Consider the following 144179-nt stretch of genomic DNA (forward strand, 5'->3'; position numbering starts at 1 on the left):
TCGCCAAAAGCGCTCGGGGTGCCTGGGATGCACGGTCACCTGACATGCAGGAAGTGTCCACAAATTCGACGAGGAAGTGCCGTAGCCCCAGGCACCCACCGGCCTCCTGCCGGCCGTGTCAACAGGTACGCTAAAGGTAAACACCCCAGTGCCCTGTCGCGCTACAGCTCCAGCAGGGGGCGCCCCGGCGGACGCAGGTACCAGGGCGGCCCACAAATCCGGCGCGGGCTGGGACGAGACCGGCGTGCGGCCCCCGGCCCCTGACACAGGGGAGGGACGGGATGCCGAGAGAGGCGCAGTCCGCGCAGCTGCGTCGCTGCGGGACGGCACCAGGGAGCCCGGCAAGCCCCCTATGAGGGTCCGTCCCAAACCACAAGACTGCCCAGCGGATACCGCCCCCACCGAGCAGAGAGGGGCAGGCTGCCTGCCCACCGGAGCACGGCCGGACAGAACGCCAACCGACGCCCCTCCCCCGGCTGCGTCCAGCGACTGCACATGCTCAGCGGGCTGCGCCGGCCCAGGAACGGGTGACGCCCCACCCCCCGGGTGCTTCCACTGACTGCGCATGCCCAGCAGGCTGCACAGGCCCAGGGACGGGCGAAGTCGTCCCCCCTGCCAAGGAGCCTGGCTCAGAGGCGGGTGACCCCGCCCCCGCTGTGGCCAGGGGGAGCTTCGTGGAAACACCGCAATTCAGACACCAGGTCGTCACCGAACCAGACTCAAGCTGAGGCGGAGGCTGGCCCTCAAAAACCGGAAAGGCACAAAGAAAAGGCAACCCATCCCCCACCCCACCGCCCACGCATGGCGAAGCAGGACGAGGACGGCCCGCCGAATCCACAGAGCCCCCAGAAACCCACGGGGCTCCGCCCCCCAGCACACCATCCGGAGGCGGGGAGGGGGACTCCACATTGGACAAAAACTCAAACTCTCCCTCCTCCACGTCCGAGACAGAAGAGCTTCCCTGGGAACTCCGAGGGGTACAAGAACCAGACCCCTCCCAAAGCTCCACACATCTCTTCCACTGCACCAGCAGTGGTCCCACCTCTAGAGTGCAATCGTCAAAAAGGGCCTCCATGAGGCGGGTCCCCACTTGAGACCACTCCTCCCTGGAGAACACCTTCTCAGGACCCGAAAGAAACCCTCGCTCCCGGGCCCACAGAAACAACCTCTCAAAATCATCCCAGGAAACAGAAATCTGTTTCCACTCCAGGACCCCCCTCCAAAGATCCAAAAGGAGGAGATCCTCCTCAAAACCCACAGCGCTTGCCATTACCCTAAGAACCGCAGGCAGAGCACCAAAGAGGCGGGGGGGGAAACCTCACCGCAATCTGCTGCAATACACACGTCGGGGTCACCAGATGTCGCTATAGGACACAAAAGAACACATGCTCACACCGTTCTCAAGGTGAAAGAGAAAAAAAGGGCCGTTTATTTTCTGACTCCAACATTTATAGTTTTCCAAAAGTGACAGTGGATCGGAGGGTGACAGTGGCACCTCTCCAATGCCACTGGTTAAACCAGCAGTCCATCAACTCTCTCCTCCTCCATAAAGGAATGCAAAACAATGAGTTATTTACAGAAAGTGTGTGAGAAAATTCACTACAAGAATGTCAACATCAGAAGGCTTAGAAAATCTTAAAAAAACAGGGTGACACTCTGGGATCTTGGAAATAATTACAAATTGGCCTGAAGGTGAAAAGTTTGTTCTCATTGATGAAGAAATGCAAGAACAAGTGACATGGGCTGAAAAAGCTCCACCATACAACCAACTGCCAGCAGAATAATCACGCTATGCTCTTTTCACTGATAGTTCCTGTTGCATCCTAGAGATGAAATGAAAATGGAAAGCAGCCATATGGAGCCCAATACGACAGGTCGCAGAAGCTACTGAAAGAGAAGGTGGATCAAGCCAGCTTGCTGAACTCACAGCTGTTCAGCTGGCCTTGGACATTGCTGATAGAGAGAAGCGGCCAAAGCTCTACTTCTACACTGATTCATAGATGGTAGCCAAATCTCTGTGGGGTTCTTTGAAAAAGTAGAAAAAGGTTAATTGGCAATGCAAGGGAAAACCAATCTGGGCTGCTGAAGAGTAGAAAAATATCACTGCCGAGGTAGGAAAACTCCCTGTGAAGGTCTGCCATGTAGATGCCCATGTCCCCATGAGCTGGGCTAATGAAGAGCACCAAAACAACAAGCAAGTAGATTAGGCTACAAAAATAGAGGTGTCACAGATAGACTTGGATTGGAAACACAAGGGAGAGTTGTTCCTAGCTCAATGAACCCATGACACCTTAGGCCATCAGGGCAGAAATGTTACCTGTAAGTGGACACAAGACCAAGGGGTAGATCTAACCATGGACAATATCTCCCAAATTATCCATGATTATGAGATGTGTGCTGCAATCAAGCAGGCCAAGTGGGTGAAACCCCTGTAGTATGGTAGGTGGTGGTCCAAATATAAATATGGGGAGGCCTGGCAGATTGATTATAATATCACACTGCCTCAAACCCACCAAGGCAAGTGCTACGTGCTCCCAGTAGTAGAAGCCATCACTGGATGGCTGGAAACCTACCCTGTGCCTCATGCTACTGCTCAGAACACCATCCTGGGGCTTGAAAAACAAGTCCTGTGGAGGCATAGTACTCTTGAGAGAACTGAGTCAAACAATGGGACTCATTTCAAGAATAGCCTTAAAAACACCTGGGCTAGAGAACATGGCATCGAATAGGTATACCATATTCTTTACCATGCACCAGCTGCAGGCAAAGTAGAGTGGTACAATAGATTGTTAAAAACTACCTTGAAGGCACTGGGAGGGGGTTCTTTCAAAAATTAGGAGCTGCATTTAGCAAAAACTACCTGGTTGCTTAACACCCGAGGCTCCACCAACTGAGCAGGTCCTACCCAATCTGAACCCCTGCATATGGTAGATGAAGACAAAGTCCCAGTAGTACATGTCAGAGGACTGTTAAAAAAGACTATTTGAATTAATTCTGCCTCAAAAAAGACAAACCCATCCATGAAGCTGTCTTTGCTCAGGGACCAGGTTACACATGGTCGATAATGCAGAGAGATGGAGAAACACATTGTGTACCACAGGGAGATTTGATGTTGAGTAAGAATCACATATAAATACCACTGTTTGCTGAATGTCACTGCCACTATCTGTGTATAGCTATATGGATATATATGTATGTATGTATGTATGAATGTGTGTGTGTAGAGTTGGAATATATCAGTTTGGGCACTAACCTGACGATAGGGAATAAGGGGTGGAATGTCCTGGGGTGATATTATGATACTGTATTCCCTATCATCTGCTTTATGCCCAGACATGGGTTCTGTAACTTTAAGCTTGAAGCAGGGGAAGCCGAGGGAATTCCTTGGCACGAAGTTTGTGTTCAGTTCTCACAGACTGCCCCGGTTCTCTCTGCTGTGTGGACAGGAGAATTGTGTCATTACTTTTAGCTAGCTTCTTGTTTGTTAGCTGAGTGTCCTGCTTTAGGGCAAATTTGGGAGAAAACCTCCAAAGGGGGCCCCTCCAGAAAGCAAACCAACATGGCCCCTCCCCCCAACTGGTTTGGGAAGGATTCCTCAGAGAGAAGTAGAAAGAACCTGTTTATTTAACAGGCAAAGCACTCCCCAGCACACAGAATGAACAATACCATATGACAAAGCTCATTCACTGCTCTGAAGAGATGACAAATTCAGAGAGTCTCTGCAGTGAGTGGTCGTTCTGTTATCATTCCCTCCAGTGCTGGAAAAGGCTGCAGAGTGGGCCCCGGCAGGCTGCAAAGTGTTCTTGGTGTTTCCACAGGTCCTGGTCTGGAGCAGGTTTGAATGGTTCCAAGAAGAGGTAAAGAAAAACAGTCCAGGGAAAGCTCGGACTGTCTCAGCTAGCTAAACTAACTAACTAAAAAGCAAAAGGAGCAAATGGAGCAAAAGGAGCATGGTATTCTGCCCCGTCCATGCCCAGACATCAACAGTCCAGCTGAATGTGGAGGAGTGAGTGAGTGAGGCTAATAACAACAGCTCTGTGCTTCTTTTCCCTGCCTTCTCTCTGAGAGCCAGTTTTGAAGGCACAGAATAGAATATCCAGCATAAACAGAACACATGACTGGGGATACAAGCATCATAAAGTCACCCTAGGACACTGAGGCAAGAATTTTTCCCAGGACTGTGGCTGCTGTTTCTGGAACTGTTCATCTTTGCTCTGGTCTGAAAAACCAGACCATCACTGTGACCCCAACACAGCTGCCTATCAGGGGGAGGCTTCAGGGATGCTGCATCCTGGCTTTGAACCTTGGGAGAAGCCAAGCAGGACTCTAAAAATCCACCAGCTTTCTCCACAATGAGAAGGTTTATTATCTAACATGATTCATTCTTTTTTCCTGTGCCTGCATGCACTCTGCTTGTTAAATAAACAGGTTTTTTCACTTTCCTCCAAGAAATTCCTTTCAGACCTGTGGGAGAGAGGCTGCTGAAACCTTCCTCTATTTAAAGGAGACACCCTTTCAGGATTTTCCCTAATTTCCATGTATAACTTGACTTCCCAGTTCTAGTCAAGAAGGCAGTATATTGAAAATGTGGAATATCTATTGATCTTTGTAATTATGCCAGATAAAGTCATGGGAGAGTTGGCTTCGATATTCAGGTAGAGAGAGATGGAGCAGTTTTCAAGTTGAAAATGATTCTGTTTTTCAAAGGGATGAGACATAATTATATTGTCCTTTATGTGCTCTGATCTTTTCTTTGGCTGTAAACTGACATTTGCCAGAAGTATACCTGTGTGGCAGCATTTCTATATTTTACATGCATAGTAATGAGTGTATTAAGCACAAATGCTAGGGATGTTGTAAGGTAAACAGCTTTTTTTTTTAATAGCTTTGACTTTTCAAGGATTCACAGAAAGCATTGAGAAAACATTCCTTGAACTACTGATTGATCTCTTAGGCATACTGTGCTTCATGTAAATGAAGTGTGGAATAACCTACAGACATCCAGATTTTAAAATGTGTGTGCATAGTAATTGTTACAGACTTTCTTGTGATCTGCCTTTCTATCAATGTGGATTTTCTGTGTTTCTATGGGGAGCTGCTGTTTCTGCAAAGTTTCTGAGTCTGAGCAATTGCATATTTGTACTCTGTCCTTTTACTTTAACCTGTCCCTGAGCTAGAAGCTGTGCACTCAGTAGTTCTGACAGCTGGTGGTTTGAGCTTCAGGTTTTAACGTCCTTTACCAATTAATCACTGGCAAGCAGAACAAGTACAACATTTGTGGCAGTACTGTGAAAGGAAACATCTGCTGGTTGTGGTACTGGAAGGCATGAAGATAATGATTCTCCATGAGAAAGGTGTGAAATAAACACGGGCAGGAGACTTTTCTCCTTTTTAATGCCTTTATTAAAAGTGATCAGCTCTGGGGGGAGAACCGACGGGTCCGCGCTCATGCCGCCACTGCTGCTCCCAGGAGTGACTCAGAGGAGGAGGAAGAGTGCAGCTTTGTCCACTGGTCTGTGGGCAGAGCTGGGGATTCCGTCCTCACGAGAGCATCGGGAAAAATCCCTTGTTCGCTTTTTTGGCTTGACTCCCAGGGTCCTGCCTCTAGCTGAGGTCCTTCCTTGGCTAGGGCGAGGGGCAAAAAAAGGTCTCAGTGTCTCTGCAGGCTCTGGGCTTTGTTCCTCATGTCCAGACATCACTTTGATCTCTTAATTCTGTGTTGGGTCGTTGGTTTTGGGGTCTTTTGGTAAGTTTGGTGGGGTGGCTTTCCCGTGGCATGCTGGCTCCAAGGTCATTTGCATGCCCTCCGATGTCCCCGTTCCCCCCCCCCCCCCCCCCCCCCCCGATGTCCCCTCCTTTCACTGTCTGAGAAGGGTCATCCACCTGGCAGCAGTAACAGTCCCCCCTCTTTTTCTTTGATCGGGCTTAAACTTAAGCTCACATCAACTTGCAATTTCTGACTCATGAGCATAGAATTTCCTTAATTTTTTTGTATTGATTATAAATTTCTTGAGCACTCTGGTAATCATGGTTACTTAACTTTGTTACCTTTCCTGGTTTTTTCAGGTTAACTTTTTTAGAGATCTTTAGGGTTGGTCTGCCCGGCAGATACTACCATTTTAATGAAGCAGGAAAGTAAGCATGGTATAAAGAGCAAACCAGCAAGTGTACACACAGTGAAGAAAGCTACTTTTTTCCACCAATCTCTTTTGAAAGTCCATAGGTTATCCCACCAACTGGAATCAAGTGTAGGAGTCCGTTCTTGATTACTTACATATGCTAGTTTTTTTATTTCGTTTGAGAGGTTTCCTATGATTGCTCTCTTCATCTCTAATACTGCCTGAAGCCTGATGATTCTGTTTAACATAGATATCAAGGTCCGATAACGCCAGGACCTATCTTGAGCCCAGGTGGCTGGGCCATAAGTCTTGATAATTTTTCTTGGGGTCCAAACCTGGCTCTTATAATTTTGTATTCTCCCAATTTCTATTGCATTTTGCCTCTTCTGTTTGGTTTCTCTTAAATCATTGTATATAGGAACTCCTAAACTTGATCCAGTTTCTTTGGGTAATAAGAAGGAAGCTGGTTTTATCATTCTAGCAGTGCAGCTGCCAGACCAGCTTCTCGGCAATTTAGTGTATGCTATAGTACTATAGATCAAAACCAGGTGTTTAGAGGCCCCCCAAAATGTGTTCTTAGGTTCTGCTGGACATTCCCAATATTTAGAAATGTCTTTCATTCCCCAAAAGGGGTTTATCCCTTCTTCAGTAAACTCATAAAATTCATATGCTTCATGGTAGATACACTTGTTTTTTTCTTTCCTTTCAACAGACCAAAATCTATTTGGATCTCTTGGAATCCACTGGGTAGCGGAGTTCTTTACTGCTAAATACCTTTACAAACCATTCTTTTCACTGGCCTATTGTACCCCTTAATACTAAATTCTGAGTTACTCTGTATCCAATTTAAGATTTCTAATAGCCTTAGATTAATCTTTTCCTGTGGCCAAATTTCGGTCATCTGGGTACAAACTGGACAATCAGTTAAATTTAGTTCGTGGCTAACTTTTATCACCAAATCTATGAATAGGTTCTTACCTCAGGGTATCTCTAAGTGGTCTTGTTTTCTTATTGCTTTTACTATCTCTTTCTCTTTGACTAGATTTGCCAGGCTTGCTTAAGTAGCATCACATTCAAAGCACAACCAGGCTTCTCCTACAGGACACTCTCCCAGGAGTTGCTGCCTAAAAGTGGCAGTATTCTGGGCTATCCAATACATTCTCTTATCTTCTTGACAAAGGACCAATTGGAAGAGGTTAACACAATTAGGGTTAGAATTGGTGTGGACTCTCGACAAGGAGCTCACTTCTTCCTCCTCGTAGAGGGGTTGGTAGCACTTACTGCACGGCTCTTTTGGGCTCCCCAGAGCACCACCAGCAATTAAAGCCATCATTACTACCCTTCCCAAGAGTCCGGTATGGGTCATCTTGCACGACCTGCCCACCTGGACTTGCCTCTTGGGGACTTTACTGAGAAGAAGCTTCCAAGCTCTTTAGAGTCCTCTCTACCCACTTCTCTGATTAAACCTCTCTTGGTCCATTCCTTACTAATTTTGGTTTCTCCTAGGGGAGTGCTCTGTAGAGGATTAACCTGGAGTCTTTGGAACTAAATTGGAGGAACATAACCAGAATTACTTATTAACAGTCTTTAACTTTTTACAAACTTATTTTAAACACAGAACTGTCTTATAACACTTTAAGATATGGTATGGTTCTAATACCAAACTCTTTTCTTATTCAGTTCATCAGTCTTTTAGGCTCTTCCTTTTGAGAGTCAACTTTAAGTCTCTTGGTCCTTTTATAATGGTATACTCAGGTGAATTAACTCGTGATGTGGTTGAATCCTATCTTGAGTTAGGGGGTGAGAGTGGTGTGGACTCTGGCCCAATGCCAGAGGGAGAAACTGATGTTGAGTCCTGTCCAGTGCCCGGGGGTGAGATTGGTCCTTTTATTCTTGTGATGTGGGTCCAACCCTTTTCTCTGGTCTGCACAGCTGAATTAGTGATGAGGAGTACCTGAAAGGGGCCTTCAAATTTAGGCATTAATGGTCCACTATTCCAGGATTTTATCAAAACCCAATCTCCTGGGTTGATGTTATGTACTTTTGTGTCCAGAGGGGAAGTTTGGGGGAGGTATCCCCTTCTTCTAAGTCCTTCCAGGGTTCTTCCAATGACTTCTAAATATTTTCTGGTAGCTTCTTCTAAATAGTCTCCTGTGCTATAGGGTGTTAACAAAAATGGCAGTCCAAACATCATTTCATAGGGTGAAATCCCTATATCAGACCAGGGTCTTGTTCTGATGCGCAAAAGCGCTAGGGGCAAACACTTTAGCCAATTCATTTTTGTTTCTTTGTTCAATTTAGTCAATACATTTTTGAGAGTTTTGTTCATCCGCTCTACCCTCCCAGAACTCTGGGGGTGCCACGGAGTATGTAATTTCCATTCCATTCCTAAAGTTTTGATTATATTTTGCAATGTTCGGGCCACAAAATGTGGACCCTGGTCTGAGTCTATGGTGTTCACTATTCCATATCTGGGGATAATGTTCTCTAGGATTATTCTTGCCACAACTTGGGCTGTTTCCCTTTTAGTCGGGAAGGCTTCCACCCAATGGGAGGGATGATCTACTATAACCAGTAAATATTTGTATCCCTCCACTGGGGGCATCTAAGTGAAATCTGTCTGTATGCTCTGGAAAGGTCTTAGGGCTAATTCCCTCCCTCTGGGTGCTACCTTTTTCATAACTTTCTGGTTTACTTTTTGACAAATTAAACACCCTTTTGTAATTGCTTTTGCCAGGCTATATACGCCTATGCATAGGTTGTTTCTTAAGAAATGATCACATAATCCTTGGACTCCCCAGTGGATCAATTTAGTTCTGCTAGCACTGTTCGGGCAAGTGCTTTGTTTAAAAACACCCGTCCATCCGAGGTTAACCACTCCCCTCGTTGCCCTTGGTGTAACTTTAATTCTTTTATAACTTCCAATTCTTTTCCAGTAAATATGGGTTCTTCTCTTCTTTCTCCCCCCTCAGGTGTGGTTTTGGCTTTAAAAGTTTCACTGGATCTCCGGGTTCTAAAGCTGCTTCCTTTGCTGTCTGATCAGCCAGTCGGTTTCCTGTAACTTCAAGACTGTCTCCTTTTTGGTGCCCTTTTATATGGACTACTGCTATTTCTGTTGGTTTCTGTAAAGATTCTAATACGGACTTGACCAGGTTCTCATGGGCTAAGCTTTTTCCTTTTGAGCTTAGATATCCACGCTCCTCCCATATTTTCCCAAATGTGTGAACTATCCAAAATTTATATTGAGAATCTGTATAAATAGCTCCCCAGTCTTCCTCCAGTAAGTCTAATCCTCTTTTCAGGGCATATATTTCACAACTTTGGGCTGACCAGTTTGGGGGTAATTTCCCTTTTTCTTTAATTTGTAAAGTTTCTCCATCTATGATGGCATAACCTGAAGCTCTTTTTCCATCTACTACCCTCGAAGAGCCATCTATGAACAAGATTCTTCCAGTTGCTAGAGGCTGATCTTCTAAATCTTCTCTTACTTTTGTTTGAAGGTTAATCAATTCAAGACAATTATGTTCTAAATTTTCTATAGGCTCTCACATAAGGAATTGTGCTGGATTGAGGGCATTTGATGTGATGAATTCTAAATCATCCGTATTCATTAGTATTATTTCATATTTTAATATTCTTGCATTGGTTAGCCACTGCTTAACTCTCTGTTTCAGCACTGTTTTAAGATCGTGAGGAGTGTGTACTTTAATTTTTCCTTGTAAGGTCAATTTTTGGGTCTCCTCTATCAGGATAGCAGTTGCTGCTACTGCCTGTATACAAACTGGCCAGCCTCTAGCCACTGGATCTAACAATTTGGAGATGTAAGCCACGGGTTTCCTGCATCCTCCCCACTCTTGAGTTAGTACACCGTAGGCTATACCCCCTTCCACACTCACAAACAGATCAAAGCCCTTCCTGAGGTCTGGTAAGCTTAGGACTGGGGCAGAAGATAACTTGTCTTTTAAGCTTTCCAGTTGTTGATCATCTTCTGCTGTCCAAATGATGGGATCTGGAGCTACTAACTTATTGTATACAAATTTTACACTTTGCGTGTATTGATCCAACCATAACTTGCAATATCCAAACAGGCCCAGGAGTTTTCTCACATCTTTTTGTTTTTGGAGCTGGGAGAGATAAAATACCTGAAATTCTGTCAGGGCTTATCTTCTTATATCCCTCCCCTATTATGTGCCCCAGGTATGTTACTTCTGATTGTACAAACTGTAGCTTCTCTTGGGAAACCTTTAGTCCTTTTTCCCCCAAAAAATTTAAAAGCTTAATACTAGTTGTTCTGACCTGATCTTCTCTCTTCCCTGACACCATCAGGTCATCAACATATTGCAGAACCTGTACTTCCTCTTCAGGAACAAACTGTTCCAGCAAACCTTCCAGGGCTTGTCCAAAGAGGTTGGGGGACTCAGTGAACCCTTGCGGTAATCAGGTCCATCTTAGCTGTTGTCTCCTTTTTGTACTTGGGTCCTCCCATTCAAAGGCAAACCAATCTCTACATTCTGTTGCCAGAGGACATGCCCAGAAAGCATCCTTCAAATCTATAACAGTGAACCAAGCATGTTCTCTTGGAATTCGGCTTAGGAGACTATACAGGTTGGGCACAACTGGATGTCTGGCAATGGTCCTTTTGTTGACCTCCCTCAGATCGTGCACCAGCCGATATTTCCCTTCATCTTTCTTAACTGCCAGTATAGGGGTATTGTGCGGTGACATACAGGGTTCCAAAATTCCCTCTTGCAACAGTTGTTCGATAACGATGGCAAGCCCCTTCTTTCCTTCTAGGGAAATCGGATACTGTTTAACCCATATGGGTGACGTATCATCTTGCATTTTTATTGTTATCAGCGGGATGTCTAATAGGCCCCGCTTTCCTCCTTCAGCCCATACCTCGGGGTTTATCTCTGTGACATCCCCTTGGGATAACTTCATTATTTGTACCACCATCCTCTCTTCTCTTGGGACAATCCCAACCCCCAAATGGACCTGTAAATCTCTTCCTAACAAACTTATTCTAGTTTGCGTAGGTAAATAAAATTAGCTTTACACTGTATTGAGTTTCCAATTATTTTTATATCTTCAATCACTGAGGCTCTAAATGGTTTCCCTTCAGCCCCTAATACCTCACAAAATTTTCTACCAATTGCCATGCCTTCTGGTACTTTGTTGAGACAGGACTTATCTGCTCCTGTATCAACCAAAAATTCGAATTCTTCATTTAGGGGTCCCACCTCAAAGTTTACCAAGGGCTCCTCTAGATGTTGCATCGGGTCCCCTAAAGTGTAAAGCCCCTGACACCCCTAATTGTCACCTCTAAGAACCCTCTCTAAGGCTTCTTGTTCCCTGGATATTGCCTCATCGAGACTGAGCTTTTTACAAACCTTCCTAACGTACCCAGTTTCTCCACAATAATAGCAGCGCCGTTCACTCAAAGGGACTTGGGGTCTCTCCATCCCTCTTGTACTTGACAGTACAAGATGCCTATCCGTGCCTCCTCCTGGTGGTGGACCTGACCACTCTTTTGTTACCTTGCTTGCCCCCACACTTTCTCTAGCTACCGCAACCATGATCCTAGCCTTGGCCTTTGCTCTTTCTTCTTCCCTCCTTAAATACACTTTCAATGCTTCTCAATAACTCAATTATGTCCTTCTCTTGCCAATCTTCAATCTTTTCCAGTTTTCTCTGTATATCAGTCCAAGATTTGGTAACAAATTGGACCTTTAGTAGCACTTGACCTTCTGGGGTGTCTGGGTCTATTTTAGAGTACAATTGGAAGTTCCGCTTTAGGCGATTAAGCCAAGTAGCAGGAGTTTCATCCTTCTCTTGTGCACCTTCGAATGCCAATTTGGTATTAGTTCCTTTGGGAACTGACTCTTTGATCCCTGGAATTATCAAAGACCTATATTCTATCATGGCCCTCCTCCCTTCCTCCTGATTAGGGTTCCAATTGGGATCCGTTAGTGGCAATTTTTGTTCACCTGATGGCACTTGGGGTCTCAGACAGTTATCTTTCTCCCAAATTCTTATGCTAGCAGCTCTAATCATCCGGACCTCTTCTGGGGAAAATAATATATTTAAAATGTAATTCACCTTCCCCCAAGTGTAGATATTTGGACCTAAGAATTGATCCACTTGGTTGGCTATGCCCACTGGGTCCTCAACTAAATTCCCTAACTCTTTCTTGAATCCTCTCACCTCAGAAGCCGTTAGAGGAGCATTCACAAAGCCAACACCTCCCACTACTACTCCCATAGGAACTTCTCTGAGGGGAAAAACTCTTTCTACCCTGGAGGTCTTGGATCAGGTACGGCAGTATGGCACATCCTCCGACCCAAAACTGCTCATTTGAGGGGTATTAGCATTACCCTGGACTTTCTGTAGGTCAACAGCTGTATTTGGTGATAAGAGTTTGCCAGGTAAGGAGGCATTTGTGCCCCAACTAGGAGGAGGCAAGGGGACAGCAATAGGAGGGGGAGAGGAGCCTGGGTGCATGTTAATTGGAGCTGGAGAAGAGGTGGAGTAGGCACTTGTGGGGGTGCAGAAGCAACTGGAGGAGCCAAAGGGGGTGGTGAGGGAGTGGACACCAGGGGAGATACCAGGTCTACCATAGAGGAAGGAAAAGAGGTAGAAGGACTTAGAAGGGGTGGTAATGGGGTGGCAGCCGGGGGAGGAGCTGGATCTGCCATTTGAGGTGCCCGATGAAGAGGATTATAAGGTGGAGGGGCATCAGGAGGCAAATAGTCCAGGGGGGTCCCACCTTTTACTACTGTCTCTTACTCTGGCATCCCCTCCTTCATTCCCCTCTTTCTTCCTCTGTACCTTACAAATTCGCACACCTTCATCTCCAATAGCACTCTTTAACCAACAAGCTGCATTTAATAGTTGCTCAGGATCGGTATCTCCTTGAGCTGTCAGATAGTGACTCAGTTGTTGACACATCCACTTATCCTTTGTCCCACACCATGGCCATCCTCCTTGCACATATAACTCTGGCCAGACTTCTACACAGTAGTGAATCATCTTAACCTTATCTAATCCCTCCATGGCCCCTATAGAATCCCATCTCTCTAGCAGTTCACCTAAGGGACTGTGGGGGGGTATATTCTTCAATCTCTCGCCTCTCTTCTTACTATTACATCCTCCCATTTTTCAGGTCCCAACAGAAAAAAATCACAAAGGTGCCTTTACTCAAAAAAATGTACTGACAGCTAATCTCAAGAAAAAATCCTATTTGAGGAGTTCCAGCCTCCTCCACCGCACATCAGATTTGCCTGACCCCTCAGGACTTTACAAAAAACCACTGCCTGATCTCTCGTTTGCCTAACTTCCCAAATGTTAGGACTTACCTATCAGGACTTAAACACACGAGACCCCAGCTTCCCTTGCTGGAATTCGTGCCTGACTCCCTTGGTCAGGAAAAACCACTGCCTGATTTTGAGTTTGCCTAACTTTCCAAATGTTAGGCCTTACCGTTTCAGGACTTAAAAACAAACCCTGGCCTCCTTCGCCAGGATTTGTGCCTGACCCCTTTGTCAGGACTTAATTTGCCTACAGGACTTGTGAGCTTGCCCGAATCCTTCTCGGGACTTGCAATCTGCCTGACTTCCCTCTGTCAGGACTTCTGGGGGTGCATGCCACTCATACACTATTTCCTCCACACGCCCAGAGGGGGGCCCTCTTTACCCCTTAGGAGGCGACTCACTCACACTGATTCCACTTGCTTTCCCCCGTTCCCGGCTGGCTAGGGGTCCAAACTCACTCCAAGGGTCCGAGCTGCCAGTCCTTGTCCCACTCAGACACACTCGCTCGCCTCCTACTCCTGCCACCGGATACTTCTCACCAGTCCAGCGCTCCTCTGTGTCACTGGTCCCAAGGCGATCTTCTCTGGTCCTGATGGCCAGCTGTCCTGGAGGTCCAAGATGGCCGGTCCTAGTGTCCTCTTTAGGCATGGCTATCTCGAATGAGTGCCCCAGCTGAAATAAACACGGGCAGGAGACTTTTCTCCTTTTTAATGCCTTTATTAAAAGTGATCAGCTCTGGGGGGAGAACCGACGGGTCCGCGCTCACGCCGCCACTGCTGCTCCCAGGAGTGACTCAGAGGAGGAGGAAGAGTGCAGCTTTGTCCACTGGTCTGTGGGCAGAGCTGGGGATTCCGTCCTCACGAGAGCATCGGGAAAAATCCCTTGTTCGCTTTTTTGGCTTGACTCCCAGGGTCCTGCCTCTAGCTGAGGTCCTTCCTTGGCTAGGGCGAGGGGCAAAAAAAGGTCTCAGTGTCTCTGCAGGCTCTGGGCTTTGTTCCTCATGTCCAGACATCACTTTGATCTCTTAATTCTGTGTTGGGTCGTTGGTTTTGGGGTCTTTTGGTAAGTTTGGTGGGGTGGCTTTCCCGTGGCATGCTGGCTCCAAGGTCATTTGCATGCCCTCCGATGTCCCCGTTCCCCCCCCCCCCCCCCCCCCCCCCCCCGATGTCCCCTCCTTTCACTGTCTGAGAAGGGTCATCCACCTGGCAGCAGTCAGGGTGGTACTGACAAAAGAAATAGTTAAGGAAAACGACTGGTGATTACAATAACAAACAGTTAGAACTCCACCCTGGCATCAACTGGTCCAACCTGTTTACTCTGCAACCTTTTAAAAAAAAATGGCAGCTTTTTCTACTTATAGCAGGTGCAGTATATTCTTGTCAAGAATGCTGAGTACAGATGTTTCAGTTTCTCCTGCCTGCTTGGAAAACAAGCACATCTTTCAATATATCATGCCAGGAAATAAAACAAATCATGTTGCAGTGTGTTTTTATTTTGCAGGTTGTTGTTTGATTTGTTGTTTGGTAGTTTTTTTGGGCTTTTACTCCCCCTGCTTTTAGAGTGACACAGACCTGCCTTTGTTATTCAACTGAGCCAGGTGTCTTATCTGTTGTTACTTAGCAACTTTCCTGCCAAGTTTCAAACCCCTTCCTCCCACATCCAGTTGTTAGCCCCTCCTGTCCCAAGCAGTTTTTCTCCCTTGTATTCTCTGACTTGTGTTCCACCCCCAGTTCTCTCGATTAGCTGTACATTGTATCCTCCCTTGAGACCGCCCCCAGTTTATAAGCTGTTGTTTGCCCCCAGTCCTTTGCCTGAGACACCGGACTCGGAGAGTTTACCATCAGATAAAGCAATCCAGTGCCACCCAGGCCCATGCTGTGCCTTTTTGTTCCGTGATGCGCCCCCACTGGTAGCTGGGATTCAGCGGAGCCCTGAAAGAGGGGGACTGTCACCCCCCACCCCCCCCACTGTCACCATCTAGCCTGGACATGCAACAACATCAGATTAAGGAAAAAAAGATTAGGATACTAATGCTCATTGTTGGCAGGTTAGGCAACTGTTAACCCAAAATATTTTTGGCCTCTGAAATATTGGAATAAATCACACGAGACTCCATTTTCTTCATGCAGGAAAAGCCCATTCTTTATTCACATAACTCATTTTTATACAGTTTTACAGACCTCATGTGTGACTCCAATTGGTTACTAGCTTTCTTGCCAATTACTCTATTGGTTAGTAAAAGGTATTTTACTTGGCCATCAAATCTCTCTATTCTTAAATTGTTTACATATTTTCTTCACTGATTCTCATGGGATAGATTTAATGTTTATGCAGGTGCTAGTTGTTTTTCACCCAGGAATAGACTGTTATGTTAACAAACTATTCATACCAGGATTGGTTTCATATGGGAACTTGCAAAGTGCTAGCTGCACTTAGCAGTGACAAGCTAGCTACTGATCTAACAGAGCAGGCCTGATTTTTTGAGACCTTTCTTTAATAATTTTTCTACTTGACTGCAAAACTGGAATGCTGAATAGAGATGTCAAATTTTACTATGTCTTGGTCTTAATTTACACCAAGAAGAGATATATAGGTGTCATGGTTTGACACTGGCCAAAGGCCAGGCACCCATGAAAGTCACTCACTCACCCTCCCCTGCCAAAGCTGGGCAGAGGAAAGAAAAAAATTAATGAAGGGTTCATGAGTTGAGATAAGGACCAAGAGAAAGCACTTCAAGGGCAAAACAGGTTCAACTTAAAGGTACAAAGTGAATTTGTTACTAACAAAATCAGAGGAGGATAATGAGAAGTAAAGTAAGCCCTTAAAACACCTTTTCTTCCCCCAACCCCTCCCTCCTTACCGACAGCACGGGGACAGGGGCATGGGGGTTTTGGTCAGTTCATCACCTGAGGTTTTCTTCTGCTGCTCAGGGAGAGAAGTTCTTCCCCTGTGAGACCATGGGGTCCCTCCCACAGGAGACAGTTCTCTGTGAACTTCTCCAACGTGGCTTCAATCTCATGAGCAGCAGTCCTCCCAAAACTGCTGCAATGTGGGTCACTCTTCCAACGGGTGCAGTCCTCAAAGGACAGGCTACTCCAGCATGGGAGCAGGGGCCCCCATTCTCCACTGGGTCTTCTGGACCACAGCCTCCTCCAGGCATCCATCTGCTCAGGCATGAGCACCTCCCCAATGGACTGTGGGGGATCTCTGCATCCCCCGTGGACCTCCATGGGCTTGGTGTTTCCATGTTGTTTCCCTCACATGTTCTCACCTCATCCTCTTCTCTGACTAGAAAAAACTCTGCTCCTACTTTGTTTTGATTTTCTTCTTAAATATGTTATCACAGAAGCATTACCAACATGTCTAATTTGCCCAGCTTTGGCCAGTGGCATGTCCATCGTCAAAACCATCAGGGATTGGCTCTGCTGGACATGGTGGAAGCTTTCAGCAGCTTTTCACAGAAGCCACCTCTGTGGCCCCTTCGCTAGCAAAAACCAAACCGTGTAAAAACAGCACAATAGGATTCTTTACTAAAGTACATATAATTCTATTTGACCCTCTTCCTAGTTATATGAACTTGTAGATCCATGAACCAAGCCATAAATAAATAATCTGTATCCATATCTGTGGAGTATAAATTTAAACATTAGAATAAACACCAGTGTTCTAGGGTGACTTTATGATGCTGGTATCCCCATCCTTCTGTTTAGCCCAGAAATAAGTTCTGCACCTTTAAAACTAGATCCGAGAGCGAAGAGGGGGAGAAGGAAAAGCGGTGGAATTTTTTCTGCAGCTGTATTCAAAACATAGAGATAAGAGCTTCAGCTCTCTTGGTGCATGTTGTTTGCAGCACAGACAGTGAGTGGGAGAGAACTCTCCTGTCGCAGACATCTTTCATGAAAAATCCTTTCCTTAGGATTTTTCCTCCTGAGAAGCTGAGAGGCCTCAGGAACAAAATGTAAACATTGATTATCTGCTGCTGTGGACTGCAACAGGTGGATCTGTGATTGGTCCATGTTGGATGTTTGCAATTAATGGCCAATCACAGCCCAGCTGGCTCGGACACAGAGCCTGAGCCACAAACCTTTGTTATCATTCTTTGCGATTCTATTCTTAAGCTAGCCTTCTGATGAGAACCTTTTCTTCTATTCTTTTAGTATAGTTTTAATGTAATATATATCATAAAATAATAAATCAAGCCTTCTGAAACATGGAGTCAGATCCTCGTCTCTTCCCTCATCCAAGAACCCCTCTGAACACCGTCACACTCTCCTTTGCTTTTCGTCTTTTTTTTTTTAGCTAGCTGAGGAAGAGAAGTTCCCCAGACTGTGGCTTTTCTTTTTCTTGGAACTGTTCAGCCCTGCTCTGGACTGAAACCCAGAAGAACACTGGGAGCTCATGCCTCTGGCCCACCTGGGGCCCAGGATGATGCATTTTCCAGCTGAGGAGGGACTGATAGAGACTGAGTGAACCGAGCCACATCCCACAAAAGGAGTCTCTCTGAATTTGCCATCTCTTCAGAGCAACAAGAGGTTCCATAGTTTAATATTATTCATTTTTTCATGTTTGTGAGTACTTTTCTTGTTAAATAAACAGTTTTTTCCACTTTTCTTGAAGGAGATTTTTGTCTCCCAAACTGGTGGGGGGAGGGGCTGCTGAATTCTGCCCTTTAGGGAAACATCCCTTTGGAAGTTCCCTTCCAAATTTGTCCCAAACCAGGACAACTAGTCATAGTGGAAAATATTTTTTTTTTTAAACACTGCAGTTTCTGAAGAATGATAAATAAGACCATAAACTCTAAGTTTAGATTTACTCTAATTAGTCCTCAGGTTAATATCATTGTATTGTGTATTGCCTTATTAGTGTTGCAAGTAGCTAGATAAAGTAAAAGGGTTAACACTCTATTTTAAGTACAGTTTCATAGCACAGATTGCTTAATATCTTCTAGTCTTAATTTCTCCAATTACTAAATAAATTTAGTCATTGGAAAATGTGATCTGGAAAGGACTATTGTGAAATACAAATTAAAAATTTTCTGGGAATTCCTGGCCTCTTAATAAGGTAGAGTGTATCCAAGTCTTTTAGGTTTTCATTTGTTTGTCTTCTATCTATGCTTGTATCTTTAAGTTTAAAAATAACATTTATTTTTATCATTAGAATTTTAAAAATAAATGTGAAGTGATATTTTGTCCTCATTTTGCTGCAGCAGTAGCCAGCACTGCTCTTTGAAGCAGTGGTTCAAGCAGCTAAAACCAGTACTGAATTATTTAGTTTAATTTTCTACTTGAAATTAGAAGCCAACAAAACTGTTAAGAATATCTTTTTAGGTAATGCAACTACATATTTTCTTTACTTTCCTCCTTTTTTACTCAGCAGTTTGAGTTTTCTCCATATAAAACACCGTTCATTTCAAAGAGAGAGATGTCATGTTATACTTGATTGCCTCCAACTTGGAAAAAGTAAAAATGCATGCTGATTTTTGTTTCAGAATGCTAGGTTTGGATCAAGCCCCAATTAACACTGTTTAGGATAAACCATATGTGCTTGGTGAAGAAAAAAAGAGGCATAATCAGGCATAACATCTTAGAAACTTTTATTGTTCAACATTTATTTTGTTTGTGCTTTCCCTTAAAAGTTTGAATTTATATATGTGATCTCTGAATTTATGCAAGTTTCAGGCATTTCAAAACATATTTGAAGAGCACACTGTGAGAAAGAGAGAAGTGGCCAATGATCAACCCTCTACATATATGAAGACCTAATTCTGAATTCGCTAAAGTCATTGTTACAGGAAACTTATTTTCTCTGGAAGAGTTTACATGAGATTTGTAATGACCAAGAAAGTTAACCTGTAGACCTCCAATTTATGTACAAATCACTGGAATATATTATTTAATATATTTTGTAGTAAAAAGGATCTCAGACTGATTTGCAGAAACAAACAAAACTCCACAACTTTTGTGAAAGTTGTAAAGCCGGTATGTTTATTACAGCGCTGGACGCATGTGGGAATCATTCCCCTAAAATGACATGCACATGCGTACCTCTGGGAACTCCAGATCCCCTTTTATTTCCCTCTCAAATACATATGAATCCAATTTCACAATAGGTTCATACATATTCATTCCACTGATTTCGTGTGGCACTTGCCTCTAATTCTTCTTTATCAGAAGGAACTCCTGGGTCAGGTTGCCCTGCTCTGTCTGCCCCTCCCCCCCCCCCCCGCTCCCCCCTTATCTCTTGTCCTTCGACTGAAGCAGTCCCTCCAAGCACAGGCCCTTTGCGAGAATAGGCAGTCAGACTAAGCAGCAAGTACAGACAACTCAAAGATGTACATTTCACCTAAATCAAAATGGATTTCTACTCTGGAAAATTTCTACTCTGCCTCAAGACAACTAAAATTTATTTTCTCACTTCATGAAAAAGTTCATAAGAAGGCCATTTTCCTTCCTGAATTACTTGGGTGGAGGCTCATAGGGGATATGGCCTATGAGAAGGGGTGTGATGGAGATTGTTTAGGACTGGCAGAAATTGAACCCATGGATATTTGACTATCCCTATACCAGTGATGCTTCCAAATCTGGCAACGAAATGCATTATGTATTACCATGCCATTAACTAACCAGATGTATGCTGTATGCTAGTTGAAAGAGAAAATGGCTTCTTCACATATAACAAGAATGATATTTAGGATAGGGTCTTCTTTCAGAATTAGTTCAGTATGTAGAAATATATGGATTTTTTTGCTTTTATGCTTTTCTTTTTGTGAACCATGTGATTATTAAAAGTAATGCAATGAATACGAAGATTGAAAGGAATTGGTCTCAAAGGTATTTTATCCATCTCCTAATGAGTATAAAACCTTAGGAAGTTACAGATTATCTAGTATGTGAGATACAGAACTGCAGATCTCGTGAGATAGGGTCAGTTGTGATACTTCCAGAAAGCCAATTGTCAGAATTAAAAAAAACCCCAAACAACAAACCACAAAAACCTCACTGTTGGCTCTGCTGGATTCATATTAATAACACAGTTCATTTTATACTTTACCTAGCACATTCTCTTTGCATCTGACAGAGATAGATACATAATTGCAGAGATTAAGAACATGCACTCCGCTATGCCAGCAAAGTAAAGCCAGTTTATTACACAGTTTACCAGTATTTATAGGTCACTACGTTCATACAAAATTTTCCAGTGGGACCCCTTTGTCCCAGTCCCCTTTAGAAACACAATCTTCTGATTATTCTTCTTACCCTAGTAATGTCCTTGCTATCTCTCACCAACAAAGTCCTTGTCACATCTTCCCTTGTCAGAGCGGTCAGTGTCAGAGGGTGTGACCAGACATGATGTCTTCACTTCTGTTCTTGCCTTGAGTTTATCTCTCCCTTGGCTTTCACTGTATGTGGTGGTTTGACAGGAAATATGTTTTCTGGGATGCTGTGGTCAGGCCAATTGGTGCTCAGATTTTAATATTGGCACCTAATGTGGCCATTGGGACATTGGACACGCCTCTGAGAACATGGGGTTAAAATCAGGGCTCTTCCCTGGGAGGCTCTCTTGGGTTTCCAGCGGGAAAGAGTTCGGGTCTCTCCCCTGGCCCAGCTGCTGGCTGGGCGGGGGGAGGGGAAAAGCCATGTGGCCGGGAGAGGTAGGCCTGACCCCAGGGATGGAAGGGTGGAAGAGAGAGAGAGAGACACCGGGAGCCATTGGGCAGTCCCCCCCCGTCCCCCCCCCCCCCCCCCCGGGAGACAGAGAGAGAGAGAGAGACGGTGCCTGGGACTGTTACCTTGAAACTTGATAAACATGTGCCTGTGCCAGCAGCACGGCTGAGAAGGAGAAGAAGGGGGTGCAGCCGGCCACTTGCAGGAGCTTTTAACCCCTTTTCAGACAATGAAGACTTTACAGAACATTACCCTTTCCTAGAAGAGAGATAGAGTGGAAGATGAAGAAGGAAATGGGCAAGTGTGAGAGAGGTCTGGGCAAGTGAGAGATGTTGGAAGAATAGAGAAGAATCTTAGTGGGAAGAGATGATGGAGTGTCTTTTGCTGGACTCTTTTTGTATAGCCATGGACAGAACCATTTTCCTTGTGATACAGAGACTGCATCTAGGGGGAGGCAATGCCTCAGAACCAAGAGGGTTCAGTGTTGGTACCCCTTGGCCCCAGGAGGTGAAATATGGGGGGGACAGATGTCCCAAAGTTGAGACTGTGCCTTTTTGGAGTGGAACGAAGCATCCTTAAAAGTCGACCCTAGAAGCAGCTCTGGTCCGTGTTCAGTGGTGAGAGTGCTGGACATGAAAGGAAGAGGTCACCATTGGCACAAGAAGGACTCCTTCTCCTCTTGATAAACTGAGGATTGAGTATTCTGAAGGGTGGTGCCGGACTGAGAGTCGATGATTTGGGGGATGTATTGTATTGGGAATTTGTTGGGGAGGAGAAGGAGATGTATTTGTGAAGTTTTCATTTTCCTTGTGTGTTTCCTTTTTTTTTCTCCCTTTTCCTTGTAGTTTAGTTAATATTTTTTTTTTTTTTTTCCTAAGTGGGAGCCTGCTTTGCTTATTCCTGGTCACATCTCACAGCAGAAACCAGGGAGAGGGTATTCTCATGGGGGCACTGGCATTGTGCCAGTGTTAAACCATGACACTGTACCAGGGCCAAAAGGTCTGCGATGCTACCCCGTTCAACTTCTGTAGCTGTCTGATCTCTGACACATAATGAATGCTCCCTTAGAGAATGAATGAAGTTTTGTCATTCCTTGTACAGGGATCGATAGCTTTTTTCTCATCACCACTTTTATTTTAAGGCTTTTATTTTTATTCCTCAGTGCACTTTCTTCTGCAAGCATGAATGACAGCTTACATAAACAGTAGTGTTTGTGGGATTTTTTAAAAATAATATTAAACTCAGAATCTGCTGCCCTGGCAGCAACACAAACCAAAACCAATTTTTGTCTCAACTTACTGAACTAACTCCTTTTGAACTTTGAGAAGCCAAATGAGAGTTTGGCTGTTAAAAGGCACATCACATAATTTTCTAACTACCCAGTCCCCATAATGTTCTGGCTATATTAGCTCAAGTAGTCAGAGAACTAGTATACAAAGTAAGTTCAGGTTGCCTGCTGCTTAATGTGTTTTTAGCTTTATTTTCAACTTCCCTGGAATAATTTTTTCTGAAGCATTCATTTTTTGTTTCTGCATCTTCATGTTCCAGTCATTTTTCTTTGCTGTTTCACCTTTCTCCTGTGAGAACCTTTCCCCCCACCTAATTTTTCTGCATTTTTGTGTCCTTTTCTTTTCTACATCCTGTACTTGGTTGCTTTCTATATTCTAGTGGATAGTCAATATCCTATTTATTTACTTACTTCACATAATCACAGAATCACAGAACATCCTGAGCTGGAAGGGACCCACAAGGATCATCAAGGCCAACTCCCAGCCCTGCACAGGACTATCCCCAAGAGTCACACCATGTGCCTGAAAGTGTTGTCCAAACACATCTTGAACTATCAGGCTTGGTGTGGTGACCACTGCCCTGGGGAGCCCGTTCCAGTGCCCAGCCACCCTCTGGGAGAAGAACCTTTCCTAATATCCAACCTAAATCTCCCCAACACAATTTCAGGCCATTCTCTCAAGTCCTGTCACTGGACACCAGAGAGAAGAGATCAGTGTCTGCCCCTACTCTTCCCCTCATGAGGAAGTTGTAGACTTGACTTCTGTAAGTAATGACTAGTGGTTATTCCTGTGCAGGTTATACATTGAACCAAAATATGCTAATATAAAAAGAAATGAGTTGAGGGTCTTTTGTTTTGTTTTCCAGACCAAAATGTAAACCTGAAACTTCATTTCAGTCTCCACAGAATGCTTCATTAAACCCACACATAAGAAAGGCAAAATGAATTTTAAAAGCCAGATCCATAAAATTCCTGGGTTTTTAAGCAACAGTGCTTGGGGCACTTTAAAGGAAATCAAAATGCTCTCTTACATGTTGGATGCACATCCTAGTCACTGGACATTTAGTACAAGTGCAGCAACGCTTCTGTCTTTGTAAATTTGGCCTTGAAGATAGGTTTCCACTGGAAAGCATTCATTAAATTTGACCTGAAATTTGCAGAATTTGAATTAGAGTTTACCTACATTTTTAGCAAATTAACAAGTTGCCAAAAAATGTTGTTTCAGTTATACTGATTCCACCTGGAAAAAAGAGTATTGGCATGCAAAATCCCCTGTCACTTTTATTTCCATGTTATAGTTGAATAGATAAGGGTTTTTTTGTGTGTGTGTGAATGAAAAATTTAATGTGTGAATAAAGATGTATTTATTTGGATTAATTCTCATTACTTTAATAGGACTTGCAGGACTCCATGGTGGATTCATTGACTCTTATAGACTACTCGGGTCCTAGATCTGATTCTGTAGCCATACTTGTTTTAGTCATTGCTGTTGGCTAGTAGAGTAACTAATATGCCTGCTGATGTAACTAAGAATATAAGCAGATCTATTATCTCCCCATACTTTGCACAGTGCTGTACACCTTGTCGCCCTGTTTTTTTAAGATTTTCTAAGCCTTCTGGTGTTGACATTCTTGTAGCAAACTTTCTCACACACTTTCTGTAAATAACTCATTGTTTTGCATTCCTTTATGGAGGAGGAGAAAGTTGATGGACTGTTGGTCTGTCCAGTGTCATTGGAGAGGTGGCACTGTCACCCTCCAATCCACTGTCACTCTTGGAAAACTATAAATGTTGGAGTCAGAAAATAAACGTCCCTTTTTTCTTCACCTTGTAATAAAGCCTCTGATCAGCCTTATCATAAGGCAGAGCAATGTAGCCCAGGGGCCCAGTCCCCAAGGAGACGGGGTGCCTGAATGCTAAGTTAGCTCAGGCCAATGCCACGGGGCTACCATCTAGCAAGCATGGTGATTTTCAGCTCTAGAGTGATTAGCAAGCTCTCAGGATTTCAGCTTTGCTTGCTAGGTAGTGGTGCCCCGGGCTTGAGGCTGCAGCAGACGGAGAGAGAGGAGGAGGAGAAGGCGCAGGCTGTTCCACGGAGATGGCTTTATTTGGGGAGATCCGTGAAGGGTCTCTGCTCTTCTTCTAACTAATGGGGTACAGCATGCTTCTTTTATAGGGTTGGATAGGATCCAAACTTGACCAATGGTAAGAGGTTAGGGGTATCCATAATTGACCAATAGTAAGGGTTAACATGACATTGCCTTATAGAGTTACAGAGATAAGTTAAGGGCAGAGGACAGGAATTTCCTTTGCTGTTTCAGCATTCCTATTATTCAGATTCTCCATGGCGCTTTTCCTAAATCTATGGGGTTTACTACAACCTTGAGAACAGCGGTGTGCGCTTGTGTTCTTTCGTGTCCTATAGCGACACACCTAATAGAAGTTCACTGGTTAAATGCTTCTGAAATGAAAATTCCTAAGTGACTTTAAATACAACATTTTGACTTCACTGTGAAAAAAGTAGACTTTTAGGGCTGTGTTGTTAATATTCTGTGTGATGACCTGGCTTTTCAGTGGTATGGTTTTGAATTCTCCTGTTGGGAATTTTGTGGACCCACAGTAGGGCAAAGGTTCAATTTATGATATTTTATAAAGCAGTAGAATTATGAAGAGCACCGATTCCAACAATAACTTGGTATTCTGTACAAGTTTTCAAGATACTCATCACTACATTTAGACATAGCCTGATGAGACTCACTTGTAAATATGTCTAACCTTGAGCCTTCCTCTCCAGTTAAAACAGTCCCTATGCAGAACCCTAGATGAAATGCTATACATTTGCATTGATATTATATTTTTGTCTATGAATTAACCAAGTCTTTTTGATTTTGTTGGCATCTTACACTAAATCTTATCAATTGTTTTGAAGAAATGGAATTTTGCCCACACCTTTTTGGAAATGTGCAGTAGCTCAAAACTACCATGTTTTATTTCTGAATATACCATTGCCTATTTGCAACATGGAAGTTCTAGGAGTGCCTCAAGGTTTAAACTGAGGAAGAAAATGCAATGTAAAAAATTAGTCACTCTTAATTACTAACAGTCAAATTCAACTTCTCTTATAACTGGTAGCAGAACTGCCATTAACTTAAGGCATATCAAGATTTGGCCCTGAATAGAGCAGAATAGTTCAGTTGGAAGGGACCTACAATTATCATCTAGTCCAACTGCCTGACTTCTTTAGGGCTGACCAAGAGTTAAAGCATGTTATTAAGGGTATTGTCCAAACGCCTCTTAAGCACTGTCAGACATAGGGCATTAACCACCTGTCTGGGAAGCCTGTTCTGGTGTTTGACCACCCTCTCAGTAAAGAAATGCTTCCTAATTTCAAGTCTGAACTTCCCCTGACACACAATGAGGTCATCCCTCAGTAATCACCTTTCCTCCAAACTAGTCAAACACAGTGTCCCCATTTGCTTCTCATAGGACATTCTTTCCCATAGCACCATTGTCATGTCTCTGCACAAACTGGTCTTTGTTTCTCTGAGAGCAAGGACTTGAAGCAATTCAATCCAATTCAGCCATTCTGTCCTTCAGGAATCATACAGCTTCCCATGCTACAATGACCCCATCTCCTCCACGTCTGTTGTCATGTTATAATGCCACCTCAAATGGAAGATGGATGTTTGCCAGATTTGTTGGAAAAGGTATTATTGCAGTGTGGTCGGAATAGGGCATAAGGCAAAAAAGTTAATGTGTGTATTTCATAGATTATTTCTGAAAATTATAGGAGTTCATCAAATTTGGACATCTTTCGCAGTGACACAGAATACTAGACCATGATGTATTTAGTCTACATGATCTCCAGTACAAAAATCTATATGACATTCCCATTCCTAATGGCCAGACATATAAAATTCATGGGGTAAGATCGGCAAGGGACATAAAGAGAGCTCTTGACTAATGGGATGGAAGACAAATTAGTCCAAAAAAACCTCCAAAAAACCAAAAGAATTGTCTGAGGGAAGAAAACTATTCTGAGTTACAGGATAATCTTTTTTTCTAATGTGGCAGTGGGGTTTTGAAGATTATTTGTTTAGTCTCTCCCTAAAGTTGTTTACCACATCTTCCCGCCTTTTCTCCGTGGCAGTTATGATAATTCCAGATCCTTCCCTGTCTATCCTCCAAAATCCTGCCCCTGCAGCTTGTCTGTCATAATTTGCTACACCCATTTATCCAGAAGCTTCGTTGTCAGTTATGATATTTCCCTTCACTCACTGGTATGTATCTTTCCCTTCCCCTTTACTTTTGGTTTTATGTTTACATTTATCCCCCCATACCCCTCCTATCTAGCCCTTGATTTGTTAGACAGTCTCCTCCTGGGAAACTGACCCCCCCCAAAGCTGCCATTTTTCTTTGTTTCACTTTTTTTCCCGCTGCTCCTCTTCGAGCCACGGCGCTGCAACACCTGCGCCGCTCCCGTCACGGGAAAGAATAAAGGCAGCTCAGAGACGCAAGCAAAGAGTACTTCCTTCTTCCTTTACCCCAGTCCTTAGACATGGGTCCACATTTATCGGCTGCTTCTGGCAGTACGGGACCCCAGCCAGTGGCCAAACCGCAGTCCTGTCTGCTGGTGGCTGAGGCGAGATGTGGCCACTCCTGGTGCACGCTGAAAACGAAAGGGGATCAGAGCATGTGGGCGACCAGCGCCACCGCTCCTCCCGCAATCGGGCGCAATGTCATTCTAACTCTAGGTCCTTCTTCAGTTATCAGCAATGCTGATGATTTGGCAAGTCCCCTCCATCATATCTCAAATGGCAGTAACACTCCATCCTCTTCTGAGAGGGGTCATGATGCAGTTGTCATTGGGATGACAATGATTCCCATAACTGAAGATCCCCAGTACTTTGGAATTGCCAAAAGTCAACTCAAGACAGACAACTGTAAGTACACATACTTATATGTAGTATGTAGTTCAGTCCTTTTTCTTTTTTTTTTTTTTTGGGGGGGGGTGGGGGAGTGCAAGGACTGGGCTCCTTAGCAGTGCTAATAGAAAAATGGTGCAAATTCCTGGGAGTGGAAGGGTAGAGTTGAAATGTATGCAATTTGTTAAGGAGTACTTTGGTACATTGGATGAACTACTTTACATCTGTCAAAACTAAATTCAGCCCTTGTGATGAACCAATGAACTCAGCAGTGTTAGGCTCAAAGCCCAATCTGTATTCTACCAGTCACCAGTAGTCTGTTCACTAATTTCCGTGATCTTTGGACAGTCCTGTGCACCTAATGTATTCTTGGGATAAAACACATCCTGGATCAGAACCAGAAGTCAATTTTTGCATTTGTGGCTAAAACGGGGTTGATAACACAATAGTGTTTTGGTTATTGCTGAACAGTGCTTTCTCCTTCCCCCCCTCCCCCAGCAAGTAGGTTGGAAGTGGACAAAAGGCTGACCTGAACTGACCAAAGGGACATTTCATACCATATGACATTATGCTCGACAATAAAAACTCAGTTAAAGAAGGAAAAATAAAGAATGCTTGTGGTTATGGTGCTTGTCTTCTCAAGAAACTGCTACGCATGCTGAGTCCCTGCCTCCCAGGAAATGGCTAAACACCTGCTGATAGGTTGCAGTGAATGAATTCCTCTTTTTGTTTTGCTTGCACACACAGTTTTTGCTTTCCCTTTTAAAATCTTATCTCTATCCATGAGTCTTCTTGCCCCATCCTTCTATTTTCTCCCTGTCTCAGGAGTGAGCAAATGTCTGTTGGCTGGGTTTAACACACCACATTATGAAACACTGATTTTTGAAGGAGTAATCAACCCTGCAGTAAATAACTGAAAAAAATCTAAATAATATGTAACTGCATTACTTACTATGTTTCATTCATTTAGGTCTTTAGCTGTTTCAGAGAAGGTTTTTTCTATCTCTCTATTCTGTGAACTTGTACATACATTTCTGAAGTGTTGCTAGAAGCCTGATCAGTTTCTCTGAGAAGTCATTCTAAAGATTGCCAGTGTAGTTGGTGAATGTTGGATGTGTACCTAAGTGATATCCGTATCTGTATCCTGACTGATTTAGTTTCACTGCACAAACTACAGTTTAAGGGAATAGATCTAGGTCAGAAACCTTTGCCTTGTTTTGCACAGCTTAAATACTATAATAGGTTCCTTCCTAGATATGTACATTGGCGCATGCATGCATATGCATGTGCAGGACTTCAAAGGGTGTAAAGAGTGATGCCAGGCTACCTTTTCTTGTGAACATTAACAGTAATCCACAGTTTGATATTTACACTAAATATAAACCACATAAGGATCTTCCTGCAGTGCAACAGAGGGCATTTTCCTGCATTTTTATTATACATTCCTGATGTTCTTGCTTAACATAATTTTGGTGTGAGGCACTATTTTGTAATTAGAAATAACTCCTAATCTCTTCTACCAGAGGGCATTTGAGCAATCTAGCCTAACATAAGTAATGGAATGCGTTATATACTCACCAAATTGCTGGTACTTGATCAGCACAAGAAAGATGCTATATAGATGCATTAATTCCTGTGAAAAACAGAAGACAGTAAGGGGTCACATATGGGCAACATGTCCACTAGAGCTTTCCAATGTTATATAATAGGACATACTTTTAAATGGGGCTCTCTACTCTGAGCTACATTAAATATAAAAAAGCAAACATCAGTGACTACACAGTACTTCACTTTCACCATTAATGCTGAAACAACATACATCGTGTCATGTGAAAAAAAACCAAAAAAACCCCAAACTGTATCAAACATGGGATTCTCCCACATTTAGTAAGCTGCATATTAACTAGAGAACCATTAACTCAAAGCTGACTAGTGCTAACTAGGTCCCGATCCTGAAAATACATAAGCCTGTGTTTGGTTTTGTGTGCTTGCAATGAAGTCCACATGGTGTCAAGGAAACTAATCACAGCACATAAGTTCAGCTTATGCATAAATGTTTGCAGTATGCAGGCTTGAGACTTCACTAAAGTGCTCCTAGGATATGTGCAGTGCTGATGCAGATGCTGACACTCTGTGTTCTGCTACATTGCCATGGTGGTCCAAATCTTTGTGAGAATCAGATAATAGGCAGTACTATAAAAACTGAGGCAGATGTCTTCTGCCACGCAGAATCTGTCCAATAAAGGACATTTGTCTAGGACAAAAAAAAAGGTCTTCTCATAAATAGTTTCACATACTTTCTCTGTCTCCTACATCACAAAATCATAGAATATGCTGAGTTGGAAGGGACCCACAAGGGTCATCAAGTCCGACTCCCAGCCCTGCACAGGACAACCCCCAGGACCCCACCATGTGCCTGAGAGCATTGTCCAATTGCTTCTTGAACTCTAGCAGGCTTGATGCTGTGACTACTTCCCTGGGGAGCCTGTTCCAGTGCCCAACCACCCTCTGGGGGAAGAATCTTTTCTTAGTAGCCAACCTAACCCTCCCCTGACACAGCTTCAGGCCATTCCCTCAGATCTTGTCACTGGACACCACAGAGATCAGTGTTTGCCCTTCTGCTCCCCCTTGTGAGGAAGCTGTAGAAAACTATGAGGTCTCCCCTGTCTCCTCCAGGCTGAACAGACCAAGTGACCTCAACCACTCCTCATGTGGCTTTCTCTCTAGACTCTTCACCACCTTCACAGCCCTCCTTTTGACGCTAATAGCTTTATATCCTTCTAATATTGTGGCACCCAAAATGTTCACAATATTCAAGGTGAAGCCGCACCAGTGCAGAAGAGAGTGGGACAATCACCTCCCTTGACTGACTGGTGATACTGGGCCTGATGCCCCCCAGGACACAGTTGACCCTCCTGGCTGCCAGAACACACTGTTTACCCCTATTCAACCTGCTGTTGACCAGGATCCCCAGGTCCCTTTCCACAGCTCTGCTTTCCAGCATCTCATTCCCCAGTCTGTCCTGTCCATACATCCAGGGTTGCCCTGTTCCAGGTGCAGAATCTGGCACTTGTCCTTGTTAAACTTCCCACAGCTGATGATTGCTCAGACCTCTAATTTGTTGAAGTCTCTTGGCAGGGCGTCCCTGCCTTCAAGGGAGTCAACATCTCCTCCCAATTTAGTGTTGTCAGCAAATTTACGTAGTATATCTTTCAATCCTGCATCCAAGTTGTTTATGAAGAATGTTGAAAAGCCCTGTGATAAAGGGCCTAAGGTAGAAGGTTGAAGGGCCTAAGATAGAGCCCTGTGGAACCCCACCAGTGACCGGTTACCAGCCTGATGTGACCTGATTCGCTATAACCCTTTGTGTCCAACCTGTGAGCCAATTGCTCACCCATCACATGATGTGTTTATCCATCTCTGTGCTGGACATTTTGTTCAGAAGCATCCTGTGACAGTATTGAAAGCTTTACTGAAATCCAAAAAGATCACATCAACTGGCTTCCTTTGATCAACTGGGTAAGTTACTTTGTCATAAAAGGAAACTAAGTTTGTCAAGCAGGACCTTCCCCTCATGAAGTCGTGCTGTGACCGATGACTGTGTTGTCCTTCAGGTGAGAGGCTTGCAGTTACCAGGGTCATCCTTCTGGCCCTCCTTGAAAAGTGGGGCCTTTGCCAGCTTTCAGTTGAGTTTGACCTCTCCAGATTCCCAAGACCATTTGAAACTCATTGAGAGAGGTCTCGCGATGACATCAGTCAGCTCTTTGAGCACTTTTGGATAAATCCCATCAGGCCCCAAAGACTTATAGGGATCCAGCTGGAGCAGCACATCCTGCACAAGTTCAGGGGTGACTGGGACTTGATCATTCTCACAGCCATGGTCCTTGAGCTCAGGGCACTGAGACCCCCAGAGCCCATCATCAGTTTTGAAGACTGAAACGAAGAAAGCATTAAACATCCCAGCCTTTTCTGTCCCTGTTTGTGAGGTGACCATTCTCATCAAGTCATGGGTCAATATTGTTTACAGTCTACCTTTTGCTATTGACATATTTTTAAAAACTCTTTTTAATTGTCCCCCACAGTTCTGGCAGCTTCAACTCCAATTGAGCTTTGGCCACATAATTTTTTTCCCTACAGTGACAAGCAGCATCTCTGTATTTCTCCCATTTCACCTGACTTTGCTTCCACTCAACATACATCTTTTTTTGCCTTAGCTCCAAAAGAATCCAAGCTGTACTTCTGCCTCACCTGCTTAACTTACAACATTTGGGAATTGCCTGCTCCTGTGCCCTTAGGCAGTGATGCTTAAAAAGTGACCAGCACTGATGTACCCCAGCACTAATGTACTTCAGCACCTTCCAAAGCCTTTTCCCAGAGGACCTTGCTAGCTAGTTACCTGAGCAACCTGAAGTCTGTTTTCCTCATGTCCAGGACTGAAGTTTTGCAGGCACTTTTCCTCTTGACCTCTTACCAGATATCTGAATATAGTATTTCAGGTTTCATTGCAAAGGATTTGAAATGCATCTGTTTAGAAAGAAATTTTTAAAATTATTACAATAATTTCCATTTGAAATTCCATCAACGTATCAATAAACCAGTACTTTTCACAGTCACAGAATGACTGAGGTTGGAAAAGAGCTCTGGAGGTTATTTGGTCCAACTTTCCTGCTCAAGCAGGGCCACCTAGAGCTGGTTTCCCAGGACTATGTCCAGGTGAATTTTGAATGTCTTCAAGGAGAGAGAATCCACAAGCTCTCCATGCAACATGTTCCAGAGCTCAGCCACCCTCACAGTAAAAAACTATACCCTGATCATAGAATAGTTTGTGTGGAAAGGGACCTTTTAAAGGTCATTTAGTCCAAGCTCCCTGCAATGAGCAAGGACATCTTCAACTAGATCAGGTTGCTCAGAGCCCTGTTCAACTTGGCCTTGAATGTTTCCAGAAATGGGGTGTCTACCACCTCTCTGGGCAACCTGTTTCACTGTTTTACCACCCTCATTGTAAAAAGCCTTCTTTCTTATATCTAATCTAAATTGACTCGCCTTCAGTTAAAAACCATTATCCCTTGTCCTATCACAGCAGGTGCTGATAAAATATTTGTCACCATTTTTCTTATATCCTGATGTTCAGACAGAACCTCCTGTGGTTCAGTTTGTGCCTATTGCCTCTGGTCCTGTCACTGGGCACCACTGAAAAGAGCCTGGCTCCATCTTCTTTGCACCTTCCCTTGAGGTATTTATATACATCAATAAGATCCTCCCACTTCCCACCCCTCAAGCCTTCTCTTCTCTAGGCCCAGTGCAGTCCCAGATACCACTAGCCTTCTTTGTGGTAAGGGCACAATGCTGGTCCATGTTCAACTTGGTGCCCACCAGGACCACTAGTGCTTTTTCTGCAAGGCAACTTTTCAGCTGGGTGGCTCCCAGAATGTACATGTGCATGGGGCTATTCCTCCTCAGGTGCAGGACTTTGCATTTCTCCTTGTTAACATTAAAAAAAAAAAGTCTGTCAGCCCATTTCTGCAGCCTGTCAAGGTCCCTCTGGATGGCAGCACAACCCTCTGGAATACTATCCAGTCCTCACAGTTTGGTGTCATCAGCAAACTTGCTGAAGGCCTACTCTGCCCTGTCATCCAGACCATTAATAAAGATGTTAAACAGGACTGGACCCACTACTGACCCCTGGGGTCCACTGCTAGTCACTTGCCTCCAACTAGACTTTGTTCCACTGATCACCACACTCTGGGCTCAGATGTTCATCCAGCTTTTGATCCACCTCACTGTCTGCTCATCCAACCCATATACATCAACAGCTTCTCCATAAGGATCTTATGGGAGACAGTGTCAAAGGCTTTCCTGAAGACAAGGTAGGCAATATCCACTGGTCTTGGTGCTGAATTTTCGAAACTCTAAACACAGACAAAGAGTTAGGTTTAGAAAGGAAACTGTTTATTCTGTGCAGGGTGCAAATTGGAAGAGTTCCACAAATTGAGCACACCAAGGAATAAAGAGTGAGAGAATTTATACATTGAAATCTACATAAACCTGTCTAGCTATTGCATAATTGTTTGGCTTGCACAACCTTATGCAATACGTGTCACTGTGCCTGCATGAGCCTATTCAGGGGTCTCTGGTGGTCATTTGGGGAGGTTCCCCTTACTCAGTTTTGAGCAAAGTTCAGTTCAGGATGTGCAGAACCCCAGGCTGAGATCCAAAGATGTGATCTGTAACTCGACACCACATCTTCTCAGACAATGGCCAAGCAGGTGGTAAAATACAAAAGCTTTCCATAAACATTGAGAAACATCTGCTTAACACACCTGATAACATCTTTTTACATTCAAAACAGTGGTTAAAAGTGAGAATGATACCATCATGCCATCTTGTTCCATCTGCAACGGATATCAAAGGAAGGGACAGTGAATTTTCCTTAAACTCAGAGCTTAAAGATACAGAGAATTCTACTTAAAATACAGAGGATTCTGCTTCAAGACATCAATTCTCCCCTTTGGAAGTTTTGGAAATATATTATTAACACTTCCATATTCCTTTTGACTACTCTTGTCCCAAGTATATTTAAACCTTGGGGGTAGCCATTTCATGATTCTCCACATTTTGACATACAATCCTAGCACTAAAATAAAAAGTAAACAGATTAGTATTAACAAAACAATTATGGGATGTGGCATATGTGTCATTTTATTAAGAATTCCCATTGTGTTTGGAGACCATCTGAATAAAATATCCCACAATGGTGATTCCCATCTTGCTTTACTTTTTCCATTATCTTATTAATTTCTTTGGTGATTAATTTCTTCAGTGTTATGACAGTAATCAGAGTCATTCTGCTACTCTCTTCAGCTTCTTTTAACAGCCTTTGCAAATTTTTATGTTGTAGCAGTTTCTTCACTAGTGCAAGGTGCAGCAATTGAGAGAGATGGACCATGCTGTGCAAGCAAAGCCAGTTTATTGCACTAACCAAAACCACTACATGAAAATGGTGTTTCTGCTTGGTTTTGAACTGAAACCACCACAACTAATCACCAGTATTTATAGTTCTCTAATGTGACGGTGTTCACAGGGGTCTTAGGTTGAGGGAAGAGACGAGGATTTGACTCCATGTTTCAGAAGGCTTGATTTACTATTTTATGATATATATTACATTAAAACTATACTAAAACAGAAGAAAGGATTTCCTCCAAAGGCTAGCTAAGAATAGAATCGCAAAGAATGATAACAAAGGCTCTGTCTCAGACTCTCTGTCCGAGCTGGCTGGGCTGTGATTGGCCATTAATTAGGAACATCCAACATGGGCCAATCAAAGATCCACCTGCTGCATTCCACAGCAGCAGATAATCAATGTTTACATTTTGTTCCTGAGGCCTCTCAGCTTCTCAGGAGGAAAAATTCTAAGGAAAGGATTTTTCATAAAAGATGTCTGTGACACTCTAACTTCCGCACAAAATTTTCCACTCAGACACCCTTGCCCTTGTTCCCTTAGCAACATAATCTTTTTGGTTATCAAGTCCTCACTAACATCCCCTTGCCCCAGTGGTGTCCTTGCTAACATCCTCTTGCGCCAGAGCAGTCAGACGTAATGTCTTCACTTCTTGTTCTTGCCTTGAGTTTCTCTCTTCCACAGCTTCCACTGTAGCAGGACCAGGAGGTCTGTGGTGCTACTCAGTTCAGCTTCTGTAGCTGTCTGATCTTCTACATCTCCTCCTTTCTGATCAACAATAATTATTTGTTTCATTGATTTATTAATCAATCTCTGAATACATTGAATCAAGCAAGGCAGGCATATCACTATAATTAATAGCATCACCAATAGAAACCTTCCCATCTTAATAAATTCTTGACCCATCGAGTAATCCCCCAGTCTCCAAAAAGGCTGTTAAACCAATCATCTCCATTTACTATTTCTAATTTGGCTACATTATCTTGTAAAGCTTTAATACTTGTGTGAATAGATTGTGAGTTATCATAAAGGTTCGTACAACACATCCCATCAAAATCTTCACATCCATGTCCATGTGCTAAAAGCAAAAAATCAATAGTGGCTCAATTCTGCAATGTAGCATTAATGCATACCCTGGCTGGGTTTCGGGGTATCTCCAGCTGGCTGTCACAGGTCCGGATAGTGCAGTCCTGTTCAGCACAGCCTGCCTGGGCTCCCAGGCAGCTCCCAGCCACAGGCAACCTTAGCAAGCTCAGCTCTCAAGTGAGATCAGCTCTTTAGTGATTATCAGCTCATTTGTGATTTCAGCTCTTTAGCTTGCTAAGTGCCTTTGGCAGACGCAGAGAGAGGAGAAGGCTGTATGAGGTTCCACAGAGATATCTTTATTGAAGTCTTCTGCAAAGGTTCTCAGGGACAGCTCTTCTGCCAAACTGGGCAAAAGTAGCTCTTTATATAGGGTACAGGAGTGTTAGAAATTGTCTAATAGTAGAGGGGTCGAGGGGAAAGTGACCTATAGTCTTACAGAGAGATAAGCAAGAGTCTGAAGGCAGAAGAGGGGCTTCTTAGGTCCAGTCATCATGATTAGGCATTTCTGTCTTAGGCTGCTGAACGCCACGGAGGCATTGCAGGCCCTGTGCCTGCTACATAGCATGTCTAATCAAATCAACATTGGTTAACAGTCCTCTTAAAACAAGCGAAATAGCATTAGTTTGTTGAGCTAACCAGCAGCCTAGTTTGTTTAACAATCCCAGTGCCTTTCCCACCACTACTCCTGGAGCAAAAAAGGAGACAGCCCAAAGCTGTTCTAGTGACTAAAAGTCGAGGTTATTGTCACAACCAGGGGCAAACTCATGAATACTGTGCTTCCCTCTTCTCGGAGCCTCTGTGATCAGGATGACCCGGAGATGTGTTTGAGAGTCTCTTTTCCCAGCCTGGCAGACGAAGAAGGAGTCAAGATTCTTCTGTTCTGGTTTTCAAGGTTGTTTATTTTCTGTTATCTATAACATTCTTCTCCTGACCTGCTGAGGTCCATTCAGCAGGTCAGTCCGTGGCACACTGACCGCCTCAGAGGAGGTGTTATCTTTTTATACTAGAAACTACGTGTACATTATTTACAATAATTTTCCAATACCTATCACCTATGTTAGACAGTGTGTTTCTACTCTAAACCAATCCAAAAGTGCCAACATCACCCAGAAGATGGAGGCAAAGAAGAAGAAAGAAGAAGGACAAGGCACACCCAAATCCCTCCATCTTGGCTTCTGAACCCCCATTCTAAAAAATCAAAATTCTACTTTTCTATCTTGTAACAAACTAACTATCATTCTACTTAAACTTTTGTGGCTTGTGAATCCTCATATGAGGTTGGTAATTGTTTTTTCCAAGGGCTAAAAGTTAAGGCACAGGTGTTTTTGACTCTGTGCCAAGGTCTCCGAGCCCCCGTCAGGGTCTCGAGTCCTCCAGGGCAGCCAGAGGAATTTCTTGGGTTCCAACACCCTCTCGATGGAAATCTATGTTATAAAACCATGGATGTGTTGGGTGTCAACAGCGAGAATTGCCCTAAACTGCAGGGGCCTCCCTCAGTATGTGATGGAATAGCAGCCCAAGCTCTGTTTCCACAAATAAAAAACATTCCTGTTGGTAACAATAATGGAGCATTAGTAGAGTGAGAGATATTAGTGGAAGTGTAATTACACCAGGCACTTTCATTTTTGAATATGGGTTGGCTTGGAGAGACATCCCATGCTTTAGATTCGTTGGTCCCAGAATAATTAAATTTAACACAAAGGTCAATTTTTACAGATCCCAAAAGTTTTAGTTCCCAGGGCTCAAGGACTGCATGAGGGAGATATGGGACCCATTGGTCCCAAGCATCAGCATGGTTCTCAAAATGAAGAACATGAGTTGAAGGGGATGTGGCCATGTATCTAAAGGTAAAACAATGAGACAAGTAGAAAATGGGTTTTCAGGAGAGGCTGTAGCCAAACATAAAGTATCTTGTCCTGTTAAATTGGCTAAAGTTATCCATACATTTATTTTTGGCTTATTAACAGGTCAAGTAAAAGTAACAGGAAGAAGCACTAATACTAAAATAGTCTTTGCTAGCACAAGCGGAATATTACCTTGAGGCAATGGCGATAGAGGGCTCCCCATTTCTGCTGTGGGAGGAGTTAAAACCAGTACTACAAAACTTATTAACAATGGTAAGCCATTGCTCACTTGATAATTCCTGATGTTCGGGCAAACCATATCGATGCCCACAAACCAGCTGTTTAATTTGTATATTATTTTGACTGCTCCTTAAAGGGTCACAATGCCAACAGTCAGCTCTTCTTTTATGAGATGCACAATACCAAAGGAACCCACACCTCTGACACTCACACAGAGTCCACGCTTGATGATGCCGTGTGACAGGCCAAGCAGGGAAAGGAAATTAACAGACTTGCAGAAAGCTCACATTCAAAAGAGGATACAAACTGGCTGGGGTCTGGGTGTTAGTCTAAAGCAAGAAAAGTGTTGTCAAAAGGAAAGGAAGCACAGTACTGGCCACCTCTGGACATATGATTGACTGGTTCCCCGAGGATGGAAGATTTATCTTTTATTACTTTGATGCCTCTAGGAAACCCAAACCACCTCTTCAAGGGCATTAATCCTTTCCTGTATTTTGATCAGCTGGTTGTTCGATGAAGGGCTTGATGTTTTTGGCTGGAACCCAACAAGGACTGGTATCTGTGGAAACAAGCATAACCCCTTCCCCATGTAATGAGGTGAAAGGGGCCTATAATTCTTCCACTTTCTGGGGCTTTTACAAGGTCTTGTGCATTTTGCCCTATGTCTAATAATGTTTCCTTTGAAGTAGAAAAGTGTTTTATTATAGGGGGTACTTTGCTTTCAGCATAGAAATTTAAAAAATTGAAAACATACAGTGCTTTGTGTAGCCGCTCCATTGGAGTACATCCCCCCTTTCTGTTGAGGTAAACAGACGCTTAAGCATTGAATGAGCACGTTCAATAATTGCTTGTCCTGTGGGGGAGTGAGAGATGCCAGTAATATGAGAGATCGCCCATAAAGTGAAAAAGGAGAAAATTCATTGAGAAGTGTAAGCAGGACCATTATCAGTTTTAATCTGTTGAGGAATTCCGAAAGTTGCAAAAGCAGCCAAAAAATGGCAGCAAACATTTTTGGCAGTTTCTCCTGTGTGGCATGATGCAAATAATGCACCTGAAAAGGTGTCAATGGAGGAGTGAACATATTTGAGGCAACCAAAGTCAGGGTAGTGGGTGACATCAGTTTGTCATACTTGGAGGCTTTGTAGGCCACAAGGGTTAATTTCTGGTGAGCCTGTCACAAAATTATGGCATTGACAATTAGGGCAAGCAGCAATAATGTCTTTCACTTCTTGACGCTTTAAAGCAAATGTGCCACAAAGAGCTGCAACATTCTGGTGAAAAAAGGAATGGTTAAGTTTGGTTTGTGCAAAACGATCAGGGAGTACCTGAATAGGTAAAGTAAGTAAATCAGCCTGTCAATTCCTTTCTGCTATAAAGCCAGGTAATGTGTGAGAGTGAATATGCATAACAAAATAAGGGGGTTGTCTGGCATTTAAAAGGAAAATTAATTGTTGTAACCACTGGAAAAGATCGGCATTAGAAACGTCTCTTAAAACAGCAGCTTCAGCTCTTTTAATAATATGTGCAACATAAGCAGAATCTGTTATTAAATTAAAAGGTGTAGGTCATTTTTGAAAAGCATGAATACCTGTAGTTAATCCCACAATTTGTGGGGACCCAGGAATTGTACTTACATCAGAGGCCCATGTACCAGTGCCATTATCCCTCTAAAGTAAAACAGATTTGTGGGATTGTCCAGAGCTATTAGTAAATACTGTAAGAGCTTGTAGAGGCATTTCACTGTGCTTGGGTTTTAAAACAATATTAAAGTTAGTAGTTAACAATTTATGAGGTGGTGAATGAAGAATAATCTGACCTGAAAAATCAGCAAGTGTAGTCTGAAAAGGTCCTGATGTCTGTAAAAGCCATTGCAGGTAAACAGTAGTTATGGGTATACACATTTGTTCAAAATCACAACCTGCTAACATTTGTAACTTTTGTTGTGCCTTAATAATAAGTTATGCAAACATTTAATGTTGAGTAACAATTGTTTTTGTCATTTGGTGAGGTAAAAAAATCCATTCAACAATAAGTAAAGGGTTGCCCATACAGGATCCCATTGGTACAACAAAGCATGTGGTTGTTGTGAAGGATTTAAAAGGATTAGTAAGAATGGGAGATCAGGCGCCCATCTGAGGCTTGCCTATAGGCAATGGCATCTGCCACCTTTTGCAAGGTCAGTTGTGTTTTGTGATTCAAATGTCTTGGGGAAGACAAATCTGACTCTCCTTTTAACAATGCAAAAAGGGGAGTGTCCTGGTTTAGAGCAAATTTGGAAGAGAATTTCCAAAGGAGGGCCCCTCCAGTAGGCAAACCCACACGGCCCCTCCCCCCAACTGGTTCGGGAAGGATTCCTCGGAGAGAAGTGGAAAGAACCTGTTGATTTAATAGGCACAGCACCCCCCAGCACACAAAATGAACAATACCGGATGACAACACTCTGAAAAAAGATGACAAATTCAGAAAGTCTCTCTTGGGGGTGGTCGCTCTGTTCTCAGTCCCTCCGGTGCTGGGGCAGCTGCTGCAGGCCACAAGGTGCAAACTCTCGGTGTTCCCAGGTCCCAGTCCGGAGCAGGTTTGAAATGGTCAGAAAAAGGAAAGGAGAAACAATCCAGGAAGAAATTTGGACAGTTTAACTAAACTAGCTAATGAGCAAAAGCAAGCAGAAGCAAAGCAAGCAAGAGCAAGAGAGAGCAAAGCGAAAAGCAAAAGCAGCAAAAGCAAAAGCTGCAGTCTCTGTGTCCCGCCAGGCTGATAAGAAAACCAAAACAAAACTTTCCCTCTTCAGAGCCAGTCTTAAAGGTACAGAACATAATATCCAACATTAACAGAACACATGAATGGGGATACAAGCATCATAACGTCACCCTAGGACAGGGAGCTAAATCTGAATTTGTGATTCCCAGTAAGGGTCTTACCCAATTAATGGTCCCTAGCAACTTTAGTGCCTCATGTAACGTAGAAATTTTGTTCTGAATTTTTAATTGCTGTGGCTGTACAGTTTGGGATCTAATACACCAAACTAAATACTGCCATGGAGGCATTTGTTGAATTTTGTCCCAAGCTATTTGCAATCCTGCACATTTTACAGCTTCTGTGGTGAGGGCTAAGGTTTCCTTCATGTCATCTTGTTTTTCAGTTGCAATGAGAATATCATCCATATAATGATATAGTAACATATGAGGCTTTGCCTGTCGTACTGGACTAAGGGCCCATGCGGCAAACCACCGACAAATTGTGGGATTGTTTCTCATCCCCTGGGGTAAAACTACCCCTTGGAATCTTTGCAAAGGTTCTTGCATATTTCAACTGGGCACTGAAAAAGCAAATGTTGGTGCGTCCTCTGGATGCAGAGGAATTGTGAAAAAGCAATATTTCAAATCAGTAATTTTCAAGTGCCAATTTCAAGGAATCATGATTGGCAATGGGAGTCCTGGCTGCGGGGCTCCCATATTTTCCATTATTACATTTATTTTTCTGAGATCATGAAGCAACTGCCACTTACCACTTCTTTTCTGAATGACAAATAAAGGAGAGTTCCACTGGCTTGTGGAGGGGAAAATACGTCCTGCTTGCAAATTTTCTTTAACTAAGTTTTGTAAGGTGTGCAATTTTTCACTTTGCAGGGGGCACTGATCTACCCATACCGGTTTGTTAGTGTTCCAGGTCAGTTTTAGGGTAGTGCACAAATCAGTGACCCCTACAAAAAATTAGATCCAATTCTGACTCTCATCTGTGAAAGCATGTTACAGCTCCATAATACCATGGGAATTTGCAAAACAAAAGGCTTAATGGTGGCAGTATGTCCCTCAGGACCTACCATTTGGATAAAATTTTTGGTTTGAAAGCTAGTACTGCTTCCCCCCAATGCCAGTGAGTGCTTGGGGAACTGCAGTAAATGGTCATCTAAGGGGCTATTTAGCTTGTGAGATGACCGTGACATCAGCTCTCGTATCAATAATGCCTGTGTGACATGCTGTCCTTGCCATGACAGCTTGCATTTACAAGTGGGGCATTGAACAGTTAACTGCTGAGTCCAGAAAATTTGAGGTGTTCCTGTGGATCCAAAGCCCTCCTCCCCCCTTTGATTTTGCACTGTGTTAATAGACATTGGTGTTGTAAAAAATATTAATTGGGCAATTTTAAAACCTTGGCATACAGTAATAAGAATTAGAATAAAACTTTTAGAACACTTCTCCTCCCCTCACAACCTTTTCTTTTTCACTCACAACGCACAGAAACAATTCAGTTAGTTTAGCACTTTCAAAATAGTCTTTCTTCAGTTCACTTAGGGAGTCCCTCTAGTAAATTAATGGAGACTTCTCTACAAGAAAATAGGTTTTTTGTGGCTTTTAATTTCTATTAATAGCAGCTGCCCAGGAAATCTGTAATTGTGAAGTCCTTATTTCCTATAGCTTTTTTAATCACATCTGTGTTGATGGGCTATGTCAAGTCATGGGGTACTATTTTAAGGATGAGCTGTTTAAAAACAAAGATTTTCTTTATTTATTTCTGAGATAATTTTCATCTTTGGGAATAGAGGTCTTCTTCTTCTCTCCCTGGGGGTATTTTCATTACTCTTCTTTCTCCCTCTGTTCAAACTTCTTATTATATTTACAGCTATTTCAACATTTGTCTGCTTTAATATAGGTTTGAACAATCTATCCCCCATAATTTTTTAATGCGTTATAGGGAAAGAAGGTCTGATGGATCAATTAAATTCTTCTCTACAGCTTTATAAGAAGATTTTAGCCCTAAGATTAAGGCATCTCTTCATCCTTCCCATCTGGGATTTGACTTCTTCTTCATTGACTTGGGTGTCTTTATGTTGCTTTTCTATGTACTTGCACTTTGTCTTGTTCTCTCACTTGAGGGAGGATTGAAGCATTGAAAAAGTTAAATCTCACCTGGGGCTTGCAGATGGTCACGTGACCCTGGCCGGGCTCGGTAGCTTGGGCCAGAGCTGTAGCTGGGCTGGGAATGGCTAGAATTTCAGCAGCCAGCATGCTGGGGGGCTGATTCACAGAATTCACAGAATCACTAGGTTGGAAGAGACCTTTAAGATCATCAAGTCCAAACCATGCCTTAGCACCTCAACTAAACCATGGCACTGAGTGCCACATCCAGCCTTTTTTTAAACACATCCAGGAATGGTGACTCCACCACCTCCCCGGGCAGACCATTCCAGAACTTTATCACCCTTTCTGCAAAATCTTCTTCCTAATATCCAACCTATATATCCCTTGATGCAGCTTGAGACTGTGTCCTTGGGTTCTGTCACTTGCTGCCTGGTGAAAGAGACCAACTCCCACCTGACTACAACCACCTTTCAGGTAGTTGTAGAGAGTGATAAGGTCACCCCTGAGTCTCCTTTTCTCCAGGCTAAACAACCCCAGCTCCCTCAGTCATTCCTCATAGGGCTTGTGTTCCAAGCCCCTCACCAACATAGTTGCCCTCCTCTGGACACGCTCTGGACTTCCCTGGTGTGGTGGTTTGACAGGAAATGTGTTTTTTGGGATGCTGTGTTTTTGGCCAATGGATATTCAGGCTTTAATATTGGCATTTAACTTGGCCACTGGGACATGGACACGCCTCTGAGAACACGGGGTTAAAAGCAGGGCTCTCCCCTGGGAGGGTCCTCTCTTGGGCTTCCGGCGGGAAAGAGTTCGGGTCTCTCCCCCGGCCCAGCTGCTGGCTGGGCAGGGGGAGGGGAAAGCCATGTGGCCGAGAGAGGTAGGCCTGAGCCCCGGGGTGGAAGGGTGGAAGAGAGAAAGAGAGAGAGAGACACCGGGAGCCATCGGGTGCCCCCCCTGAGAGACACAGAGAGAGAGAGAGAAAGAGCCGCTGCCTGAGACTGTAACCTTGAAGCTTGATAAACATGGGCCTGTGCCGGCAGCACGGCTGGGACGGAGAAGAGGGGGGGGTTCAGCCGGCCGCTTGTAGGAGCTTTTAACCCCTTTTTGGAAAATGAGAACTTCACAGAACATTGACCTTTCCTAGAAGATAGAGTGGAAGATGAAAAAGGAAATGGGCCAGTGTGAGAGAGGTCTGGGCAAGCGAGAGAATCCTAGTGGGAAGAGATGATGGAGTGGCTTTTGCTGGACTCTTTTTGTATAGTCATGGACAGAACCAAGAGGGTTCAGGGTGGATGCCCCTCGGCCCCAGGGGGTGGAAAAATATGGGGGGGACAGCTGTCCCAAAGGAGAGATTGTGGGGACAGGTGTCCCAAAAGAGAGATGACGGCCTCAGAACCAAGAGGGTTCAGTGTTGATGCCCCTCGGCCCCAGGGGGTGAAAAATATGGGGGGGACAGGTGTCCCAAAGGAGAGATTGTGGGGACAGGTGTCCCAAAAGAGAGATGCCGGCCTCGGAACCAAGAGGGTTCAGTGTTGATGCCCCTCGGCCCCAGGGGGTGAAAATATGGGGGGGACAGGTGTCCCAAAGGAGGGATTGTGGGGACAAGTGTCCCAGAAGAGAGATGGACAGACCCATGTTCCTTGTGACACAGAGACTGCATTCTAGGGGGAGGCAATGGCCACAGAACCAAGAGGGTTCAGTGTTGATGCCCCTCGGCCCCAGGGGGTGAAAAATATGGGGGGGACAGGTGTCCCAAAGGAGAGATTGTGGGGACAGGTGTTCCAAAAGGAGAGACTGTGCCTTTTTTTTTGGATCGGGACAGAGCATCCTTAAAAGACAACCCTAGAAGCAGCTCTGGTCCATGTTCAGTGGTGAGAGCACTGGACGTGGAAAGGAAGAAGTCACCACGGCAGATGTACTCCGGGCAGTGCCACGAGTGACACGGAAACACACGAGGCTTCGACTGTGTTTCCAGGGGAAGCCCATGGCACAAGAAGGACTCCTCTCCTCTTGATGAACTGAGGATTGATTGTTTGAAGGGTGGTGCTGGACCGAGAGTTGGTGATTTGAGAAACAAATGTATCGTGTTGGAAATTTGGTGGGGGGAGGAGGAAATGCATTTGTGAAGTTTTCATTTTCCCTATGTGTGTGTTTTATTTTATCTGTAGTTGTAGAGTAGTTAATAAAGTTCTGGTTCCTTTTTCCCTAAGTAGGAGCCTGCTTTGCTTATTCCTGGTCACATCTCACAGCAGAAACCAGGGAGAAGGTATTTTCATGGGGGCACTGGCGTTGTGCCAGTGTCAAACCATGACACCTGGTCCTGCTGGCCATACCATTCCTGATACAGGCAGGATGCTGTTGGCCTTCTTTGCCACCAGAGCACACTGCTGGCTCATGTTCAGCCGGCTGTCAACCAGCACTCCCAGGTCCCTTTCCGCCTGAGCACGGTCCAGCCACACCATTCCCAGCCTATAACATTGCAGGGGTTTATTTTGGCCAAAATGCAGGACTCGGCACTTGGATTTATTAAACTTCATCCTGTTAGACTCAGCCCATCCATTCAACTGTTCCAAGTCTCTCTGCAGAGCCCTCCAACCCTCCAACAGATTGACACACAATCCCAGCTTAGTGACATCTGCAAACTTACTAATGAAGGACTCAATACCCTCATCCATGTCATCAATACAAATATTATACAGAACTGTTCCCAGCACAGACCCCTGAGAGACACCACTGGTGACTTGCCGCCAGCTGGATGCAGCCCCGTTCACCACCACTCTCTGGGCCCAGCTGTTGCAGTGTGATGCCATTTCCTGTTTCAGCTAACCCAGTAGTTTCCCAGGTGTGGCAATACCTTCTCCCTTCCCCTCCCCCTTGCGTCCTTGCTAAGTGCTGTCAGTCAATCTTATAATTCCAGCAGGGGCGTCGTGTGATTGGCAAAAGTTCAAAAGACGCCCCTCAGCCCTGGGGTCATTGGCTCATCCAAGTGTCATTGTCCCCTGAGCCTTCCCCTGCTCCTACCTGGTTGGTGGCTCACCTACCCCTTCCCCTCCCCCTTTCCCCGGGCTTAAAAAGAGAAGGGACCATGCGGTCGGCATTCTGTGGAGCTGTTACAAGATTCAGACACTTGTGACTCTGGAATAAACTCTGGATTAAACCCTCTGCAGAATCCGTCTCCTTTTCTGCTTCACCTAGCCTGGAGCCTTTCCATCAGAGGTAAATTGAGTTTCTACCATGCCTGGACTTGTTCTGAATGCCTAACTGCAACTTCCAGCCAGCCAAAGGTGTCTCTGAGGTGAAATACCACAGCTGCCGCCTTTGGCCCAGCAGCAAGGGTCAGACGAGCCCAGGCATGTTCCACCTGGTAATATTGGGATTTTATTCCAAACCCAGCTATACATACAGTTCTTAAGCCAGCAAAGAGTGCTCCTGTCCAATCCGTGGGCTGCCAGCTTTTACAGGAGTATGCTGTGGGAGACAGTGTCAAAGGCCTTGCTGAAGTCCAGGTATACAACATCAACAACCTTTCCTGCATCTACCAGGCGGGTCACTTGATCATAAAAGGAGATCAGGTTGGTCAAACACGACCTACCCCTCCTAAACCCATGCTGGCTGGGTCTAATACCCTGCCCATCCTGTAAGTTCTGCGGGATGACACTCAATGTAAACTGTTCCGTAACCTTACCTGGTACAGAGGCCAAGCTAACAGGCCTATAATTTCTGGGATCCTCCTTTCCACCCATTTTGTGAATGGGTATCACATTGGCCAGCTTCCAGTCATCTGGAACCTCACCAGTGAGCCAAGACTGTTAGTAAATGATGGAGAGTGGCTTTGCAAGCTCATCTGCCAGCTCCCTCATCACCCTGGGATGAATCCCATCTGGTCCCATGGATTTATGAATATCCAAGCATCTCAGAAGTTCTCTGACTGCCTCCTCTTGGATAATGGGGGGACCATTCTACTCCCTGATATCATCGAGCAACCTAAGAGGACAGTTATCCCGAGGGCAAGTCTTCTCACTAAAAACTGAGACAAAGAAGGCGTTAAGCACCTCTGCCTTCTCCTCATTGTCAGTAACAAAGGTCCCTTCTGCATCTAATTAAGGACAAAGGTTAGTCTTACTCTTCCTTTTACCATTAATATATTTATAAAAACATTTTTTGTTATCCTTTACAAAAGTCGCCCTTTTAAGTTCAAACTGGGCTTTAGCCTCTCTATTTTTTTTTCTACATACTCTAGCAGCCCTCTTAAATACTACCTGAGAAACCTGACACTCCTTCCAAAGATAATACATCCTTTTTTTATTCCTGAGTTCCTCCAAAACCTTCTTGCCCATCCAGACCAGATGTTTGCCTCATCAACTTGTCTTTCGGTACACAGGGACAGTCTGTTCCTGTGTCCTCAAGATCTCCATTTTGAAGCATGCCCACCCTTCCTGAACTCCTTTTTTAAGGACTACTTCCCAAGGAACTCTCTGAATAAGTCTCCTGAATATGCCAAAGTCTGCCCTCCAAAAGTCCAATGTAAAAGTCTTATTAATATTCCTCTTGACTTCACCAAATATTGAGAATTTTACAATTTCATGATCACTATGCCCCAAGCGGCCTCCAACCACCACATTGCCCACCAACCCATCTCTATTTGCAAATAACAGATCTAAGAGAGTCCCTCCCCTGGTGGGCTCACCCACCAGCTTCGACAAAAAGTTGTTCTCTACAAACTCTAAAAATTTCCTGGACTGCCTCTTTTCAGCTGTATTGAGTCCCCAACAAATGTCCAGCAGGTTGAAGTCGCCTACAGGAACAGGGGCTGATGATCCAGAAACATTCTCTAGCTGCTTATAGAATGAATTGTCCACCTCTTCTTCCTGTTTGGGTGGATGATAACAAACTCCCAGTAGGATGTCAGCCTTGTTGGCCTTCCCCTTAATTCTTACCCATAGGCATTCAACTTCATAGTCATTAGTTTCAATACCTATGGTGTCCAAAGCCTCCCTAATATAAAGGGCTACCCCTCCACCTCTTCTCCCTTTCCTTTCTCCTGAAGAGCTTGTAGCCATCCAGTGCAGCACTCAAGCCATGTGAGTCATCCCACCACTTTTCCATGATGGCAATTACATCATAGCTCTGCTGCTGCACCATGGCCTCCAGCTCTTCTTGTTTGTTGCCCATGCTGCGCGCATTAGTATACATGCACCTCAGCTGGGCTGCTGATTTCACTCCTATCTCAGGCTTACCACCCTTGGGCCTGCTTCCAGACAACCCAACTGCATCCCCTTCCCCCTTCAAACCGAGTTTAAAGCCCTCTCAACGAGGTCTGCCAGTTCATGAGCTAAAAACCTTCTGCCCTTAACAGAGAAATGGAGCCCATCTGGTTTTAGCAGGCCAGGTGCCATAAAAGTTGCCCCATGATCAAAGAATCCAAAATTCTGCCGATGGCACCAACCCTTGAGCTACTTATTAATAATGTGAGCTCTCCTATTCCTTTCACCATTTTTCTCAGCCACCAAAGGACTGAGGAAAAGATTACCTATATCCCTATCCTATCAACTATTTGTCCCAGTGCCCTAAAGTCCCTTTTAATTGCTCTGACACTCCTCTTTTCAATCTCATCACTGCCAGCCTGGAGTATCAGCAGTGGGTAATAATCAGAGGGCTGAATCAGCCCAGAAAGTCTCTCAGTAATATCCCATACCTGGGCCCCAGGGAGACAGCAGACCTCTCTGTGGGGTGGGTTCTGTGAACATATGGGGCTCTCTGTTCCCCTCATAGGGGAATCACCCACCACGATTATCCTTCTTTCCTTTTTGATGTTAGAAATAGTAATCCTTCTCACAGATGAATCATAATTGGGAGGCTCACTGTGCAGATAATTTTCTTCTAAATCATCTGGCTGACTCTCCAGATCCATGGGTTCATACTTATTCTGAAGTGGTGCCTGGCTTAGGGATGAGGGTCAGGAGAAATTTTTATTGTTACTTCCTTGAGTAGGTACCCACTTCCACTCCCCTTCATCTACCATCTTCCATTGTCTGACAGTGAGAGGCATAGGAGTCCTCTGACTCTTGGTGGGCCTCCATCAAGGATGGAAGGGCTGAACTTCACCAATCTATTTCCCTTTTACTTTCCCTGATACTCCTTAGTCTTTCAACTTCCTCTCTAAGCTCAGCCACCAGTGAAAGGAGATCATTCACCTGTTCACACCATGGGCAGGTTTCCTCCACAACGCCCCCTGAGACCACTGCTAAGCTCAAGCAGTCTGCACAGGAGTGGGTCTGGACAGACGCATCCTTTTTGGAGGATTCCATCTGATTACATACACTTGTACTTAACTACAGTTTTTGATGGCGTACAAACCATTACTACCAGAAATGCTAAAACCTACCAACCAACAGAAACACTGCACACAACACACAGTAAACCTTACTAGCAAGAAACCCTACAACCCTGCCTGCTTGCTCTGCCCTTGCGAACTGCCTCACGAACTGCTGTGCCACGCCCCCAGAGACATGCCACACCCCTGTTCACCACACTCCCTAGAGGCCTCTTTTAATCATCCCACTACTCAGTGATGGGGTAAGCCCTGCCCCAGACCTTGTGACCCTCAAGCACAAGCAACACACTTGCTCAGCATTCTCCCAAATAGCCACTCTGCGATGGGGGAAGCCCCACTCCAGTCCTGTGTGGCCCTCAAACACAAGCAACACACCTGCTCAGCATTCCCACAAATAGACACTCAGTGATAGAGAAAGCCCCGCCCCAGACCTCATGACCCTCAAGCACAGGCAACACACCTGCTCAGCGTTCTCCCAAATAGCCACTCTGCTTCTCCTCCCCCTGCTCAGGGGTTTCAGGTGAATCTCAACAGTGGTAGAATCTTGGCCGAGCCAGCCTGGCCCAGGGATGGTCCCGGTGCCCGGTGGACCCCGGCTCAGCCTAGGCTGGCAGTGGGGGTAGGGCTTGGTAGCAGCAAAATGTCAGCAATCACAGCTGTGGCCCGGCCTGGCCTCAGCCCCGTGGCCTCCCCTCCCCCTGCCCAGCATAAGTTCGAAAATGCGTTTTTCTTCTGAGGATATATTACTGCACATGTTCCCCACAGTTCACCTTCAAAATCCAAAGGGATTGATGCTGGCTGGGCTCCTGCTTCCTTTCAGCAGCACTTAAGTCCAGTGGGGTTCACTGCAGGACACCAGTTAGGTGAATTGTTGCTCACACGGGGCACCATTTGCGGCAATTGAGATGGACCATGCTATGCAAGCAAAGCCAGTTTATTACACTAGTCACCAGTATTTATAATTGACTAACTTCTGCAGAAAATTTTCCACTCAGACCCCCTAGCCCTTGTTCCCTTAGCAACATAATCTTTTTGGTTATCAAGTCCTCACTAACATCCCCTTGCGCCAGCAGTGTCCTTGTTAACATCCTCTTGTACCAAAGCGGTCAGATGTGGTGTCTTCACTTCTTGTTCTTGCCTTGAGTTTCTCTCTTCCACAGCTTCCACTGTAGCAGGACCAGGAGGTCTGTGGTGCTACCCAGTTCAACTTCTGTAGCTGTCTGATCTTCCACACCCATAGGGATAGGCTAGAATGAAGCTACTGTGGCTGAATAGTTAAAATCACAGCCTCTAACCTGGGCAAATTTGCAGATGCAAAACTTAGAATGTGATTCAGTTGACTGGAATTGATAATCTATTCCTATGCATTCATAAGGAGTATTAAAGCATACACATGCTTTACATATGTATATGAGTTACAATTTTATGTTAATATCTGGCCAAATTTCAAAATTACAGATATTCTGTTCCATATCTAGGGCAATATCTTGGGCTTTTATTGTATTTCCTTCACAGAAAAACCCTTTGTTTTTCTTCTGCTATGCAGGTGTCATGTTTTAAGACAATTTAAGAGTTGAACACTCTGGAATGAGTTGCCTCCCCTTAGAGTTTTAACCAATCCCTTTTCACCAATAAGGAGAAACAAATACCTATAGATATAAGTGAAAAGATAACAGTTTACTAACAAGAGAAACAGCAATAGGCAAAAAAACCCACTCTGAAACCTAAATAATCACTAGATGCAAAATTGCTAAATATCACAAACTCCCCGGGAACAAAGAGAACCCCAAAATGGAGGAGTACTCTCCCTTTCCCAAGATGGTGCCCTCCACGGGTGACTGTGCAGTCTGGAAGACAAAAGGAAAATGGCAGACATACCGTCTCAGGAAGGTAGGCACTTAGGAAGTAGTTCTAGTGGCAGATGAAAATTGCTGCTGAGGTCAGTGCTGCCACTAGCTGCTTCCTCCTGCTACCCACTGGATTCCACTGGTGTTGGTGCTGCTGCCTTCAGTCCCTCCTCCAATGGGGGTGGGAAGAATGGAGCTTGAACTGTCTCAGTCTTTGCGCTGCTAACAGGTGTTGCAAATTCACTCCATAACAGTTTCTGACTGAAAAATGCAGCTTCTCGAGTTGGTACTGAGTCCAGAAAACCCGCCTGAAACAGCCTCTGCCTTGAACAAATGCAACAAAGCTAAAGCAAGTTCTGCTTTGGTGGTCCAGCTTTGAAAAGACCTGCACCCGCCAAGCATGTGATCTCATTTCTGGCTGCAGGGTCTAAAAGAGACAGTAACAATTTTGGGGCACAGATGGATATGGAACACAATAACATTCAAGGCCAAGGATTGTTGTGGTGAGGGAAACTTGGACGCTCAATATGAGTGTTTAGCAAGCTTCATTTATTGAAGAGAGCATCAGAATTTTATGCACAACAAGTAATAAGCTCATACATATTCTGCAAGCTAAGCAATCTATTGGCTATACTACAATATCAGCTCTTCCTCATACCTTAGGGGTTACATCTTTCTTTTCTCATGTCTCTCTCACTACTTGTTATTGTACCACAGCTATGCTCAAGGACACAGTGTTTTGCAGGTGCAGGGACCCAGATTAGCTGCATCGTCCCGATTCTTGGTCCAGAACGTGGCCCCTGTCACATAGACATTCTTCCACAAAGGATGATGTTCCAGGCAGTGGTGTGAGGAACAGGGTACGTCTCCAGCCATCCAGTGGTTGCTTTTACCATTGTCAGCATCTAATGATTGCCTTGGCCGGTTTGTGGCAGTGTGATGTAATTGATCTGCCAGGCCTCCCCATACTTTTAGTTGAACCATCGCTACCAATACCACAGGGGCTTTACCCACTTGTCCTGCATGATCACAGAGCACATTTCACAATCATGGATTAGCTGAGATATAGTGTCTGTGGTTAAGTCCACCCCTCGATCAAAAGCCCATTTTTTTGTTGCATCTCTTCCCAGATGACCTGAGGCATCATGGGTCCACCTAGCTAGAAATAACTCTCTGTTATATTGCCAGTTGAGATCTACCTGCAACACCTTGATCTTGGCAGCCCAATCCACCTGTTCATTGCTGCGATGCTCCTCATTTGCCCCACTCTTAGGCACGTGGGCATCCACATGATGGACTTTCACAGTCAACTTCTCTACCCAGGCTACAATGCCTTGCCACAATTCAGCAGCCCAGGTGGGTTTTCTTTGTGTTGCCAGTCAGCCTTTTCCCATTTTTCCAGCCACCCCCACAGAGCATTTGCTACCATCCACAAGTCATTGTAGAGGTAGAGTGTTGGCCACTTCTCTTGCTCGGTGATGTCCAAAGCCAGATGTACAGCTTTACACTCTGCAATCTGACTCGATTCATCTTGTCCTTCAGTAGCTTCCACAATTCACTGCATAGGGCTCCATATGGCTGCTTTCCATTTCCTATTGGTCCCTATGATACAGCAGGATTGTCAGTGAAGAGAGTATACCTCCTCTCACTCTCCAGTTGCTGGTTATATGGTGGGGCCTCCTCAGCACGTGTCACCTGCTCTTCTTCCTCTTTTGATGATAGTGAAAAACTCTCACCTTCAGGCCAGTTTGGGATCATTTCCAACATCCTAGGGCAATTCTGATTTCCTGTCCAATCTTGCTGTGTGATGAAAGCGATCCACTAACTCCACATTACATCAGTGGAATGATGTGTTGCAGTGGCTTTCCCTTTAAACATCCAGCCCATCACTGGTAGCTGGGGTGCCAGAAGCAGCTGTGTTTCAGAACCAATGACTTCTGAGGCAGCTTGAACTCCTTTATAGGCTGCTAAGATCTCTTTTTTACTTAGGGTGTAGCTGGCCTTAGATCCTCTTTACCTCCGACTCTCGAAACCCAGAGGTCATCCTCGAGTCTCTTCAGGCACCTTATGCCAATGGGTGCAGGAAGGAGCCATCTCCCCAGCTGCGGTGTAGAGCATGTTCTTCACATCCTGTCCTGTTCTGACTGGCCCAAGGGCTACTGCATGGACAATCTCTTGTTTGATCTGTTCAAAGACTTGTTTCTTGGGGCCTCACTTGAAATTGTTCTTCTTTCATGTCACGAGGTAGAGAGGACTTAAAATCTGGCTATACTCTGGGATGTGCATCCTCAAAAACCCACAGTGTCTAGGAGAGCCTGTGTTCCCTTCTTGCTGGCTGGTGCGGATATGGCAGCTATCTTATAAATCACCTCAGTTGGAATCTCTCAGTCTCCGTCTTGCCACATCACCCTTAGGTGCCACGTGGGGTTGTGGGTTGGAGATGGACACATGACACAACACCAGTGGGTCATCAGCAAACAGCAATGAGTTTAATATGGCCGCCCCTTTTATAAGGGCTTTAGATTTCCAGGGCTCAGTTAGTTGATTGGATTACCTCTCTCCACCCAGCTCTCTGGCCAGTGGTGTATCTGCATCTCAGCTAGAACAGGGTTGGATGAGGTTTTTGCTTGGATTTGAATCCAACCTATCCTCACCTTATCTGGGGACTTATTTTCTTCTAGGTGGGTTGAGCTAAGGGGGCAGCTTCAGATCAGCTGAAATGCAACGACACCTAGGAACTAAATTTCCTGGGCAAGTACCTTGATTTTACTTTTTTTAATGGCAAAACCCACTTTCAGGATTATTTTCTCTCCTTTCTCCTATGCCATGTTCCCCCATACGATGATGTCATTGATGTATTGTAAGTGTTCTGGAGCCTTACCCTTTTACAGTGCAGTCTGGATCAGTCCATGGCAAATGATGGGACTGTGCTTCCACACTTTGGGGCAGTTGTTTCCAGGTGTCCTGCATGCCACTCTGGGTGAAAGCACACTGTGGCCTACACTCTGCTGATAGAGGAATGGAGAAAAATGTGTTGGCAATGTTAATAGCTGCACCATTTTGCTGCCTTGCACTCCAGTTCATACTGAAGTTCCAGCATGTCTGGCACAGCAGCACTCAGTGATGGTATAACTTCATTAAGGACACAATATTCCACTGTCAGTTTCCATTCTCCATCAAATTTACTCACAGGCTATATATGGCTATTGAAGGGGGAATGAGTCTTACTGATCATTCCCTGGCTCTCTAGTTCACAGATCGTCTTATGGATGGGAATCACTGAGTGTCAGTGTGCCATTGCCGACAATGCACTGTTGTGGTGCCAATTTGGTACCTGTTGTTCATTGACGCTCAGGAGTTCTTCTGCAGAAGGGTCTTCTGAGACACATGTCAAATACCTTCTGTCTCCACAGCAGCTATCCCCAAACCCCACCAATGTTCTTTTCAGTCTTTGAACTGCCCACTCCTGAGGTAATCTATGCCAAGAATACATGGCGCCTCTGGACCAGTCACAGCAGGGTGTTTCTTCCACACCTTCCCAGTCAAGCTCACCTCAGCTTCCAACAGTCAACTGCTGAGACCCTCCCTGTCACCTCAGCAATGGAAACAGATTCTGCCCTCCTGCGGTTCCAGATTTCAGCTAGCTCCCGACACCATCGTCGAGAGTGGGCGCCCCCACATAGCTGTCGAATCTGGGGTGCGGCTGTAGTGCACAGCTGCTCTACGGCATGGGTGGACTGCATTGGGGATAGGACTGCGCCAAGGGTAGGGACAAGGAACAGGGAGAGGTCTTCTGTATGTTTTCCAAAGGTGTTTATTCCCAGGAGAGTCAGGGACAGAAAGACACTGAGCAAAGCTGTACATCAATTTATATATGGGGGAGGTCCCAGGGGAAGATACAGAACTTTACGCAATTGGGAGAAACCTGGGGAGGAACACAAGGTGGGGAATACAATGTTTTAACCAATATGGGATTACAGGGGAGGAGAACAGTTTAAACAAACCAATGGGGCCTCGAAGAGTACAAAAATGACAGGGAAGTTTCTAGAGAAGGGGGCAGGTATGAGGCGGGATTGACACCCAATGGGAGGGGGAACAGGAAACAGGAATGAAGGGGCAGGTCTGTGCGAAGATGGACAACTAGGGCAAAACCAACAACACGGGGGAAAGGAACAATCCACTGGTAATAATATATGCTATAACAATACAAAATGGGGGGGGGGGGGGGGGGGGGGTATAAAAGTGACTACTAGGACTGAATTACGATCAAAAAACACATACCGCAACACTACCCCACCTGTCCCAGTGGCATCAGAGTACATTAAGCACTAGTGTCAACTAAGGCTTTAGATTTTTGCGGTTCTGATGTGCCAGGCCATCAGATCCACACAGTCAAAGAGACACAAATTTCCCTGGCTTCTACCTGGCTACAGGCAGGGCCTCTCTAGTTCTGGCTATTGTTTCTTCCCTGGGCATACATTCTGGACTTCCCTTCAAGGGGATCAGACATTTCATACTCCCTTCTGTTGTACCTAGCAGCTGAGTCACAGGAAACTGGACCTACATTAATTCTTGCAGAATTTACCCTGTTAATAGTTTATTTTTTTAGCTTATGCAACTTTGCAGCCAGGATGGAAGTGGGTTTTCCATTCCATCTTCTCATATCTTCCCCATGCTCACACAGAAAGAACACAAGGTCAGCTCGTGGGGTATACACCCTCTCCCTAGCAGGGAGACATCTGCTTCTAATAACAGTGCCTCTGATCTGAAAGGATGAGACTTGGAGAAAATAGTTTTTAAGCTCCTTCTGGAGTTTCTGGTAGGTCTCTTTATAGTTTTTACCAATCCCTTTCCACCAACAAGAAGAAATAAATACCTGTAGATATAAGTGAAAAGATAACAGTTTACTAACAAGACAAATAGCAATAGACAAAAAAAAACCCTCAAACCAGTAAATAATCACTAGATACAAAATTGCTAAATATCACGAACTCCCCAGGAACAAAGAGAAACCCAAAATGGTGGACTACCCCCCCCCCCCCCCCTTTCCCAAGATGGTGCCTGCCGCAGGCAACTGCATGTGGGAGGACAAAAATAACATGGCAGACAAACCCTCCCCCTGAGAGGGCACCCTCTGCAGATGACTGTGTAGTCCAGGAGACGTAAACGACATGGTGGATAAACCCTCCTGGGAAGGAAGGAGCTTCAGAAGCAGTTCTAGTAGCAGATTAGAACTGTTGGCATGTGTGAGGTCAGTGCTGCCACTCACTGCTTCCTCCTGCCACCCACTGGACTCTGCCAGTCTTGGTGCTACTGCCTCAGATCCCTGCTCCTATGCTCCTATGGGGGAAGAAAAAAATGGACTCCTGAGCTCTGACAAGCAGTGGCCCGACCCAAGACCAGCTCAGTCTTCACTGAAACAAAGAACTTTAAATCCAAGAACAAAAGGTTGCTAATAACAACCTTGGCCAAGGTTGGGGACACATGGGAATTTATGGCCTATTCTCTATGTTCTGTTGTATGTGGTTCCATTATTGATCACACCTAAAGCAATAAAAGGATGACTATCATATACTTTAGTTTTAAGCATAGTGAGTATAAAGGCTGTAGCTGTATTATTGTGAGAATTGCAGGTAAAATTGCTAAGCACCACCAAGACTGGAGGTTTCTTTTGAATTCAGTAGTGTTATCACAGATTACTTTTCTAATTTCAGCAGGGAGGGTACCGTCTTCCCATTCTCAAATGATGGCAGCTGTTACTGACTGTACCCATAACCAAGCTTGTACACAATTTGGAGCTAGGAATACATTATTCTCTAATGTATCAATGCTATGTACAATTAAGTGGTGATCCTTTTCATCAATTTCTTCCTGGTATAGTATTATATTTCCAGTGAGCCACTGATTTGCTTCTAGAGCTAGAAGGGAGGAGCATAGACGATGCTGTAGTTTATTTAAGTCACTAGTGGTGGTGGCCAATTTGTTCATTATAACCTCAGAATCAATGTTGTGAATCCCAGTTATGTCCCTTCGGTCTCTTTTCAATGGACTAGGAGTTGTCTTATGCATCGATGCCAGCCATCCTTTATATCAGGTTGTTAAAAACAGAGAGCAGTCTGGTCTATTTCTGGATACATTAACTTGCATTGATAGCTCAATTTATTTTAGAGACCAGGATGGGTTAAATAGTATTTGTTGTTTCCCTACTTAATCACATATGGGCCTATTTCCCAGACTTGAGGTGCTTTAGGAGGGTGATTTGCTGTTAAAGGTAAGGGCTTTTATTTTTATTTGTATCCAATGTCCTTCCCATAACTCCAGTCCATCCCTGTAGCAGTAGAGATGGACAAGACACATATTTCTTCATCCACAATAGCCCATCTTTATTCTTCACAGCTCATATTTATATGGTTTTCTAGAGGCATCATGTTTAATTCTAATTGGTTAGCAACTTATTGCTACTCAGTTCATTGGTTAGTAGTTGCTAGTGTACGTGTCCATCAAAGGCTTTCTTTTCTAAAAATGTTTACATTCTTGTCTCATGGGTAAAGAACAATTTCTCACAGGTAAGAGTCCTTCTCCTCACAGGTGCAAATTGATTCCCATGGGAATAGATTGATATGCAGGCTGATTCTCACTGTTACAAATTCCTTTCTCATGGGAACTTATGAGGCTAGCTGTTAGCTGTGCTCAGCCAAAGCAGCAGGCCTGAACCATGGTTTTACAAGGCCTTTCTTTTGTAAGGTTTTACCCATATACAACAATTCCTCCCTTTTTGTTTTTTATGCAAAGGGTTTGTGTACCCTGATGTTAAAACAGTTTGCACCTGAAAGGCCATAATCTTATTAAGACTATTACTGGTCATCTGCAAGATACAGGATAAGATACATGGAATACAGATCACAGTCAATAAAAACTTATCGAATACAATCATGTCACTCACAAAGAGACTCGTAGTGTAGGAGAACAGAAAGATAATGTCCAAGGTCTCCTAGGAAGTGGAAATAAATGGTTACAGTTCCAAAGTTCATATTGCTGGAGCTCAGAGGTCATGCTATTTAGGCAGGAGGAAGTCCATTAGCTGGAAATGTTGACTTTGACATTACTCAATGTCTTTCAGGAAGCTTGGAACAAGGAATAACTGAAGAAGGTTAGTAGGAACACAATACCATGATGGTGAGTGCAATAGGATGTAAGGTCTCTGTTGGCAGGCTGCCTCTGTAAGTCTCCAGACACAGCCATGTTCCTGGCAGTCCTACTTCTGTTCCTGCCTTGGCTACGAGTGCTGGATGGTGATTAGGTCATATTTCTTCTCTCTGGGCCTCATCTTCTCAGAGGCAATCAATGTTTGTCCAGACGAGCAGGTAACCACTTTATACCTGTTGGCAATAAAACACATGCATACCTTCTCCCTAGATTAGTAAATCAGATAGGCCTTGCCATTACACACTCAACTGGGGATCTTTATGTGGAAGCTTTTAGAAATTGGTTCTGCACATGCAAACCTTCAGAGCAGTATTACTCTGCCAGGGATCAAATTTGATGACCTGCTTTCAAAATTTCTAGTGTAAATATTGCATTATTTAAATGTTCTTGAGGAGCATTATTCCCCCTTTGTTTTTTCAACAACATGCATATCTCTTGTTATGAATATGAAGGCAACATTAAAGCAAAACAATACATGTGGTAAAACAAGAAACTTACACTAAGCAGAAATAAGTCAGATAATACACGTAATTAGTAGCACATGAGAGATAGGATGGTGATTTAGAAAAAGACATAATCAATTCTCTAAATACTGTACCATCACCCAGACTCTGCAACAGCTGGCAAGCCTCATTTTACAGCAAGGACCTGGAGAACCATTCCCAGGTGAGATCTCCAAGTTCAATTCAAAAGGGGGTCCAGCTGTTATAAGTCCAAATTGGCAAGTCAAAGTGACCTGAGTATTGTTTTGGTACAGAAAACACATGGGTTTGTTGGCATACTTCCCGACCAGGTAGGGCCAGGGCTTGGCCAGAGCCCAGGCCTTAACTGGAGGGTCTCCTTAAAATATCCTAAAAGCAAGCCTTTCAGTAATAGCAGTTAGGAGAGTTTCTTAAAATGATATTTCTTGTAGATAGCTACACAAAGATATGTTAAAATTTGTCAAGCAGCCGGCTTTGTCATTTATCCTTATCTAAATAATCAGTGGTACCATGAATAAATTCCAAATAACTAAAGTAATGCATATGTGTAACCTTAAATAATATCTTATGGATAATGCCTGTTATAAAAAGTCAGTGAATTTATGTTATGAGATTAACAACATAATCAGGATTATTAAGATTGGTAATGTATCAGTAGTAACTGTCTTAAGAAGTCGAGATAATATTTTCCTAGACATTTATGCATATATGACATTAAAGTAAAATAAAAGTTTAAAAAAGGCACTAAATAGCTTACAACTAATAACAGCCATAATCTGGAATTATTACTCATCCTTCTGTGTTACCTATAGAAGATAAAACAGCAGAGATTGTAATAAATTATTATGTTAATTAACCAGTGCAAAGCATTTACACCTACAGAATCTTCGACGAAATCAGGGGTCTAACAAATTGTATCTGCACATATTTTAGGAAACTTATTATTTTATATCTTTAAACAGGTGTTTACCAATGTTTCATCATAGTTGTTCCAGTTGGTTCCGTCTTATTTCTATAATAACTGTATCTTGTAATTTAAATAAGCAGATTTTAACAGAAGTTAGCTGCATGTAAACTTCACATTACTCATTTCTATAATAAAAGAATTGCATCTTTTATTTTAAACAAGCATATTTAACAGAACTTAAAATTTATTTCAGTGAAATTCAGTTTCACTTAAATATAACAAAAAAGTACACCTAAGAGAACTTAAAGTTAACATTATTGAAATGGGATAGAAATTGATCTTAATACAACTTAACAGAACTTAAAAGAACTTAAACTGAACGACACTTAAACTCAACTTTGTTTAAACTTAGCAACACTTAAACTTGACAGAAATTAATCTTAACAAAAATTAACTTATTAGGACTTAACTTCAGCAGAATCTTAACCTAGCAGAACTTAAGTTAAACAGAACTTCAAATTAACAGAAGGTAAAGCTAACTTCACTTAAATTCAACAAACACTTAAGCTTAACTTTGAGTAATCTTACCAACACTTAAATCATATTGAATTGAAACATAACAGAACTGAAAATTAATATCACCTAAATTTAACTAAAGTTAGAACTGAGAGGGTTTCTTTAAAAGTTCCAAATACAATAGAATTTTATTCATTTTGACTCTATCGTTGCAAAAAAGCTACTGGAAATTTGTCATACAACAGTTAAACATCAATGAACAACATGCAGGTAAACAACTGTTCTGTGACTGAAATAGTAGCTATCACTGTTGTATTATGGATGGGTGAATTAAGTGACAAAATCTGATGTACTCAGAAGGCAAATGCCAAGTTTATTATACACCACATTCTTTTTACACACTGTTCTGATAAAGCTGGACCTGATTGGTCCAAAATCAACACCCTTCACACCATTGGCTAATTAGGAACAACACCCTTCTTGTAAACATCTTACAAGTAAACAACCGCTCAAAACACCAGCTTCAAAGATAAAGATTATTTTAATTCTTTCTCTGAGCTTTCTCAAGCTCCCCCAGAACAAGGCCTAGGAAAGTTTATCTGACTTTCTCTCTGACCAGACTGTCACCAACCACAATTCCCTCTTTTTATTTTAAAGCAGAAGGTGGCATTTGTAATCCCCTGCAGGGCCCTTTGCAGGAAGGAGAACAAACACAGCTCAAGAGGTCCTTTTAGTAATTTGCTGGTTACTAAATAGAACCTCAATCAGACACTGACTTAGAATGGTCAGGGAGATTCTTTTGGCAGCAAAGACAAATTGGTTGATTTTGCCAACTGCAATAACTTATGACTGGGCAGATGATAAGCAATCTGCCCTGAAAAGTTTTGCAGTGCACTTTGCAAAGGAGCGCTGTTAACAAAGCTCCATTCAAAGTCTTCCCACTCTACTGTAAGAATAATTTTTGCAGGATCAGCTGCCATTAATTGCAAACACCATTGACAGCATTTGATTATCAAATGAGTGATCAATTCAAACAAGATGGGTGCTGTCTTTTTTGGTTGATGGGGCAAGAAGACCCATTCCAAAATGTACAAAGGATCAGACCATTTTTCACTCCATTGGCCAATGATACCTGTAGGATGAAAATCTGGATCGGTAATGAAAACCATTATATCAATGGAGAGATCTACTCAATAAACCTGATGAGCAGAAATAGCTTGTTGGACTTCCTCCAGTGCTCGTTGTGCCTCAGGAGTCAATTTCCGAGGTGAATTCAGATCAGGGTCCCCCTGTAAAATGTTAAACAGCAGGGACAATTGTATCATGGTTAGCCCCAAATAAGGATGCAACCAACTAATGGTACCCAGCAATTTCTGGCCACCATTCAGAGTCTTAATAGAATCCATGAATTGCACCTCTTGATGTTGAATGGTTTGATGCAAAATTTTGACTCCTAGACATTTCCAAGGAGGATGCTGTTGAACCTTCTCTGGAGCCACTTGCAGCCCATAAGAATGCAGAGCAGCGAACAGCTGAGGCTGTATCCTCAGCAGCTCATCCTGGGTGGATGCCACCACCAGGATGTCATCCATATAGTGATAGCAATATGCTTCAGGGAACTGCTTGTGGACTCTGGACAAGGCCTGAGCCACATACCATTGACAAATAGTCAGACTGTTCTTGCAGCCCTGCAGCAAAAATTTCCATTGATACCTCTGAACAAGTTCCGCATTATTAATTGCAGGTACAGTAAAGGCAAATTTTGGCTTGTCATCAGAATGCAAAGGAATTATGAAAAAACAATCCTTCAAATCAATGATCAAAATTTACCGCTTTGTAGGGAGCATGGTGGGTGAGGGCATATCAGGCTGCAATGCCCCCATGCTTTCCATCACTGCATTGATTTTCCAGAGGTCCTGTAACAGCCTCCATTTCTCAGATTTTTTCTTAATTACTAAGACAGTGATAGTAAAAGATTTTAAAATCATAGAAAATTCAGGGAGCTAGAAAGAAACTTAGGCTTAGTAGGCCCTGGGAAATGTTAGGCCTTGTATTTGCTAGATCATGTGAAACTGCACCTGTGTAGTCAGTATATGATAAATGATATAATTGTTAGATGTGATTAGATATAATTGTTGTTTAAAGAATCATGAGAAACTATGTTAAGGGTTTGAGGTGGATCATGAGAAATCCATGCTTGGATGAAGTCAATGTATACAATAGAACAATGTAAGTTTAATAATTAATATGTAAGTTATATAACAATAGAATATAAAACATATTTGGCTCTAAACCATGTCAGAGTCAGATTTGGGTCTGTACCCCTGACACCCAGAGCTCTTCAATAAAAGCACCTGCATATAATCATTCCATGATTATGTGTTCCTGAATGCTAACAACAGGAGTATTCCAGGGACTAGTAGAAGACTCAATGTGTCCCTGTTGCAATTGTTCCTGAACTAATTCATGAAGGACAACCAACTTTTCTTTTGCCAGGGGCCACTGGTTCTGCCAGATGGGTTTGTTTACTAGCCACCGCAAAGGCAGCCTAGGATACTGTGCCCCCTTCAGCACAGCGGCCGCCATCAAAAATGTATTCCAATCCATACCCCCCAGGCTGCCAAGACATCTTACCCCCAGAGGTTGAGTGGAGCTGCAGTGACATAAGGCCAAACTGTAGCTGTCTGCCCCCTGCGTTTTTGACCAGCACAGACTGTTGGCTTACAAAGGTCTGCGTTGTACCTCCCAACCCTTAGATGGCCAAACCCATGGAAGCCAAAGGCCACGTAGGAGGCCACACAGAGAAGGAGATGATTGTCACATGAGCCCCTGTGTTGATCAAACCTCAAAGGTGGATCTGAGGTGGGCTGGCATCTGGTAGAATCAGGGTACACATCATTTGTGGTTGCTGAGTAGAAATATCTGCAGTCCAGAAAACTTGTGGCAGTCCTGTAGATCCGAAGCCACCATCCCCCCGACTCTGCTGGTCAGTCCTGGGGACACATGACTGAAAATGCACAAGTTGAGCAATGTGAGTCCCTGCAGGGATAGTGCACAAAGATTCCTTGAAGGGTCGCACTAGATCTCTCCACAAGCAGTGCACTCAATCCTCGACCCAAAGGTCCAAATGCATCCAGAGGAACCTTACATACACAACAAGATTCTAAGATGACTGTTGCTGCAGTGTTATGGTGGGTTCGCTGTTGGCTAATCACTAATACACTGACTTCCTGCTGTGAGATAGGATTAGGAGAAAGGCAAAGCAGGCTCAAAACTTTAAAAGGGTATAAAGAAAATTTTATTAAAAGTAACTCGAAAGAAAAAAAGTAGTAAGAATCAAAACAAACCCTCCAGAACACTTCTCCTTCCCCCACAACCTTTTCTTTCCCACTGACAATGTAAAGAAACCACACCCAAGATTTCTAGTCAGTTTACCACCTCTAAAATAGTCTTTCTTCAGTTCACTGAGGGACAGGTCCTTCTTGTTAAGGTTATGGAGACTTGTCTACGAGAGGAAAAACCAGTTCTCTCGTGGTTCTCAATTTCGTCACAAGTAGAAGCTGCCTGGGGAACTCTGCCATTGTAAAATCCTTCTCATTGCCACAAGCCTTCTCACAGCTTGTTGATGGGCCATGTCGACTTATGGGGTATTGTTTTAAAGATGAGCTGTTCAAAGGCAAAAGTTTTCATTATCTATTTCTAAAATCATCTTCACCCTTGGGAACAGAGATCTTCTTCTCTTGGAAGCACAGGACTATTCTTCTCTCTTCCTCTGTTCAAACCTCTCATGGGATCACAGCCATTTCAACATCTCTTTATCTTAGCATAGAGGCTTTTGCTTGATATCAATTTGAACACTTTCATCTCCCCGTAGTTTCATGTGTTATAAGGAAAAAAGAGTCCTTTTTCCATAGCTTAGAAGAGGATTTCAACTCTAAAAACAAGGCCTCTTCTCCTCCCTCCCATCTGAGACTTCTTTCCTCACTGACCTCGATATCTTCATGCTATTCCTTTACATGCTTACATCCTGTTCTTTTTTTCACTCAAGGGAGGATTGAAGCACTGAAAGGGTTAACATCACACCTGGGGCCTACCTGACCCACCAGTAACTTGTGGCAGGGAGCTGCAGCTGGGCTGTGTCAGGATCGGCCTCATGGTTGGTCTTTGGTTTTCTGCATGGGCTGCAGAGGTCTCTGGTCTCAGCCACACTGGGAGAAGGAGATTTGATGATAAGATTTTCACAGCCGGGGCCAGACCTGCTCTGCCCTGGGCTCTGCAACCTCCCCTGCCTTCCTGCCTGGCAGCTGCTGGAGCCTGGCCCAGCCAGAATGGGGCCCATTGGGGGGTGCTGGCAGGCAGCCTGGGGAGGGGGAAAGGGGCCTGGCCTGCAGCAGAACCGTCCAGCCCGTCCTGGCTGGGAATGGAGACCGGAGCCCCCCACCTCCTCACCAACTGGAAAGAGAGAGGTCCTAGGGTTTTTCATCTTTAACATGTATGTTTCACGGAGGCGTGTCCAGTTTCTCAGTGGTTCAACAGACTGTCAGTTAGACAAAAAGCTTTGCATCACTTACCTGAATTTCCTCCCATTCTAAACCAGGACAGGTGTGTACATCCACCCCGGCTGCTCCTTGGGTACTACCCCAACTGGCTGAGTAAGCCTGTGCAGGTACCATGCCCTGGGGAATCACTTGTGTCAGAGCGCAGGTCCCCTTTGCGCTCTTTCTCTCATTTCCCAAGCCTGCTAAAAGCTGACCATTGGCATGGTATTTAGAGTTACAATGGTTTGCATAATTACCTGGCTTTGCACATCTAGCACACAAGAACTGACTTTTATTTCCTTTCTGCCTTTGTGTTACCTGTTTTGTCTTGCACTTATTATTCATCTGTCTCTGTTGTCCACCCCCACTGGATGCCTGGGCTGGCTGTATAGCAGCAGCCAAAACCGATATTTTTTATTCTACAGAACCCACTTTAGAGCATGCTTGGACCATATCTGTTAATGTGGGGTCGCCTGGAAGAGCGTCTATGATCTTTTTACAATCTTTGTTGGGGTTATCTTTTGCTAATTGCTTACAGAAAATCTGTCTCAAGTTATCATCCTCAATCTGCTTTTCTAAGGCCCCTGCAATTTTCTCAACTAATGGCAGAAATGGTTACTTTATTCCTTGGGTTATTGTCACATATCATGGCCTGGGAGCAGCCATTTCTATAGTTTTTAACAGTGCCCCAATGCCTATCTTTTGACCCTGCTTGAGAATCTGAGGGTCCCAGGTAGCCTGAACATCAGGATTAGAAAAGGCACCCTTCCCCATAAGAACATCTACTCCAACGGCATATCTGGGATCAGCCTGAGGCAATGGCATGTTATCTGCTGCAGTCTTATCAGCTATCTGTGATGCCTTAAACAGTTGGAAAAGAGGCTAGACAGAGTTAAGGGGAATAAAAGGATATTTATTGAAAGGCCTTCAAAGGCCACACCCTGGCAGTACCAGAGACATGGCTTTGGCTCTGCCCAGATGGCTCCAAGATGGAAGCGAAAGAGGGCTTGGTGTCCTGGTTTGAAAAGGAAGTGAGTTTTTTGGGAGTTTGGTGGTCAAACCAATAGGTGCTCAGATTTGAATATTGGCACCTGGTGTGGCCACTGAGGACATGGATACGCCTCTGAGAACACAGGGGGTTAAAAGCAGAGAACTCCCAGGGGGAAGCTGTCTTGGTTCCAGTGGGTGAAAGAGGCCGGGTGAGGTAGGCCGGCCGGGGTCTTGGACAGAGAAGGGATGTGAAGGCCCCTGCAGGATGGAAGGGTGGAGGAGCAGTGAGAGGCATCGGGCAGCCACCCCCCCCCCCCTCCCCGGCCCCAGGAGAGAGAGAGAGAGAGCCTGTGCCTGTGCTTGTGCCACCTTGAAATTTGATAGCACGGCGGGCCCGAGAAGGAGAAAGGGGCGGGGGGGGGGGGGGGGGGGGGGGGGGTAGCGGCAAGAAGGTGCTCAGCAGGGCAGCCTTGGGAGTTCTGGACAGGCAGAGCCTGAGATTTTAACCCTTTTCTTGGATGATGGAAACCTTACAAATGCTGATCCTCCTGGAGCTGAATGAGAAGAAAGATACAGAGAAGAGGAAATGGGAAAATGTGATGCAAGTTTGTGCAAGTGAAAGATGTACGAGAGGTGTCCATATATGAAAACCCACACCTTACTATCCCCTTATATGAAACTCAGACCCACACACCAAAGCAGCACAAAGACAAAAAAAAAAAAAGAAAAAAATAGAAAGCTGTAACCCAAGGTATCATCTGCCTCCATTAGTCCTCAAAAACTCTAAATTGCACAGGTTGGAACAACACTTGACCCAGATGTTTAATATCAAATGGGGCAAGCAGATCAGTGTTTACACCCTTATAACTTGCATAACTTCTGAAGAACCAAGCCCATATTTTGCTACTTTATCTTTTAAATCTTGCATGACTTTCCATGCAATGACATCATGCCTGTTGACTTGTCCCATATTGGGAACAGCCTTCAACACAGGAAAGGCTTGGACACCCCCTTGTGGAGCTACACTGCCTCCCTGATTCACCTGCATACTTCCTGCAGATGCTTGAACAACTGTGTGACTTTCCCCTGTGTCTCCTGCCTCTGCATCTACAGTCTTGATAATGCCCTCCCTAGGCGTCCTGTTCTGTAACGCTTTTAAAAGAGTGCCCCACGTAACAGCTAATTCAAATGCGTCCTTATCTCCACTGGAGATTTTTTGCCACAGCTGGTCTCCTAGCAACTGCCGAGTTTCTAAACTAAAAGCAGACCCAGCGTCTACCGAAAATCCATGAGCCTTTGCCCAACAGAGCAGGGCACGCATGGAATGATCCAATACAGCAACTCCCATGCATCGCAATATGTCCTTCCACACAGAAAGCACGATTTGGTCCTCTGTAGAGGTTTAATTGCGCACCCTGAAGGGAACCTCTTCCCAGCAGTCTGTCTAAGCAGTGGTTTGCTCCGGAACACAAACTCTGGCATGCTGGGGACCCATCCTAACTAGTGTCTAAGCTGGTTCTACTACCTGTGGCCACAAAAGACCAGCCTCCTCTAGGAAGGTGCGGGAAAATCACGGTACTTCTTGTTTTGGAGGACGGAGGGCAATTCTGAGTCTTCAGTCTTGGCTGCAATGACGTAGGAGATTACCAGACTCCAGTTTGGCAGTCTTGGCTGCTCTGAATGGTGGGGTCCACCAGATGTCGCTGTTGTATTAAGGATGGATGAATGAAGCAACATCGCCACCTAGGTTCTGAGAAGGCAAAATGAGAAGTTTATTAGACACCACACATTCTTTTATAGACAATTCCGACAAAGCTGGACCTGATTGGTCCTTAATCAACACCCCTCACACCATTGGCTAATTAAGAAAAACACTTTTCTTGTAAACATCTTACAAGTAAACAACACATTCAAAACACCAGCTGCAAAGATTAAGGATTGTTTTAATTCTTTCTCTGAACTTTCTCAAAACTTCCCAGAGCAATGCCTGGGAAAATTTATCTGACTTTCTCTCTCTGACCAGACTGTCAGCATCCACACTTTGGCTTGTGTTTTTTCAGATGAAACTTCAGTTTGATCTTGGGTTTGTAATACCAACAACATTTCCAATGCTATCCCCCCTAGATAAGGCACAGGAAATTGCTGAAGATACCTGAAATACAAGAACTCAAGAATATGATATTAGCAGAGGATGTAGAATAAGGGGGGGAGTTGGAGTACAGAACCATACTGCATTGTCAGAGGTTATTATATGAATGGTCACATATAGAATAATAGGTGGTGGTTGCACCATGCAATCCATTCATATAAACAATTCCATTTTCCCTGTGGCTAATATTTTGGGAGAAATACCATCTGGAAGAATTTCAATCTTCACCCATGTTTTGTACTGGAGGTGTACAGCCACAGTATTTTGGCCTGCAACTCTTTCAGTTTCTTGCAGTGCCCAAACTACAGATTGAATCTGTTTTTCTATCAGGGTATAATGTACAGCTAGCAGAGCTTTGAAATGCCTTGGACCAAAATCCTATAGACTTTTTCAACTTTTGGACCCAGTCATCTGCCACAATCCCCATGAGGCTATATAATCTAAAATTGTTATTTCTAATTCAAAATTCCTTGCATGTGTTGCTTGCTCACTTCCCCCTCCTCTGCGATGGGCTACAGAGTAGAATTGAAGTCACAAAAGGTGATGATCACGGCTTGAGAAAAGGACAATGTACTGGAAAGAGCAATGAGATAATAAAATGAACAGCAGCAACAATATTAATAACAAAAGTGTGAAAAATAGTGTGATTCACGTGCAAAATGCTCACTGACCTGTGTCACACTCTCCTGACCCATAAGTGAGTTCTTCCCCCTGTTCCCAGAAAATGACATAAGGTGGTATAGAATAACTTCTGGGTGCTAGCCATGCCCCTCCTGGTCAATGAAAAAATTACCCCGTACTGGTTGGAACCAGGACATTATCCACCCCTTACTCTATACCACCTACCTCATGTCCAGTTCCTACACCTTTCAACTATATATATATATATATGTATATGTATGTATACATATATACACAAGCATGGAAATAATTTCCATAGTCAATGGCTGTCCTTTCAAGAGAGCTATTGAGTTCATTTAGTCCATGACTGTAGGTTCTATCCATCCTAGATGTCTTCCAGGCAACAAGGGCAGGTGTGCTGTTGGCTGACTGCAAGCTTCATTAGGAGCTCATGACTGGTGTATCTGAAGCAGTCCATCCTCATTGTCCATGACATACAGTGGCAGTATCATTTGGAATCCAATATTATACAATTCAACATTACAGACTGTTCTCACCCAAAAATCAAATCCCCTTGAGGTACACATCATGTTTCCCCATCCCTCTGCATTACCCACCAAGTGCACTGGGGTTCTTGACCAAAAACAATCCCACGGATCAATTTGCTTTTTCTTGAGGCAGGACTAATCCAAACTGTCTTTCCTCACACATTCCTCATATCCACCACAGGGAATTTAACCCCTTCTACAGTATGTGGAGGTTTTGATTGGGCAGGGCCAACTTGATTGGAGGAGTGTCTTGTGTTAACTAATCAGGTGGCCTTTGCTAAATGAAGATCCCAATGTTTGAATATCCCACCATCCATTGCATTGAGTATGGTTTTTAATAGTCCATTGTAGCATTCAACTTTCCCAGAGGCTGGTGCATGATAAGGAATAAGATACACCCACTCAATCCCAAGATCTCTCGCCCAGGTGTCTATGAGGCCATTTTTGAAATGAGTCCTGTTGTCCAACTAAATTCTTTCTGGGGTGCTATGTCACCACAGGACTTGCTTTTCAAGGCCCAAGATGGTGTTCCAGACAGTGGTGTGAGGCATGGGGAATGTCCCAAGTTTTCCAGTGTTTTTTTTCCACCATTGTCAGCATGCAGCACTTGCCATGGCAGTTGGAGGCCGCTTGGGGCATAGTGATCATGAAATTATAGAGTTCTCAATATTTGGTGAAATCAGGAGGAACATTGATAAGACTTCTACATTAGACTTCCAGAGGGCAGACTTTGGCCTGTTTAGGAGACTTATTCAGAGAGTTCCTTGGGAAGTAGCCCTTAAAAACAAAGGAGTCCAGGAAAGGTGGTGTCATGATCTGCTAGTACAAGTGGGGGTCGTGATGATTTATTGTACTGATCTCAGAGTGCAAAGGACACACATCAGGGGACTTTCAGTTTAATCACAGCAGTGCACTTTTATTGAGTGCCAACAACAACTATGCGACAGAGGAGAGAGAGAGATATATAAAGAAAAAAAAGTAAAGGAGAGGGAGAGAGAAGGGGGGGGGGGGGTAGGGGGGGGTATAGCTATCAACAGAGACACAAAATAATCATGGTCCAGCCAATAGATTGGTCTTCATTCCGTGATGGATCACCAAAGTTGCCTCAGAAAGTTAGTTTTTACAGTCTTTCTCTAAAGTGAGTGGTATCTAGCCAAGAGGTGGGGAAATTCATAGGCTATTGTGATGAGCAGGGGTCGTGAATCAGATGTAAGCATACAGAGCAAGCCGTTACATGGAAGTCCGTGCTCAAAGCAGTGTACCATGGCGGCACAGCAAGCACACCTGCAAACAATCACTTGGCAAGCATCCACCTCAACCAGGCCAGAACTATAGTCAGGGTCTTCAGGGCCTTAGTCTCTGTCCTTGCGATGATCGTGAGGCAAATGAGGGAAACGTTGGACCGTCTCTTACTGGTGGGCATGCTTCAAAACAGTGATCGTGAGGGCACAGGAACAGACAGTCCCTGTGTACTGAAAGATGAGTCGATGAGACAAATGTCCAGCCTGGATGGGCAAGAAGGTTTTGAAGGGATTCAGGAATAAAAAGAGGATGTATCATCTTTGGAAGGAGGGTGAAGTTTCTCAGGTAGTATTTAAGGGAGTTGCTAGGGCATGTAGAAAAAAAATTAGGGAGGCCAAAGCCCAGTTCGAACTTAAATTGGCACCTTTTGTGAAGGATAATAAAAATTGTTTTTACAAATATACTAATGGCAAAAGGAAGCAGAAAACCAACCTCAGTTCTCTATTGGATGCGGGAGGGAACTTAGTAACTGCAGATGAGCAGAAGGCAGAAGTGCTAAACACCTTCTTTGCCACAGTCTTTAGTGGAAAGAGGGCTTGCCCTCGAGAACTGTTCTCCTGGGATGATACATGGTGTCAGGGAGCAGAATGGTCCCCTTGTTATCCACGAGGAGGAAGTCAGAGAACTGCTGACCCGCTTGGATGTTCATAAATCCATGGTCCCAGATGGGATACATCCCAGGATGATGAGGGAGCTGGCAGATGAGCTTGTGAAGCTGCTCTCCATCATTTACCAGCAGTCCTGGCTCACTGGTGAGGTTCCAGATGACTGGAAGCTGGCCAATGTGACACCCATTCATAAAAAGTGTGGGAAGGAGGATCCTGGAAATTATAGGCCTGTTAGCTTGGCCTCTGTACCTGGTAAGGTAAGGAAACAGTTTATATTGAGTGTCATCCCACAGAACTTACAGGATGGCCAGGGTATCAGACCCAGACAGCATGGGTTCAGGAGGGGTAGGTCATGTTTGACCAACCTGGTCTCCTTTTATGACCAGGTGACCCACCTGGTGGATGCAGGAAAGGCTGTAGGTGTTGTCTATTTGGACTTCAGCAAGGCCTTTGACACTGTCTTCCACAGCATACTCCTGGAAAAGCTGACAGCCACGGCTTTAACAGGTGCACTCTTTGCTGGGTTAAGAACTGGCTGGGTGGCCCGGCCCAGAGAGTGGTGGTGAACGGTGCAGAATCCAGCTGGCGGCCAGTCACCAGTGGTGTCCCTCAGGGGTCACTGCTGGGGTCAGTTCTGTGTAATATTTTTATTGATTACATGGATGAGGGTGTTGAATCTTTCATTAGTAAATTTGCAGACAACACTAAGCTGGGAGTGTGTGTCAATCTGTTGGAAGGTAGGAGGGATCTGCAGAGAGACCTGGAACGGTTGGATAGATGGACAGAGTCCAATAAGATGAAGATTAATATGTCCAAGTGCCGAGTCCTGCATTTTGGCCTCAATAAACCCCTGCAACATTATAGGCTGGTGACGGTGTGGCTGGACAGTGCCCAGGCAGAAAGGGACCCAGGGGTGTTGGTTGACAGCCAAATGAACATGAGCCAGCAGTGTGCCTTGGTGGCCAAGAAAGCCAACAGCATCCTGGCCTGTATCAGGAATAGTGAGGCAAACAGGACCAGGGAGTTCATTCTTCCCCTAGACTTGGCACTGACGAGGCTGCAACTTGAATACTGTGCCTTGTTCTGGGCCCCTTGGTGTAGGAAGGACTTTGAGACGCTTGAGTGCATCCAGAAGAGAGCAACAAGGCTGGTGAGGGGCTTGGAACACAAGCCCTATGAGGAATGACTGAGGGAGCTGGAGTTGTTTAGCCTGGAGAAAAGGAGACTCAGGGTTGACCTTATTGCTGTCTACAACTACCTGAATGGTATTTGTAGTCAGATGCGGGGTTGGTCTCTTTTTCCAGGTAGAAACTGACAGAACAAGAGGTCACACTCAGAAGCTGTGTCAAGGGAAATATATGTTGGATATTAAGAAAAAGTTTTTTACAGAAAGGATGATAAAGTACTGGAATCGTCTGCCCGGGTTGGTGGTAGAGTTGCCATCTGTGGATGTGTTTAAATAAGGCTGGATGTGGCACTTGGTGCCATAGTCTAGTTGAGGTGTTTGGGCTGGGTTAGACTTGATGATCTCTTTAGGTCTCTTCCAACCTAGCGATTCTGTGTGTCTGTGGCAGTGTGATCTAATTGGTCTTCCAGGCCTCCTGTTAGGGGTTAGGCTTTTTATTTTCTTTCTCTTAGGGAATTTTCTTCCCAATTGTTCCCCCAGAGATGATGAACAGATTGTATTTAAGAGACAAAAGGTTTACCTGGACATCTTGGAATTCCATTGAAATTGCCCTGGTGGAGAAGGGAGGAAGGGGTGTGGTTGCAGCAGTGTCTTGGGATAATTGGGGTTTCCTATTCAAGCTCACTGTGTCGTCCACACGATCAATTTTCTATATGTAGCATTTGTGGCATGTTGTGTGGGAGGGACTTTCCCTCTGAACATCCAGCCCAGCACTGGCAGTCAGGGTGCCACAAGGAGCTGTGCTTCTATGTCAGTCACTTCTGAAGCATCTTGAAACCCTTCATTAGCTACCAATATCTCTTTTTCATTTGGAATGTAATAGGCCTTGGATCCTTTGTATCCCTGACTCCAGAACGCCAGGTCTCCCCAGGTACTTTCTGCCAGAGACTCCAGGAAGGAACATTTTTCCTGGCTCCTGAGTAGAGCACATTTTTCACATCTTGCCATGTCCCGACTGGACCGAGGACTACTGCATGACCAATCTCTGTTGTCCCAAGCCCCCAGCTGGGTAATAATTACCATTGACTCCCTGATTCCAGAAGGCTGATAAATCACTTTATTATTCTATACTATACTATACTATACTATACTATACTATACTATACTATACTATACTATACTATTAAGAAAAAACCCATCACCCTTGCAGACAGTCCAATACAGCTTTGACCAGATTGGTCAATCAAATCCAAACACTATCACCAGTGATCAATTAAGAAATCACCCTTTGGTAAACAAATCTCCATAACACATTCCACATGTGCACAGCAACAGGTGCAGCAAGTGGCGATAAGAATTGTTTCTCATTCTTTTCTCTGATCTTCTCACAGCCTTCCCCAGGAAAATGCCTGGGAAAGTTGTGCCTGCTGCTCTCCATGGATTGAGCTGTGGCTACAAATCTCCTGTTGAATTTGTTTAAAAGCTTGTTGTTGTTCAGGACCCCACTTGAAATCATTCTTCCGCATCACATGATAGAGAGGACTTACAATCTGGCTGTAGTCTGGGATATGCATCCTCCAAAAACCCACATTGCCTAGGAAAGCTTGTGTTTCCTTTTTGCTGGTTGGTGGGGACATAGCTCCTATTTTGTTGACCATGTCTATTGGAATCTGACAATGTCCATCTTGCCATTATACTTACAGTCTGGCTGTACTCTGGGATGTTGTCACGAGCCATCCTCACAGACGGGTTTCGTGGTTCGTGAATTTGATTTCAGGGTGCAAAACAACCCAACATGGTACAAGGGGGGTTTGCACTGATAATCAAAACAAATGCACCTTTATTGAATTACCACAGCAAAAAAGCTTTGGGGAGGAATTGGGGGAAAAAAGGGAAAAAAATAAGGAAAAGAGGGAGGAAGAGGAAGAAAGGTATATAGCTACCAAACTTAGAACAGCGAAGTCCTTCGATGTCCAGCCAATGGAGTTCACCAGGTCACATCCAGGGAGATCTCAGGGGTGCAGTTCATGTGAACTCTAATTATACTCTTTTTTGATGGGGGAAGGGGATGAATCTTGAAACTGAATCAAAGGTAGTCTATTGAATCTTCGGGGGGGAAAGAATGGTGTTTAGAGAAGGGTACACACAGTCCATGTTCCCAGCAGTGGGCGAGAGCCATTGTCTTCTTGGTCCACTGCTCCCACCTACAACATCCATCTTGCTTTGGTCAGCTTGCCTCCCTCCACACACCTCCCCTGGGTTGGGGGTTTCAGTCACAGTCCTTGGAAAGAGTGGGGAGGGGGCCTTTTCACATAGGGGTTTCAGGTCTTGGTTTTTGATGGAGAGGCTTCTTACATCTCAATCTGTCTGTCACGGCGGTTGCGAACGAGTGAGAGGGGTCTTCTGTGGGGCACCACCCAGAACTCAGGAGAAGTCCAGCCAGGCCGAGAGGTGGGACAGCCTCCGAGGCTATTGTTCCAAAAAGGGCAAGGTGGCCCCTTTTTTTCCTTTTCATTGGGTTCAGTGTAGCATACAGCAAACACACCTGTGAACAATAGCTTAGCAATGCTCTCAGGTCTTGGGGCCCTTGACATATAACTTTCTCCATCAGGGCCAGAGATTTCAGGCAGGGGTCTTTTCTTCAGTGGTCCCTAATGACGATCATGAGGCAAATGAGAGGAACTTCAGACAGAGTCTCACAGATGTGCATCCTCCAAAAATCCCCGGTGCCTAGGAAAGCCTGTGTTTCTTTCTTGCTGGTGGCTAGGGACATAGCAGTTATCTTATTAATCACCTCTGTTGGAATCTGTCTGCATCTATCTTGGCACTTCACCCCTAGGAACTGAATTTCCTGGGCAGGCCCCTTGACTTTGCTTTATGGCAAACTGGCCTTCAGGAGGATCTGGATTATCTTCTCCCTTTTCTCAAAAACTTCCAGTGCTGTGTTGCCCCACATGATGATATCATTAATGCGTTGCAAGTGCTCTGGAGCTTCATCCTTTTCCAGTGCAGCCTGGATCAGTCCATGACAAATAGTGGGTCTTTGTTTCCACCTCTGGGGCAGTGGACCCTTCTGCAGTAAGACTCCTTAGGGTGAAAGAAAAACAGTACGTTTGAGGCAGAGTAGAAATTTTCCAAGGTAGAAATCCATTTTGATTTAAGTGAAATGTACATCTTTGAGTTAAGTCTGTAGCTTGCGGTTTAGTCTGACTGCCTGTTCTCTCGAAAGGCCTGTGCTTAGAAAGACTGCTTCAGCCAAAAGACAAGAGATAAGGGGGGAGGAGGAGGGCAGACAGAGCAAGGCAACCAGACCCAAGAGTTCTTTCTGAAAAATTAGTGGCAAGTGTCACGAAAAATCAGTAGAATGAATATGTATGAACCTATTGTGAAATTGCATGCATATGTATTTCAGAGACAGATAAAAAAAGATCTAGAGTTCCCAGAAGTATGCATGTCATTTAAGAAAATGATTTCCACATGCGTCAAGCACGGTAATAAACATACCATCTTTACAACTTTCACAAAAGTTGTGGAGTTTTGTTTATCTCCGCAAAACACGTTGTCAATACTGCACTAACCAAGACTCTGTGATGCCCATCCATAAGATGGCTCGTAAACTGGAGAGCCAAAGCCAAGGAGTGGTCACTAAGACTCGCTCACCATTTATTAGCCCCATAGGGCCTGTGTGTAAGTCTAATGAGGAATGGAGACTGACAATGGACTGTCGTGGCATGAATGAAGTTATGCCATCACTGAGTGCTGTCGTGCTGGACATGCTGGAACATCAGTATGAACTGGAGTCCAAGGCAGCAAAATGGTGCTGCTATTGTTAATGCTTTTTTCTCTATTCCTCTATGAGCAGAGTGTAGGCCACAGTGTGCTTTCACCCAGAGGGGCATGCTGGACACCTGGAAACTGTCGCTGTTGAGGCGGTCACGACACAAAGCAGAGACCACAAGCAGTCTCAGTTGGCAACTCTTTATTATTGAACAAGGCTGACCTTTTATACACTTTCCAATTGTTTATGCTTCTTCTACCCTAACTATTGGCTACAATAAGTCAACATAACACTATTGGTGAAAAGTTACAGTGACTTCAACTAACTTTCTAAAAATACTTTGTCCAGCTGCAAGGTTCTCTTATCTCTCTTCTCTTGGTCTCCTTGGTTACAGCCTTGAAGAGAGCTCCTTATCAGCTTCTTCTTACTTCTCAGCTTCTTCTTGCTCCTTTAGCTAACAGGCCCGCTGTTAGCCCCTCCCACAATTCCCCCTTTTTGTTTTTCAACTGCAAATACAGCTACTATGGATTTTTGCAGGGCCCTTTGCAAAAATCCAAGCAGACAGGGGAAACACAAATCAACAGTCACAACCATCAACAAAATTCCCATTCTTAATACAATCGTTACTGTCCTTCATCCATCTATAAGTACTGATATATGGTCTTATCCAGTGTCATCCGCACCTTCTGCTTCAGCTGTGGAACAATCCATCCTGTCCTTTCCTGCGCGCTCCAAGTAAGGTTTAACACAGCGAGCGGGCACCCATCAAGGACCATTATCTGTCAAAACACAGGAATAACGCCTCCCCCAGGTTATTAGTTCCACTGGACCAGACCACATACCAGTAAATTAATCCTTGACCCATACCTTGACATTTCTACGGAAATCTGGTTGCTTAGAATTCAAAGAAGAAAAATGGTAAAAGATTGGAGATAACTGTGAGTCGGGTAGGGGACACAAAAAGTTTAACACATAAACAGCTTTATCTAATCTCACTTGAGGTGAGTCCTGTTGCATTCCCCCTTTTTGTTTTTGAACCTGACGTTTAAGAAGTCCGTGAGCTCTTTCAATAATTGCTTGGCCCGTGGGGACGTGTGGAATGCCTGTTGAATGCTCAATGCCCCAAGCACGAAATAATGCTTGCATTTTCTGCGAAGCATATGCTGGGCCGTTATCCATTTTTACATGACACAGAACACCTAGGATAGAAAAAGCATGATAAAAATGACGAATAGCATCACAAGTTTTTTCTCCTGTGAATGCTGAAGCAACCATTGCATGAGAAAAAGTATCAACTGTAACATGAACATACTTAAAGTGACCAAATTCTGGCATTTTAGTAACATCAGTTTGCCATTCCTCTAACGCGGATAGACCCCTAGGGTTGGTACCATGATACTGAATAACATGAGTCATGTGACAGTCAGGACAAGAAGAAAGAATTGATTTTGCTTCACCAAGAGACAATTTGAATTGCTGCTGTAAAGCTTGAGCACTCTGATGAAAAAATTGATGAGATAAAATTGCCTGCTGCAACACATTCGGTACAGTTTTGATTGCAGCAGCAGCTACTAGAGAATCTACATAGGCATTGCCTTCAACAAAAAATCCTGGTAATGAAATATGGCTACGAATGTGCATGATGAAGTAAGGATGTTTTCAAGCACCAATAACTGTCCATAACTTCACTAACATGATAAACAATGGCTTCTCTAGAATATTATACAACACTGCTTGATCTAAATGCTTAACCAAATTGGCAACATAAATGGAGTCAGTAACTATATTTACAAAACTAAGAAACAAAGTAAAAGCCAAAAGAACAGCAGAAAGTTCAACCAGTTGAGGAGATCCCTGCTGAGTCATTGTCTCATATTCCCAGTGATCATCCTTTCTCCAAGCCACAGCTGCTTTTCCGGTTTCCCCGGATCCATCTGTAAGAACCGTTATACCTTCCACTGGAACAGGAGAACAAATTTCTTTCCCTTCAAAAGGAATCTCTTTAGTCAGTGTTAGAACAGGATGAGAAGGCAAATGGTATGTTATTTGGCCTGTAAAACAAGATAAGGCAGATTGCAACTCATGATTATTTTGAAAGCACCATTCAAAATACCACTGTTGTACAGGTATCACAATGGTCACAGGGTCGTGTCCTAAAATCTCATGACAACGCCTGCGGCCCTTGATGATATCTGCAAAAAGCTCATGAAGTCCTGAAGCTGTTTTCTGAGATCTGAAAGATAAAAATATCCATTCCAGAATATGCAGTTGATCTTCCCAATTTTCATTCCATTGACACAGTATCCCACATGGTATTTCATGGTCCTTCAAAATAAACAATTGAACACCAACAGAGGTATCTATCCTGTTAACAAATTTGTGTGCTAGGGCTAATTCAATTTCTTCTAGGGTCTTTTTTGCTGCTGGGGTCAATTGCCTCCTATCAGTAGAGGAGGTGATGCCTGACAGCAAATCAAACAATGGCTGCATCTGATGATTAGTTATACCTAAATATGATCGAATCCAACCTATCAAACCAACCAATTTCTGTACATCAGTAGCAGTTTTAACATCAATGTCTAACTTTACAGGTTGAGGCATAACTTGAGTGTTGGTCACCAACATACCTAGATATTTCCAAGGCATGTGTTCCTGCACTTTCTCTGGAGCAATGATCAGACCAAAAGCCTTCAAATTTGTCACCGCACATTGTTTAAGAGCTGATAACTGTTGTTTGTTGTCAGATGCCAACAAGATATCATCCATGTAATGATAACAGTAGCAGTTTTTAAATTGCTCCCACACTTTTGACAAGGCCTGTGCCACAAACCATTGACAAATAGTTGGCGAATGTTTCATGCCTTGGGGAAGTACCTTCCATTGATATCTTTTATTTGGTTCAGCATGATTTATAGAAGGCACAGTGAAAGCGAATTTTTCTTTGTCCTGCTCAGCCAATGGAATAGTGAAGAAAAAAATCTTTCAGATCAGTGACAACTATTTGCCATTCCTGTGGAATCATCGTAGGTGTAGGAAGGCCTGGTTGTAAAGCTCCCATTGTTGCCATTACAGCATTTATCTGCCGTAAATCATGTAAAAGTCTCCATTTTCCCGATTTCTTTTTTATTACAAAAACAGGGGTATTCCAGGGACTGAATGATTCCTCAATATGTCCTGCTTGCAATTGTTCTGCAACTAATTCTTGCAGGGCAGTAAGCTTTTCAGTAGTAAGGGGCCACTGGCGAACCCAGACAGGCTTATCTGTCAACCATGTCAGGGCCACAACTGGATGTTCATTGCCCTGCATCACAGTGGCCCCCGATAAAAATTCGTAGTAATTTTGACACCCCATTGAGATAAACAATCTCGTCCCCACAAACTTTGAGGAACATCGGCAACATAGGGTCTGATGTTAGCTTGTTGGCCATCAGGATGTTTCACATTAATTACAATGGCCACCAATTAATTACAACAGGCCACCTGTTGTAGCACCACCCAACCCCAGAAGTCCAAAACTTGCACGAGTGAGAGGCCACGATTGATGCCAGCAAAGTCACGAGAGTATTGTGACATCTGCTCCAGTGTCAATCAAACCTGTTACTGATATAGTTCCTGGATGACATCCACTGGCGTTGAGAGTGCATGTCTTTTCTGGATGGCTCTCCATTACTCTCTCAGTCCAGACACTTGAGGTACTCCTGTCGATCCAAAACTTCCTGTGCCGCGACTTTGGTCCGCTGAATTTGGAACAGAACTCACAAAAGGTACAATTTGAGCAATGCAAATTCCTTTCTGAATAGTGACAGGAGGGTCATCAATGGATACCATGGCATGAATCTGTCCTAAATAATCAGCATCAATAAGCCCTAGATGCACATGAATACCTCTAAGTGTAGTACTTGATCTTCCTATCAAAAACGCACTCAATCCCCGTCCTATTGGACCATAGGCATCAAGGGGCACTTTACATATTTCTTTTGTTAGAATGGTTACTGTGTCAGGGATGGGTATATCAATCCCTGTGGACCGGCTTGTTGCCCCTGAGTATTGTTTGCAAATGGGTAGCTTTGCAGTGCTGGGAAGGCCCACATTTGCTGTTGTAGTGGTTGTTGGGGTATTTGTTTCCCCACGTCGCTCCTTCGCGCTCCTCTTTGGGTTTCCTGGAAATAGCTGACCATTTGCATGATATTTACTCCTGCATTGTTTAGCATAGTGCCCAGGTTTAGCACAACGATTGCATACAACATCACTGCTTGCACTTGGCTTAAATGTTGTTTTCTGGACAGTACACTGTGACCTTACGTTCCCTTGTTATCCACAATTATAACATTTCACTGAAGATCTTAGAACTGCAGCAAGAGCTGCCATTTTATGCTCGACTGAACCAACTTTTGAGCAAGCAGTAACCATTTCAGACAATGTGGGTTCCCCAGGTAGTGTCAATAATCTTTCTGCAGTCTGGGTTTGCATTTTCTTTAGCCAATTGTATACACAATTTGTCTCGCAAAGTTTCATCTTCTACCTGTTTCTCAATGGCTGCAGCAAGTTTTTCCGCGAATTGCAAAAATGGTTCTCTCATCCCTTGTTGTATAGTGACATATTTCTGTTTTGGAGCTGCCATTTCCATTGTTTTAATTAAGGCACTCATGCCAATTTTCTGAGCTTGTGCCAAAATCGAAGGATCCCACCTTGCCTGTAAATCTGGGCTAGCAAAAGGCCCAGTGCCCAGTAGGGCATCAACACCCACAGCATGACAAGGGTCATGTTGAGGCAACTGCATATTTGTTAAAGCGGTGCGCTCAGCCACTCGCCGCCATGTGTCTTGAAATACACTGTATTGTACTGGCTGGAATAAAATTGTAGCAAGATGCATGATGTCATAAGGTGCAAGCAAATCTGCATTAATTACATGTATTAATTGCATTACCTCTGAGGAATTAATACCATACTGAGCCACTTTCGATTGGAGGTCTTGCACAACCCTCCAGGCAAAGACGTGATGACTGTCATCCTGCCCTGTTCCAGGAGCTGCTTTAAAAACTGGAAAAGCCATAGGGTTATCACAAGCAACATTTGCATTGGCACTGTTCTCCTGAGGTACTCTTGGAGCACCTAACCTTTCTATGATGTCCCAATTCTTTTCTTCAACTGCTTTCCTCCTAACAAATTCCCAAAACTCCTGAGGGTGTCGAGGAAGCACAGTTGCTTGACATGGAGGCAAAGTCCATGGGGCAGTAAGGCTAGAGCTCTTAGGAGGTAAAGTGACCAGAGCTCCTTGCCCCAACTCAGGTGTTACTGCGGGCTACTCATCACTTGATTCACTGTTGCTGTCACTGTCAGGTAACAGAGGATACGGCCTTGCAGGTTGTTCAAGCAGCTCAGAGGGGACTGGGAAGGGGGACGGCTGGACTAGAGCGGAGGGAAGCGGGGGGTCAGATGGCTGGGTTTCTCTCTCTGATAAAGACATTTCAGCTAACTGGCGTAGTGGTGTAGTATATACAGGCACCATCGTGAGCTGCTGTGCAGGTGTGAGATAAAGAGGTTTAGGGGTCTGATAAGAAGATGCTATGGCAGGTTGCCCAGAAGTTTTGGCAGCTTTCCCAGAAGCCTTGGCAGCGTTCCCAGAAGCTTTGGCATCCAGCCCAGAAGCTCTGGCAGCCTTCCTGGAAGCTTTGGAAGCTTGACAGGTAACTTGCATGGCACCCGGACTTTCTTCAAGGATAGATTCACCAAGTTCCCCATCAGAGGCCCCCTCTGCCTCATCCCCCCCATCAGGTTCTGTTATCAGCCCCAACTCTTTGTCCGCATCCCTCTCTGCTTGTTCTCGCTCTGTTTTCCATTCCTTTAATGCCTCAAAGAGCAATCCCCAAGTAACTGCTAGATTGACAACTGTTTTATCTCCCATTCGGATGACTTCCCACAGTCTGTCCCCGACTTTTTTCCATGCCTTAACACTAAATGCTGTGTCGGGATCAGTGCCAAAATCCTGTGATTTAGCCCACAGCAATATACTACAAAAGGCATAGTCTGAAGTATTAATTCCCTTATTTCTTAACAAAAATTTCCATGTAGCCAGAACATTTTCTTCCTCTTTAGATAAATTATGTCCCATTATTACTAGTTGGTGGTTCACCTACTTCCAGGTGTCTTGATAGGAGGAAATCAGGTCTGGACCTCCCTGTGGCTTCCACCTGCCACTCTCAGCTGCACCAATGCCACCTCCCCCACTACGTCCCAGTGGGTCACGGTTGCCAATTGCTAGGACCCCGTATGGGTCCCCACCAACTATGTTCTTATCACGTTGGCAATCAACAGATGCTGCTGTTGAGGCAGTTACGACACAAAGCAGAGACCACAAGCAGTCTCAGTTGGCAACTCTATTATTGAACGTGGCTGACCTTTTATACACTTTCCAATTGTTTATGCTTCTTCTACCCTAACTATTGGCCACAATAAGTCAACATAACACTATTGGTGAAAAGTTACAGTGACTTCAACTAACTTTCTAAAAATACTTTGTCCAGCTGCAAGGTTCTCTTATCTTTCTTCTCTCGGTCTCCTTGGTTACAGCCTTGGAGAGAACTCCTTATCAGCTTCTTCTTACTTCTCAGCTTCTTCTTGCTCCTTTAGCTAACAGGCCCGCTGTTAGCCCCTTCCACAGGAAACAACTGGCTCAAGCATGGAAGCACAGTCCCACCATTTGCCACGGACTGATCCTGACTGCACTGGAAAATGGTGAGGCTCCAGAACACTTACAGTACATCAATGACATCAGCATGTGGGGGAACACGGCATAGGAGGTATTTGAGAAAGGAGAGAAAATAATCCAATTTCTCCTGCAAGTGTTTTTTGTCATTTAACAAAGTAAAGGGACCTGCCCAGGAAATTTAGTTCCTAAGGGTGAGGTGGCAAGATGGGCACTGACAGGTTCCAGAAGAGTGATTAATAGGATAACTGCTATGTTCCTACCGAACAGCAAGAAAGAAACACAGGCTTTCCGAGACACTGTGGGTTTTTGTAGAATGACAGCCCAATGATCAGCCAGACTGCAAATCCTCTGTACCTTTTGGTGCAAAAAAAGAATGATTTCAAGTGGGGCCCCAAGAAACAACAGCAAGCCTTTGAGCAGATCAAACAAGAGATTGCCCACACAGTAGCCCTTGGGCTAGTCAGGACAGGACGTGAGGAATGTGCTCTACACCGCAGCTGGGGAGAATGGTCTTTCCTGGACCCTCTGGCAGAAGGTGCCTTGTGAGACTTGAGTACAGCTTCTAGAGTTCTGGAGTCAAGCATGCAGAGGATCTGAGGCCAGCTACACCCCAACTGAGAAAGAGATTCTTGCACCTTATGAAGGGGTTCGAGCTGCCACAGAACTAATTGGCACCAAAACGCAGCTTCTGGCATCCTGACTACTAGTGCTGGCTTGGATGTTTAAAGGAAAAGTCCCTTCCACACAATATGCCACCAATGCTATCTAGACTAATTGAATTTCCCAGTGTGTTGGTTTTGCATGGGCTGGTTCTTGGGGGGGGGGGGGGGGCGGCACAGAGGTGGCTTCTGTGAGAAGCTGCTAGAAGCTTCCACTACCTCCGGCAGAGCAAATCCCTGATGTCTCTGAAGATGCACATGCTGCTTGCCAAAGGTGAGACAATTAGAGAGCTTGGTAACGCCATTGTGATGACATGTTTAAGAAGAAAATCAAAACAAAAGGGGGCAGTTTTTTCTTCTAGTCAGAGAAGAGGATGAGGTGAAAACATGTGAAGGAAACAACATGAAGACACCAAGGTCAGTGAAGAAGTGGGAAGAGGTGCTCAAGGTGCCAGAGCCGAGATTCCTCTGCAGGCCATGGTGAGGACTATGGTGAAGCAAGTTTTCCACCTGCAGCCCATGGAGGTCCATGAGGAATACAGAGATCCACTGGCAATCCATGGGGGAGGTGCCCATGACAAAGAAGGCATGACGCTGTTGAGTCAGGGACAGAAAGAAAATACTCCAGCCTTCAGAACGTGAATCAGAAGGCATTGAATTAAAGTAGTGCGTCTTTTTATAATGTGACTTGCTAAGGCGAGACTTGATTGGTCTCAAAGTAAAAACCTCTCACACTATTGGTGAACTATGAATAGCACACTCTGGACAATCTTATCTATAAACAACAGTTACAGAAAGAGAGATAATAATTGTTTTAGTTCTTTTTTCTAAGTTTCCCAGGCTCTTCCTAGGAGAAATTATCTCTGTTCTTTCTTCAACTGAACTGAGAATCTCCACAATTCCCCCTTTTCTTTAAAGGAGGAAGCGGTGTTTGTAATCTCTTGCGGGATCCCTTGCAGGAAAGAGAACAAACACAGCTCCAGAGGTTTATCAGCTGTCAGTCAAAACCTCAATCAGACATTGGCTCAGAAAGGTTGAAGAGATCTCTAACTTATAGTATAAATTCTCTACCATTACATTCCTTTTATAAACTAAACTATTAATTCTAAAAAATCAGTTACCAACTCTTGTATAGTTACAAAATATTTTTAGTCCAACTTGTCAACAATCTGTTTCCAGAAACAAAGAAAAGGTAAAATGTTCATTCCTCACTCATAGAAGGGCCAGCTGGTTGATGGTCGGTGTCTTGATCATCGTTCGAAGACTGTGATTGATGGTCGGCAGTTTGGTCACTGTTTGAAGGTTGCCTGCTGGCCACATTCTGTTTCTGATGTTGCAAGTCAGGGCGAACACACCTTGCAGGTATCCATCGTACCCTGGTACCTGTGGAGACACATGCATACCTGCGGCCCCAAGTGATAAGGTCCCACGGGCCCTCCCACTTATTGATGGCAAGGTCCCGTATCCAGACCTTCACTTGAGGCAGGTGCACCTCACCTGTTGAATTCAAGGAGAGAAAATGATTCAAAATGACAGGAATCTCTGAATTCTGTGGCACTGTAAGATGATTAATTGTATATAAAGCTTTTTCCATTCGACTGTGTGGGCTCTCACCTGGCATTCCCCTTTTTTGTTTTACCAGAACATGCTTTAAAGTGCCATGAGCACATTCAATAATAGCTTGACCTGTTGGCAAATGTGGAATACCAAGTTTGTGTGAGACTCCCCACAAGTGTAAAAACTGACGTGTCTTCTGTGAGACATAGGCAGGGCCCTTGTCAGTTTTCACACAAGAAGGTATCCCCAAAACTGCAAAAGCCATCCCTCCAATGGGCAATCATGTCACGACCCTTTTCCCCCATGTGAGAGGATGCCCACATGGAGGAGGAGAGGGTGTCAATAGAAACTTGCACATACTTGAGTCAACCGAACTCTGCAATGTGAGTAAGCTGCAAGGCCCTTAGGCCTCTGGGGTTCACCCCCACTGGTAAAGGTGCAGCAAGTCCATGACAGTCAGCGCAGGAACTGACAATGTCACGAGCTTTGATCGACGCTAACTGAAATTGCTTTTGCAGAGTATGTGCACTTTGATGGAAAAAATCATGCGACACTTTGGCTTGAGCAATCTTGTCAGGCTGAGGTGCTACCCATGCAGGGTTAGCTAACCTGTCAGCCCTGGCGTTACCTTCCATTATGAAACCTGGTAAAGTGGTGTGACTCCGAATGTGCAGGATGTAATACGAATGAACCCGGGTTTGAATTGCACACCACAAGGCTTTCAATAACTGAAACAAAGCTGCGTTATTGACATCTTTCAGAAGTGAGCAATCCAAATTCTTGGTTAGGTCTGCGACATGGGCAGAGTCAGTGACCAAATACAGAGGCACCTGAGAAAATTTCTGGAATGCCATAGCAACAGCCTTTAGCTCAACCAATTGGGCTGAGCTGGACACGTGGCCTTCCAGCACTTGCTATCCAGACTCATGCTTCCAGGTAACAATGGCCTTCCCCATTTTTCCTGAGCTGTCAGTGAAGACGGTGGGTCCCCGCACTGGCACTCGACTATTTTTTGGCCATAAGGACAGGCTGGTCATTTTTTTCAGCTGCAGTAACTTGTGACTGGGCAGATGATAAGCAATTTGCCCTGAAAAGTTTTGCAGCACTCTTTGCAAAAGACCACTGTTAACAAAGCCCCATTCACAAGTCTCCCACTCCAGTAGAAGAATAATTTTTGTGGGATCAGCTGCCATCAATTGCAAACACCGCTGACAGCACTTGATTATCAAATGGGCAAACAAGTCAATCATCAGGGATGCTGTCTTTTTAGGTTGATGGGGCAAGAAGACCTATTCCAAAATGTGCAAGGGATGAGGCCATTTGTCATTCCATTGGCCAATGACACCCGTAGAATGATTGTCTGGATAGGTAATAAAGACAGTGATATCAATGGAAGGATCTACTCGATAAACCTGATGAGCAGAAAGAGCCTATTGGACCTCCTCCAGGGTTTGTCGCGCCTCCGGAGTCAATTTCTGAGGTGAATTCAGATCTGGGTCCCCCTTTAAAAGGTTGAACAGTGGGGACATTCATGCCGCGGTCAGTCCCAGATAAGGATGTAACCAACTAACAACCCCTAGTAATTTCTGGGCATCATTCAGGGTCGCAATAGACTTCGCAAATTGCACCTCTTGATGCTGAATAGTTTGATCAAGATTCTTGACCCTTAAATATTTCCAAGGAGGATGGCATTGAACCTTTTCTGGAGCCACTTGGGGTCCATAAGAATGCAAGGCAGCAAACAGCTGAGGCTGGACCTTCAGCAATTCATCCAGAGTGGATGCTGCCACCAGGATGTCATCCATGTAGTGATTACAATACACAACAGGAAACTGCTCATGGACTCCTGACAAGGCCTGGGCCACATTCCATTGGCAAATAGTACAACTGTTCTTGCAGCCCTGCGGCAAAATTTTCCATTGATACCTCTGTACGGGTTCAGCATTGCTGATTGAAGGCATCGTGAAGGCAAACTTTGGTTTGTCATCAGGATGCAAAGGAATTGCAAAAAATAAAAATCCTTCAAATCAATGATCAAGATTTCCCATCCCACGGGGAGCATGGTAGGTGAGGGCATACCAGGCCGCAATGCCCCCATGCTTTCCATGACTGCGTTAACTTTCCGGAGGTCCTATAACAGCCTCCACTTCCCTGATTTTTTCTTGATCACAAAACCAGGAGTGTTCCAGGGACTGGTAGAAGGCTCAATGTGTCCCTGCTGAAGCTGGTCCTGAACTAAGTAGTTTGGTAGGGGCCACTGGTACTCCCAGATGGGTCTGGTCACTAGCCACCATAAAGGCAGTGTATGATATTTTGTGCCCTTCAGCACAGTGACTCCTATCAAAAACCCATTCCAATTTGTACCCCCCAGGCTGCCAACACACCCTGTCCCCAGAGGGTGATTGGAGCTGCAGTGACATAGGGCCAAACCTTAGGTGTCTGCCCATCTGTGTTTTTGATCAACACAGCCTGTCGGCTTATAAAGGTCTGCGTTGTACCCCCCAAGCCTTTGATGGCTGGACCCATAGAGTCCAAAGGCCACTTAGGAGGCCACGCAGAGGAGGAGACAACTGTCACGTCGGCTCCAGTGTAGATCAAACCTTGCAGCTGAATCTGAGGCAGATTGGCACACCGTAGAATCATGTAACACGTCATCTGCAGTCGCTGAGCAGAAATGACCGCAGACCAGAAGACTTGTGGCAGTCCTGTGGATCCGAAACCACCATCTCCACGTGTCCGCTGGTCAGCCTTGGGAACACATGACTGGAAAGGCACAAGTTGAGCAATGAGAGTCCCTGCCGGAATAGTGATGGGGGGGTGGGCATAGAAACCATGGCACAAATTTGTCCCATAAAATCAGAGTCAATGACACCTGGGTGCACAAAGATTCCCAGAGGGGTAGTACTAGATTGTCCTACCAGCAACACACTCAGTCCATGGCCTAAAGGCCCAAATGCATCCAGAGGAACCTTATGCACACTACAAGAATCTAAGATGACTGCTGTTGTGGTGTGTACATCCACCCTAGCAGAGCCGTGGGTGCTTGCACTGAGCCAGCTGAGATACCCTATGCTGGTGCCGTGTCCTGAGGAATCACTTGTGTCAGTGCACAGTTCCCCTGTGCGCTCTTTTCCCCGTTTCCCAAACCTGCCAAACGTTTGCCATTGGCATGGTAGGTAGACTTGCATTTATTTGCAAAATGACATGGCTTCCCACACCTTGAGCACAAGAAATTAGAATTTGTCCCCTTTTTTATCTTTGTCCCCTGCTTCTGCTTGCCTTTTTTCTTCCCTTTTTTACGTTGGCCATCCCCTGAGGGTGTCAGACCTGTCTGCAAAGCAGCTAACAGAACAGACATTTTGTGGTCTACAGTACCTATCTTGGAACATGCTTCGTTCATGTCTGTCAATGATGGGTCGCCTGACAGCACATTTATGATCTTTCAGCAATCATCATTTGTGTTATCTCTTGCTAAAATTTTGCATAGAACCTGCCTCAAATTATCATCCTCAACCTGCTTCTCTAAAGCTGATGCAAGTCTTTCAACAAATGGCAAGAACAATTCCTGTGCTCCCTGAGTTATTTTTGCATATCGTGGCCTGGGAGCAGCCATTTCCATGGTTTTCAACAATGCCATGAAGCCTACTTTTTGGCCCTGCTCGAGTATGAGAGGGTCCCAGGTAGCCTGAAGATCAGGATTAGAAAAGGTATTTTGTCCTGTGAGTGCATCCACCCCTACGTAGGATCTAGGATCCGTCTCAGGCAAATGGGCATTTTCGGCCGCAACCCTTTCGGCCAGCCATCTTCAATTGTTCATAAAAACGTCAAACTGCACAGGCTGGAACAATACAGAGGCCAAATGTTTAATATCATAGGGAGCAAGCAGGTCAGTGTTTATCACTCTGAGAACTTGCATAAGTTGAGCAGAACCCAGCCCATACTTCGCTACCTTATCTTGCAAATCTTGAACAACCCGCTGGCCATGACCTCGTGTCTGTCATTTTGTCCCATATTCGGGACCACTTTGTGCACAGGAAAAGCCTGAATCGCACCCTGCGGCAAAACACCATCACCCTGATCCCTCTGTACCACATCCTGAGATGCCAGAGGAACCATCTGACCGTCAGTTACAGTCTCTTCCCCCCAGAGCAGTGAGTTCAGGACACCACCCCCGGGCTTGCCCACCCGCTCTATCAACTCCCAATCACCAGCCTTCAAAGTCCGCACCCTGAATGCATCCCAAAAGCGGCGGGGGTTTATTGGTCACACAGTCATCCAACAGGGGGGCAGCATCCAGAGGTCCCTCTGAGACGCTGTCCCTGCCTGTAAGGGCCAGCATTCCAACATTCGGTCATGCCCCCATCGAGGGGTTGAGTATTGTTGATCGTCACTTTCACTGCCCCTGAGATGGGGGCAAGTGGGACATCCTGTGATCAGCAGAGAAAGGTGGGCTGGTTGGAGGCACCGAGGCTGCTGACTGTGGAATAGGGGAGTCAGCCACAATCTCCGGGGTGGGGAAGGCAGTCACCAGTGACAAAGCAGGGATCGGATCCATGACCGATGGCGCGGCAGATCCCTCCATTGCAGGCAGCGGCACGAAGGGGTCAACCACAGCCTGTGGCACAGCGGGTAATGCGGGCATTGGACCTGCAGTCATTGGAGCGGCGGGCGGTGCGAGCATCGGAGCCACTGTGGGCAGTGCGAGAGGCAGGGCCGCCACCATGGGAAAGGTGAGCGGGACGAAAGGGGGAGCCGCTGACATCGGAGTGATAAGTGGCATGCAGGGCAGAGCCGCTGCCGCCGGAGTGGTGAGCGGCATGCAGAATCCAGCTGCTGGTGGTGGTGTTGCCGTGGACGGTGGGTCGGGGAAGGCAGCCACTGCCACTGGTGTGGGGAGCAGCCCACCAGAGGGTAGGGCGGAGACTGACACAGGGGCTCCGCCCAAGGCAGCGGAGGGCGGCACAGCAGACGGCAGCACCACAAAAGACAATAAGTCAGCCGGTCCACATGGTGCGCAGGGGGGCGGAGAAGCAGGCAATTGCACCAGCTCCACCAACGAAGTCAGGGGCCCCACGGCTGGTGGGGGGTGCACCAGTGGCTGGAGCAGAGGCTCCATGGTCTGTGCCGGCAGTACAGGGGGGCAAGGCCCATAAATCTGCTCAGGCTCCATAGTTGATAGCAAAGGAGCCAAGGTGGCAGAGGACCCCCTTCATCACAGACTACAGGCGGCCCCGGCCCTCCCCCTAATTGTGATCCGGAGAGGGGAGGCAACAGTGGCTGAAACAATGAAGACGGCTGCTTGAGAAATGGGCGGTCCTCGGGCCACCACAGTGGAGATGAAAAAGGAGTCAGCAACCACAAAGCTTGCCAAACTGTGGGTGGCAGTGGTGCCAGCTAGGTTGGGGTCAGCCGGTACAACCCCTGTGGTGTCGGAAATGCCGGAACTGTTAGTTGTGGCAAGGGCACCCCACTGCTGCCTGAAGGGCGGAGGAAGCCGCCTGTGCTGTGCTTGGGGGGGGATGTTCCAGCCCACCCGACCGGGGAATGGCTTGTGGAACGGTCGGCAGCCGGATGGCCAGCGAAGGATATTTCGCCTTGACATAATCTCAGGGATGAGGGTATTTCAGTGGCACATAGTCTTTAAGCAATACATTGGTTCTGCGGGGTATCCCCGTGTCCCCCACTGGCTCACGCAGAGATGGGATGGGGCTGGGCGCTTCCCTGCCCTCCTCCTCCCTGATTCCCAAAATGCCGCTGAGCACAGAGACATCTTCACTTCCTGAAATCCCCCGTTTGGAGTTGATGCCCCTTGGGGTTCTGCCCAGTAAGGCTTGAGAAATGTGTCTCCAGGTGGTGACCAGTGCAGACGCGAGTGCATCCCCTCTGCAAACCTCCTCCAAGAGGCAATCGTCCAATTCCTCCCAAGTTCTCAGACTCAGTGCAGCACCCAGCTCCACCGGGAACCCATGATCTCTGGCCCAGCCCAGAAGATCACAGAGCGCTTCATCCAAGACTGCAATTCCCATGGGAGGTATGAAAGTCCTCGACATGATCAGAACTAGCTGTTCATCTCTAGAAGGTTGGTTCCCCATCTTTAAGGAAAACCCATCCCTTAGCAAGCGTCCACTTCAAGAGACAGTCTGCTGTGTTGGGAAAAGCTGTCCCCCACTCAGTTCTCGGCCTCCCATGGCCGACGCTGGCAGTCTGAATGGGACCAGTCTTCTCAGGAAGACACAAGGTAAAGTCAGCGTTACTTCACTCAAGAGGGCAAATGGTGTCCGATCGCAAAGGGCCACTGGGCCGCACGCCTTGGGATGCGTCCTGGCTGTCCTGCAAATCCATGAGGGGTCACCAAATGATGCTGTTGAGTCAGGGATGGAAACAAAAGACTCCAGTCTTCAGAAGGTGAATCAGAAGGCATGTAATGAAAGTAGCGGGTCTTTTTATAATGCAACTCTCTAAGGTGAGACTTGATTTGTTGTGGTCTCTGAGTGCCACTGAGTCCCTCTGAGTGCCACTGAGGGAACCTCGGCCAGCCCCAAGACAGTGAACAGTGGGGGGGCACTCTCCCGTGCCCCAGGGGTATGGAAGGCATCTAGGCTGATTGCCTGCAGCAGAGGCAATGCTGGAACAATGGTGGAAGATGAAGGGGTTGACTCGTAGCAGAGGTTAATCCAAGGTTTATTTCAGGAGCTCCGAGGAGCCCCTACAACCTCAGGGGCCTCTTGCTGAGAGCCCTGGTAGAGGTGCCAAGGTTACATTTAAAGGGAGGTGGAAACCTAAAGTAGATAACATTTTACTAACCAATAAGTGACCCTAAGGGATGGATACTGGGGAATGGACATTTAGGACAGCGTATGGGGTAACACTTGGGGGGTTGACCCCTAGCCTCTGGCTAATCACTCGACGTCCTGGACCGAAATTCTAGATGGAGGGCATGGGATGCCGACTGACAGAGAGCCGGGGTGGGGATTTGGAGATGATCTCAACAAAGGAAAGAGATTACACAGGTAGAGGGAGGGGATACAATCCGGGGTAAACCATTTGGGGAAAATAAGGAGATACAAAGACAAAACCATTATAAAACATAAAAACACACTACAACATTGATTGGTCTCAAAGTAAAAACCACTCACACTATTGGTGAACTATGAATAGCACACTCTGGAGAATCATATCTATAAACAACAGTTATAGAAAGAGGGATAATAATTGTTTTAATTCTTTTCCCTAAGTTTCCCAGGGTTATAAATGATCAAATCGTGAGCCAAACTTATAAGAAAATTTAGCAAAGATTTATTAATTTGTCTGCGAGACCGAAGTTTGGTCGTCGAAACCACCACAGCCAAAGAGTCAGCGTCAAGCCCGGGATTGGCACTGGGTGAACACGGATCTGACCTCCCGAGTGTCAGAGTCTCCCCCAGTTCACAAATGCTACCTCGCGCAGTGAGTTTTTATACAGTTTATTCTGCCCAAGGCAGAGATGACCAAATGTTCTTTGTGTCTCTTCACATGCATCGCCATGGCTTTACATGTGCAGAGGTGGACAAAGGTTCAGTCCAGGTGTCTCGATGTTGTCAGTCGACCCCGGAGAAGCCATGTATTCACATGTATCAGGGTGGCGCCGTCGGTTATCTAGGCAGATGTAATCGGCAAGGCAATAATCATTCTTAGGTGGGCCCGGCAACCCGGGGAAGCCAGCGATTATCGGCCTGGAAACTTCTATTCTTACGTTAAAACCCCGATGTTTATCTTTACGTGCATCCAGGAACTAGATGTATATAAATAAGACACTGCTCCTGGCCAGGATGGTCAAAAGACATAGTTTGGATTTTACAATATTTTATACATTAATAGCATGAATTATCTCTACCATATACTACAATCCCCCCCCATTTATATCACCAATTTAATTCATGCTCTCAAATTGCTAAATTTCTCATTTTCTACTTCTACCTGCCACCATTAAGGGTCTTTCATAAACAGAAAACTCTTTTACACTATTTTGTACTCTCCTTGTGGAACACCCTGATATCCCATATTATTCATATTCATTTTTGCTTGTTTCTCAAACTTTGCCAATACTTTGCCAGCGTTGCTGGAATACTTCCTCTCTCCCAATCTCATGATCTTAGATGTGTTGCCTCTGGAAGCCCCCTCTGGATCCACGGGAACTATCGCTATCTGCATTCCCTGGACCACAGAGTGGATGAGTCTAATAAAACATGGAATTAGACAAGGCAGGAATAAGATTCCGGCTACTCAACAGAGTACGAAAAACGTCACTTTGTTCCACCAGGCCCCATCAAATAATTTGTCCCACCATGAAGACTGTAAAATCGAGTTCCACTTTTGAACAGGGACACGGGCCACCTTTTTGATCTCAGCCGCCAAGCCTCTTATGGTTTCCCCATAATCATCACTCTCAATACAACATTCCGATTCATTGAACTTTTCACACACTCCCCCTTCTTCGGCCAGCAAATAGTCTAAAGCTATTCGATTCTGGTACACAAATGCCCATACCTGGGTGTGCTGCCGACTTGGTAAATCCAGGGCCTCAGAGGTGTGATTTGATACAATTTCCACCACTGTCTGCAGCCGAATCAAATCAGTCTGTTCAGTAGATAAATCGGAGTCCTATACCTGTAGCTTCCATCCTGGGCCCATGTGGCTGGTCCATAATACTCAATTATTCTTGCCACTGGCCACTCCCCCAGGTTTGTTTACCACTTATCACTGGTATCATCTTTTTCAGGCTTCTCCTCTCCCTTCTCAGGGTCTCGTATAATGGAGCCCCTAACAGGTTAGTTTTTGTCCGAGGGAGAGTAAAGAACACTGGCCGGATCATGCCTAAAGTGCATGATCCCTTCCACCTTGGGGGCAACTCACTGTATGCCTTCTTTCCAAAAATCCAATAAATTCCATCCGGGGCTTTCCATCTGATGTTTATTCTCCCTGGGTCTCCCCAGTATTCCCTCATGTCCTCCAAGGATTGGAAAGGGTTGGCTCCTGGATTTTTGACCCAGCACAGTCCCATTCTTTTGTTCCATTCACAATTTGTCGCATTCTTCCAGCTCCAGTACCCCGAAGGGGGTTCTGGCTGCCAGACCTTGCTTTTTGTGTTTGAGTTCACCATCAGGGTAGATACACAAGGAGTGTATCCCACCATTTCAGTGTACTCCTTTCCTTCTCGACTGATGCAGATGGTCCCAATCACCCTTTGATCCAAAATCCATCCCTCAGGTCTCTGTGCCAATTTTGAGACCCTCGGATTGTCCCATTTCAAAAGCTGTTCTGGAGCCAAACCTTCCCCTTTCCAAGGCCATTTTTCTGCTGAGTTCAGCCCCCCACAAATCCAACAATTTGACAATCCTAATTCAGTTGCAATCTCTTGCATCAAGTCAATGAACAGGTTCCTGTCTGGGGAAGGTAGTTCCCCATCAGCATATTGTTTCTTCAGCATTTCATACTGTTCTCCCAGTGTTTTCAATCTTTCCTGTTCAACTCTTTTTCTCCTCAATTCTGACTCCCTTTGCCTCAGTTCCTGAGTTATTTCTCTCATTGTCCCCTCAGGATCCTCATCAGTTTTTATTCCTCGTGAAACAGACAACCCGGTCATATTGCAGGCACACCCTGTCATCATTTGCCGGTGCCAGGTCCAATATGAGCGGATTTCTGTTCAAAGTAAATTTGCTGTCAAATTTAGCATTTCTCGCCATCCAATAAATTTTCCCGTTTGTGATGCATATCCCCAGCCTCACATTGTCATAACACAATGGATTCACCTGGTGGCACGCGACAAAGATCGATTCCGTCTTTCCCCCAACCCACATGGTCCGGTTACATTGGTTACAAATGGGGATTGACATTGTTTCCACACTTCGTTTTCTCATTTGATGTTTGTGCTCATCTGACTGCCTGTTCCTTAGCTCTGCCTCAGGATTGATGCACCAAATCCCTGTTTGCAATTCACATAATTTCACCCTCGTGCCATTCTTCCAACAGTACCATTCAGGTTCCCTGAGACATTCTTCTGGGGCTTGGTATGCTGAGTGTCCCCCGTCCCCTGTGACCGGGACCACTTGAGTGCAATTTCCACACTCATCTGCAGAGCTCTCGCTTCCGCCTTTCCTCGGGACCTCAGTGTGCAGACTCTGCATCCCGCACACGACTAGGCTCAGGCCAATCGGGATTCCTACCAGGCGTACTCCTCTGCCTTTGCCTCCGCCCCCTGGGGTGCCACCAGTGGTGAGGAAGACCATCTTCATGGCAGCAGGAGTATTCTTTGGGGAAAACACCCTTGGACCTAGCCGCATACCTCCTTTTAAAGGCGCCCCACCGTGACGCTCTGATGGCATCGGAACTGCACGGTAATCTGATGGATTTCTGGCACTCCACATCCAGAATCTCTGCCTTTGATCTAAGCTTTCCACGCACCCCGTTTTGAAAAATGTGGAACCACTCCTGTGAGTCCAATTCAATGATTCCCAAATTTGTGGCTAAGGTTAGGATACGGTCAGTCAGCTCAAGCTCTTCCTCCAAACACTGAGTGCACAGCCCCTTCAGCCTCTGTCTCCTTCTACAGTGAATAACAAAACCCCCTTGACAATATTCACACTAAAAGTGTACAAACGGATAGCATACACAATCAGACAGTATACAACCCATCCGCTCGCCGTCGGTCATTTACAAGGACGTTGGAGTCTGAGTTTCAAGTCGCCTGGGGAAGAAGTGACCCTCCACTCAGGTGCTTCCTCCTGATGCTCGACTTTCTTCACCCTAGACACGTGTGTCCAGCCTTTCTCCGCTGTCCGAATGGCCGTGCCTGCTGTCAGGAGCACAAGAAAAGGACCTTCCCAGTGAGGAGAGAGAGGCATCTCCTTCCACACTTTCACAAGCACTCTGTCACCCGGTTGGATTTTGTGGATAGCGAATCCTGAAGGAGCACTCTGGGCCACTCTCCCTTGTTTTCTGAGTTCCTGCAAATTTTTGTTGATTGCAACCAGATATGGTTGAATCTGACAATCCTCAAACCTGGGGTGTCCCACCGGCATTCTGTGTCTATATGGCATCCCATATAACATTTCAAACGGTGAGAGCCCCGTCTCTGAATGAGGCCTTGTTCAGATATTAAGCAGTGCCAAAGGCAGGCATTTCAACCAGGACATCCGAGTCTCTAAAATCAATTTAGATAACTGTGCCTTCAAGGTTTGATTCATCCTTTCCACTTGTCCTGAACTCTGGGGATGCCACGGAGTGTGGTATTCCCACCAGATACCTAGCGCATCAGCCATCTGCTTAATAACCTTCGATGTGAAATGTGTCCCTTGATCTGAATCAGTGCAATTCACCACCCCATATCGGGGTATAATTTCTTCCAGTAATTTTCTGGTCACTGTCTGAGCCGTTGCCGGTGAACTGGGAAAGGCCTCCACCCAATGGGTCAATTTGACCACCATTACAAGCACAAATTTGAACCTCCCCACTTTTGGCAACTCTGAAATCAACTTGAATTCTTTCAAATGGTCGGTACGCAATGGGGTGGCTCCCCAAAGCAGGCTGTTTTGCCCTTTATTTGTTAACTTTCTGACAAATCATCACCCTTGTACCTCCTGTTTGGCCAATTCATAAATTCCCTTGCACCTGAAAAATTTCAAAAATTATTCTGCCAGAGCCTGTGCCCCCCAATGTGTTCGCTGGTGTAATTTCTGCAAAATCCTTCTGGTAAAACCTTTGGAAACTAGTTGTCTCCCATCACGTAACCTCCATTTTCCTTCTTTCAATTTTTCCCTGATCTTCTCGTAACATTCGATCTACTTTTGGGAGGGCTGAGGAGGATCGTCGGGGACCTCAGCCCCTTCGATCTCTGGGGTACTCACCGTCATCAATGCCATGGATTTGGCCTCCTGGTCTGCCAAATTGTTTTCCCTGGTCCAGAACTGAATTCCTGCCTGGTGTCCCTTCACATGGACCACCACAATTTCCTCCGGCCCCCTTAGAGCTTCTAGGATTTGCTGGATTAATTCTCCATGCATCAGTCCCTTTCCCCTTGTGTTGATCAGTCCCCTTTCCTCCCAAATTTTCCCAAACGTGTGAACCACCCCAAAGGCATACCTTGAATCTGTAAAAATTGTTCCCTTTTTCCCTTTCAGTCCCTTCAATGCCCTCAGAACTGCATACAGTTCGCATGCCTGTGCCGACCAACTCGCACTCAGGGGACCTGCTTCAATCACCTTTCCCGTTTTTCCATCCATGACTGCGTATCCTGACTTCCTTTTCCCCTCGACTACTCTGCTCAATCCATCCATAAACTACTTTTCTCCCTTGTCCAATTCTTCTTCTTCTAAATCCTCCCTGATTTTTTTTGCAATTCAACCACCTCCACGCAATCGTGAATCAATTCCTCTGAAGCTTCCCCAAACAAAAATTGTGCAGGGTTCTGCGCAGTTGTTGTTCTCAATTCCAAGTCCTGCGAGTGAATCAAAATGGCCTCATACTTTAGCAACCTTGCATCAGTGTCTGCTTTCTGCTGTAGTATGCCTCGCACGTTGTGTGGTGCAAATACTGCCAAAGGTGAGCCAAAGGTTACCTTCTTGGCTTCCTCCACCAGCAATGCCACTGCTACAATCACTTGCAAGCAGGTGGGCCAGCCCCTGCTGACCAGGTCCAAAAGCCGGGACAAGTAACCCACAGGTTTCCTGACCCCCACCCAGTCCTGCATCAACACCCCATGTGCTGTGTGACTGCTCACATCCACAAACAACTGAAAGGGTTTCCTCATGTCAGGGAGACTCAGCACTGGTGCTGCTGTGAGTCCCTCCTTGACTCCCCTAAATTCCTCTTCATCTGTCTTTGTCCATTTGATCCGGTCTGTGGTGAGTTTCTCATATAGAAACTTCACCTTCTCACTGTAACCTTCAATCCACTGCCGGCTATATCCCAACAACCCCAAAAGCTGTCTGACCTCCCTTTTTGTCTGTGGGGGTGGTAAGGCAATAATCCCTGCCACCCTCTCTGGATTCAATTTCTTTTTGCCCTTGGTTAACCAATGTCCCAAGTACCTGACCTTGGGCTCTGTGAATTGCAACTTTGACTTTGAAACCTTCAACCCCTTTTCCCCCAAAAAGTTCAAAAGCTCGATTGTGCTTGTCCTTACAACCTCCTCCCTTGGCCCTGCAACCAACAAATCGTCTACGTATTGTAGCAATTTTGTCCCTTCTGTTGGTACAAAATGACTTAAAACCTGTTCAAGTGCCTGCCTGAATAAATTCGGAGAGTCCACGAAGCCCTGAGGCAGCAAAGTCCACCTGAGCTGCTGCTTTCTGTTCGTCTCTGGGTCTTCCCACTGAAATGCAAAATAATCTCTGCTGTCCTCGGCTACAGGACAAGTCCAGAAAGCGTCCTTCAAGTCAATTACACTGTACCACGTGTTCTCAGGAGAAATGTTATTTAGCAAAGTGTAAGGATTTGAAACCATGGGGAATAAAGTCTTAGTTCTCTGATTCATAGCCCTTAAATCTTGCACCAGCCTGAAGCTGTCATCTGTTTTTCTCACTGCCAGAATTGGGGTGTTGTGCCAAGACATGCACGGCTCCAGCGTATCTTTCTTTATTAATTCGTCAATCACTGGCTTCAAACCCCTCCTCCCCTCCATGGAGATGGGGTATTGTTTGACCCGTATTGGGTCTTCTGGTCTCTCAATTTCAACACGAATCGGCTCTATGTCCAGCCTCCCAGCCTCCCCTTGAACATACCACACCCTTGGGTCTATCTTTTCCTCGTCTTGGATGGTGAGTTTGTATATTCTCACCTTGAGCTGGGATTTTTCCACTGCCAACCCAATGTCTAGAGCAACCATCATGTCCCGCCCCAGTAAATTGAAATCGGCATCCCGTATCAACAATATATTTCCTTTGTGCTTTTTATTTTACGTTTCTGTTTCTACATTTTTTATGATTGGAACCTCGAAAGGCTCCCCCTTTGCCCCAATTACCATCATGGAACCGTTGCTCAGAGAGCACCCCTTTGGCAGCTGTTGCACCGCTGTCCATTCTGCCCCCGAGTCTACCATAAACCACATCTCCTCCCTTTGGGGTCCAACTTTTAATTTTATCAAGGGCTCCCTCACTGTTCTGGACCCCAAACTGAAAAGCCTCTGACACCCCTAATCTTCCTGAAACATCCCCTGGTCCTTGGCTTTGTTGGGACAATTCCTTCGAATGTGTCCCTTCTGTTTGCAGTAATAGCACTCAAAATCCCGCCTTTGATCATTCGATCCTTTTCACTGTGAAGAACCCTGTGCCTTTTTTTGCCGCGTCCTTACCTTGCTCCTGCTTTTGTGCTTCCCTTACTGCAGCCACCAATACCTTGGCTTGAATCTTTTGTTTCTCCTCATCCCATCTCATGTAGACTTTCTGGGCTTCCTGGAGCAGCTCCTGCAGGCCCCGTTCCTGCCACCCATCTATCTTTTCTAGCTTTTTCCGAATGTCTTCCCAAGATTTCGCCACAAATTGCTTTTTCAACAAAACCATCCCCACTGGAGAGTCGGGGTCCATCCCCGAATACATTCTCAGACCCTTGCGGAGTCTCTCCAGCTATTCCATGGGGGTCTCATCTTCCCCTGGCATTCTCTGAGTACCTTGCTCATGTTCTGTCCCTTGGGTACCGCCTCCCGGATACCCTGAATGATCATATTTCTCAGATTTATCATTTTCTGCCTCCCCTCTTCCGTCTGGGCTGCCCAAGACGGTTTCTGACCTGGCCATCTTTCCTCCCCAGCCCCCCCGTTAGGATTTCTCTTTTCCCAATCTTTGATCGTGGCTTGCCGGATCATGTCTCTTTCCTCATTGTTAAACAGCAATCTTAGGATCGCTTGGAGATCCTCATAGGTGTAAATGCTGGTTCCCAGAAATTCATCCAACCTTTCTGCCACCCCCAAAGGATCATCCATTAATTTTCCCATCTCTTTCTTGAATGCCCTAACATCATCTGTGTCGATTGGAGCATGTACAAAACCAATCACTCCCGGAGCCGTTGGCACTTCCCGTAGAGGGAAGATGCCGGGCTTCTCCTCCTCATCCCCATTGTCCCCCGTGGTTGCCCTCCTAGTTCGCCACCTCGTCCGATGGGCCGGGGGAGAGGTGTCCCTGGAGAAAGCTACCTGTTTTTCCTCAGTTTTGGGAGAGTTCTGCGGCAGCAGTTGCTCCGTCGCTGCCGCTTGGCCATGTGGAAAGGCTGGACGCTGCAGCCTGCTCGGGTGGGGGCGGCGGTGCCATGGCCTGAGCCTGCTGAACCACTGCCTCGGGAGGCAGTTCGGGCAATGCTTGTTCCTGCATGAGTTTGGGTTGTTGAGGAGACACAAGGTAAGGGGGTGGAAGATTTTCCAACGGTTCCCATTCCTTTCCCGCTTTTGCTGCGCGGCGGAGGGCTCGTATTTGGTATAGACACGTACAAGCGTATGTCCACATTTCGGCATACTCAATCTCCTCAAAATCCTGTGGGCAGCGATCAAACATGTGATCGTACAGGGACTCTCAAGTCCAAGCTTCAAACGTGCCGAAAGTTGGCCACACCGCATATTTTCCGATCTCCTTCCCTCCCCATTTTTCCATGCAAAAATGGACTATTTTCTCCTTGGATTTCCCCACTCTCCTCGGACTTTCGTCCCAATGTTCTAACATCCATCCCAATGGACTACCTCTTGGTATTTCTGGCAGAACTTTCCGGGGACCCTGGGGAGGTTTTTCCTGGGATTTTGTCTGGAGTCTGCTTTTTCCCAACCCCATTTTTTCAAGGATTTTTGTGATTTTTCTTACCTTGTCTGTTCCTGCCTGGACATTCACTGCGGGTCCTGTTTCTTTGCCTGATGCCGGTTTCTCGGGGTCGCGAAAAGCCGCCAGTCTTACTCAGTCAAGCAGAGAACCATTCTGCTGACTTTTAGACTGATTCTTACCTGTTTCCTCCGGATCAGAAGGCAGACAGGCTCCTAGAATTTTCTAGGATCATCTCTTCCCCTTCCTGACCCCAACCGTGACCGATTTTCCCCTCGGACTCCCCACGAGCCTCGGGTCCCGCGTGTGTCAAGCAAAACATTCCGCTTCCCCCTTGACCGACCACGTCCCTCGGGGGATAGTGGGGTCTGCACTGGCCCCGTGACAGAGTCACGTCTCACACACATGTTCGGTCACACCTCACTCAACCACATGATACTCACAGTTCTTCTTCCCACATGGATTTCTTCGTGCACGTTGATTTTTCCGAGTGAAAAAAAAAACCTCGGGCTCGGAGATCCCTCTGGATCTTTCCGAGTTTCCGAGAATTGGGCCCGTTTTATCCTTCCTTGGCTGTGGCTCTGGTTTCAGTTCTTGTGAATTTGATTGGTTTCACAGACTCCAATCCCGCTCAGACCACTGAAATCAGCGGGGTGCCTTCCAGGCAGGAAGGGGGGGGGGTCCCCAACCCCAATATCAAATCACTTCAAGGTCATCAGATTGTTATAAATGATCAAATCGTGAGCCAAACTTATAAGAAAATTTAGCAAAGATTTATTAATTTGTCTGCGAGACCGAAGTTTGGTCGTCGAAACCACCACAGCCAAAGAGTCAGCGTCAAGCCCGGGATTGGCACTGGGTGAACACGGATCTGACCTCCCGAGTGTCAGAGTCTCCCCCAGTTCACAAATGCTACCTCGCGCAGTGAGTTTTTATACAGTTTATTCTGCCCAAGGCAGAGATGACCAAATGTTCTTTGTGTCTCTTCACATGCATCGCCATGGCTTTACATGTGCAGAGGTGGACAAAGGTTCAGTCCAGGTGTCTCGATGTTGTCAGTCGACCCCGGAGAAGCCATGTATTCACATGTATCAGGGTGGCGCCGTCGGTTATCTAGGCAGATGTAATCGGCAAGGCAATAATCATTCTTAGGTGGGCCCGGCAACCCGGGGAAGCCAGCGATTATCGGCCTGGAAACTTCTATTCTTACGTTAAAACCCCAATGTTTATCTTTACGTGCATCCAGGAACTAGATGTATATAAATAAGACACTGCTCCTGGCCAGGATGGTCAAAAGACATAGTTTGGATTTTACAATATTTTATACATTAATAGCATGAATTATCTCTACCATACACTACACCTGGCTCAGCCTGGGAGAAAGTATCTCTGATCTTTCTTCAGCTGAACTGAGAATATCCACAAAGGTAGATGCCTAGAGGAGGCTGTGCTCCAGTGGGAGACCCAGTGGAGAGAGGGGTCCCTGCTTACAGGCTGGAGCAGCCTGTCCTTGGAGGACAGTACCCTGTGAAAGAGTGACCCATGCCGCAGCAGTTTTGGGAGGACTGCTGCTCATGAGGTTGGAACCCTGCTGGAGAAGTTCACAGAGAACTGTCTCCTGTGGGAGGGACCCCCACGGTCTCACAGGGGAAGGACTCCTCTCCCTGCATAGCAGAAGAAGAAATCAGGTGACAAACTGACCAAACCCCCCACATCCTGTCTCCCTGTGCTGTTGGTGGGAAGGAGGGAGGGGCTGGAGGGAAAAGGTGTTTTAAGGGCCTATTTTACTTCTCATTATCCTCCTCTGACTTTATTAGTAATAAATTTACTTTGTGCTTCTAAGTTGAGCCTGTTTTGCCCTTGGAGTGTTTTCTTCCAGTCCTTATCTCAACTCATGAACCCTTCATTAATTTTTCTCTCCTCTGCCCAGCTGTGGCAGGGAAGGGTGACTGAGTGACTTTTGTGGGTGCCTGGCATTGGGCCAGTTTCAAACCACGACACCCTCAATACACAGCAAGTTCAAATTGGAATTCCAAATCACCCTGGGATCTTGGAAGTGATCACAAACTGGCCTGAAGGTGAAAGTTTTGCATTTTCATTGGAAGAGGAGGAAGAGTAGGTGATACGTGCTGAGGAGGCCCTACCATATAACCAGCAACTGGAGAGTGAGAGGAGGTATGGTCTCTACACTGATGGATCCTGCCATATCATAGGGACCAATAGGAAATGGAAAACAGCCATATGGAGCCCTATGCGGTGAGTTGTGGAAGCTACCAACGGAAAAGGTGGATTGAGTCACATTCCAGAGTCTAAAGCAGTCCAGGTGGCTTTGGACATCACTGAGCAAGAGAAGTGGCCAACACTCTACCTCTACACTCTACTCCTATACTCTACCCCTGCCCAATCTGAACCCCTACATGCAGCAGAGAGAGATCATGTCCCCATGGTGTATATGAGAGGAATTCTAGAAAAATTGGTCTGATTAATCCTGCCTCAAGCAAAGGCAAACTCATCTGTGGGATTGTCTTTGCTCAAGGACCTGGTTATACTTGGTAGATAATGCCAAGGGATGGGGAAACACCTTGCATACCCCATGGGGATTTGACTTTGGATGAGAACAGCCTGTAATGTAGGAATGCCTATGTGCCACTGTTTGCGGAATGTGACTGCCACTGCATATTTCAACTACCATGGACAATGAGAATGGACTGCTCCAGTTATTTCAGTCATGGACCCAATGAACTCAATCCATATCCTGGGGGGTGGTGATTGCCACTGAAATAATTGCGTTTTTATATAGTTATATGTATATATATAGAGATAAATATATATATATGTGTGTGTATGTGTTTACAGTTTAGTAATTTGGGCTTTAAGCACAAGACATGAAATGAGGGCTGAATTATGTCCTGGGGTAATACATGATGCTAATATATTCCATAGCTATCTGCCCAAAATTGTTACTGTCCTTTTAAGACCCTGCCACAGGGAAAAAAACCCTGAAGTGGGGTGCTATCGCTGGCTCTTCTAAAGTCTCCTGGAGCAAGCAGCTGATGCCCTTTTTCCCTCATGGTTTTTGCTTCACTGGCTGCTTGGTCTTTGTTAAGCAGAGGCTTTTCCTTTTTTGGGTTCTCTTTCAGGTTTCTTTTCCATCTTGGAAAGAGTGTGGTTAAGGGTTTTCAGCTACCTTAGGGGAAATTTTGCAAGTGCCTGTCTTCAATCGAGGCATCGCACCAAGAATAGCAGAGAAGCTCGGCTCCAGTCCAAGTCACTAGTGGCTCATCAGCAGCGCCCAGACAAGGAGGGAAAACTTTGGAAGCAGAGGCTGTCTCTTTTGTGGCAGCTTTTTCTGAAGACAGGAACTCTGCTTCGAAGGTGGTTGTTTGGGATTTGGAACTGTAGCCACTTGTAAAGACTGCATTTTGCAATTAGAAACTGTTTTGAAGTAAACTTTGCAAACTGCTGACACCAAAGAAAAAGCAAGTGAGTTCCTGGGGTTTGGCCACCTGTCCTGGTTTGAAAAGGAAGTGAGTTTTTTGGGAGTTTGGTGGTCAAACCAATAGGTGCTCAGATTTGAATATTGGCACCTGGTGTGGCCGCTGAGGACATGGATATGCCTCTGAGAACACGGGGGGTTAAAAGCAGAGAACTCCCAGGGGGAAGCTCTCTTGGTTCTGGTGGGTGAAAGAGGTCACACCTCCCCTGCCCAGCTGCGGGCTGGGCAGAGGAGTGGAGGCCATGAGGCCAGGTGAGGTAGGCTGGGGTCTTGGACAGAGAAGGGACGTGAAGGCCCCTGCAGGATGGAAGGGTGGAGGAGCCCTGAGAAGCATTGGGCAGCCCCCCCCAGGAGAGAGAGAGAGAGAGCCTGTGCCTGTGCTTGTGCCACCATGAAATTCAATATCATGTGTTGGCAGCACGGCCGGCCGAAGGAGGAGGGGGAGGGGTGTGGCGAGGAGGTGCCCGGCAGCCTTGGGAGAGTTCTGGGCAGGCAGAGCCTGAGATTTTAACCCTTTTCTTTGATGATGGAAACCTTACAAATGCTGATCCTCCTGGAGCTGAATGAGAAGAGAGATAGAGATGAAACAGGAGGAAATGGGCCAGTGTGATGCAAGTTTGTGCATGTGAAAGATGTCCAAGAGAAGTTGAGAAGAATCTTAGGTGGGAGGAGATGATGGAGTGGCCTTTGGCTGGACTTTTCTTGTATAGCCATGGACAGAACCATTTTTTTCCTGTGACACAGAGACTGCATTTAGGGGAAGGCAATGGCTTGGAGCCAAGAGAGTGCAGTGATGTTATGTGAAGGACTGCGTGAACAGAGATGATGGGTGAGGAGGGTGGTTAGTGCCCTCAATCTTCAATGAAGAAGATCTCTGTTTGCGAGACCCCTTGGCCCCAGGGGGTGAATTTGGGGGGGACAGGTGTCCCGAAAGTGAGAGACTGTGCTTTTTTTGGAACTTGGAAAAGCATCCTTAAAAGGAAAACCCTAGAAGTAGCTCTGGTCCATGCGCAGAGGTGAGAGCACTGGACATGGAAGGAAGATGTCACGATGGCAAATGTTCTCTGGGCGGTGCCATGTGTGACATGAAAACACAAGAGATTTCAAATGCGTTTCCAGGGGAAGCCTGTGGTACAAGAGGGACTCATCTCTTCTTGATGAACTGAGAATTGATTATCTGAAGGGTGGTGATGGACTGAGAGTTGGTGATCTGAGAGGCGGTAACTGAATTGAGAATCCAAGGTTTTGTACTACTGTGATGTATTGGGAATTTGGTGGGGGGAGGAGGAATGTTTTTGGAAGGTTTTCATTCTGAGTTCTGTGTGTGTTTCTTTTTACATATAGTTGTAAGTTAATAAAGTTTTTTTTCTTTATTCCTAAGTTGGAGCCTGCTTTGCTCTATTCCTGGTCACATCTCACAGCAGACACCAGCGAGAATATATTTTCATGGAGGCACTGGCATTGTACCAGCGTCAAACCTTGACACCACCCCATGCTATTGCTGATGATCCGGTCAACGCCCCCACCCCACAGCCATGGTGCAGAGCACAGCAGCATCAATGGGAAAGCCCAGTGAACAGCAGGAGGAAGTGGCAAGCAGAGACATGGACCCCACACAAGTTGTCAAATCTTCATTTCTGTAATAGGTTGATGCTGGCTGGATGCCAGACACTCACCAAAGCCGCTCACTCACTCCCCTCCACAGCTGGACAGGGGAAAGAAAATATAACAAAGGGTTCATGGGTTGAGATGAGGACTGGGAGAGATCACTCATCAAATACCATCACAGGCAAAACAGGCTCAAATTAGGGATATGAACTGAATTTATTACTAACAAAATCAGAGCAGGATGATGAGAAGTAAAATAAACCTTTAAAAACACCCTCCCCCTCCCCACCCCTCCCTCCTTCCCATCTCTATTTCCTACCCCAGTGGTGCAAGGATACAGGGAATGGGGATTATGGTCAGTTCACCACCTGTGGTTTCTCTGACTGCTCAGGGAGAGAAGTCATTGCCCTGCTCTAATGTGGGGTCCGTCCCACAGGAGACAGTTCTCTGAGAACTTCTCCAGTGTAAGTCCATCCCATGGGCAACAGTCTTCCCAAAACTGCTGCAGTGTGGGTCACTCTTCCATGGGGTGCAGTGCTCTGAGGACAGGCTGCTCCAGCAGGTGCTCTTCTCTCCATGGGCCTCTCATGGGGTCACAGCCTCCTCTCAGGCATCCACCTGCTCCAGTGTGGGTCTCGTCCTTGGGCTGCAGGTGGATCTCTGCATTCCCATGGCCCTCCATGAGCTGCAGAGGGACAGTTGCTTCATCATGGTCTTCACTACAGGCTGCAGAGGAATCTCAGCTACTGCACCCAGAGGACCTCCTCCCCCTCCTTCTTCACTGACCTTGGTGTCTGCACAGTTGTTCTTCTCACATGTTCTCACCCCACTCTTCTATGTCTGCAATTACAACTGCACGTTAACTTTTTTTTCTTTCTTCCGAAATATGTTATTACAGATATGTTACCAGCCTTTCTGATTGGATCAACCTTGGCCAGCGACACATCCCTCTTTGAAGCCGCTAGGAATTGGCTCTGCCGGACATGGAAGAAGCTTCTGGCAGCTTCTCACAGAAGCCACCCCTGTAGTACCCCTGCTACCAAAACCAGGCCATGCAAACCCAATACAAGTTGCCACTCAAACTTCTCTGTAGGCTCCTGCCTTTTCAGAGTGCATTGCCACCATCTTGTCTCTTTTTTCCCAGGGCCACACACTCACCTGAAGGGCGCCATCTTTGAAGGGAAGGGTGTGACATCATCTTCCCTTTGTCTTTCAAGCCACATGGTCATCCCTGCCAGGCGCCATCTTGGGAAGGGTATTTCCAGCATTTCAGGTCTCTCTTTGTTTCCATGTGGTTCATGAGATTTAGCAGTTTGGTACCCAGCAGTTATTTACTGTTATTTTTTGCCTGTTGCTGTTCTGTTTTGTTAGTAAACAGTTATCTTTTCACTTACATCTGCTTGTATTCATTTCTTACTGGTGGAAAGGGATTGGTTAAACCTATAAAGGGAAGCAACTAATTTCAGAGAGTCCTTTTAAATTGTCTTAAACCAAGAGAGACTTCTAGTTTATTCCAGCACATTATTATTAAGTATATATGCAGTGTTGGGAGGCTGCATCATTATAGACTTATGATTTTGAATGTATATGTTTTCCTTTAATAGATTGTGACCCCTTTCCCCAAAGCTGGTGACAGTAAGGGGTATAGACTGCGTCATTTCCCCCCACTGCTGTTAATAGCAGCACTCCTTTTTACATGTTTTAGTGATGGAGATAAGGTAGTTTTTAAGTAAAAGGACATTCAGTTTGGAACATGCATGTGGTCAAGCATGGAGCCTGCAGATGGTCCTCATCTGAATATATCCCAAATACTGGATTGTTTATCCAACAGCATTCACTGTTATGTGTTCTCTACAGCACTCATTCAAGCACAGTGATAAATAACTTTTTCCCAGATGACGGTTCACAGAATTCACAGAATCACTAGGATGGAAGATACCTTTAAGATCATCGAGTCCAACCCATGCCTTAACACCTCAACTAAACCATGGCACTGAGTGCCACATCCAGCCTTTTTTTAAACACATCCAGGGATGATGACTCCATCACCTCCCCAGTGAGATGATTCCAGTACTTCATTGGCCTTTCTGTAAAAAACTTTTCCCTAACATCCAACCTAAATTTCCCTTGGCACAGCTTAAGACTGTAACTCCCTGTTCTGTCAGTTGCTGCCTAAAGAAAGAGACCAACTCTCACCTGACTACAACCAAATTTCAGGGAGTTGTAGAGAGTGATAAGGTCACCCCTGAGTCTTCTTTTCTCCAGGCTAAACAACTCCATCTCCCTCAGTCATTCCTCATAGGGCTTATGTTCCAGCCTTGTTGTGCTCTTCTGGATGCACTCAAGCGTCTCAATGTCCTTCCTAAACTGAGGGGCCCAGAACTGGACACAGTACCCAAGGTGCAGCCTCACCAGTGCCAAGTACAGGGGAAGAATGAACTCCCTGATCCTGTTGGCCACACCATTCCTGATACAGGCCAGGATGCTGTTGGCTTTCTTGGCCACCAAGGCACACTGCTGGCTCATGTTCATTTGGCTGTCAACCAACACCCCTGGGTCCCTTTCTGCCTGGGCACTGTCCAGCCACACCGTCACCAGCCTATAATGTTGCAGGGGTTTATTGAGGCCAAAATGCAGGACTCGGCACTTGGACATATTAATCTTCATCTTATTGGACTCTGTCCATCTATCCAACCGTTCCAGGTCTCTCTGCAGATCCCTCCTACCTTCCAACAGATTGACACACACTCCCAGCTTAGTGTTGTCTGCAAATTTACTAATGAAAGATTCAACACCCTCATCCATGTAATCAATAAAAATATTACACAGAACTGACCCCAGCAGTGACCCCTGAGGGACACCACTGGTGACTGGCCGCCAGCTGGATTCTGCACCGTTCACCACCACTCTCTGGGCCGGGCCACCCAGCCAGTTCTTAACCCAGCAAAGAGTGCACCTGTTAAAGCCGTGGCTGTCAGCTTTTCCAGGAGTATGCTGTGGAAGACAGTGTCAAAGGCCTTGCTGAAGTCCAAATAGACAACACCTACAGCCTTTCCTGCATCCACCAGGTGGGTCACCTGGTCATAAAAGGAGACCAGGTTGGTCAAACATGACCTACCCCTCCTGAACCCATGCTGTCTGGGTCTGATACCCTGGCCATCCTGTAAGTTCTGTGGGATGACACTCAATATAAACTGTTTCCTTACCTTACCAAGTACTGAGGTCAGACTTACTGGCCTATAATTTCCAGGATCCTCCTTTCCACCCTTCTTGTGAATGGGTGTCACATTGGCCAGCTTCCAGTCATCTGGAACCTCACCAGTGAGCCAGGACTGCTGGTAAATGATGGAGAGCAGCTTCACAAGCTCATCTGCCAGCTCCCTCATCATCCTGGGATGTATCCCATCTGGGACCATGGATTTATGAACATCCAAGCGGGTCAGCAGTTCTCTGACTTCCTCCTCGTGGATAACAAGGGGACCATTCTGCTCCCTGACACCATGTATCATCCCAGGAAAACAGTTGTCCTGCGGACAAGCTGTTAGTTCTGCTAAAAAAATGGAAAGACAGCGTTAAACACCTCTTCCTTCTCCCCATCTGCAGTTACTAAATTTCCTCCCGTATCCAGTTGAGAACTGAGGTTCGTCTTACCCTTCCTTTTGCCATTAACACATTTATAAATACATTTTTATTATCCTTCACAAAAGGTGCCAAATTAAGTTCAAGCTGAGCTTTGGCCTGTGGAAGGGGCTAACAGCAGGCCTGTTAGCTAAAGGAGCGAGAAGAAGCTGAGAAGCAAGAAGCAGCTGATAAGGAACTCTCTCCAAGGCTGTAACCAAGGAGACCAAGAGAAGTGAGGAATTGAAGAAAGATAAGAAGAGAACTTTGCTGCTGGATTAAGTATTTTTAGAAAGTTAGTTGAAGTCACTGTAACTTTTCAGCAATAGTGTTATGTTGATTTATTGCGGCCAATAGTTAGGGTAGAAGAAGTATAAACAATTAGAAAATGTATAAAAGGTCAGCCATGTTTGATAATAAAGATTTGCCATCTGAGACTGCTTGTGGTGTCTGCTTTGTGTTGTGACTGCCTCAACAACAACACTGGCCTCCCTAATTTTTTTTTCCTACATGCCCTAGCAATCCCTTTAAATATTTCCTGAAACACCTGACCCTCCTTCCAAAGATGATACATCCTCTTTTTATTTCTAAGTTCCTTCAAAACCTCGTTGCCCATCCAAGTTGGACATTTGTCTCATTGACTCATCTTTCGGTACACAGGGACAGTCTGTTCCTGTGCCCTTAAGATCTCCTTTGAAGCATGCCCACCTTTCCTGGGATCCTTTGTTTTTAAGGGCTACTTCCCAAGGAACTCTCTGAATAAGTATCCTAAATAGGCCAAAGTCTATCCTCCGGAAGTCTAATATGAATGTTTTATTGATGCTCCTCCTTATTTCACCAAATATCAAGAACTCTATATTTTCATGATCACTATGCCTGAAACAGCCTCCAACTGCAACATCTCCCACCAGCCCATCTCTATTTGCAAGCAACAGATCTAACATAGTTCCTGCCCTGGTGGGCTCACTCTCCAGCTGTGACAAAAAGTTGTCCTCCACACACTCAAAGTACTTCCTGGACTGCCTCTTTTCTGCTTTATTAAGTTACCAGCAGATATCTGATAGGTTAAAGTCACCTACAAGAACAAGGGCTAGTGGTCCTGAAACATTCTCCAGCTGCTTATAGAATAAGTTGTCCACCTCTTCTTCCTGGTTGGGTGGACAGTAACAGACTCCCAGTAGGATGTCAGCCTTGTTGGCCTTCCCCTCTATTCTTACTCATAGGCATTCAACTTTATCGTCATTAGTTTCAATACCCATGGCATCAAAAGCCTCCATAATATAAAGGGCCATCCCTTCAACTCTTCTCCCTTTCCTGTCTCTTCTGAAGAGCTTGTAGCCATCCAGCACAGTGCTCCAGTTATGTGAGTAATCCCACCATGTTTCTGTGATGGTGACTACATCATAGCTTTGCTGCTACACCATGGCTTCCAGCTCTTCCTGTTTGTTACCCATGCTGCATGCATTAGTATACATGCATTTCAGCTGGGCTGCTGATTTCACCCCTAACTCTGGCCTATCATCCTTGGGCCTGCTTCTGGAGAGCCCAGTTTCATCCCCTTCCCCCTTCAAACCGAGTTTAAAGCCCTCTCAATGAGCTCCGCCAGTTCATGGGCTGTCGGATTGAGAGCCTCATGGGGGTCAGTTGGCTAGCTCTGGACCCGGCTTCATCGACAAAGACAAAAGCAAAAGACGAGAGGTGCGCTTCTTCTCAGGACGAACATCCCACAACTTTATTGTGGAACATCTCCAGGGGGAAAAGAGAGGCCGGGAGGGAGGTAGTGGCATTCAGGAAAAGAAAGAGAAAGAATGGTTCATGGCGGGAGATTTTAAACCTGGGGGAAGGGGGGCGGAGGATAGGGGCCACAGCCAATGTGATACAACTGATGGGAGGGGCGAGGGGAGGAAGTAACCCGGGCTAAGACCACCTCCACAGGGCTCGAAGGAGAGGGGGGAATGGAACAAACCATGTGATACAAACAAACCACTTCAGTGCAAAATAGTAACTACTCAGTGCAAAATTCCAATCACGCAGTGCAAAATAATAACTAAAGAAACTACTTAGTGCAATGCAACAATGGGCTCAAATCCTTTTGCCCTTAACAGAGAGATGAAGCCCATCCAGCTCCAGCAGGCCAGGTGCCGTAAAAGTTGCCCCATGATCAAAGAACCCAAAATTCTGCTAACATCAACCCTTGAGCCACTTGTTGATAATGTGGGCTGTCTTATTCCTTCTGTCATTTGTCTCTGCCACCAAAGGGACTGGGCAGAACACTATCTGTGCTCCTGCCCTATCAACCACTTAACCCAGTGCCCTGAAGTCCCTTTTAATTGCCCCGGTGCTCTTTTCAATCTCATCACTGCCAGCCTAGAGTATCAGCAGTGGATAATAATCAGCCCAGGGAGTCTCGGTAGTATCCTGGGCTCCAGGGAGGCAGCAGACCTCCCTGTGGGATGGGTCTGGTCGACATATGGGGCCCTCTGTTCCCCTCAGAAGGGAGTCGCCTACTACGACTACCCTTATTTTCTTTGTAATGCTAGAGGTGGTGATCCGTCTGACAGACGAAGTGTAATTGGGAGGCTCTCCAGGCATATTATTTTCTTCGATGTCATCTAGCTGACCCTCTGGATCCAGGGCCTCATACCTATTCTGAAGTGGCACCTGGGTTGGTGATGGGAGTCGGGAGGAATTTCCATTACCTCCCTGAATAGGAACCCATTTCTACTTCCCTTCATCCACGGGGTGTCCTCCAATTGCCTAATTCTTCTCATCAAGAAAATGCACTATATTTCAAATATAAATATATTAACTTTCTTTTTGGACAAAGTGCTAATGAATGACACATAGGGACATCAATTCTTTTCATGATATGCACTGCACTGTACCAACAAATCTGTCTCCATATGACTGTAAGCATATATCCCTTCCTGTTGAGGTCTTGAAGTTCACTTTTGACCTCCATTTTATGTTCTGTTCACAGTTGTTCAGCACATCAAGAGCCACAACATTGTTCTGAAAACAGAACTTGGAGAAGCCTTTGGGAAAGTCTTTCTGGCTGAATGCTATAACCTCTGTCCCAAGCAGGACAAGATCTTGGTGGCAGTGAAAGTAAAAGACTCTAGGGTTTCCATTATTAATTCATGGTTTCAGCTAATGCTATTGTATTTGTAAATCATTATGTTTACCTGTTCTGTAACCCCACGTAACTCCTCTAATTTATGTGGAGGGGTTCAAAAGGCTAATGGAGCATTAAGAGAACATGAAATTTGATCTTGCTGTGGATTATAAAATGAGAACTGAATTTTGCAAGGAAAAGGAAGAAACTGATGGTGTCACAAAGGGGCAACATTTTTTATGATCTGAGATATGATTAGTGAAAAATAACATTTAAGTAATTAAAAATGCATGTGATGTTTGTTTGTCTAAACAAAATAATCTATAACTAGTTAAGTGAATAGTCTATATATATATCTCCTAGTGAAAGAGGGCCTATTTTTCCATGAACTGTGCAATACTTTTGTCAACCTTTGGAATTATCTGTGGATAATTGTCATTAGTATGGCTGCCAGGAATGTTATAAAAAACTTGTAGATAATATTGTCATGTGCTGTATGCAAATCCAGAAATCATGATATTTCGGACCATGAGGAATGATTCTTAATTATTCTCCATTCAACCCTCCCAAAATGTAGCCCAAATGTAAAAACAACCATAACCTTGGACTTACCAATATTCAGAATAATTCTCATGTTTCTGAGGGGGAAAAAAGGATTTCTTTGGAAGCCTGGAAGAACAGAAGACATATAGTACATTGAGAATCTACCAAGAAGTAAGAGTATTTCCATCATGATCATAGAGCTTGCACACCAGACTTGCTTCTCCATTCAAAGCCTTTTTGTTTCTCAAAATGGAATCACTGAGGTCAGTTGTCATCCTCAGCTATGTATGCACACTAGAAAACAACATCAATGAAACCATACTTAACTAGAATTTGACAATTCTCCCTGACAACAGTCTTCTGTCTCTATATGTGTTCTGCTGAAAGCTGAACGAGGTGTTCAACATTTTATGTATCTCATTTAGGGCAGTAAGAATATACATTTTAGAATCTGGGCTATGCTTAGAGATCAGAAAATTGTCCAATTAGGCAACCTGTGTGTACATTTTGGGTCAAACCATATGTTGTGGTTTGACATTGGCCAAACACCAGGCATCCACAAAAGCCACTCACTCACCCTTCCCTTCTACAGCTGGACAGAGGAGGGAAAAATTTAACAAAGGGTTCATGAGTTGAGATAAGGACCGGGAGAAAACACTCCAATGGAAAAACAGGCTCAGCTTAGAACTACTAAGTGAATCTATTACTAAAAAAATCAGAGGAGGATACTCAGAAGTAAAATAAGCCCTTAAAAGACCTTTTTCCTCCTAGCCCCTCCCTCCTTCCCACTGACAGTGCAGGAGACAGGGCGTAGGGGTTTTGGTCAATTCATCACCCAAGGTTTTCTTCCGCTGTGCAGAGAGAGGAATCCTTTCCCTGTGAGACCGTGGCTCTGCAAACTTCTCCACCGTGGCTCCAAATCTCATGAGAAGCAATCCTCCCAAAAGTGCTGCAATGTGAGTCCCTCCCATGGGCAGACAGTCCTCCCAAAACTGCTGTGGTGTGGGTCACTCTTCCACAGGGTGCAGTCCTCCAAGGACAGGCTGCTCCGACCTGGAAGCAGGGCCCCCTCTCTCCAGTGGGTCTCCACTGTAACGTAGCCTCCTCCAGGTATCCACCCAAGACGGCATGGGCACCTCCCCCACGGGCACCTCCCCCATGGGTTGCGGTGGGGATCTCTGCATCCCCCAGGAATCTCCATGGGTTGCAGGGGGACAACCTGCTTCGCCATGGTCTTCACCATGGCCTGCAGAGGAATCTCAGTTCTGTTGCCTGGAGCACCTCCTCCCCTTTCTTCTTCACTGACGTTGGTGTCTCCATGTTTGTTTCCCTCATGTGTTCTCACCTCATCTTCTTCTCTGACTAGAAGAAAAAACTGTGCCCCTTTGTTTTAATTTTCTTCTTAAATATTTTATCACAGCGGCATTACCAACCTCTCTAATTGTCTCAGCTTTGGCCAGCAGCATGTCCATCTTCAGAGACATCAGGGATTGGCTCTGCCGGATGTAGTGGAAGCTTCTAGCCGCTTCTCACAGAAGCCACCTTTGTGGCCCCCTGCTATTAAAAACCAGGCCATGCCAAACCAACATATCATACAGTAAGAGTCCCAGCAGATCATCTTTTTGTAATTGTAAACAAGAAACAGAATTTTGTCTCTGACAAAAAGAGAATGGATTTGTTCAGAGAACTTCTTGGTAGCAAAATAAAAGCCTTTCCATTCACTTGCTCCCTTTGAAAATCCTGTCTAAATGGAGCCTAGCACTTCATCTACTGTAAACCAGTATAACTTTGCTATATGTTGATCTTTCTCACTATAATTCACAATGAAGATCATTCAACATTTAAAGGGAGAGATGTCTCCATGGGTTTAGGTGAAAAATCCATAATTCCTCTGGAAAAGCATATTTTTTTTCAAATGTGTTCCTTACAGGGTCCTTAATAAGCAACTTGCATGTAGCCCTGGAAGGACAAGAAGGAAGAATTATGCTTGTGGACAAGTTATGCCTGTTCAGTAATGCAAGAAGTACATCTGCCTTTTCCTGTTGCTCCAGCCCAGGACCTGTCCTGCCTGGAGCCAAGCTCAGTGCCCAGGGACTCGAGGTCTCTATCCAGACTGAGGAAAGCAGCTGCTGCTTTCCTAGTTTCAGATTCAGCCAATAACAAAGCTTCACAGGTATTCCAAAGACACACACACAGAAGTACAGACAGGCATACACATCCACACACACAGAGGACACTGACACAGATGGTCACAGAGTGCCACAGACAAGGCACTGCTTTCAACAGTGCCTACATACAGTCCTAAAGATTTGACATCATTGGCATGAGTGAAACATGATGGGATGAATCCTGTGACTGGAGTGCTATGTTAGATGGTTACAGGGTCTTCAGGAGGGACAAGCAGAGCAGAAGAGGTGGGTGGTGGCATTGTATGTAATGGAGGAGCTAGAATGTATGGAGCTTACAGTTGGCAGTGGCATGGTTGAGATCCTCTGGGTAAGGACTAAGGGACAAACCAATAATGCAGATGTCATTGTGGGAATCTTCTATAGACCATCTAGCCAGGACAATGACACTAGTGAATTATTCTTCAAGGAACTTAGGGACACCTCCAAATCAACTGCTCTTGTCCTTATGGGAGACTTAAACTTACTGAATATTAACTGGAACACTACACAGCTGGCACAAATGGGTCCAGAAAATTCCTAAAAAACCTGTTTGCACTGGGGTAATGCAGAGGAATGGAGAAACACATTGTGTACCTCAGAGGGATTTGATTTGGGGTGAGAACAGCTTCAAAGACCAAAAGGGATATCAATGGGCTTTTGGAATTTCTGCTGTGGAGACAGAAGGAATTAAGAAACTGAACACCTTTCCTGGACTGTCAGAAAATCCTTCTGCAGTAGGGCTCTTGAAGGTAGAAGAATAGCAAGTACTGATTGCCACCTCAACAGTGTACTGCTGACAGTACCGAGTGAATAAAGATACTGTGATCCCCATTCACAAGATGATCTGTGAGCTGGAGAGCCAAGAAGTGGTCAGCAAGACCCACTCACCCTTCAACAGCCCCGTTTGGCCTGTGCACAAGTCTGATGGATAATGGAGCTTGACAGTGGACTATCGTGGCTTGAATGAAGTTACCCCACCACTGAGTGCCGCTCTGCCAGACTTGCTGGAGCTTCAGTATGAACTGGAGTCCAAGGCAGTGAAGTGGTATTCCACTATTGACATTGCTAATGCATTCTTCTCCATCCCTTTATCAACGTAGGCCACAGTTCTCCATCCCTTTAGCTGTGTAGGCCACAGTTTGCTTTCACCTGGAGACACGTGCAGTACATGTGGAATCAATTGCCCCAGGGGTGGAAACACAGTCCCACCATCTGTCATGGACTGATTCAGGCTGCACTAGAGAAGGGTGAAGGTCCAGAACATCTCCAATATATTGATGACATCATCATGTGGAGAAACACATCAGCAGAAGTTTTTTGAGACAGGAGAAAAAATCATCCAGATTATCCTGAAGCCGGTTTTGCCATCAGAGAGTAAGGTCAAGGGACCTGCCTGAGAGATCCAGTTCCTGGGAGTAAAGTGGCAAAACAGGCAATGTCAGATACCTACTGAAGTCATCAACAAGATCACGGTGATGTCCCTATCCACCAGCAAGAAGGAAACACAAGCTTTTCCTAGGTGCCATAGGTTTCTGGAAAATGCACATCCTAGAGAACAGTCAGATTGTAAGCCCTCTTTACCTTGTAACCCACAAGGAGATCCTGGCAGCTTATGAAGGAGTCCAAGCCACCTCAGAGGTGATTGGCACAGAAGTACAACTTCTCCTGGCACTCCGACTACCTGTGCTGGGGTGGGTATTCAAAGGAAAAGTTCCTTCTACACATCACTCCACTGATGCTACATGGAGTAAGTGGATTGCCTTGATTACACAGCGCGCTCATATTGGAAACCCGAATCACCCCGGGATCTTGGAAATAATCACAAATTGGCCTGCAGGTAAGAACTTTGGTCTGACAGATGAAGAGGAACAGGAACAGGTGATACATGCTGAGGAAGCTCCCCCATATAATCAACTGCCAAGAGAAGAAACGTGCTCCACTCTTTTCAGTGATGGATCCTGTTGCATTGTAGGGACAAAACAAAATGGCAAGCAGCAGTATGGAGCCCCACACAACAAGCCACAGAAGCTACCAAAGGAGAAGGTGGATTAAGTCAATTTGCAGAACTCAGAGCCACCTAGTTGGCCCTGGATTGCTGAAAGAGAGAAGTAGCCAAAGATTTACCTCTACACTGACTCGTGGATGGTAGCGAATGCTCTGTGGGTGTTGCTGGAAAGGTGGAAAAAGGCCATCTGGGAGCATGGAGGAAAACCAGGGTCTTAGTCTCTGTCCTTGCGATGATCGTGAGGCAAACGAGGGAAACTTCGGACTGTCTCTTACAGCTACACACCCCAAATTTCTCCTCCTCCCCCCTTTAGTGTGGGGGGTCTGTACAAACCTCGCAGCAGATAAACTTGGGGCTGTGGCCTCTACCCCTAAGGTGCTGGGTTGGGCCCTGCCATGGATGCTTTTCCAGATGCTTTGAACAATAGTGTTACTTTCCTTATCTCAAGTTGCCTTATAGTGGTTTAACTCATAGTTCAGTGTTACAAAGCAGAGTCCCCAGGCAGGTGCAAGAGAGAGCTTCTTTATTGCAGAAACCAGGCCTTTTTAAGCAATTAGGCTATTATCAGTTACATTCCATTTAAGCCCAACAAATGTAATTCAACCAACCACCATAAACCACGATGTGAACACATAATGGTTATGACCAGTTTTTCTACCTCTAATTCTGCTGAGTCATGTTCCCATAGTCCTTTTCTACTTAGCCAAAGTAACAGGCCTGATTCATGATTTTACACAGCCCTTATTTTGTAAGGTTTTACCTGTATGCAACAGTTCAGGGCTTCAGTCAGGATGCCAATCCAGGGTGGGCTTTTGTGGTGCAGTTTCATTACACAATTTTGCTATAATAGGCAAAAGTCCTTCATAAAGATGTTTAAGCCATAGACCATACCATTTCAGTCTTCAACACATGGTACCCCCAAGAGAATTGAGTCAGACAACAGGACTCATTTCAAGAATAGCCTTTTAAATATGTGGTCTAGAGAACATGGTATTGAGTAGGTGTATCATATTCCTTATCATGCACCAGCTGCTGGGAAAGTTGAACAGTGCAATGGACTATTAAAAGCAACATTGAAGGCAACAGGGGGTGGGACCTTCAAGCAGTGGGATCTAGCAAAGACTACATGGTTAATTAACACCAGAGGTTCCACTAATTGAGCTGGCTCTGCCCAATCTGAACCCCTGCATGCAGTGGACAGAGATAAAGTTCCAGTGGTACATATGAGAGATATCTTGGGAAAAACTCTTTGGATTAATTCTGCCTCAAGCAAAGACAAACCCATCTGTGGGACTGTCTTTTTCAAGGACCTGGTTGCACTTGGTGGGCAATGCAGAGGGATGGGGAAACATGGTGTGTACCTCAGGGGAATTTGATTTTGGGTGACAACAGCCTGTAATGTTGGAACGTCTATGTACCACTGTTTGCTGGATGTCACTGCTGCTGCATCTTTTAACTACCATGTACAATGAGAATGAACTGTTCCAGTCATATCAGTCATGAACCCAATGAATCCTATTCATATCCTGGGGGATGGTCAGTAACCACTGAAACAATTTTATTATTTTATTTGTATATAGTTTTATATATATATATATATATATATATATATATATATATGTATAGATATGTACGTTTTCTGTTGAAATGTATTAATTTGGGCATTAATGAGATTATATGGATAAGGGGTGGAAAGTCCTAGGGTTATTCATATTGATAAGCTATTCCAGACCACCCAGGCCCCAAAATTGTTACTGTGTCTTTAAGACTCCGCAAGAAGGGATCTTGGGTGTGTGGAGGTGGGGGGAGCGTTTCTTTAGCACAAGTGTTTTTAAAAGCTGCCCAGGCAGTCCCTCCTCCCCCTCATGTTCGGGAGGTGAGGCAAATTGCCCAAGAGGTTCTGGGCTCTGACTGAGACTTTGCTAGGGGTGGGTCCTTCCTGCCTTCCTTCCTTCCACTTGGGGACTGGGGAGATCAGTCCTGTGGTGTTGTGGGCAGGTGTGTGCTTGGCCCTGGGATATTGCAACTTGGCACTACAATCAAACCTGCCTGCTTTTCCCACTTCTGCCTGCTGCTAGTGGTGGTGGTGAGATCGACCGCTGCCCATGAGTTTGCACAAGGAGCAATTTCCCTTCCTTCCCTCCCTCTCTGCTGTCTGTGAGTGAGCCATTGTACACTTCTGCCTTGCCAGCTGTCGTGGGTTGATGCTGGCCAGGTGCCAGGCACCCATGAAAGCTGCTCACTCACTCCCCTGCTGCAGCTGGACAGAGGAGAAAAAATTTAGCGAAAGGTTCATGGGTTGAGATAAGGACCAGGAGAGATTGCTCACCAAATACCATTAAGGGCAAAACAGGCTCAACTTAGAGATATAAAGTGAATTTGTTTCTAACAAAATCAGATCAGGATAATGAGAAGTAAAATAAGCCCTTAAAATCACCTTCCCCATCCCTCATTCCTTCCCAGCTCTACCTCCTACCCCAGCAGCACAAAGAGACAGGGAATGGGGGTTATGGTCAGTTCATCACCCGTGGCTTCTCCTGCTGCTCAGAGAGAGGAGTCATTCCCCTGCTGCACCATGGGGTCTCTCCCACAGGAGACACCTCCACGAACATCTCTGACGTGAGTGCATCTCACGAGCAGCAGCTGTGAAAACACATGCTGCAGCCTGACTCCATCCCATGGGGAAGAGTACCCCTCAAACTGCTGTAGTGTGGGTCACTTTTACATGGGGTGCAGTCTTTCAAGGACAGGCTGCTCCAGCATGGGAGCAGGGCCCCTCTCTTCACGGGTCTCCCATGGTGCCACAGCCTCCTCTAGGTATTCACCCACTCTGGTGTGGGTGCTCCTCCATGGACTGCAGGTGGAACTCTGCATCCCCCATGGCCCTCTATGGGCTGCAGGGGGACAGCCTGCTTCACCATGGTCTTTATTACAGCCTGCAGAAGAATCTCAGCTTTGGTGCCTGGAGCAGCTCCTCCCCCTCCTTCTTCACTGACCTTGGTGTCTGCACGTTGTTCTCCTCACATGTTCTCACTCCACTCTTCTCGAGTCACAATTAAACCTATGTTTTGATTTCTCCTAAATCTGTTATCACAGAGGTGTTACCGCCCAGCCTTTGCCAGTGCCAGCGGCATGTCCATCTTTGCATCTTTGGAGCAGCCGGGGATTGGCTCTGCCAGACATGGTGGAAGCTTCTGGTAGCTTCTCGCAGAAGTCACCTCTGTGCCGCCCCCCCCCCCCCCCCCCCGCCTCCGCAATAAAAAAACAGATTGTGCAAAACCAATACACCAGCTGTGGTCATAACTACACCAAAGGGAAAAGTAGAAAAGTAGTACTTAATGGGTGGAAGCTTCTGTTCCTGTATTGCTGTTTGTTCTGCCCTGATATATATACATATTCTAGTAAAGAACTAAAGAACTGTTATTTCTTTTTCTACATTTTTTGTCCGAAAGCCCCATAATTTTGAAATTACAATAACTTGGAGGAAGGGGTATTTCTTCCTATTCTGGGAAGTTTCCCACCTTCCTTGGTAGACATTTGCCTTTTAAACCAAGACAGGCAATAAAAATAAATTTCCAAGGCTATTCGTTAAAAAACAGGTGCTCATTAGACACCTGTTCGTACCTAGGAGCAGACAATGTTTCTGATAAGCTCAAGAGGAGCTCAGCCCAGGTGCTTCTCATCAAGGCTAAGACCTAATGAGCATTTCTTAAATCATAGTGTGGCCTGGGGGGAGGAGAAATGTGCCACCACAATCCACCTTGTGGCTAAAGTCAGATTCTCTAGGCCTCTGCACTCCACCCCATGGCTCAAACATTGATATGGACTTGGTGAACCCTGGAAAAGGGAAAAGAATAGAAGGAGAGGGAGGCACACAAGGACAGAGGGACAAATACATTCTGTAAACTATCTCTAAGTTTTGGGAGCAATCTCTATAATTCTCCACACCTTAGCATACAACCTGATTACCAAAATGAAAAGCAGAAAGGTTAATATTAAAAGAATCACCACAGGATACATTTTGTTTAAAAAAATCCCACTGCTGTTGGCAACCATCCAAATAAAATGTCCTGCCAACGGTGTTTCCCATCCAGCTTCACTCATTCCATTACTTGGTGGATTGCTTCCACATCATGGTGAACAGTAATCAGTCTTTTATCCAGTCTTGTGCTTGCTTCAACAATCATCTCATGTTGTAGCAGCTCCTTTACTAGTGCAAGTTTCATACCAGTGGGAACAGGCTGTAAGGCTGAGATCATGGTTGTGCTAGTTTTAAAGCAAACCAGTAGGAGATCCCAAGTCAGAACTACAATTTCATAAGAAAATTAAAATAAATGCAATGGTATAGAAACACTGACAGAGTCAGAATACAACCTGACACCCTGTCGGTCAGGGTGTTGGTAGCAGTCCAATTAAATGGTGGCTGCAGTCCTCTTGGAGCGATAGATGTGATTCTGTTGAAGAGGTGACCCTGCAGAAGGGTGTGGTCTTCCTCTGAAGGTCCAGTGGTGGTGTAGAAGGGTCTGGTCTCCCTCTGGGAATCCAGTGGATAAGGCTGCTTGTGGTGTTCCAAACCTCAGATTATATCCAGGTAGGAATGCTAGGTTCTTCTCCCTGGGTGGAGCATTTCAAAATGGGATGATGTACTTTTATGAGTTATGCAGTGAAGTTTGATGGCCCATTAACAGATGATAGCCTCTTGGAGGGAGTTATCAGGGATGAGTCATGGAAGAGATAAAGAACACTGCCCCACCTGTTTTTAACAAATGGTGATAGAATGATATAAGGGTCTCCACGAGCCAGGTCTTATAAGCTCTTGGAGATCTATATCGCACCTGAGATAACTCAGCCACCTCAGATGGCATAAAATCAGCAGGATGGCTTCTGTGGCAGTGTTGGAAACAAAAAAGTTTTAATAAAAGGCAAAATAACAAAGCTCTTTACAGATAAAAACCAAGCCAAGGCAAGAGGTTCTTGCTCCTGGTAAAACACCTCACAAAAGCGATTATTTCCTTTGTTCTCTTCTTTTTCTAGTAAATTGCTTAGGCGGGACATTTTGGCTTCTGTCCAATTGGCTATCCTTAAGTTTGAGGTGAAGTCCCCAAGGTCCTATGAGGTGTCTTATTACCTAATTGAGGAGAGAAACTTCTGGGCTTTTTTCCTTTTTAAGGAGACAAAGGATAATTTTGTCACTCCATCAACAGGAGGCACATTCCTACAATAGAATATATACTTTTGGTTACATCTTACATTGTGACCTAAGAAAATGGTATAGTCAGATTTCAGCAACTAGTAGGAGATAATCAGACCTGAATAATTAAAATTGCATCCCATAACTTCAACAATGTTACAGACACAAATATAAGAGTGATTACTTGTATTTACAACAAGGGTCTCTACAAGTACAAAATCACAAGGCACATCGATTCCATCAGGCCTGTACTCTGTGCTCCAGGGCATAGAATACAGATCTCTTGGGATTTAATACTGACACAATGATTTGGTATATAGTATATACCAAAGCACAGTGTAATGCTAAAACAAAAAATGTGACATTACTGTAGGTAGGGTCATAAGTGAAATTAACTAGTTACCACCAAGAATGGAATTCTCTTTCAAATTTATTTTCATTGTTCCAGGTTACCTTTTGAATTTCAGTGCATAAATTGCTTTAATCCCCTTCTTTATAATTGCTGCCACAGTAAATTGCACCCACAGCTGAGAAGCATGTGTGGTGCAGAATGTACTATAGGTATGCCTCAGTTTAGAGACAAATTTAGGAGAAGCCACTCTGAAATGAGTCATCTCCTCTAAAAGGGTTCCCACAATCCCTTTCCACCAATAGGAAATGAATACTATTGGATGAAAGTGAAAAAAAACATAACAGTTTATTACCAAACTGTAACGACTGAGGCATGGACCCAGACCGGCAGTGAATCTGAATAATTTATTCAAAGAAATGAGCTGGTTTATACACTTCTTCAAGGCCCAGTATTTCCTTATATGGTAATTCTCACTAAGTTACCTATCACACATTGACACATTAGCAACACACTTTTTAATGTCCTTTTATGGGGTGATCACGTACTATTCAGGGGTCTGTCAGCCTCCTGCAGACTCCTCTCCATAGGGCACCTCCTCCCCCCAAGGTCAGGCAGAGACAAACTTCTCTGTGCTGCCATGTGCTTCTCTGTGGTGCCATGGCACTCCGCAGGCACATCCCAAAGCCTGGAACTCAATTTTGTCCTATCTCTTCCCACACCCAACAGAATGCCTACAAAGCAAGGGGAAAAAGGGTAAATAAATGCTAGGTATTAAATTGTCTGACCTTACCCCCTGTCCTGGGGGGACTATATGGTCTGGTATCCAGTTGTCTGGGGTTTTTTTTCTCCTGCTCAGAAATGGTCTTGAAACTTTAAGCTAGGCGCAGAGAGACAGAGAGAGCAAAAGGGGGGGAGAAGGAAAAGCAGTAGGATTTTTTGGCAACTGTATTCAAAACATAGAGATAAACAGTGCTCTCACAGTTCTCTGCTCTGCAGACAGATGGGGAGTTTTCCCTTGCTGTTTTTGCTTATTTTTGTCTTGTTAGCTGAGGCCAGAAGGTTTTTATTTGGAACAGTTCAGCTATTCTTCAGTCTGGGAACACCAGGACAAAATCACCCGGGGGCCCCCCAAGCTGCACTGCAGCCGGGACACTGGACCCAAGTCCCTGGAGAGAGCTGAGCCCTGGAGAGACTGAGAGATTGAGCCATACCCACAGAAGGACTCTTTCTGAATTTGCCCTCTCTTCAGAACAGCGAGAGATTCCATTGTTAAATATTAATAATTTTTTCATGTTTGTGAGTACTTTGCTTGTTAAATAAACAGTTTTTCCACTTTTCTCCAAGGAGATTATTCTCCCAAACCAGTTGGGGGAGGGGCTGCTGAAATCTGCATTTCTAGAGGAGACCCCTTTGGATGTTTCCACACAAAATTTACCCTAAACCAGTATTACAGTATAATCTGTGATGTTTGTATGTCTGAGATGTAACACATAACAGAACTCCCTGCGTCATCAGCAAACAGCCTTGTTTATTGTGCCTGGCACCCTTTTATCCCATTCCAAACTCCCAGGTCCAGACAGCTCATTGGTCTATCTCTGTGCCCCCAGACTCTGAACCAATAAGATGCCTGCATCCTAGGAGAGCTCCCATTGGTTGTGAGCTTCTGTCAGTCAGCCCAGAGGCTGCTCCATGGAGCTGAGCTGAGCTGCTTATTATGATTTGATTAATGCTACTGCAACAAACCAGGACACCTCCCCACACACAAAAATCCAAAGTGCCAGGGAAAATACCGGCTCATGACACGCGGTCTAAGATGTCACCAGCATCGGTCTTGGGGAAAAAAAAAACAAACAGGAGCTGCACACAGCTGTTCAGGCAACAGATGAAAATCAGGTGACTCTCTGGCATCAACCTCCTTTTCACAGCAGATGAAGCAGCTGGGCTGGAGCCCCTGGATGTGCTTTCTCTCCCCGACTTGGTTTTCCTGAGGTTTGGGGCGAAAACAGAGAGGCCCCTCTCCCACCAATCCTGAGCAACCCCTCTACTTCAGGTCCCATTTTCTCTGGTCTCGGACTAACAAGCTGTCCAGTTCACCTCAAAAAGTTGCTGACTAATTGCTCCTGCAGCTTCTCCAAGGCCAGGGAAGGGAAAAATGTCTTGCCTGGGCTAACAAAACGAAGCTAACCAAGCAAAACCCAGACCGCACTGCACCCTGGGAAGTAAGGCTTTGAAAAAGCCTGCCAAAGAGCCCAAGCCTCCCCCCTCCCTGACCACACCTTAAAGATAGAGCAACCACTTTTGAGCACAAAGTGGAAGATCGGGGAATAGACTATCATCATAAACCACCCCAAAACAAAGAACCAGATTGATTAACATAAATAAAAATAGTGATGGTCTCCACCTTGTGGGTTGAGCCTGTTGATGTGTGTCCCAGTTTGAGACAAATACAGGAGGAAACCTCCCCAAAGGGTGTTTCCTCTGATGAAGAGTAGGTTTTAGTAACCCCTCCCCCACAGATTCGAAAGGAAATCCTTTGGAGAAAGTGGAAAAAACCTGCTTATTTAATAAGCAGAGTACTGTAGTATATGATAGAGATAATTCACGCTATTAATGTATAAAATATTGTAAGATCCAAACTATGTCTTTTGACCACCCCAGCCGGGAATAGTGTCTTATTCATAGTCATCTAGTTCCCGGAAATGTTAAGATAACATTGGGTTCTTTAACGTAAGAATGGAACCTTCCTGGGAGATAATCACCGGCTTCCCTGGGCTGCCAGAACCACTCAAGAGTGATAATCACCCCAAAGATTGAATCTACCATGATGATTACCAGCACCACCCTGTTACATGTGAATACCAACTTCCCTGAAGTTCTCTGACAACATCTAGACACCTGGACTAGACTTTTGTCTAACTTTGCACATGTAAAGCCCCAGTTCTGCATGTGAAGGGAAACAAAGGAACATTCGGTCATCTCTGCCTCAGGCGGAATAAACTGTATAAGAACTTGCTGCGCAAAGCAGCATGTGTGAACCGAGGGGGAGACTCTGACATTTTGGAGGTCAGATCCAGGTTCACCCAGCACTGATCCCGGGGTCAACGCTGCCCTTGGCTGTAGTGGTTTGGGTTTTTTTTGATCAAAATTCTGTTTCGCTGACAATTTAATAAATCATTGCTAAATTTTCTTATAAATTTGGCTCTCGATTTGATCATTTATAACAGTACTCACAAGCATGAAAAAAAAAAAAGAATAATGCTAAATAATAAAACCTCACACTGCGAGAAAAGCTGGTTAATCAGAGTGTCCTTTCTGTGGGTGTGGCTCAGTTCTCTCTCTGGCACTGGATGCAGCGTGGGCCCTCCAGGCCGTGGCATGAGCAGGGGCCCCCGGCGATGGTGTTCCGGACCAGAGAAGAGCTGAACAGTTCCAGAAGAAGAAGCCACAGTCCTGGGAAAACTTTTGCCTCAGCTCACAGATGAGAAACTAGCTGGAAAAGCACAGCTGTCCTCCCTCTGTCCACGCTGCAGACAACACAGGAGACTGCAGCTGCAGCCAACCTGGAGGGGGACATATGAAAACCACCCCAAAAGCATTTCACCGCTTCTCCCCCTCTTCACGCTTAAAGGCACAGGACTCGTATCTGGTGTAAAGCAGATGGTAGGGGATACAATACAGCATCATAAACTCACCCTAGGACAATGTGTGAACGAAATTTATTTCATGCTGGCAATGACTGATCCTGAAAGAGGGATAAACTATCCTTCAATGGTTAACTTGATCCTCCTTGGGGTGTGCTGGCATCATTACTGGTATCATTCCTGGAGAAAAAAAAGAGAAAACAATACAAGTATCAGAGGGATTAGTCTGGACAGGTTACCTCTTAGTGCCTCAAGTGGTTTAGCAGCTCATATTAATGACAAGAGTCCTTTTTCCCACTCAGAATATCTCTGTTCTGACTCTTTAAATGCAGTTGAGCTGAATAATGAAGATTTCTTTGGTCTGTCAGGGGCCAATTTGGCCTTGACATTCCTCAGATGGAATCTCAATTTCTACTTCATGTACTTAATGTACGGCTATTGCTGCTTCCCCCACCATTTTGGGGGGATACCTGCTGCAATTAGACTTGCCCTCCACAAGTGAGATGCTCACTGAATTTGAGTTATCAGTTCCACAAAATTTAGCACAGCAGAGGTTAAAGGTGCAGTATTGGCATTCAATTGCCTGTAATAAACTGTAAGCCATGGTTGTCTGTTCGACTCTTTTCCCAGACAGACAGGAGAATTAGAAGGGGAGTGTGAGTGAATGATAATACCTCTTTTCTCCAAATCTGTCACCACCCCATCAATGCCCAAGCATGCAGCTGCTTGTATCATGGCTGTTTGGTTTGCAGTTTTGGATATCACAGCTGTTAATTGGCCAGAACCAGTATTGGGTATAGCAGCTGTTAATTGGCCAGAACTTCAGAAATTCCACTCCATGTCACAGCAAAAATCCAACACTGTGATACACCAGCAACCTTTGAATCAGGGAGTGCAGGCACTGTAGTCTCTGGACTCCTTTTAGGGTTTAACGTTCAAACCGAAGGACCACACACTGCTGTCAAGCAGACAGTCAAGAAGACACCAGATTTGATAATTCAGAACATTGAAATCCACAATATCTTCATTGTGATCTTTGTTTGCAAAGCAAGTAGCTGGCATCCACTTCTGACACAGAAGCCATAAATTAACCTTAGCAGCACGGCAGATAACACTTGCTCCATTTACTCCAGTGGTTTTAACTCTTTTTAACTCTATGCCATGTGAGTCATACACTCAGCCTCTTGGCATCCTGCTGCGCTGAAATGGAGTGTTCTGCTCCCATATCTTTTTAAAATGGTTTTAATTGTTGACAAGAATCAACTGGAATCCAAATATTTGGGCCATTATGTATGCATTGATGGGATTCCACTTGCTGGATTTCACTATCACCTGGTTTATGGCCATAATGCTCTTGCAAATCAGCCACCTAAATCAGAACCTGCGCAATGCTGGGTGAATTGGCAGCTTGCTTGAATATCACCTCTACTTTTTTTTCTAATGTTTGTTTTTTCCCCTTTCCTTCCTCTGTTTCTGCAACAGCTCAATTTTCAAAAATTGTAATAATTCATCTGCTTTCCGCCCTTCTATTTCCTCTGTCAGATCATGTTTCTCTCTACTATGCTTTTCTGTAACCAAATTCTCCAGTAACTGTCTTTCCTTACACTTTGCCAAAGCAAGTAGAGTCTTAAGATTATTATTCTGAGTCATAAGTTTATCAACTTGGATTCTCAGTTTTCTCCTGTCTCCTTTTTGGAAGCCAATGATGACTTTAATACCACATTTTCTGTGTCAGTCTTATTTTTGGTGAGCCTCCTTAAATGTTTCCAACTGCCGTCCCTCAGCTATCTTACTGAGGACAGGGAGAGTTGTTTCCTAACTCACAATTGTGAGAAATGCTACTTATTTCCAAAAATTTTAAAAGGTTTATTAAAACCTGATCAAAAACACAACAGAAGACTGAAGAGAGAAAATATTACAGCACCGGGAGCAAAGGATCTTTCCCACCATGTGCTCCCCCACACAATGGAGGTTTCACCTTTTAACCCTTTAGCCCCACCCAAAGCTCTGTCCATCGACTCCTTCTTCTCTGTCCAGTGGTGGAGTTTACTTCCTTCAATATTGATTTGAGGTCAGATGTTGCCACAGTAGCAAGCTTACCCTCCCAAATGTCCCAAACCCAGGCCATCCCCCGATAACAACGCAAGGGGGGGGTAAAACATAACTATAAATCTATAAAACTTCTCTTAACATATATACACGATATTTGCCTTTTAATTGTGAGAGTCAATCATCACATTGCTCATCTATCACACAATTAACAACATTAGCCTGTGTAGCCATAGGATTGATAGGTTTCTCAAGACACTGCTGTGGAGTTATAAATCCATATCAACCTGTTTATCCTCCTTGTGACAAGTGAGTCAAACTTTCCTGTTCCCCGGGCACCATACTCCCTTCTCAAGAACAGCAGTAGATAACTTATCCATCACTTCCCAGGAAATTCCTTTCTGCAAACCTTCCGCCCACAACACATTCTGTCGGGCAGTAGGGCCCTGCTGCTCCATTTTGAGTGGTCTGCTTCCCTGCTGCGATTCTAATCTCCCGATTGCTGTTCTCTGTTTACTAACCATTCTGGTAAAATCCATCCTTCTGCCATAGCTAATTAGCTCGGGAGCTATCTCTCCCCATGTTAATGGTCTTTCCTAGATGCTTTACCTAGCTCCTCTTCCTCCCTGCGGGGTTGGCCTTTGCCTTCAAGCTGTCCTGTAATTCTGCTGCATAGTGTTTTAATGTGACTGCTTTGAAGGTTAGGATTTTTTTCCTTTTTTTCTTTCTCTCGGGGAATTTTGTTGCATTTGTTGCCTAAGAGAGGATAATGACTGGTACTTAAGAGACAAAAAAGTGGCCAAGGAGGGGAAAAGGTGCAGCTGGCTACTGTCTTAGCTGTTTTTTATTTTTCCCTTGGGAAGGGCAGAGATACGAGATTTTGGATGGGAGGTGAGGGGCTGTGGTCAGCTCTGAGTTGCCTCTCGGACAGCTGAGAGAAGGCTGAGATTGGGTTTCTGGTTTTGTTTGTTGTTGCCGCCATTGTGGTTGTTTGTTTGCCTTGTTATATATATATCTATATATATTTATACACATATATATAAAATAGTAAAGAACTATTTCATTTGCCCATATCTTTGCCTGAAAGCCCTGTAATTTCAAAGTTATAATAATTTGGAGGGAAGGGTATCACATTTCCTATTCCAAGGGAGGTTCCTGCCTTCCTTGGCAGACACCTGTCTTTCAAACCAAGACAGACTGACTAACCTCTAATCATGGGAACCATCATGTTTGGACCGGTAATCAGTGACATAAGTAAGGACTGTCCCAGAACCAACCACCTATTATTTATCAATTGCAAACCTGCTGCCTTCTGTACACTCTCCATCACATGATCTCTAGTTGGGGTCTCAATCCTAAGGGGATCACCCCTCTCCAATGGATCCAAACCTCCTGTCCGATAGGCAGCCTTCTGTGTTAAGGACCACAATTCTCTTTGGTCATCCACTGATAAAAACACTCTTGGGCCCCAGAATCCTTGGGCCTCTGCCTCAGGCAACATGATTTGATCACCACCTGTTAGAGACACTCTCCGAACATATTCAGTTTCCGATTCCCATAAGTCTGCCATACTTCTGGAACTTAGCTATCTCATCCACCATATATAGCACCATTTTAGTATCAGTTTGCAGACCCTGACCATCATCAAAGGTTTCAGCTTTAATTATGGGTTGTAATGTTACTTCATCGTCAGATGATGATAATGGAGATGCTGTGTCTCACTTTTTGTCAGAGTAATAGACCCATGTATTGTCTTCCAGCTCCTTCATTGGATGCAAAGTCAGAATTGTGAGACAATATTCCTGCAAATTGTGCAGATTCTAAAACCCGCAATTTGTCCCATAAGATTTTTCTCTCTCATACGCATCCCAAAGCTTTGCCTGAAGCCTCCTAATGTGGTGTCCTGGTTTAGGGCAAATTTGGGAGAGAATCTCCAAAAGGGGGACCCCTCCAGTAAGCAAACCCACATGGCCCCTCCCCCAACCAGTTCAGGAAGAATTCCTTGGAGAGAAGTGGAAAGAACCTGTTGATTTAACAGGCACAGTACCCCCCAGCACACAAAATGAACAATACCGGATGACACCACTCTTTCACCGCTCTGAAAAAGATGACAAATTCAGAAAGTCTCTCTTGGGGGTGGTTGCTCTGTTATCAATCCCTCCAGCACTGGGGCAGCTGCGGCAGCCACAAGGTGCAAACTCTCGGTATTTCCAGGTCCCAGTCCGGAGCAGGTTTGAGTAGGTCCAAAAAAAGGAAAGGAGAAACAGTCCAGGAAGAAATTTGGACTGTTTAGCTAAACTAGCTAATGAGCAGAAGCAAGAGCAAGCAGAAGCAAAGCAGAAGCAAGAGCGAGAGAGCAAAGCGAAAAGCAAAAGCAAAAAAGCAAAAGCAGCACTATGTACTGTCCCATCTCTGTGTCCCGCCAGCCATGGGGGAGCAGGCTGATAAGAAACCAAAACAAAACATTCACTCTTCAGAGCCAGTCTTGAAGGCACAGAACATAATATCCAGCATAAACAGAACACATGAATGGGGATACAAGCATCATAACATCACCCTAGGACATGTGGTCACACTTGGCAGCAAGGAATGCTTCCACTTGCAGCTTACTCTCCTTTTCACGATCCCACTGAGCTTCAAGCAGCCCCTCTGCCTGAAGCCTCTCATCTCATTCAGTGGCAAATGCCTCTGCCTGCATCCTGCTCTCCCTTTCGTGATTGTGGTCATCAACAAGCAGCTCCTTCATTTGCTTGTTGGCATACCTCTCCTTTTGGGCAATGGTTAAAGCAGCTCCCAAACTTGCACACAAAATTGCTTTGCTTTTCCCCTTCCATACCTTTTGTTCACTTAACACCACATTTATCTCTTTAACCATAGCCTCAGGGTCATATCAATTTCCATTTGCCCATTTCATGCCTGGGGGAGTCAGGCAGGTGTCATAGTCTCTCAGCATTTTCAAAATTGAGGACCAGTCAAACACTGACATTTCCTGAACAGTTTTGGCCTGCACCTGCTCACACCCCTCCTGCTCACACCCCTCCTGGCTGTTAACAGCCAATGGATCACTTCCCAACACTCTCTGCCCAGAACTCACCGGTAGAGTAGTGATACCCCAAAGGGATCCCTTTGACTATAGTATGCTGTCAGTGACACCAAAAATGTGATGACCCTCCCTTAAGGGGAAGGAAGCACCTAAGATTCGCAGATGCTCCTTGGTCAAAAAGAATGCCAGAAGTCAGAGGGTCCACAAGCAATCAGAAAGTTTTATTAGGTAACTTAGTCCCTGACCTACTGCCAGATATGGGATGCTGTTCTCTGGCTTGAAGTGCCTTTGACAAAAGTACATGTCCCTCTGAGGGAATTTTGTATTTTAACTTCTGAAAAATTTGCTACAGCATTACCTCTGAGGGAATTCTGTGAAGGAGGTTGTGTAGTTCCTTCTGTAGGAGCTTTTGGAAACTTTGCTATGAATTGTCTCTGAAGTAATTAATAATTCCCTCTGGGAATTCTTGGAGAAAATTACTATCCTGAGAGGTCACTGTAAAGAAAATATTTTTGCTGTCCTTCCTTGGAAAATTTCTTAGTTGACCCTCTACCCCTGGAGTGGAGTTGGCAGGAGAAAATGGAATAATGAGCCCTTGTTTACTCAAAAATCTGAAAATTATTATAATCTTTACAAGATTTGGAGAAAGAATTGTACTACCAGTTAAATGAGGAAAAGGGAAAAAATATGCAGGCAGAGTTGATGCTTGCTGGTGAACTTGCAAAAAAGCTGCAAATAGAGATGCTGCTTGCTGCCCAGCAGGGTTGTGATAGGAGGCTTCAAATGGAGCTTTGGAATGTGCAAAAAAGAGAATTTTACAGAAAAAATTGCAGGATTTACAACCCATAGCATTCTCAGTACCATTCTCATACATATGGTCTTGTAACTCAGACCTTTTGTTGTGTTCGGTGGAGAAGTTGGGAGACTGAGCAAATCTGTCGTTCTGATAAAGAGTGAGATGTGGTTTTTGCATTGGCATCTGATGACAAGGAAGTAGCATTATGGCTCTTAATTACAATTGAAACCAGAAATTATTTTCAAGGTCAGCAAATTGCTACTAAAATGGTGTCATGTATGATATTAAAGTCTTACCATAAATCAGGTGAGATTGAAATCCAGTCAATATTACTGTAGTGGGATGCCAAGAAACTGAGTGGACTGCAAAGAGTTAAAATTACTGGAGTAAACAGAGCAAATGCTATCTTCAAAACTGACAAGGTTCATCCATGGCTCCCAGATGAGAAGAGGAAATCTGTTAACACTAAAAGAAACCCAGACACTCCATTCCCTAATTCTAGTATATCACAATACTGGGGTTTTGCTACAATGGAAAATAAAATTTCTCAAGTTATAGCTAATTTAGCTTTACTAACAGCTGCAGTATTAGATATTACTAACCTATCAGTCAAAATACTAACAACCACAGTAGGCAGTGATGAAATGGTCTTACACTTCTCTTTTAATTCTCTTATCTGGCCAGTTTATAATAGGCAACTGAATAACAATACCTTGCCTTTTACTGATGCTGTGCTAACCAGAGGAGACCCCCCTGAAGAAATAGGGGAGCTTTGTGTTGTTTTCTTTTTCCAAGAATGCCAGCACATCCCCTCCCACCTCACACACACACCCTCCCCCAAAAAATCAAAGGAACGAGGGGCTGCCAGCAAATTTACATAAGAAAATTCATAGACAGCCAAGAAGATATGATAATGACTTTTCTCTTACGCTCTTTTAACTTTTGGTTACTTTTGTGCTATACACAGGAACTGAATCAACACTTGATGGATTGTTCCTTTTTCTTTTTAATAATGATTGGTCTATAATAGTCTGAATCTTCACTTTCCTTTTTATAGGAATCTGCTAACAGATGAAATTGAGTTGCATGAATCTAATGGAACTTTTACTGCCCCCATAATTGCTTTTATTATCAGTTTGTTGGTTCTTGTGATTTGTTTGTGTTTTCATCAAGAGCAATTTGTTGGGAGACCAAGTATGTTATCAATCATTAGACATTCCAAAGTAAATCAGACTTGTATACTCACATGAACATATCTAATGTACTATTGAGTTTCCTACAATGTGAGGCAGAGTGGAAATTTTCCAGGGTAGAAATCCATTTTGATTCAGGTGGAATGTACATCTTTAAGTATGTAGCTTGCTGTGTAGTCTGGCTGCAAAAAGCCTAGGCTCGGAGAAACTGCTTCAGTGAAGGACAGAGATAAGGGGGGGGGACAGAGGGTGATAGAGAGAGACAGAGACTGCTGTGAGAGCAGGTCAACCTGACGTAGGAATTCTTTCTGATAAAGAAGAACTAGCGGCAAATGTCACGCAAAATTCGTAAAAATGAATATATATGAACCTATTGTGAAATTGTATGCATATGCATTTGAGAGGGGGATAAAAAGGGACCTGAAGTTCCCAGAAGTACGCATGTCATTTTAGGGGAATGATTCCCACATGCGTCCAGCGCTGTAATAAACATACCGGCTTTACAACTTCCACAAATGTTGTGGAGTTTTGTTTATCTCCACAAAACAAATGTGTCCTAAGAAAGTATTTTAACCTTACCTAACATCTTTTATTTATGCTAATCAATATGGTAGGTCTAGTACATTCTGCACCAAGCATACCTCTTGGTTGAAATTGCAATTTACTGTAAAGCAATTTTAAAGCATTGTGATGAGGGAAATTTGCCCACTGAAATTGAAAAAAAAAAAAGAGAACAGCAACCTGGGATAATATTGGATCAGGACATCCCCATGATTCAGAAGCCTTATTAAGATAGGTTATATTACACTAAGACTATATTAAAACTATACTAAAGAGATACTATACTAAAGAGATACTAAAAAGAAACCCGTGACTGGAGACAGTCACGACACAGCTTTGACCCAATTGGCCAATCAATCCAAACAACCATCACCAGAATCCAATTAACAAATCACTCTTGGTAAACAATCTCCATAACACATTCCACATGTGCCAAACAACATGAGCAGCAAGTAGAGATAAGAATTGTTTTCTCTTCTTCTTTGAGCTTCTCACTGCCTTCCCCAGGAAAAATCCTGGGAGAGAGAATTATGTCTCTCTCTGTTCAGAGAATGTAAATACCACTGGATAATACAACTAATTTGAAAGGGAAGTAATTTTACTTATAACTCCACCAGCAGTAAAGCCACAGTTTTTGTTTTGTGTCAATATTAAATCACAATGGAGCTGTACTCTATCCCCTAGAGAATATAGACACAATGTAAAGATGTATTTGTATGAAAACCTCTTATATGAGAACCTTTTTGTACTTTGTATGAGAACTTTGTATGCTAAAAGTTGCATATTGGGCCCACATCCAAAAGGCGCAATATTGTGAAATACCTCACATTTACTACTCATTAAGACAACGAAGCACCATATGTGTGCTAAAAGTTAATTTTTCATGGTGTGTAGAATTACCCAGTGGGACAAGAACATTACCAATAAATTCCTCCAAGTATCTGTGAACGTGGTCAAGAGACAACCTCATTTTACATGAACACACATCCTCAACAAATCCATCCACACTTGACCTGGAGATCCCCTCGAGTCTTAGCTGATTGAAAAAATAAGTGTCTTAATACATGACGTGTATTTCTTGGGGATACCCCTATATGCGATTCAAAAATCAAAACCTGCTGTGCAATTCTATGGCTATTTTCAAGCCCCAAATTTGCTTAATAAACACCTGGACTTGCAAGGCAAGTGACTATACTGCACCACTTAGATTAGCTTGAGGATGCTCTGATAGAAAGTTTTACTCACAGTTGAACCTAACTCAGCACGCTAGTCTAAGGTGGGGGATAGGGTTCCGATCCATTTGCCCAAATCATGTCTTGCATTATTCATCGGCAGGAAGGACACAACTAGAACAAAGTTTTCCTATCACACAACACCAATGGACCTTGGAAAATATTATGTGGCAGGAACGTGCCTTCAGAAATTGGACTAAGTGTGTGTTCAGAGAGCTTAACTTGCAAGTGCAACAAGTGTCAAAAATGGCTTTACAAATTAGTTAGCCTTAGATATGTTTTTATTAAAGGAACAAGGGGTATGTGGAATGTTAAATCTTACTGAAACTGAATGTTGTATTACCATTCACAATGCAATGACACCAACTGAAAAGGCCTGAGATAAAATGAAAAAACTGGTTAATCATGCATCAGAACTCCAACCCAAAAACTGGCTTCAAGGACTTAGCCCAGCTACCTAGCTGAAGTCGGTATTCTAATCCTTGGGACTCACCAGGTGGGGTCAGTAGCTAATGAGTATTGGGTTGTTGATTGCCATTGGATTCATATTTTTAATGACTGGAATAACTATTGTATGCTGTATGATTACTCATATTATTGCTTCTGTTGTTTCTGTCTTTTCTCCTATTATCTACTATCTCCATCACCCCTGTGGACAACCAGTGAACTGAGGGAAAGTCCCTGGAAGACAGTGTGTGTGATGCCTTGAGAGGCATTCTAGAACAGAGGCTAAACAGTGTTAAAGTAGGTATTTATTAAAAGTCCTTCAAAAGATACACCTTGGGCAGTACAGGAGCCCGGCTGTGGCTCCACCCAAGATGGACAGCGAGTCACGAGTTTTCACACTTTTATAAGTTTTGGTCCATTTACATATTGGGGTTAATTGTCCAATTACAGCTTCAGATTAGGAAGTCCCATCCTCCCAGATTGCTCTCCTAAATTTGCTGTTGTTTATACTTTTTGTGCCTGAAGCTGCAATGGCGTCCTTGGTTCTTAGGCTGGAAAAGGATTGTTTTGTCTAACTAAACTGTGAAGAGAACTTGCTAGCACTTTATATGAAGTTCAGAGTTATATACTAATAGTACAGAATCTGGAAAATATGAAAGCTGTGATAGATGAGTAATGGGATGGTTGACTCTCACAATTAAAAGGCAAATATCGTGTATATATGTTAAGAGAAGTTTTATAGATTTATAGTTATGTTTTACCCCCCCCCTTGCGTTGTTATCGGGGGATGGCCTGGGTTTGGGACATTTGGGAGGGTAAGCTTGCTACTGTGGCAACATCTGACCTCAAATCAATATTGAAGGAAGTAAACTCCACCACTGGACAGAGAAGAAGGAGTCGATGGACAGAGCTTTGGGTGGGGCTAAAGGGTTAAAAGGTGAAACCTCCATTGTGTGGGGGAGCACATGGTGGGAAAGATCCTTTGCTCCCGGTGCTGTAATATTTTCTCTCTTCAGTCTTCTGTTGTGTTTTTGATCAGGTTTTAATAAACCTTTTAATTTTTCGAAAGTGAGTAGCATTTCTCACAAATGGGAGCTATCCCCGGAATTTGCACCTCACCCCAATGGTGCTAGGAGTTTTCGAAAGAGGCACGCCCCGCCACGCATTTGGTGGAATCTATTGGACACTCCCAGGACTACCAGCAGTCGCGGGTTGAAAGCCCAAAGACACCAGCAGACTGGATAAAGAAAAGAGGGGAAGGGGGGTGAGTACTATTCTCATGACAGTTTTTTGGCCAGATCATATTTCCTCAATTCCAATATATGAACATGAGTTTCATATCAGTAATATATATAAACCCATCCTGGTCAGCCTGAAGCTTCAGGATAATGGACAGTTGGATGCAGGGTGGGATGCAAGGGTGAGAAAGGCGGGATTCCGTGATGGGGACCCTGCGGCTGGCAGGACGTGTGGGATTAAAGGATTTGTGGAGACTTGGAGCAGGGGGTGGTTCCTGGGCACAGCCAGTGCTGTAATTTCCAGAGCCAGCTGAGATCAGGCTGGAAACAGGGCAACCACTGAGGGGTTTTCAGTGGAGGGGTCACGCAGAAGTTGGTGTAACACTCCACGTGGTGCGGGGGAGATTCATGCAGTGGAGCTGGTGAGCTTGCGAGCTGCTTGGAGCAGGGGCGGAGCTGCCAAGTTGAGCTGCGATGGGTCAAGGGTGGAGCTACGGAGCCGAGCCACTCAGCGCGGGGGCAGGGCCATCGAGTTGAGCCAGGCAGGGCAGGGAGAAGAGTGCAACCATGGGACAGAAGCCCCCTGGAACGTAGGTGTTTTTTGAAAGAGAGGTAAAGTTGGTTTTTTTCTTTTTTTTCCTTTTCTTTCTCTCTTCCCTTTCCTTCTCCTTCCTCCTTTCCCAATTTCTTTCTTCTTCTCCTTTCCCTCTTGCTTCTTAAGGAGGTGGGCCTTGCTGGGAGAGTGTGTCATTAGCAGACTGGGGGAGGCGTGCTCTGTCAGGATGGGATCATGGGGGAGTAGCGAATCCCCAAGGGAAGAAGCAGAAATTGAGGAGGTACCAATGGACATACCCCCAGATAGTTCACTGGGAAGGAAATTAGCCTGGTAGAAATATGACCCCAACACCAGAGATAAGGATGAGAGCAAAATGGTTCAGTACTGCGTGGGAGAATGGACCAGAAGGGAAATTAGGAGTGATCATGTATACTGGCCAAGATATAGATCAGACAAAGGATGGCTATGTCGGGCATTAAACATCTATGTAAGAGCTAAGAAACCATTTAATCAGGAAGACAGTGACTATGCTCTCTGCAGAGAAGGGGAGACGTCACCCTTGGAGGTGAGTGCATTTAAAGTAGCAGAACATAAAGAATGGGACCTGTTAGAGCATTTACCCCTCCCCCCCCACCTCCAGTAGCTCCAACTGCACCTCCCCTACCCCTCGATGGGCCTAGCCAGAACACCAGAAGCAGAATAGCATAAGGAGAGGAATACAGATCAGAGGATGGGAGCCAAGCATCGGGACAGTACCCCCTGAGGGAAGTACCATTGGGTGGGGTACAGGAGGGAACTGGATTCATAACCGTACCTATCAGTTCCTCTGATGGGATAATGTTCAAAAGGGAATTAAAAGGACTATTAGAAGATCCCATTGGATTAGCAGAGCAGTTAGACCAGTTTCTAGGGCCCAATATTTATACATGGGAAGAAATACAATCAATAATGACCATGTTGTTCACACCAGAGGAAAGACAGATGATCCAGGTGGCTGGGATACAGATATGGGAAAGGGAGCATGTGCAAGGACCTCCCAGGGATCTTAAAATGCCTGTAGTGTGCCCCAATTGGGACCACAACAGCAGTGGGGGGAGGCAAGACATGGAGGAATATAGAACATTGATTATAAGAGGTATCATAGAGGCAGCTCCATGTAATGAAAATGCTTGTAAGGCTTTCGATGAGCAGCAAAGGAGGGAAGAAACCCCAACAGAATGGCTAGAAAGATTGAGGAAAAATATGAGGCAATATTCAGGGGTTGACCCTGACACAGTGGCTGAACAGATCTTGCTAGAGATAAATTTCGTCACTCACACCTGGCCAGATATATGGAGAAAGTTAGAAAAAATAGAGGGTTGGCAAGAAAGGAGGTTAGAGGATCTTTAAAGGGAGGCACAGAAGGTGTATGTAAAGAGGGACAAAGAGAAGGCCAAGGTGAAAGCCAAGGTAATGGTAACTGCCATCAGGAAAGGAAACCAGCATGCAACGAACTACCCAGGTAAGGGAGGGGGACTCTGAATGCGGGAAGATAGACAGAGGGGGGATGCAGTTCACTGGGACTAGACACAAAAAGGAGAATTTGGGAGATGGGGGAACCTAAGACCAGTTTGCTTTTACTGTGAAGAGAATGGGCATATCAGAAAGAATTGCCCCCAGAGGGAAAAGGACCTGAGGGTCTATGAGACTGAGCAAAAAGGGGAAGCGAAAGATTAGGGGTGCCAGGGGTTCCACCTCCTGGAGACAGAATACCACCAGGAGCCCTTGATAACTTTAAAAATAGGTCCCCAGAAGGAAGAATTTCAATTACTAGTAGACACAAGGGCTGAAAGAACTTGTGTTTGTAGAATACCAAAGGGGTGCAGAAAGGGTCAAGGTACTGTGCAAGTAGTAATTGCAAAAGGGAAGGGTTCAAAGTCTCAGTTATAAAGGAAGTAAAGTTTGAAAGGGCAAATAAAATAGGAATTGGGGATGTTCTATTAGTTCCAGAAGCAGGGTGCAATTTATTAGGACAGGATTTACAGGTGCAGTTAGACACTGGAGTACTCCCAGAGGAAGGGAAAATGGCAGTTAAGCTTCTCCAATTAAGGGAAGAGGATGAGGAGAAAATTCATGAGATTGTGTGGACAAAACCAAAAAATCAAGGTAAATTGAACATGAAACCTATAGTAATAAAAACAGTTAATGAGAACCATCCAGTTTGAGCATGACAATACCCACTCTCCCTGGAAGGGAGATGAGAACTGCAGCTGGTGATCCAGGACCTACTTGAAGAAGGGACCTTAGAATCATGTATGTCCCCACATAATATATGCATATTACCAGTAAATAAGTCAGATGGGACTTACAGGCTTGTCCAAGACTTGAGAGAAATGAACAAAAGAACGGTGAATGGATACCCAGTAGTGCCTAACCCCTATACACTACTGAGTAATATCCCCCCAGCACACCAGTGGTTTAGTGTGATAGACCTAAAAGATGCTTTTTGGGCATGCCCACTGGCAGGGGAAAGTAGGGATATATTTGCCTTTGAATGGGAAGACCCTGATTCTGGGAGGAAGCAACAGCTTTGGTGGACTAGGTTACCCCAAGGGTTTTCTGAATCCCCAAACTTATTCGGTCAAGCCCTAGGAAAAGTGCTACAACTTTTCTCCATCAAACCTGAGATAAAGCTCATCCAGTATGTAGATTATTTGCTTCTCTCAAGACGGGAAGAAAACGAAGTTTGGGAATCCAGTATAGCATTGTTAAGTTTTCTGGGGAACCAAGGACTTTGAGTATCAAAAGGGAAACTTCGATTTGTAGAGTGGAAAGTAAAATACCTAGGACGTGATTTGTCAAGGGAGCTGACGGCTGAACCCTGAGAGAATTACAGGGATAGTCTGACTCCCACAGCCAAAAACTAAGAGGGAAGTTTGAAGTTTTCTAGGTGTCCTGGTTTAGGGCAAATTTGGGAGAGAATCTCCAAAAGGGGGGCCCCTCCAGTAAGCAAACCCACACGGCCCCTCCCCCCAACCGGTTCAGGAAGAATTCCTCAGAGAGAAGTGGAAAGAACCTGTTGATTTAACAGGCACAGTACCCCCCAGCACACAAAATGAACAATACCGGACGACACCACTCTTTCACCGCTCTGAAAAAGATGACAAATTCAGAAAGTCTCTCTTGGGGGTGGTTGCTCTGTTATCAATCCCTCCAGCACTGGGGCAGCTGCTGCAGCCACAAGGTGCAAACTCTCGGTTTTTCCAGGTCCCAGTCCAGAGCAGGTTTGAGTAGGTCCAAAAAAAGGAAAGGAGAAACAGTCCAGGAAGAAATTTGGACTGTTTAGCTAAACTAGCTAATGAGCAGAAGCAAGAGCAAGCAGAAGCAAAGCAGAAGCAAGAGCGAGAGAGCAAAGCGAAAAGCAAAAGCAAAAAAGCAAAAGCAGCACTATGTACTGCCCTGTCTCTGTGTCCCGCCAGGCTGATAAGAAAATCCAAACAAAACATTCACTCTTCAGAGCCAGTCTTGAAGGCACAGAACATAATATCCAGCATAAATAGAACACATGAATGGGGATACAAGCATCAAAATGTCACCCTAGGACGCTAGGCTTGTTGGGATATTGTAGGCTATGGATTGAAGGATATATGCAGGCCGTCAGGTTCTTGTATGAAAGGTTAGTAGAAGAAGAGATTAGGTGGGAAGAAGACAATGAGCAAAAGTTGGAAGCTTTAAAGCCAAAATTAGTCAGTGCACCAGCACTGAGTCATCCTGCCTTAGACAAACCCTTCTATTTGTTTGTAGATATAGACAGAGAGTTAGCTCATGGAGTACCAGCCCAGGACTGGGGAGGATCCAGGAAAACAGTGGCCTATTTATCAAAACTGCTAGACAGCCGGGGGTGGGGATGGGGCAACCTGCATTCAGGCAGTGGCAGTGACTGCCGTACTCATAGAGGAAAGCAAGAAATTAACTTTTGGGGGGAAATTGAGAGTATATATACCCCGCACTCAGAAGTATCCTAAGCCAAAAGGCTGAGAAATAGCTCACTGATTAGCGAGTGCTAAAGTATGAAGCCGTCTTAATAGATAATGATTTAGAGCTAATCATAAGTAACCAACTCAACCCTGCCCAGTTTTTGTATAGAGAAGCAGGTGAGGAATTAATACATAATTGCCTAGAAGTTATAAACTATCACACCAAAGTAAGAGAGGACCTAACAGATCAAGCACTCCAAGGTGGAAAACGATTGTACATGATGGATCTTCAAATGTAATCCAGGGGCACTGTGTATCAGTGTACGTTATTGTGGATGAAGGGTTAGTAGCCATCGAAAAGGGAAAGTTACCGTACAACTGGTCAGCCCAAGCGTGCGAGTTGTATGCCCTGAAGCGAGCTCTGGAAATATTAGCACAGCAAAGGGGAACAATATATACAGACTCAAAATAGGCTTTTGGAGTAGTGCATACCTTTGGAAAAATTTGGGAAGAGAGGGGGCCATTAAATTCAAAGGGAAAGGGACTGATTCACAAAAAAATTGTTTTAGAAGTGTTAGAAACCTTACAATTTCCAGAGGAAGTAGCGGTGGTATATGTTAAAGGACATCAAAAAAGGGCAAATCAAGAGGTGCAAGGGAACAATTTAGCCGATTTGGAAGCTAAAAATGCAGCTGAATCAGGGACAGAAAAACTAATGATGATGTTAACCTCCATGGGAGAGATGCAAGAAGTCCTCGTATTTAGTGAGGCAGAAGAGAAAGAACTCCTTATAATAGCAGCCAAGAAAGATAACAAAGTGAAGTGGAGATTAGCAGATGGGAGGCAAATGTTGAATAAACCTCTTGACAGGAAAATGCTAGAAGGCATACATGGGAAAACACATTGGGGTACACAAGCCATAAGTTGTAGTAAACCCCATAGATTTAGGAAAAGCATCATGGAGAATATGAACAATAGGAATGCTGAAACAGCAAAAGAAAATTCCTGTTTCCCTGTCCTCCGCCCTTAACCTATCTCTGTAACCCTATAAGGCAATGTCATGTTAACCCCTTACCATTGGTCAAGCTTGGATCCTTTCCAACCCTATAAAAGAAGCATACTGTACCCCATTAGTTGAGAAAGAAGAAGAGCAGAGACCCTTCACGGACCTCCCCAAATAAAGCCATCTTCGTGGAACAGCCTGCGCCTTCTCCTTTTCCTCTCTCTCCGTCTGCTGCAGCCTCAAGCCCGGGGCACCACTACCTAGCAAGCAAAGCTGAAATCCTAAGAGCTTGCAATCACTATAGAGCAGGTAATCACCATGCTTGCTAGATGGTAGCCCCGCGGCGTTGGCATGAGCGAGCTAGCCTCGGGCACCCGGTCCCTACCCAGGGACTGAGCTCCTGAGCCCTATTGCTCTGCTTTATAATAAGGCCAAATCAGAGAGGCTTTATTAAAGTGGCACCCAACGCATACGGACTCCCCCAGAGGCGATATCCGTCGGTTGAGCAACAAAGCCCCCCCGGGGTTTTCTGTGATTGCCTGTTTGGGAAGCCGCTCCTTCTGTGAAGGGACTTTTCGTTTTAGAAAATCCTATCCCCAGGAGGGTCAGTTTGACACTCAAAACTTAGATCTGAACGAGAGAAAGTTCCGAGAAGAACTGACATCAGCAGATCCCTTCCACAGATCTTGGACCCCAGGAACTGTAAGTATTAGCTAATATTGCGCGCATAACTTCGGGGCTCTAAAACTTTTTTTTTTTTTGCGTTTTTTCTGCTGGAAGGGCTAACCATTAACATGGGTACAATTTTTAGTACATTAAAACTAAGAAAAACCGAGAGAGAGATATATTTAACTATTTTAGAAATCTTATCTGCTAACAAATTCTCCTTTTCTAAAGGCAAGCTCTCAAAAACTAACCTTAAAAAATTTGTAACTTGGATTATTTCACAATACCCTGATACTGATAAGAAAGCAGTCATTGAAAATTCGTTTTGGGATATGATCGGGAACACAATATATATCTCCCAAACAAACCAGGATTTCTCTGTAACTAATTATTTGCCTTTATTCCATATAATAACTAAAACCATTGAAAGATTTAACAGAGAAAAAATCTTGCAGGTAACAGACACTTCCTCTTCAAATACTAACGAGATTGATAAGGACTCAGAGGAAAGTCACTTGCATACCTCACATCACCCCTTAGGTCCTAAAGTCCCTCTCGCCTCCATTACTCCTAAAGCAGAGGTTACGCTGCCCACCACGGTTCCCCCTCCCACATCCTCCACCCCTGCGGGACCTGCGCTGCCTAACTCCGCGGATTCTGTCTTATCTGTAACTCCACACATCCCCCCTACCCCCGGCTCGGCTTCCTCCTTGCTTCCGGTCCCGGGGGTCACTTTTCCTTCCTCTGCCACCCCCTCCACCCCTGCGTTGTCTCTTCCCCCCTCTGCTGCGTACTCCCCCACCCCCACGGTGGTGTCCCCCACGACTCCTCCCGTCGCCGTGCCCGCCACGCCCGCTCCCCTTGCCCCGGCTCCGACCAGCCCGGCCCCTCCCGACGGCTCCCCAAGCCTCAGCCCTGCCGCTCCGGAGCCCGTGTCCATCCCCGCCCCCTCCCCCTGCTCCCTGCCTGCCACAGCAGGGGGACCTCACACAAGCGTAGTCCCACCACACCACCCCATAACCGCGGCACACCAGACCGGTACCACTGCCTGCTCACCCCCACTCCCCCCATGCCCGCACCCCCACCTCGCCCAGCCCCCCTTCCCCCACCGCGCGTCCCCCCAACCTCCTGCCCACCCTCAATGCCACCTGAACGGAATCCCAGACACCCCCCACGGTGCTACCCCCCCTACCCGGTCCTGTGCGTGCTGTGCTGCAATCCCAGCTCCATTGGCGCCTCCCCCTAGCCAGGTCATGCCATGTCTCCCCCTCCAGCCATTGAAACCTTTGAAAAACGCTTCTAAGCGGAAAAAGCGTAAGTCACGGATAGCAACCCCCCCTCAGTCCTCCTCAGAGGACCAGAGCTCTTGCAGTGAATCTGATTCTGATACGATCCACACGGATCCATGGGCTCTTATTAAAATAGAAGCGACCAAGGCTGGAGATTGGGAGCTGGCACAGAAAATTAATGCTTTCCCAGTAGAATATAAGCAAGGACGGAATGGTGGCGAGTCCACTATAAAGACATGGAAGGCTAACTCAAATAAGGAACTAGTGCAATTAAGAAACATAGCCAAAGAACTTGGGTGAAGCTCACATATTTTTAGAAATTTCTTAGAAGCCATGTTCTCAGCACATGTCTTACTTCCCCACGATATAAAAATATTTCACACTGCCTCCTGTCCCCAGCAGAATATATGTTATGGGACAGGCATTGGAAAAGACATTTAAAAACATTATCAGATTCATATTCTGCGGATGCT

This window comes from Agelaius tricolor, unplaced genomic scaffold (genome assembly GCF_023055355.1).
Source record: "Agelaius tricolor isolate 1412-34295 unplaced genomic scaffold, bAgeTri1.0.p SCAF_21, whole genome shotgun sequence".
NCBI classification, from domain to species: domain Eukaryota; kingdom Metazoa; phylum Chordata; class Aves; order Passeriformes; family Icteridae; genus Agelaius; species Agelaius tricolor.